General features: G+C 37.5%; 1 protein-coding gene across 2 annotated transcripts; it reads right to left on the minus strand.

Annotated features, from left to right (window-relative positions):
* Nucleotides 1-35,287: 35,287 nt before the first annotated feature.
* Nucleotides 35,288-120,675, minus strand: LMBRD1 (LMBR1 domain containing 1). Of its 2 annotated transcripts, XM_004605884.3 has the most exons (16): nucleotides 120,392-120,675; nucleotides 110,965-111,141; nucleotides 105,599-105,659; nucleotides 97,958-98,055; nucleotides 95,710-95,777; nucleotides 82,066-82,154; nucleotides 78,145-78,218; nucleotides 69,612-69,737; nucleotides 68,294-68,446; nucleotides 57,757-57,821; nucleotides 57,083-57,185; nucleotides 56,348-56,452; nucleotides 54,549-54,698; nucleotides 52,379-52,454; nucleotides 35,883-35,974; nucleotides 35,288-35,754 (listed from the first exon to the last, which is right to left on the minus strand). In XM_004605884.3, exons 1-16 carry the CDS (start codon nucleotides 120,467-120,469, stop codon nucleotides 35,638-35,640), a joined length of 1,632 nt encoding a protein of 543 aa, XP_004605941.2. In that variant the 5' UTR covers nucleotides 120,470-120,675; the 3' UTR covers nucleotides 35,288-35,637. The 2 variants fall into 2 exon arrangements, with proteins under 2 accessions (XP_004605941.2, XP_054992920.1); XM_055136945.1 differs by lacking the exons at nucleotides 105,599-105,659; nucleotides 110,965-111,141; nucleotides 120,392-120,675 and adding an exon at nucleotides 99,543-99,667.
* Nucleotides 120,676-121,896: the final 1,221 nt, after the last annotated feature.

Consider the following 121,896-nt stretch of genomic DNA (forward strand, 5'->3'; position numbering starts at 1 on the left):
CCAAAAACAAAACAAGCAAAATGCAAAAGAGCCCATGAAAGCCCATGCCAGGGAAACAGTCATCCCTACAATGCCCTTGGCTCACACAGCACTGAATGCCATCAAGTCTCTGCAAGCCACAGTTCTGACCAAAGCACAGCAGGCGTGAATTCAGGGGCCCATCAGTCTGTCTTCATCTCTGATCATGCAGCTCCTTCACGTGGGATTTTCAACAAAGCTCACAACGCAAAAAAGAAACCAGGGCCTGACTTTAAACAGGGAACTTGGCCAGACCCAAGTAGACTTCATCATACCGACATTTCTTATACTTTCATTTATGTATTCAATGTGCCAAAAAACAGTAACAACAAGTTTCACAATGGAGATGTTACTGGTGCCTGCTCAAGCAAATCAATGAGCAACGGGATGACAGTGACAGTGATACAGTGAATATCTGCTCAGGGGTCACTCCCAGCTCTGTGCTCAAGGTTACCCCCTCACTGTGCTCAGGAGATGGTGAGCTTGCAGGAATTGAATCTGAACCTCCTACATGCAAAAATGTACCTCAGCTTATTGAGCTATCTCTCTGGTCCTAATAATATTTATCCACATAAATAAATTTTATTAAGACATGCTCAATATGGTAAGATTTATTTTAGCACCATTTCACTCATAAATCAGAGGGTGGATAGAGTATACAGCTTTATGTAAGAGCTATTACCTTGCATCATTGTGTTCCATTTGTGGTACCACAGAGATAAGCACAGACAAAGAGAGCTAAATCTGAGGTTGGACTGGCAGAAAAATGGTTCAAAATTCATACTAAAGCAAGTCTATACTATTATAATGCACCACAAAGTTACTTTCAGTCAAGTAACTAACCCAAAACCATATGCTTTAGTTTTTCTAACACTTTCTTGGTGGTTTGGTTGGAATTTTTTTCTTCTGTCTTGTCCTTCAGTCATGGTACAGTTTCAATTTAAGACAATAAAAGAAAAAATACAACTTTGTCCACTTAAAAAACAGAGAGGTTCAACTCTATAGTAGGAGCACAGCATTTCAGATCATGTTTAATATTATATCGCATGATCCCCTGAGCACAGCTGGGTGTGACCCTTGAGCACAGAGTTGGGAGTCTACCTGTATATGCCAGTATCCCAATTAAAAGTGAAGAGCAAAGGATAGGCTTATGTGAAGCTAAAGCAAGTGACTTCAATCATGTTTATCCAACAAGAAGAACCAATGATACAGAAAAATTGTGGCCAGTATCATTGTATCACTGTCACTGTCATCCCATTGCTAATCGATTTGCTCGAGCAGGCACCAGTAACGTCTCCATTGTGAGACTTGTTGTTACTGTTTTTGGCATATCGAATACACCACGGGTAGCTTGCCAGGTTCTGCCATACAGGCAAAATACTCTCAGTAGCTTGCCAGGCTCTCCAAGAGAGATGGAGGAATCGAACCCGGGTCAGCCGTGTGCAAGGCGAAAGCCCTACCACTGCTATCCCTCCAGCCCTGTGACCAGTACACTAGTGCTCAATCTAATGATAAATGTTTTGTAGCCCTGGTTAAATTAGCTCTCTTTACTGTTGATTTACTTGTAAGATGAAGTGGCTTACTTGGACAAAGAGAATTGACTCTATCCAACTTGAACCGTCAGAATCTTTGTATCAATTAAAAATATTGCTTCAAACAGTGACATAGAAAGATTTCTTTTGCTAGCTCAAACATTGACATAGCAAATATTTTGTTTGCTAGCTCAAAACGCCCACAACCAGATTTGTGAATTCCAGAAAATTAGGAGTCATTACAGAGAAAGGTATAATGAAAAAAAAATTGAAAAAAAAACATGAAAAAAGCAGAGTATGTGCATTTTTCCACATTGTGACTATATACATTAATAATATTTAAAAAGTCATATTAAGTTTTTTATATTTACAAAATATGTAACAAATGTCAAAGTCACATATCACTTCAGTTTGTCTTCCCTCTTGTCTATCCTCTCTTGTCTATCCATAATCCCTTCCATCCTTACATAAATAACTATTGTGACCAGAGTCTCTATTATAGACAATAGATCAAAATATCTTTTAAATTGAAGCAGACAGAGACTCACTTGAAAGATGCTTGTCTTTTAAGATGTTTATCAAGCTACACATTATTAGATAAAGTACTTATAGGAGCTAAAGAGATGGTAAACTGGATAGTGAGTTTGCCTTGAACATAACTGACCAGGGCTCAATTCCTGGCACCCCATACGGGTCCCAAGTCCCACCAGGAGCTATCCCTTAGCACTGAGTCTGAAGATCTTTCTAGCTAGAGTGGAAAATCAGAGTAGTTCTCATGGAGGAAAAGGCCTTTATGGGATATTGAAATTTTAATTCAGTCTATGAAGTTCTGATAAAATCATGGGAATTAGTGTTTTGATTTTTAAAATGTTTAATTTTTCAGTGAGTGGAAAGCCATAGATTTTGTGTTGATAGTCTGCCAGGGATTGAACCCAGAGCCTCATACATGCAAGGCATGCACTTTGCTAAGCTATGCCTTCCCACTCCCACCCCCACTTTATTTAATATGGCAGCACTATAAAGGATAAGTCTAGGAATAGAAATAATAGGCAAGAAAAGTGAGTGGGAATTTTTTTTTTCCCAGATGAGGAGTAAAATTGATCTCAAATGTACTTGGTGGCCATTGCAAGAGGTTGGATCAAGGGACTGACTCTACAGAATTTGTCAATTGATTTCATCTCAGGGGCAAAGGTGAATGGGACCTGTGATAAGAAGGGGGAAGAACAACTATTTGAACTTCTAATGCTCAAGGGAATAATGAAATGCCCATTGTTTCCAAGGAGGAAAGAGAAGCTTCCAAGGAAACAGGACAGGGTCAGGTGGAAATATTTTACACCCCAAATAGAATATATATAAAAGGTTTTTGTCTGTTTATTTGTTGTTTGGGGACCACACAGGATGGTGCTCAGGGCTTATTCTTGGCACTTCCTCAGGGATTTTCTGGTGGGCTTGGGGGTACATAAGGAATGCTGGGGATTGTATCTGAATCAGTGACATGCAAGGCAAATGCCCTAACCACTGAACTATTACTCCAGACCTCAATATGTACAAAAGTTTTGAATCTGAAAAATAAATGCCTTTAAGAGGCATAGTTAAATTTACAATGACTGTTTGTATGCCTCTGCATAGAATGTCAAAAGGTTAAATTTGTTGTAGATTAAAAAAAGCCCTTTGTCAATTCTAGGAGTGATCAGAAATAAAAGTCAGGGTTGAATAGATAGTACAGATGGTAGGACACTTGCTTTGCATGAGACCAACTGGGGTTCAATTCCCTGGCATTCCATATAGTCCCCTGACCCTCTAGAAGTGATTCCTGAAATCAGAGCCAGGAGTAATCCCTGAACACCTCCAGGTGTAACCACCACTGACCATCAAGAAAGAAAAAGAAAGTCAGTGTGTGATTGAAATTAGGACTATAATAAAAATATCTGATGACTTGACAAAGCAATATGAAACACTTAAGTGGTTGTACTTTATGTATTTAAAACAATTAGGAGTTGGCTTAAGTAAAGAACATTATTTTCTCTAATTTTTATTAAATTAATTTGCTTTTCATATAAATTATTCATTGTAGCTCATAATGTTGTATATATTATACTACCCTTGAGAAAATATTTTTAAAGATATCACTACAAAATAATAATCTGATGCATGCCCAACTAAAAGTCAGTGATGTTGTAAATGCAGTCATAAAACATTAAAAATTATATATCACTCTGTTGAAAGTTCACAGTACTTATTGGAACACAAAGGTTCTGAAAATCCTACCATTTATTGAGTTGTCTCTGTGGGAGATCCATGCTGAGCCCTGTTATTTTTCTGATTCTCATATCAATCCAATATGATGGGTATCTTGATTATATCCATTTTACAGATTAAGAAATTAAGGTTTAGAGAAGTCAAGTAAATTGTGTAGGTCTCAAGGTCACTGAAGTGATCTGAAATCATTTCTCTGCATACTAAATCAAGGAGCAAATATACTTTTGGACACAGCTGCCCAGGAAGATTGGTCTTATACTCCCAAAGCCAATCATTGCATTTCCAAGTGTTGACTTCCTGCGCCAAATAGAAGGCAGTACTAATTTTTTGTTTTGATTCGTGTTTGGAATGGAAGGAGGCATTAAGAAGGTCAAAATGGAAGGAGAAATGCCTATACAAATCTTTTAAATCTTTAAAGTTTCAAAAGGTGTTTTAAATATAACTTGAATTTTCCCTACTCAATAACCCACTATAGATTTGAACTATTTCTGATTTATCCTACAAAGTTACATTACTTTGGATACATACTAGATTAAAAATACATTAAATAAACGCACAGTTGCACTTTTTAGAAAATTATACATTTGAAAATAATTTTCCTGTTGGAGATGACCCAAAACTATGTTCAAAGTGGAAAACTGATGATTTCTTTCTTTGTAAGTAAAGTATGGGAAGTCCAAGGAGGACTACCAAAACCACACTTTAATTTGTAATCAAGTAATTCAATAACAATAGAAAATATCCTAAGTTATCACTCCAAAACCCAGCTAAAATGATCAACTAGCAAATGACTCTAATTATCTCAAAGGAAAGGGCGGTTGGGTCTTCTTATGTTAATGGCTCAACAGAAAATAAGCCCTTCATCAAAAAAGAAAATGCTAATGACTCAAAAGGGATATAGAGTCTCAATTAAAAGAATAGCAAGTAAAACCTATTTTAAAATTATTGTCAATATTAGAGAGCAATTGCTCAGCAAACAATAAAACCTGAGAACAGAGAAAACAATGTGATATTCAGTTTTTAATCTACATAATCAGATTTTTTCAGAATATATCAAAATAAAACCCCCAACTATAGAATAGATTCTGGAAGCTTTAGGAAGAATATTAAAACTTGTTTTCACACCATTCATTAAAATGGGAAACTTCACTTCCAGTCAACAGAATAACTTTTAAAATTGGAACCTGATATTTTTATTAAGGAACCATGGTCTTACATTTTATATAAAAAGTAATGTGTGTTCCATATACTGAAATGAATTTAATATTTTTTCTGGAATTATTTTTGCACTGTAATTATATAGAATTAAATACACTTACTGTTTGCATAATTGTGAATTTTAGAAATAAAATTGAGTCAAATTGTAGGCTGACATCTTAAAATATATATTACATATAAATTGCAAGTAGAGTAACTTGTACTTTTGTATTTATCGATTTATGGTCTTTTGTACAGCAGGCAGAAATATATTCATGTGTTGTTTAAAAAATCATGCATATTGTCAGCTTGGCATATATAATAAATAATGAGCATGTTTAAACCAAAGTTTTACTTATATTTTACTTTTTAGTTTCCCAAGACTCCACAAACTATTCATGTTAGATTATATTTAGCATCTGGCCTTGATCAACAGTTGATTCTAAATTTTGGAAGTAAAGTGCTTCTAAAATTCTACTACTGTCTTGATTTCTCTATTCACTTTCTGACTTCAAGACATGCTTAGTCTTTTTTCTTTTAACCCATCTCCCACTCCTATCTCAAAGGTAAAACAATTCCTGGAGACAAAGCACACAAGAGTATTTATAAATAATAAACATAAATGTATATTCATATCAAAATCTATGTTTTAGTTCATATACACAGGGGTTTAAATGTTATTATTGAGAATAATAGATAAAATTCATATACATGTACACCACAGATCTTTGTAATAACATTTACAATGTTCTCAAGTATGATAAATAGTTTGCGAATTTAGTCATAAATTTGATGAGTGGTAGTTGCAAGTATTCAACTTAATAGAGGAGACGAAGAGAAGACAATTTTTATCTGTCATCTATCATATTTCCAAGAAAATGTGAAAGAACATTCCAAGGGATCCCAGAAGATCTTGTTTCTTCTTGCTATTAATGGAAAAGGATAACATGAACACATTTCCTAGAAGAAATGCTTGATTTTGAAGACATCAGGGCCTTAGACGAACCTGAAAGTATGATTTTCTAGACATTAAACTTCCTTGGATTTACCTTATTATAGTGTCTATTCTTTTAGGCATCAAGAAAAATCTGCAGGGCATTGTAAATTTGCAAAACAAGACCCAATTCTGAAAGTATGTATCTTAACCTAGTAAGTATAGATAAGTAAAGATAGTCCTGGGATCAGCATTTGGTAGGCACTAATTTAAAGAAGAAGAAACTTCCGGTGAGGGAACTCAAAATAATTACTTAGTGAAACTCATTTTAAAGTCCTATAGGCACTGATTGAGTCAAACAATAGTTTACATTGGTTTTAAGAGCTCAAAGACTTGAATATAGCACGTGAAGGCAATGACATCAAGAGGAAGCCAGCCAGAGGAGCTAACTCCTACTGAGAATCTTTTATATACCTGGCACTCTCTTGAATATTTTACAGCTATTAAATTATTTAATCCTCACATCAAATTTTTGAAATCCCATTTTACATATAAGGCAATTGATCAATGAAATTACACAACTAATATGTTAAAGAATTGGCTCTCCATCCCAGTTGCCCAGGTTTAGTCCTAAGCCTTTTAAACTGTGCTTTCCCAGCATTAGCAAAGAATATATACATATATGGTGTCCAGATACATATGTATCTGAAAACTGCTGAGGAGATCAGATACCCTGTCAGCTTAGCAATTTTTGACTTTCACTGCCAAGGGATAATCTACAAGATCTTCTATCAGCTCTTCTGATCTGTCAGAGTCACTGCATCTTGCCTCATGCCTCAATAGACTCCCTTGCTGTTCCATTTTGTCCATATTCACCATTGAGAGCACCAGCAGGATATGCAGGGCACAGGAGGTGCAGAAAGATGGCATGTGCTCCCCATACCTTTCCTCCCTGCCAGGGAACTGGAAATTGGCTGCTTCTTGCTGTAGAGATCTCAGTGCTCTCAGAGTCCAATGACCGCTTCTCTCTCTATGCCTTCACAACTAAGGATGGAAACACTGCCAGCAGTTATCAGTCTCTAAAACTAAGACCCGCTTTTTCCACTGCTGCTGCCACTCGAGCAGGATCGAGGAAGCCAAATGAACTACTTTGGACACCAGCAGCCCACTGAAATGCCTCTAGACTGTGAACTGAGCCTCTACCCCAGGCTGCGACAGCGGGGAAGGGTTTCTCTCTCCAGGCTTTTCCATCTTATGAGCACCACAAAAGGGGAGTAAAAGCTTGCAGTGATGTAATTTCTGGCAGAATTTTCCCTGGACTTTACACAGAAATCCAAAACCGTGCGGCCGCTGCCACAGCCACTCGACCTAATATCTCCTAATTGACAGCAATATGAAGTGGTTCCTTTTTTAGCAGGTCGGACTTTGGGGGGAAAATCCAAACAATAATAGTGAGTCTTTTGTTGAAATATTGAAGGTAATCAAGGTAGCAGCCATTTCTCTAGACTGTGAATTAAGCCATAACCCCATGCCGGCCAAGGAGAGGAAATATCCTTCTTTCTCGGATCTCTTCCTTTCTCGGGAAGAAACGCGGCGTGGCGTCAGCCATATTATGATGTCTATTAAGCAGGCACGAACTTGGTGGCGTGGGAACTGGAAAAAAGGGAAAAAAATTATGTACTTGGAACAGTGGGACACTTGGCCAGTCTCAGGCCGGGGCCGATACCAGCGCACGCTACACTGAAATTCCACCCAGGTAGCCACACTTTTGTGCAGCCACTTAGCTGCTGATATACCAGAATCCGGAAACCAATTAGACTACTTTTGGTCCCAGAAACTGCTTGCAGACATGCTGCTAGACTGTCAACTAAGCCATAGCCCCATGCCTGCTGAGGACAGGAAATATCCCTCTTTCTCGGTTTTTTTTCCCTTTGTCGGGCAGCGTGGCATCAGTCATATTATGAGGATTACTAAGCAGGCACAAATTCGATGGTGTGGGAAAGAGGGGGGAAAGAAAGTTATGTACTTGGAACATCGGGACTTAGTATCTCTTTATTCTCAGCAATGGAAAACTAATTATCAAATGCTTCCTTGGCAGTAGGACTGTCTTTTTTGTGGGGGGAAACTCCAACAACAATAGTGAGTTTTGTGTTAAAACATGGAATGTAATCAAGGTAAAGAGAAAACAAAGTGAAAGTTATCAGTTACGCGGGCGGGGGCGGTGGGGGGCGGGAGGTATACTGGGGTTTTTGGTGGTGGAATATGGGCACTGGTGAAGGGAAGGGTGTTTGAGTATTGTATAACTGAGACATAAGCCTTAGAACTTTGTAACCTTCCACATGGCGATTCAATAAAATAAATTTAAAAAATAAATAAATAAATAAATAAATAAAACTAAGACCCAAGATAGTACTGAAGGGTTGTGGTGGGTTGCAGAAATTTTCACATTGATATTAGAATCCCAACTCAGTTCTAGGAACTTCCACTTATTTTTTTTAACTTGCTGACTGGTTTAGGAATATTTCCCCCTCTCTCCCATATGCTTTACTTTCATTTTCTACTTACAAATGTTGATTTTTCTTTTTCAATCTGTCCTCAAAGAGTGAGAAGAAATTGCCAACACTTTGAGAAAGGGCATTCATTTAGTGCAGCTGCACATTCTGGAATTTGGTAGAGGGAAACTCACTGCTGTAGGGAAGGAGATTTTTAGCTCCCTATAAATTATACTTTCAATCAGAGCTTCCTTACTGATTTTAAGTTTAAGAATTCCTCAATGTTGTATGTGTTTTCATTACATCTAAACTGCCCTCATCAACATGCTCAAAATGAGATCTTCCAGATAACTTATTGATGGTTTGATATTTTTGATATTGTACACATGAATTTCTTTATATATATACATATATATGTATATATATGTATGTATATATATATATATATATGAAGAGAGTCTCTTGCCCTCACACCTGGCTGTCTTTCCTGGGGACCCTCGAAGGGGATGGGCTCCAGCTTCCCTCCTGGCCCCACGCAGAGCTCCCAGCGGCCAAAGACCTCATGAGCCTTAGCCACAGCCATGCTCAAGGCCCCTCTCCACACGTTCGGACGAGCCTCACGCATGAAGGTACTGGCAAAGGAACCCAGGTGTGTAGGACCCGGGGCAGAGACCTCCAAGCCTGCTTGGATTGGGACTGGGCCTCTTCCACCCAGATTTCCCATTTTCTAGTAGCTAGGCGGTCACACCCAGGGACTGCCTCCAGTGCCGTGTAATCCCACCAACGGCCAGCATCCAGAGACTTAAAACCAAGCTCCCGGAAGCGTGCAGCCACAAAGCTTCCACATAACATCTTATATATAGCCTACTTTTCCCTCTAGGAGAACCTGGCAAGCTACCGAGAGTTTCCTGCCCACATGGGAGAGCCTCACAAACTCCCCATGGTGTATTCACATGCCAAAACCAGTAACAATGATGGGTCTAATTCCGCTGATCGTGAAAGAGCCTCCCTCATTGGGAAGGACGAATAAAGAGAGGCTTCTAAAATCTCAGGACTAGGATGAATGGAGATGTTACTGAGACCACTCGAGAAATTTGACTATCAACGGGATGATGATGATAATGATTATATATATACATAAATATAATATAAAATTTGAAGTCATACTTGGTGGTGCTTAGGGTTTACTCTGGACTGTGTGCTCAAGCATCACTTTTTACATGCTCCAGGGACCATATTGGATACTAGGGATTAAATCCAGGTCAGACACATGCAACTCAGGCACACTACCCAGTGTACTATCTCTCCAGTCTCTACTCATTAATTTCTAAGATTCCTCTTTGCTTAGGCCTGATTCAGTGACTCACAAGGCAAACTCCATCCAGATGATAGGAGTGGTCTCTCATGGAAATTGTTTTCAATGAGAACATTACTAGAACATTACTAGAACAATTGCTTTGCTTCCATTTGGGCATGGGTTGTTCCTTATCTCTTGGCTATTCGTGCCTCTTTTGCTATTTTTTTCATTTATTATCAATAATTTAATAGGTGTCTTTAAGATGCCTGTCATGCTTGACCAGCTAGCTGACATTTCTGGGTGTCCTGCTTCTGGTACATAGTTTTACATTAGTTTTGGTGAAAACTCTAATTGGTGCTTATTAAAAAATCACTGGAAAGGAGAAGCAAGCCTTTTAAATACCAGAAATACATTTTAGTTTAAATATTACTTAAATAGGGGCTGGAGGGATAGCACAGCGGGTAGCGCATTTGCCTTGCACGCGGCCTACCCGGGTTCAATTCCCAGCATCCCATAAGGTCCCCTGAGCACCACCAGGAGTAATTCCTGAGTGCAAAGCCAGGAGTACCCCTGTGCATCGCCAGGTGTGACCCAAAAAGAAAAAAAAAACAAGTATTTAAATAAATTACTGAGGTGTTCTTTGGAGGGATGAACATATTGAGAAAGGGCAGGAGAGCACTGGAACACTTTGGACTTGGGCATGTGACTGACTGGTAGAGCACGTTCCTCATATGACTGAGGCCAAGATTTTGAGCTGTAGCAGAACCCCACATTACTAGGTGCTACACCACACACTGCAATTGTGATCGGTGGTGACCCCAGCACAGCAATCAAGTTATGTGTGGACATCACAATCATTTATATAATCCCCGGGCCACACTTATAACAAAGGGAGGACAAGGGAGAAAAAAAACATTTTAAAAGTTTGTCAAATATTATTCACTAAATTTTACCCTAGTTCTTGGATTACATTGGTTTGCCCTTTCTCTCCCTCTTGCTTGCAGGAAGTTTAGGTTTATTGAGTTATTCCCACCACAGTGCTACCCAATTCCATGAGGCACTCCCAATCCTCTTTGTTCGTCTTTAACCTCTCCTTTGTGCTCTTCTTCCCATCTGCTAATCACAAATATCCCCAAATCAGATCCTGCAACTAAAGTCAAATTCTTCTGAGGGCTCTGGATTTTGTGTATAGAAGTAAAATATTGCTTTTCTCTTTTCTTTATGTCCTTGGCCTGGTTTATTTAGGGCAATGTCCTATTTGTATAGGCACAGAAAGACAATGCTATGCTTTTGTAACATGGGAGTTAATTGACTTTGGATAATATTTACTCCTGGGCATCCATCATATTTACTTGACTTAAGCCTTAGTTGCACCTATACCCCACAAAAAGTTCACACTGAGGGACTTGGATGGACCCAGGGAAAGCCATAAGCTACCCTGGCATCGAAAGGGACAGGCTAAGCACCATAAGAGGTATAAATCAAGAGCACAAACTCTGTCATGATCCTGAAAAAAGTACCTGAATAAGTATCCTGGTGGGGCTAGGAAAGACTAACCTGGCCTGCGGACTGTAGTCTGGGATATGTAAAGAGATGTTCCCAGAAAAAACTATCCATTAATCTCTTACTGTGTCCATACAAAATTACTAGAAATATTATTAAATATAACAATTATAAATGGGAACAGCAAATATGTCATTTTGAACATTTTGAGCTATTTTTTTTCTTTTTGGGTCACACCTGGAGATGCTCAGGGGTTACTTCTGGCTCTGCACTCAGGAATTACTCCTTGAGATGCTCAGGGGACCATATGGGATGCTGGGGATTGAACCCAGGTCAGCCGAGTTCAAGGCAAATGCCCTATCCACTGTGCTATCACTTCAGCCCTTGAGCTGTCTTTAATTAGACCTGTTTAGCAGCAGAAGTAGAGAGAAACTAAAGCCACCTTCAAAACTGTTTGAAAGACTAGACAAATAGTATTTGTTCATTTTATATTTGGTTGCAGTGAATTTAGCATGTGGAGCATGGTGAAAACTCTAATCTGTTGCTTATATAATATCCCTGGAAAAAGAGGTAAGTCTCCTGTTTCTATGGTAAGAACCATCTGTATAATACAAGACCAGGCCTTCAGCTTCATTTCATGTAAGTCACAGGACAGAAACATAAAATGCTAATTAATTTAGTTTTCCTTTTTGCTCCAAGCTAAACACTTCAAAACAAAGTAGTTTAAATGAACAAATGGCATATTCCTCATGTAACATCAGAGAAGCAGAAAGTTTAATCACATAAATTAGTATTCATTTTGAAGAAATGTCAGATAAATGGATATTTTTGCAGGTACTATGAATTTTTACTCCTACTAACTTAGAACAGCTATGAATAATACAGTTTCAAATAAAGCAACACTCCTTCTTTTAATTTTCATTTTTTGGGTCATGCATGGCTGTTCTTAGGCTTTACTCCAAGCTGGTGCCCAGGGGTCTCCTAGGTGTTGACAGGAGACCATGTGATACCAAGGATCAAGCCTGGAGCTCCAGCATGCAAAAAGGCACTCTAGCCCACTGAGCCATCCTTCCAGCTCAATACTTGAAGGAGAATTTTAGAATGTAAAATTTTTATAAATAACTCTTTAAAAATTCGGGGTTAGGGGCTGAAGAGATATTACAGCAGATAGGACGATTGCCTTGCATGCAGCAGATCCAGGCTTGATCACTGGCATTTCATATGGTCCCCAGAGGACTGAAAGGAGTGATTCCTGACTGCAGATCCAGACAAAAAAAAAACCCTGAGCATTAGCAGTTGTGGCCCCCAAACAAAAACAAGCAAACTTCACTTTGAGAATGACAACATAGATGGAATGGGATAATTTGAGAGAACAGCAACAAAAGAATACTGCTTCTCTTTTTCTATATTTGCTTTTGGGGGTGGGGGCTGGAGTGATAGCAAAGTGGGTAGGGCATTCACCTTGCACTCGGCTGACCCAGGCTCAATTCCTCTGCCCCTCTCAGAGAGCCTGGCAAGCCACTGAGATTATCTCGCCCACACGGCAGAGCCTGGCAAGCTACCCGTGGTGTATTAGATATGCCAAAAACAGTAACAACAAGTCTCATACTAAAGACGTTACTGGTGCCCACTCAAGCAAATAGATGAGAAGTGGGATGATAGTAACAGTGACAGCTTTTGGGGGGGTTACACCCAGCAGTGCTCAGGGGTTACTCCTGGCTCTGCACTCAGAAATTACTCCTGATAGTGCTCAGGGTACCATATGGGATGCTGGGAATTGAACTTGGGTGTGCCACATGCAAGGTAAATACCCTAACTGCTGTACTATTGCTCAGGTCCCAAGAATACCATTTAATTATGAAGAAACCATTCATTAAAAAATATCAAAAATATAAGAGTATTATGTATTATAAAATCTTATGAATTTGTCAAGTTTTGAAGGTATATTCTTCTCAAAAGTTTAAGCCATCAATAATTATAGATAACTAACTTCCAGTCATGCATTTGTATATATAGTGTGTTATAATTATATGTATTAAATTATATATAAGTGATAAAAGATCATATTCAGCAGAAAATAAAGCTCCATGGGTCAAATTCAGGACAGTGTGAGTAAACAAAAAAATAATAATCTGTACCAAAAATATATATTGAAAAACTTTTGTAACACTAAAGTAGAACAAAACTGTTCAAGTTCAGAGATAACCATAACCCCAAAATAGATTTGCTGCAAGAAGATTTTAGGAAAGGGATAAAATCTATTCTCAAAGAGATAAAAAGGGACAGGACATCTATTAAACAAGAGCAGTCCAGGATAAAATAAAAACAAAATGAAATCTGCAACGGACCAAATAAAATCACTGTTGGAAGCAGCCAAGGTCTGGTGATGGGAAGCTATTGTAAGATAGTGAGGAGACAGTGTCAAATTTAGAGCTTGACAAACTGGGACTAAAACTGATCTGGTCGGGAGCAGATGTTGTCCCTCCACCTGTGCCCTATGAATCCTGGCGGTCACGAATGTCTGCCATTAAAAAAAAACAAATGAACACGATAAAAAAGACAACAACAGGATATTGGTGGTGGGGAATGTGAACTGGTGGAGGGATGGGTGTTTGATCATTGTGCAATTGTCACCCAAACATGAAAACTTGTAACTATCTCATGGTGATTCAATTAAAAAAAAAAAACAGATACACGGGACAAGTGACTGCAAGCCCTAGGCCTCAAGGGATCAGGGACAGGCCTTTCCTTCCCATCTCCCCACCCCTATGGGGTCCTAGCTCTGCCACGCCCATGAATTGCCTGGCATGACATTCAAAGTGCATTAACAGTCATGATCCAGAGACTCACAAATGAATCTTGGAACCGAGCAGCTCTCTGCAGAGATTTCTGTGGACCCTAATTATTTAAAATTTTAGAATTCCAGAATTTATGAATTCTCCTGCTATTCATAACAAGCCAAACAAAATAAATTACCTACCATCTGCCTGTGGGTCAAACTTGAGGATGGGAAAATTCGAAGTAATGTTGGTGAGAAGGTGTAATGGTGGTATGATTGGTGTTGAAATATCGAATGTAATCAATTACTGTGAAGTTTATGAAAATGAAATTTAAACAATAAAACTGAACTGGTTGTCTATTTACAATGGAATTATGAGACAAAGCACTCAACATCTCTATGTATGCTTCCTCATATATAAAATGAGATTAATGGTATTTTTCAGACTAGTCAGAAACATCTGCTGTGAAATCCTTTAGAGCGCATAGTAAATGGTGCCCCTGTTGTATAATACAATATACCTAACGCTCAAGCAAATCCACAAACAACGGAACGACCATGCAACAGTGCGACCTAAAGTTGTGGAAAATATATTGGGGCTAAGATGATGGCTCAAAGCACTTGTGCTCTGCATGTGAAAACTTGGGTAGATCTACACCACACAGTTTCAAGAGCATTGTGTGCACTGTCCCCTCCACCACCACCAAAAAATCATTCTCAGCAATGGAGAACAAATTATCAAATGCTTCATTTTCAGCAGGTCCGACTTTAGGGGGGAGAAACTCCAAACAATAATAGTGAGTTTTTTGGTGAAATATTGAATGTAATCAAAGTAAAGTGAAATTAAAGTGAAATTTATCAGTTACACAGGGGGCTGGGGAGGTGGGGGTGTGGGGGAGAGGTATACTGTGATTCTTGGTGGTGGAATATGTGCACTGGTGAAGGGATGGGTGTTCAAGCATTGTATAACTGAGACTTAAACCTGAAAGCTTTGTAACTTTCCACATGGTGATTCAATAAAATAATAAATTTTAAAAAATAAAAAAGAAAAAAAGAAAAAGAAAAAAGAAAAAGACTATGCCTTTGCACCTATTCCTAACACATAAGAGATACTTCCAGTATATTGATCTCAACTGAATCCATTAAAAAAAAAAGTAGGTGTGAAAAAATGCTAAATGAGCAATTTAGAAAATTAAAGTGGTTAATATTCTGGTCAATGAAGAAATAAATAAAGTGCCACAACTTTACAAAAATTACAAGGAAGGAAGAACAATGTGTTGAAAATTCATTGCAAATGACAGCATTTCCCAAAGAAGATAAGATGAACAGTTAGTTGGCAACACTAATACAAACATAAATTCTAAAAATTCCCAAACATAAGTAAAATAATAAAATTTAGAAATGTGCAGTCGGGGCCAGAGGGATGGTCCAGCAGGGAAGGCGTTTGCCTTGCATGCGCCAGGCTGGATTTGATCCCCAGTACCCCATATGGTCCCATAAACCCCGCCAGAAGTAATTCCTGAGTGCAAAGCCAGGAATAACCCTGAGCATTGCCGGTGTGACCGAAAAAGAAAAAAAAAGTGCAGTCATTTTTCAGTTCTAAAGAATAATAATTGGAAACAACTGAAGCAGATTTTAAGACTTAAATTTTGAAAAGTGTTAAAAACACATGAAGGAAAATGAAAACTTTGAGTAGCACTTTCCTCCTCATCTTTAGTTTCAGAACAAAAGAGTTACATTTGAAGAAAATTAATATATAAAGTCAAAAGAATGAATTAAGGTGTTGCATGGGTGGAAAGTCACAAAGCTGACTTTGCGCATTGCAGAGAAGCAGAGTATCTAAGAGGACCTTATCTTATAGAGGAACCAAGTAAAAATATATTCCAGAATAGCAGATATAAACATAAGCATTTGAATGGAAATGACATCATTAAATGCAACTTATAATTAGCACTGTAGCACTGTTGTCCCATTGTTCATCGATTTGCTGGAGCATGTACCAGTAACGTCTTCATTGTGAGACTTGTTGTAACTGTTTTTGGCATATTGACTATGCCACGGGTAGCCTGCCAGGCTCTGCCGTGCGAGTGAGATACTCTCGGTAGCTTGCCAGCCTCTCCGAGAGGGATGGAGGAATTGAACCTGGATCAGCCGCGTGCAAGGCAAATGCCCTATCTGCTGTGCTATTGCTCTAGTCCAATAACTTATAATTAGGGTCTGGTATACATTAAATTTAATGGTGGAGGGGAATGGACACATGAAAAATAATTATTCAGAAGAGTTTAAGATCCCAAACCCTGAGATCTAGGAAAATTATGATGTGAGTTTCACATCCTTATTTTCTAGTACCCACCTCAGTCATTCTGTTCACTTGAGTGATGTGGCTCTGAGAGCCAACACACAACCAGGCCAAAGTGGTGATGTGAGTGAACCACAGGGGCCGGATTAACATCTAGACACCAGTAAAAAAAAAAAAAAAAAAACCCACGGAGAAGACTGCTAACCACATTGGTCTGTGAATCCCAGGTGAAAGCTCACTAGTAACACTGAGAGAAGATATGGAGACTGAACCTCACCCTGAGGAAATCAAGCAGGGGCTCAGGCGGTAGATTTAACTAGAGACTCGGTAATTCTCAGAGCAGGATGTTGGAGAGCTAAAAAGAAGCAAGCAGGGCGGCTTCTTCCCAAAGGTATTGATTAGAAAAGAAGCTTGTGCTCCTACACACAGGTAAAGAAAGCTACAGGGTTTCTTACCACCTGTGGACTTCCCAGTGAACCAGCAAAGAAAAACACTAATGTACAACACATGGCCCAGTCATCAGAAAGAGAAATATGTCAGTCAGAAGAGAACAGACACAGCAAAGGAGGCAGCAGGCAGCAAAAATAAAGCAGTAATAAGCCCACTCAAGGAGACTCAAGAGTGTACTGGAAGTTTCTGCATTTCCAAAAAAAAAAAAAGACTTTTTTTCTTCCCCCAACTAAACATTTCGTAGGTGAAGAACAGTAAACATTTTAATACTTGAAGTAGAAACACAGGTGATCAGGACAAAAATATCCCTAACCAGAATAAAAACATAAAGATGGAATCATTTGTGGTGCAAAACAAATTACTATGAAATGAAAACAAGACAAAGCCTGTGGGGCGAGGCTTGAGACTGACTCAAGGAATTTCTGCTCTCCCTTCCTTAAGAACACGCACACACACACACACACACACACACACACACACACACACACACACACATCCCTTAAAATACGGACTTGGCGAGATAGTACAGCGGTCAGGGGCTTGCCATAAAACTAGGGTTTGATTCCCAGCACCTCTCTGGCCCTCTGAGTCCAGACAAGAGCAATTCCTCAGCACAGAGCCAGAAGTAATCCTTGAGCACCATCAAGTGTGACCAAAACAAAACAAAAATTTATATACATTGATTTGGTTTGGGCTTATGTCTTAGTCACCCATAAGAATATCTGTAAAGTATTTCTCTTTTTCTCTAGTCCACAGGTATAGAAAGATTGACAAAAAAAGCAAAGAAACTCAGCAAAATGCTACAAAGAGCATTGTCTTATCTACATTTTTTAAATATAGTTGAAATTACAAAGGCACATTATTAATAATGGAACAAGATAATCCAGTCAAATATACCCAAAATAATGGAGTCACTATTTCATTTAAGACCCTTTAGAAGTAAAGTTTAGGATGCCCAGCATGTGAGAAATGTGCACTAGTAAAAGGCTGAGTTTTGGGATATTGTATGACTGAAACTCAATCATGAACAATTTTATAACTGTATATATCACAGTCATTCATTAAAAAAGAATTTTTAAGATGCCAAGCAGAATTAAAGAATAGTATGTAAAAGTAAAAGGCACAATTATTTTATAATTATTCTATTACCCTTCATTTTGTTGTTGCAAGAGTCAGGGGTTGCATATTTATTTGCAAGTGTCCACACTCTTTGTTTTGGTGCTTTCAAAAGGCATAATTCTTCAAGATATAAAATAGTCACAACCCTATGTATGTATAAAAATACCTGAAGAAAATTCTTGAATAAACAGGGACGTGCATACCTTTCCTCCTCAATAACAGACTACTTTCTCTCCTGTTTTCTATTCATTTAGTTATTAAAATATATCTTTTATTACATTTGTTATTAGAAGAATCAAACTTCTATTTCTGACCTTTTCTTTTGCTGTATTTGTGTTTTGATTGCTATTAAAAATAGATTAAATGTTATCTTCCAGGTCACATCACCTTGTAACTAATGCCTATTAACAAGGATCAGCCTTACCTTCCTACTAAGACAACTAAAAATTAAACAGAAAAAACATTAACCAATTTTTTAAGATATTGGACATCAGACAATGAAGGACAGTGATTTTTTTTAAAACAGGAAAATTATACATTACTTTAATCCAATTAACCTACTGTTAAATAACAAAAAGATTATTCCTTTACAGACATATTTCACAGTAGAATTGGACACCCAACAATTTATACACTCAAATGTTATACCATTAAAAATTTTTTTATTGAAATACTGTGAGATAGTTACAGGCTTTCATATTTGGGTTATAATCACACAATGATCAAACACCCGGTGCACATTCCCCACCACCAATATCCCCAGTATACCCCCCTTTCTCACCCTCTTCCTGCCTCCATGGCAGACAATATTCCACATACTCTCTCTCTACTTTTGGGCATGATGGCTTGCAACACAGACACTGAAAAGTCATCATGTTTGGTCATTATCTACTTTCAGCACGCATCTCCCATCCCGACTGACTCCTCCAGCCATCATTTTCTTAGTGATCCCTTCTCTATTCCATCTGCCTACTCCCCTCCATAAAGCAGGCTTCCAGCTCTGGGGCAATCCTGCTGGCCCTTATATCTACTGTTCTTGGGTGTCAGCCTCATGTGATGTTAATCTATACTCCACAAATGAGTTCTGTCCTTCTATATCTGTCCCTCTCTTTCTGACTCATTTCACTTAGCATGATACTCTCCCTATCTATCCATTCATAAGCAAATTTCTTGACTTCATCTCTCCTAACAGCTGCATAGTATTCTATTGTGTAGATGTACCAAAGTATTTTTAACCAGTCATCTGTTCTAGGGAACTTAGATTGTTTCTAAATTTTGGCTATTATGAACAGCGTTGCAATGAACATACAGGTACAGATGTCATTTCTACTGTGCTTTTTTGCATCCTTGGGATATATTCCCAGAAGTGGTATTGTAGGGTCAAATGAAAGCTCAATTTCTAGTTTTTGAAGGACTGTCCATATTGTTTTCCAGAAAGGCTGGACCAATCAGCATTCCCACCAACAGTGAAAGAGTGTCCCCTTGCCCCCACATCCACAAAGGGTAGTAATCTTTGAGAACACTGTAGCACTGTAGCACTGTTGTCCTATTGTTCATCGATTTGCTCGAGCGGGCACCAGTATTGTCTCATTGTGAGACTTGTTGTTACTGTTTTTGGCATATTTAATATGCCACGGGTAGCTTGCCAGGCTCTGGTGTGTGCATGGAATACTCTTGGTAGCTTGCCGGCCTCTCCGAGAGAGATGGAGAAACTGAACCCGGGCCAGTCGCATACAAGGCAAACACCCTACCCTCTGTGCTATCACTCCAGGGCTGGAGCGATGGCTGTGAGAGCAATAAATTTTTTAAAAAGAGAATATTTCTAGAGTTATCTCTAGCATTTCTCCAGCTCAGTTTATTGAGAGAGTTTGCAAGCAGCCAAACAAAAATTGTAAGCCTAAAGTTCTGTTATGAGCAACTTTATAAATCATGGTGCCTTAATACAAAATTAAAACTCAATCATAGATAAACATTAATCATAGATTTAAAAATAATTAAGAAGTAAATAAAAAATAATATAAACTAATGAAAAGTAAATAATGAACCTATATAAGCTATCCATAAAGGAATCCAGAGAAATCATTACATTAATATAGGAACAGAGATTTAAAAATCATTGATAATTGTTAGAAAGTTCTGGGCTGGAGAGATAACTCAGCAGACTGAGTGCTTGGAATAAAGGAGAATGAGGTTCAATCCACAGTACCACATGGTTGCCAGAGCAGTGCTGGCAATGATACCCACACACAGCAGCAAGAATGCAAGTGTTGAAATAATGGGAGTACATGGATGAAACCCACTTTTAGATATCATTTACCCTTGTCGTTTCCTTCCGTTCACAGGAACAAAACTTCTAGAAATCAAGCAAAGAACATTGGCTTGAGACATCAAAGGGTGGAATTTGGTACAGGCAAAGTGGCTATGAAGAGAGGAAATTATGTAAAGAAGGGAGCTGTTAGTTGAGAGAGACCCAATACTGTGTAGAAAAATAAAAACTCTTAAAATTATTGGCTGACCTCTAAGTTGTTCTTGCAAAGAGGAGGCTCCAAAGGCAATAAAAACATCAAAAGCATCAAAATTGGATAAAAAGAAATGGAACTGTCTTTGCAGGTGGTACCTACAAAATAACACACTTAAATAATTAAATGTATTAAATAAGCTTGAATAATACAAAGTCAATATAAATGATAACACAATGAGTGGTAAAAAATTAAGTTAAAATGGGCAATAGTACAGCAGGTTGGGTGTTTGCCTTGCATGTGGCGGACCTGAGTTCGATTCCCAGCATCCCATATGGTCCCCTGAGCACTGCCAGGAGTAATTCCTGAGTGCAAAGCCTGGAGATAACCCCTGTGCATTGCTGGGCGTGACTCAAAGAAAGCAAAAAAAAAAATAAGTTAAAATAAAAATACCAAATTACAATACCTTAAAAGCATGAAAAACTTAAGAAAAAATCAAAATATAATACTTTTAATTTACAAATTAAAGAACTTGTTTAAAAAATCAAGATAAATATAAACAAATGGAATGCTATAGAAGAAAATATTATTATAAAATTATGCTTTAAATCCAGTTTAAACACATAAGAATCCCTCCAGATATTTTATAGAAAATATCAGGCTGATTCTAAAATATTTACTGGAAACTAAGTACCTAAGACTTTTTAAAAAGAGAATCTAAGTAGAAAATGGAGACTAACCTCACAATTCATTTTGAAGTAAGCAATACCGAATAGTATTGGCAAAGGTTGACAAATAGTTCCATAGAAAAGAATGGCCACTAGAAATGCATTCAAGCATGCAAGGACAACTGATTTTCTGGGAAAGGGCAAAAGCAATTCAAGGGCTAAAAGAAGCCTTTTCAATAAAGAGTACTAGAAAAATGAACTATCCACATGCAAAATAAGGTACCTCAATCCATACCTGTATAGTACATTAAAAATAAATTTAAATAGATCACAAAATTGAATGTAACGTCTAAACTTGTAAAATTTTATAAGAAATGTTTAGGGCAGCCGGGGCCAGTGCTCGGCTCCGGCCGAGTTTCGGCCCGGGTGCCCATGGTGTCCAACATTTTGTGGGTCCGTTGAGAAGGTATGAACTTTTGGCGCGGGAAAAAAAAATGTGCTTTGAACTTGAAACAGCCGCGGGATACCGGGGCTGTCCCAGCCGGGGCCGGTGCTCAGCTCTGGCCGAGTTTCGGCCCGGGTACCCAAGCCTCTGCACAGCCGGTGGATGTGGAACAAGCAGGAACCAGAGACAGCTTTAGGATTTGGGGTTCCAACAAGTGCTTGCACCCATGTATGGAGACTGTGAACTAAGCTTTTGCTACATGCTGTTCCAGGAAGGGAAATGATTCATTTTCCAACTTAAATCTCCATGGACTTAATTACTATAATACAGAAATTGTAAACTGCACGGCTGCTACCGTGGCCGCGCGACATTTTATCTCTTCATTCTCATCAGTGGAAAACTTATTATCAAATATTTCCTTGTCAATAGAGCTGTATTCTTGGGGGATAAATTCCAACAAAAATAGTGAGTCTGTTTTGAAACTCTAACAATAGTGAGTTGTGTGTTGAAATCTGGAATGTAATCAAGGTAAAGAGAAAAGGAAGTGAAATTTTCACTCATGCACGGGGGGGGGGTTGGGGGGCGAGGGGTGGGATGTATACTGTTTTTTGTTTTTGTTTTTGTTTTTATTGGTGGTGGAATATGGGCACTGGTGAAGGGATGGGTGTTTGAGCATTGTAGAACTGAGATATAAGCCTGAGAACTTTGTAACTTTCCACTTGGTGATTCAATAAAATAAATTAAAAAAAAAAAGAAATGTTTAGGGTGGGCATGGGGAGATGGCACAAAGGGCAGAGCTCAGGCTCTGTATGTGGAAACCCTGGGTCAATCTTTTACACTGCTTGGACCTTGGTATTGACTGCTAGAAGCTAGTACTTTGGGGAGTAACCCCCAAGAATTAAGCTGGTGTAACCCTCAAACAAGAGCAAATAAAAATTGAAAACAGAGGATATGTTGCAGAAAATGTTTACACAAAATTCATTAGATATGACAAAGCATAAAATGATAGACCTATAAATTTTATCAGAATTTTTAAATATTTAAAAGATACTCTGATATAAGAACAAGAAGAGAGTAGAGTCACAAGCTGGTAAATATATTTGGCAATGTCATAAAGAACTGGCAACCAGGGCCATGGGATTTGATGCAGTGGGAAAATGTGTGTCTTACCTATATGAGATGTGACAGCAGAAAGAAAAAACAACAATCACAAAACCTGGAAAACAGAATATATAAAGAAATCTCAAATAGAAAATAAACAGATGGAAGGCTACAGGATCAATCGTTATTAAGGAAATAAAACTGAAAACCACAGGACAGTTACTAGAATAGTTAAAACTTGTAAGAATATCTAACCCTGACAGGTGTTGGTGTAGAACATAGAAAAAGGCAGAACTCTCATTTTCTGATGATAAGAATGTTGAAACCATTTGGAAAACAGTCAAAGTTAAACATATGACTGTCATTTATCTGCAAGGTGGGGCTGAATAAAATGGAAACCTATGTCCAAGACAAATAAAGTCACTTATGCACCCACAGACATGTAAACAAAAATTCACAGCAACTGTATTAATGACGGTCTAAATTTGGACTTGGAAACAACATTCTGGACTTTTCCACGATAATAAAATTGTCCATATCTTCACTGGAGTTTTAGTTATAGGAATGACATTTATATTTTAAAAGTTCATTAAATTATTCATATAAGACCTGTGTATTTCATAGATTGAATTTTAATTTTAAATAATTATAAGGGTGGGGGCAGAGACATATAGTGCAGTGGGCAGGGTAATTGCCTTGCATGTGGTCAACCTAGGTTTGATCCCTATCACCCGATATGGTCCTCTGAGACCTCCACCAGAAGTGATCCCTGAAGACAGAGCTAGGAGTTAGCCTTGAGCATTGCTGGGTGTATTCCACCCCCCAAAAGTAAATAAAACTAACTATAATGTTTACAATAAAAAATAAAAGTTTTGCAAAGAAATAAATTGAAGATACAACCAATTTATTGTTGACTTCTTTATGACAAATAATCACTGAACAGCATTTGTGATCAGCTTTTGTGTATGATCACAGACATGCATTTATGTAAAGCTACATCTGGACAGGGCTGCCACAACGCACAGCCCCAAGGTGAAACACTACACATTAGTGGCTGTTATATGGAAATACTTCGCATGTTATGTACATATAAGTTATAATATTTTAATGGGAAAAAATAAAATAAGGCGGTTATTATTTTCATAACAAACCAATCCTATCAATTGTTAGTGGGGAGAGACTCCTAGTGGCAAGTACTTATTTCGTACCTAACAGTTGTATCCTTAGTGAATTCTGAAAACTAAAGTTAATTTTCCCCTCTGACCATTTTCACTTTTACCCAAAAGTGTCATGCTTTTAAAAATCTTGATCTCATTTATATGTATTGTGGTGATCATTTTGCAGTCTATACAAATGTTGAATCACTATTGTGCACTCCTGAAACTAATATAAGGTTATATATTATGTGTTATAATATAAGGTTATATGTTATACCTTAGTTTTTTTCAGTTTTATTCCACAGAGCTGAAGCCTGTTGTAAAATTCCCTGTTGACTTGAACTGATCATTCACAATCTCATTGCATGAGCTCTTCCCTCCCCAAACCCTACAAATTCCCTTCACATAGGTATTAATTCTATTCATCATAACCTTCATCAAAGTCCTTTTACAAACTGTTTAAAACTATCTCTTTCATAACATAAAAATACATCTTTATAGCATTTCCTAAAGTATCACTGTATCACTGTCATCCCGTTGCTCATCGATTTGCTTGAGCGGACACCAGTAAAGTCTCCATTGTGAGACTTGTTACTGTCTTTGGCAAATCTAATATGCCACAGGTAGCTTGCCACGCTCTGCCGTGTGGGTGAGATACTCTCAGTAGGGCTCTCTGATGGACGGAGGAATCGAACCTGGATCAGCCAGGTGCAAGGCAAATGCCCTACCTGCTGTGCTATCGCTCCAGCCACCTAAAGTATGCTCTATGAAATATTAGGCCAGTTTTCTTTCAGTTATTAAGCACAGTTACTGCATGTCACCTAGGAAATTTGTCCCTCTTGGAGATTCACAGTATATATCACGAACTATACAAAAATAGACCATAAGAAATCATTTAGAAAAGGTATATTAAATCCCCAATTATTTGACATAGAATTTTTAATTTTAAAGAAATTGCCTCTAGGTTTTTTTTAAATGAAAGCAGATTTTTCATGTTTGAAAAGCAGATTTGCCAATATGTTTAACATTACTTATTATTTACTATAATAAAGCACAAATTGCACTTAATCCAAATCACAAAAGCCTTAGTTAGGGCTTGAGGAATAGGAGAAAGAAACAAAGAGGTCACAGCACTGCTTAGATTTCTCCAGGTGAGAGCAGAGCAGGCTGTTTTTTATTGTGGTATGAAAGAATTTAGTTGTTGTCTGTAAATATTTATTTTTAAAACCCCAACATCATAAATCAAAGCCTTATGTGTTGGTACTTCCTAATGTGTTCATATTTCCTGATTCTTCACTTTTGACAAGATGTTTACCTAAGGCTTGTTATATTCTAAAGGATCCTCACCTTTAATTTGTTTGTAAAAATCCTGACTTCTTTCATGCTTGATTACCAGTGAGGAGGAATAAACAGTCACAGTTGGTAGTTACTCTGTCCAGAAAAATAATGATCAGGAGTACTGATTAGGAGCTTGTTCGGTACAGTTAAGAATTTAAACACTCACAGATGCTTTATAGGCACATTCTAGAATGCCTGTTGGTTGCTTGTAAGTTGGCATTACAGACCCAGTAGTTCACTGTAAGATAAAAAAATTTCTACAGCCCAAAGATCATAAATTATCTATGGTAAAGGTAGTGCAAGTGTAAAGATGCTTTAGTGACAGGAACAGAAAAATAGCCCCCTGGACAGAGAAGCCTTGTAAGGCAGCAGGCAACTAGGCATGGTTTGGTCCTAGTGTTTCTCTAGACACGCCAACCCACCCCTTGAACCAAGGACTGACTTATAATTTATACAAATCTGACAACCCCAACTCACTAAAGCAGTGACACAATAGACGTGATAGTTCCCAGCTCTCATATCTGGACCTTCTCCTAATTTGCACCACTCCAACAATCTCCATGGCAGTTTGCGTTGACCCTAACAATCTAGAAAAGGGGGCCTGAGAGACAGAGTACAGCAGTACAATCGTGCCTTGCACAGCTGACCCGGGTTTAATCCCTGGAACCCCTTGTACCCCGAACCCCAACCCCAGCACAACCAGTGGTGATCCTCGAGTACAAAGCCAGGTCTAAGCTCTGAACACTATCAGGGGTGATGCCCAACATCCCCTCCCTGACCAAATAAAAAGGCTAGAAAACAGGTAGAAGTCCAATTTCTTATAACAGAGTTGGGCTTTCCAGGAAAACACTATCTACAATCTATCCCTTGAACCCAATATTCCATTCCTTAATCAGAATGGAATAAAAGGGAATTAAAGCTCAACACCAGGGCCACCCAAAGCTCTCTGTTCCCCTGCTGCATTCTGTGAATCCTTTTCCTTTCAGTAAACCCACTCTGTTTTGAGAGGTCTCAAACATTCATAAGTTCTTTCATGATCGGCCCTAAGAGTCCATTCCTGCCACAGCAGTATGATTTTGTAAATAAACCACCAACAGTCCTGAGTGGAGCCTTGCAATGGGGGAGGCTTATTGATAGCATCAGTCTCACTCACACAGAGTTATCGTTCAAATCTCTCATCTGTGCCCTTCTGAGAGCTCTTGAGTTGGCTCGTTTATAAAATAGGACTTCCTTTAAGATGTGAAAGAAATTCTGTCTTGTGCGTTGTGTTTATCTTTGGAATCTCAGTTTCACCTGGAGTCTGGCGCTCCGTGAAAGTTCACAATATGTTTCTGATGGAAAGAGCTTTGAATTTGATAACCTTGACTCTGCCCCAACAAAATCAATTATTGCTGCTCTCAAGCAAATCATGTCTCAGGAACACTGCTAGAAGTGTAAAGACAGATTTATTTTAAGATGTCAACATAACCAGGCTGGAGAAATAGTACGGCCAATAGGGCACTTGCCTTGCACATTGCCAACCTGGATCGAATCCTCAGCATCCCATATGATCCCCCAACCACTACCAGGAGTAATTCCTGAGTGAAGAGGTGAAGAGCTAGAAGTAACCCCTGAATATTGTTGGGTGTGCCCCATCCCCTTACTCAAACCCCTCCCTCATCCAAAAGTTAACATAGCCATGGCTAAGCTACTACCTTGGTATCTGGTAATTGAGGATTAAACAAGAGACTGTCCAGAGAAGTTTCAAACATTCTCAAAAATATGTGGACCTGCTTAAGGTCTTAAACAGAGAACAGTTGAGTAAAAGAAGTGCAACATCAAAAGCATCAGGTAGTCCATGTGCTACTAATACACAGATTCCACAGAGACTAAGAAGTTAGCCAGTATCAACTGGTTGTAGGATAACATTGGGTTTGTCCTTTCAGCCTTGCCACAGGGAACTTAAAGCAATGTTCTTTCTGTATGGACACAGAAGACAGTAGATATTATGCTTTCTAACTTGGGAGCTGATTGACTCCAATAATATTTATTCCTGGGCATCTGCTTTCTCGACTCAGTTGGCCTTAGTTCCTATCACCCCAAAAGCAGGATCCTGACAAGGGACAGAATGGACACAGGGCAAGCTGTGATCTACCCTGGTATTGAAATGGGCCAGGCCAAAGCGCCACAATACTCAACTACAAGTTGAGAGCATGGTCATAGACAAATGCTGTCATGACCCAAAAGTAACGACTCGACTAGGACCCTGCTGGGGTTAGGAAGATTAACCTGGCCTGAGGACTGTGGTCTGGAATATATAGTGAATATCCTCAGGAAGAACCAAACTTTAAATTTGATATATCTCTTACTGTGCTCATACAGAATGACATTGCTAGAAATATTAGAAGTAAATTTACTCTAACTATTTAAGTGGATTACTAGCTGAGGAAAGAAGAAAGGGACACACCCTGGATGGGATCCCGCCCTTGAGCAGATCTCCTAGTAATCTGGAGTAATCTCCTTAGATGAGATTTTGTTAATCTCCTGGAGAAGTGGTATTGCCCCTCTTTGTTGATTTGTTAATGTTCAACCCAACTTTGTGTCACCACCCTATGTAATTGCTATATAAACTAAGACTGTAACAGAAGTGAGGCAGAAGACACAGAAGCAGAGGGAGAAGAGCACAAAGGGAAGAAGACACAGAAGCAGGGGAAGACACAGAAGCAGGAAAAAGACATAGAAACAGAGCACAAAGAGAAAGAGAATCAGGGAGTCTTGGAAGAGACCAGAGGAGAGATGACAGAAACAGAGACAGAAGGACAGAAGACAGCACAGCGGCACACACAGAAGCAGAGCACAAGGAGGAGCCATCCCTATCCGGTCGTACACAGTGGCTCAAGAGCACTGAATGCGAGCGGAGATAGAGACACAGAGAGACAGAGACAGAGACACAGAGAGACACAGAGAGACACTCACAGAGAGATAGACAGAGAGAAAGAGAGAGAGCAAGAGCGAGCGAGAGCGAGAGAGAGAGAGAGAGAGAGAGAGAGAGAGAGAGAGAGAGAGAGAGAGAGAGAGAGAGAGAGAGAGAGAGAGCGCTGCCTGAGAGCCCAGGAACAAAACACACATCACATCACCCCTTCCTGCGCATGCGCACACTTATATATTTTTTAACAGCCGGTAATAGGGATAAGGTACATTATCCCTGAGATGAACTGAGATAGAGGTCTAAGGGAAACAGCAAGGCACAGTTCATTACTCATTTCCTTCTTTAAAATTAGTCAAATATCAAACTCCCTTAGAACTAGTAGTCAGACACTTGCCTTGCCTTTAGCCAACCCTGGTTCAATCCCTGGCACACATATGGCTCCCTGAACACCACCAGAAATAAGCCCAGTGTTAGTAGTGTAAGCTCTGAGCATTAGTTGGATGTAGCTCACACCAACAAAACAACAAATGGGTGAATTATGTAAATAGCTGTAGATTGGAAAACCCTTTGATGGCAATACTAAGGCGGCAATTGGAGCATTCCCTGAGACCCCAAATTCTTATCTGTGAGGTCCTCTGCATATTTCTAAATAATCTAGTTGACTTTTTTCTTTTATGGTCCTAAAAGTGTTTTGATTTTATACATATGCCTCTATTTTTCAAAGTACGGTTGAACTGAGTATATAACTTTGAAGTTGCTGTGATTTTTTTTATAGAATGAGAAAAATTATATTTGTTTTTTGATTAATTAAAAAGAGATTTATTAATACCTACTATTCAAATGTGTTGTGTTTAGATGCAGTTTTCCATATTATACATATAAATGGGAAAGTGTGGTCTCTTACATATGAACAGCCTAGATAAAGGTAACATTTTGCAAGTCCTAAGAAAGCCAGTAAAAAGACAGCATTGACTGTGACTTAAAAAAGGTAAGAAATCACTTTTACTAATAGAAAGGTAGCATCATGCTGGGAATGTGTAGCCTCCATAGTTGAAATTTCTTCTTTTCCTGTGAAACGAAAGGTTAGAGAAAGAGTTTTGAAAGAGAGAAGAACAAAATCCTCTGAGAAAATTACTTCAACGTCTAGAGAGGTTGAGATAACAGACAGAAGAGAAGGGCTCCCGGGGGACATTCATCTCTGATTGTGTGAAACTGTTATTTTTACACAGAAAACGGGAGTAGCATAGATGAAAAATTAGAGGTTCAATTTTTAAAGCTTTAGAAGAAAGGGAAGGCTTAAGATTGAGAAGAGATAACAGTAAGAAATAAAATTAATTTTGGAATTTCTATGCTTTTAAATTTTGTCACACATTTGCTCTGGTTGTATTTTTAATTTTAATTATATAACTTTCAAAAAAATGTCACTGAATGGATAAGATCCTTGGACAGAAACTACGCTTTTATATATTTCTCTATTTCTGTTCAGTCAGCTCACGGGTTCTGCTATTCAGTGAACAAGGACAGAAATATGTGTTTTGGTTTAACTATGCCTCTGGAAAACTTATCCATAGGAACTGTGGGACAGAAACCTAGGTCCCACCACCAAACTCAAAGGCATTCTTGGAGCATTGCAAACATTTACTATTATCCTTGCAATTGTAGCTGGTTGTAAAATACAGGTATGCCTCTCAAAGCATTCAAATTCATTTAAGTCCAAAATCCCCATACCTTTCCAGAAATAATATCGTCTGAGTGTCTACGGTGCCCTGGGTGGTGTGAATCTGTTTGATACTGATGGTAATTGGTTAAACTTTATTGTTAGTTATATGTCTACTCACTGGATGGATACAAATACTGATGGTAATTGGTTAAACTTACTTTCTTGTTAGTTATGTGTTTACTCATTGACATAAACTTCTATATGGGTGAATAATTACAATTTATCAATTAATCCACTGTGGTTCTGTGGTTATGAGTTAGTAAAAATTACTGGGTTGTGATTAGTCTGAACACATTTATTTATATTACAGATGAAAAACAGTACTACAAAAATAAAGTATCTTTCTAAACTCAACCAGCTTCTAAGCAACTCAGGTTGGATTTCAACCTAGATTTGATTTTTTTTTTTCTACCCTTACCACACTGTGAACAAAGCTTATTGTAGATGTCTAATAGAAATTTCTGCACTAAATTGCGAATTCCAGCCTCAAAGCGAATGCTAATGCTTCATTCATTTTTTTTATATTTTGCAAAGATGGTACATGTATAACTTTCTTATTCACTTCTAAAGAAAAGCTTTAAAAGTGTCATTTCTTGAATTCACAATGTTCCCTTGAGAAACTGAAGAGAATTCTCTCAGTCTTTGCATTAGCAGAAAAACAAAACCCTAGAAGACAAAGACTATACTGTAAGCTTTTCAAAGTGAGCCAGCAAAAAAGCAATGTGAGAAGGTAAAACACAGTGGTTGTGTTTTGTAATTAAGCACTCTAGCTATAGTTACTGCTTCTAAGCTTTAAATAATTGACATGTTTTATTCTTGCATTTCATTATTTGAGTTCTGAAATACAACTTAAAGAAAATAAGATTACCAAAAAGAAGAAAAAAAATAAGGACATTAACAGCGGTGATTTATACTAAAAAAGGTTTTTGTATCAAAAATATTTACTCTCTAGGGTATCTTTTCTGAACTTCCTTAGTGCAATTAAATGTTTGTTTTGAACGATTAGGTACTTAACATAGAGGTTGAATCACAAGACTATTTCTAAAATATAAAATGTTTGGATTCCTGATTCAAGAAAACTATCAAATTAAAAAAAACATTAAAATAACAATAGTTTATAAATACTGCGCTTAATATACAATAGCTAAGCACTTTACACTAATTTTGTGCCTAAAATAGTTAAAGGGACAGCAATATTATTTTAAAAATCATTATCGTAGGGCTCAGAGAGAGAGACAGTACAAAAGGTAGAGTATGTGGATATAGTATATATCATATCTAAATATAGTATGCCTTGCATGTGGTCAACCTGGGTTTGATCACATCACATATGGTTCCCTAGGCACCACTAGGAGTGATCCTGAGCAGAGCCAGGAGTAAGCCCTGAGCATCATCAGGTTTGGCCCAAAAACTTGAGAAAAAAAAATCATTATTATAATTTAGGTAACACGGTTATAATATTAACATTTATGGTTTTGATGTACAAAGTTACTGCACCTCAATATTACCACCCAAATGGAGCCCAAGCATTCTATCCCTATTCTTTTTATTTCTACTCCGTCTCTTTGTGGCTCCCATCTCCCACCCCTCCACACACCCTCTTTTGGTGATCTTAGTTTTATAATTCAAGGTCAAATGTCATCATTTTAGATATTGTCTGTTCCCTTGTTTTGCTTCTTTACATACCACAGATGAGTGAATCATCTAATAGTTGGCTTTATTCCTGATATATTTCACTTTGTTTCCATACACAGCTATTGTACTAGGTACTACAATGAACACTGGTGTTGGGGAACAGTTTTCCCACAATGTGTCCGGACACATTGTGCACCGAGTCCAGGCAGATGTGGGGTGAAGGATGACAGGCGCAAAGAGAAACACCCTCTGGGAGCAGCTGATGGCTGTTCCCTTTATTGCCAAATACATATCTTATAGAGGGTCTCGGCTACAAGAAAGTCCAACCACATGAAGTTCAGCATGATTGGCCTATCACCTGTCCAACTCTGCTTTGCCCTAGTTCAATCCCAATCAAGGCTCGATCAGTTAGGATGACTTGCTAAGCATACGTGACAGTTTCTTTGTCTGGAGTTCATGTGACTAGGAGGTCGAGTGAGACTCAAGGCCGGACACCTGGTGCTGGCTGACACCCTGTTCTTGCCAACTTTGCCCAGATACTCTCTCTTGTGAGACTTCACTTCTGAGCCACTTTGTAAGGCTGGGTCTTATCTGCTCCAATGCCCGTCACCATGCTCCACACACAGGTATGATGAATACATCTTTTTGAATTAATGTTTATATGTCTGGGGATAAATGCCAAGAAAGTGGAATCACTGCATCATATAGAAGTTCCATTCTAAATTCCCAGAGAAATCCCCATGTTGTTTTTCATAGTGGCAGAAACAGACAGCATTTCTAGCAATAGGAAATGAGGATTCTTTTTTTCCCCCATATTCCCACCAATATTGTTTCATGCTTTTTAGATATGCCATTCTTATTGATAGCAGATGATATCTTATCTTTCTGATTTGCATTTTCCTGATAACACCAGGTGACAAACACTTTCTCATATGCCTAATGATCCTCTTCAGGGAAGTCTCTATTAATTTCCCCTTCCCTTTTTTGGTGGGGTTATTGGTTTCTTTGTTGCTGAGTTTGGGGAATGCTTTACACACCTGGATGTTCTCTGATGTAAGGTCTACAAATATTTTTCCCTATTCAGTACGCTGTATATTTTACTATGTATTTCCTGTGTTCTGTAGAAACAATTTTGAAATTATTTTGGGGGGGAGTGGGGCTTGAACCATACCCAGTGGCTCTGTAGTCAGAGTTCACACCTGGCAGTGCTCAGGGAACCATGTGATTCCAGAAACCAAAACTGAGTTGGTTTCATGCAAGGTAAGCCCCTTAACCCCTGTACTATCCTGTGAAAACTTTAAAATTTGATGTAGTTACTTAAAAAAATTTTTGCTATTGGAGTCAATGCATTGAGAACAGCTCTGAGGTCCAGGAGAGTTCTGCCTATTTTATTTTCCTCAACACACTTTAAGGATTTTTGTCTAATCGTGAGGTCTTTAATCTACTTTAAATTAACCAATGTGTGTGGTATAAAATATGTTTTTTTTTTCAGAACTTCCATATATATAGAAGGAAACATCTCTGAGCAGACATGTGGGCTTCCTTTTATCAAATATAAAATCTTCATCCATTATATATATATATATTTATCTTTTTGTCTTAGCTGTTAGAAAATTCAAAGATAGAATTCAAAGATATATTCTAATCCTTAATATCTTTGATGTATTTTGATATATTTAATATATTGCTATTTATAAATTTCAAAATTTTAAATTATCTACTTACTTCTTAAGAGAATTTGTCTAATGCAGCTTCTCCTTGCTTCTCTTTATCACACAGCATTGTCATAATATTATTACCTTCATAAACATAATTTATCATACTTATTTGTCCTAAGAGAAAATTTATCTCTTGATTTCCTTCTTCCTGTCCCCTATCACTCATCTTCCATAAGGAAAATTAATACTTTTTCCTCTTAGATCTTCAACTCCTCCTTTTCAATCTTGGAATGTCTGTCAGCTATTTTCTTTGTTATGATTGATATTTATATTAAGTGCTATAATCAAATCTATTATATTTTAACAAACCATCTAAAAATGCATTGTTTATATACTTAGCATTCACTGAAAGGATTAGGAGCATATTTTAAAAATATACCTTTTTTATAGTTTTTCTTGAACCTCCTGCTTTTTATTTTTATTTTGGTTTTGGAGCTACACCTTGTTGTGTTCAGAGCTTACTTGTGGCTCTGTGCTCAGGAAACCATATGTAATACCAGGGTTTGAACCCAGATCAGCCACATGATGATCTCTAAGCATGGACTATCATTTTCTACGGTATAGGCTATGGAGTAAGTGAATGAACATGGGTTGGCCATATGTAATACAAGTGCCCTACCCACTGCACTAACACTCCAGCCCCGACTTCTGATCCTGAGTACTAATGAAGTTTTTTTTCTCCTTCTTAATAAGCCTCAATAAGTGTCAACTTTGACAATCCTTCTAAATTTGCCTCAACAAAATACCATGCCTGGAGTTGTAAAACTTATCAATTAATTTTTTCACATGGGGAAGCTCTAAAGTCCAAAATGAAGGTGCCAGCAGGACTGGAGTCCCTAGTTTCTTTCTTTAAATTGGAAACAGTTTTTCTTTTCACTGTTGTCTTCACAAGACCTCTTCTCTATGCATACATATGTCTCTAGATGAAATCCGGACTCTCCAATTTCATCTAGAGAGTCCAGATGAAATTGGATTAGAATCTGACCTACTAGAATCTTCTGATCTTTATTACTTCTTTTTAAATTTCTCATATCTAAATAAAGTCATATTCTCAGCTATTTGGGGACACCATCATAAAGGTTTTGGAGGCACACAATTATACAAGTCTATAAGATGCAATAAAAATAGAGAAGAGGGAACAACAACAACAAAAGGATGGTGAGGAAGCAGACACCAGCATGATCTAATTAAATTAGGTAAATGAGGTGATTATAAATAGGTAGGTTTGTACTAGACCATTTGTCCAAAATTAATAAATAAATAAATAAAGATGGAAGCTTGGTATATCTAGAAAATGCAAAAAAGGCAGGTCAATTTTCAACATGTTACAACTGAAGTGATTTTCAGTTAGAAGTTAAGTAACTCAAAGGCTAGGGGACAGTGGAGTGCTTAGGGTGCATGCCTGGTATGCTCCTGATGTGGGGTTCACTGCTGGCATTAGATGGTCCGATGAGCATCAAGTAGCAAAGGGGCAGCCCCAAAGGCCCCCAGCATCACTGGATGTAGTCCAGGAATCCCACCTGCTCTGTCGGCCATGCAGCATCTCATCCTTCAGGACTTCAGCTTAACTGGTGGTTCGGTTTACCAAAAATCACAGGTGGAGAGCTCCTGAGTATTGCCTGGGAGACACCCCCACCTCCATTCCCTACCAAAAGATAATTAACTTAAGTTTGATGGTCAGGAAAAGATAATCTAGATGAAAATAAAGGTGAGTTCATCAAGAAAGAAAATATAAAATGAAGAACACTTTTTAAAAATGTATTATTATATAGCTTTTCCTATACTTTGAATCCCAATCTTTAAAGTGAAAAAAAATTTTAAAACAAGAAATTATAGATCCCTATAATGATTGTGAAGTCATTTTTACAGAATTATTCTTAGAATAACCCCACTTATGCTGAAGTACAAAATCTGAAGCTAGTTATCTAAAACATAAATATTTTAAATAGTTAAGAGGTGGTTAGATTATCTAATGGATTAATTTCTGAACAACTTAAATCTTGGAATGCCATGGTCTGAGAGCACTAAATAGTTTGAAATCTGTTCCTTAAATCTATGTAGTTACAATAATGATTTGGTGCAGAAAAGAAGTTGCACATGGGAATATTTATCAACTATATTGTGAATACTCTTTTTAAATATTTATCAACTATATTGTGAAGACTGCTGTGAATAGTATTTTTGAATATGTATTCTGAATAATATTTACAGATAATTATATATATTGTAAATTTTGACATTACTCCAGAGACTAAAAGGCACAGATACAAGTAATTTATTTTGTTTTTTGAAAGTAACAAAGAGAATATTAATTCTGGGAGATTTTAATCAATTTAATACTATTATACATTGGAGGAAAAAATGTCTACAGACATTCCCTCATAAGCCGGTAGTTTTATATTTACACAGTATTATTACAGCAAATTTAAATGTTAATCTATGATACAATACTGTTACTTCAGAAAACATAAAAAATAGAGTTTTTTAATAGCCATGCTCCCATGTTTGATGAAAGCTAGTTGATTCGTTCTAATGTTAGTTTAATACTTTAAAAAAGCATATAGGTATTCACTCAGCTTAAAAAAAAAACACTTTGAGAAAGAAGGTTGTCAGACAGAATAGGCAGAGGGCTCATCATCACTTAGGTCTGATTCATCTTCGTTTACTCCTTCAATGACCGATTTCTTCCCTTTACAGCAGGACACAATTAATCCAATCAAGAATACCTGTGAATGTGAATGAATGGTAAGTTATTTCTCAAATCTAAATCATCTGTTAAGTGATAAAACCCAATGGTATTACTTTGATATAAACATAATAAGGGTGAAATTATCCCTTGGATGCCAATACTTACCAAAAGGAAGGCCCAATTGCCAAAATAGTACGCAGCACTAAAGAACCAGAACTTGTGAAGGAACAAGTATGTCCGGGTAACAGTGCACTGATCTATAAAAGCAAATCCAGGATTAGAATGAAACAGTTTCTCTCTTAAAATAGATCATTAATATTCTATTTAAAGGTTCTTAATTAAAACTTACAATCAAAGTCACACTACCACTGTTACAATGAAATTGAAATCTAGACCTAGGACTGGCGAAACAGCGGAAAAGGCTGGAATGCCTGCTTTCAAATGGAGGAGCCCTGGGTCGAAGTCCTGGAACCACATGCTCCTGAGCACTGTCAGAGTAGCCAAATCCTGCTAGGCACAGACCCCAAACCAAATAGAAATTTAGATCTATCTCCAGAACCCACTCTTTCATATGCCTTTTATACACAAATCACCAATATGACACTTAAAAAAACAAAAAAGGAGGGGAACACACAGAGATGCTCTGGGGGGCCTGAGGCCACGCCCAACAATGCTGGGCTGGCAGTGCCAGGAGGCCATACCCAGTGGAGCAGAGGTTGGGGCGAGGGTGTCAGGGACCAAACTTGGGGCCTTGTGCTCTAGCTCTTAAGCTTATCCCTGAACACAACTGACATTTTTTGTTTTGGGGCCACACCTGGTGATAATCAGGGGTTACTTCCAGCTCTACACTCAGGAATTCCACCTGGTAGTGTTCCAGGGATGCTGGGGATCTAACTAAGAAGGAAATAAGCCCAGAAGAAAAGAGTTCAACAAGGGGAGGGGGTGACAAACAGCTATTTGGATAATGGTGTGAGATTTATTAATTAGTTCCATAATAGTGGCAGAGAAAGCTGGAATCAACTAAAACCTACCAGAACGATCCGAGATATTTTATGTAACAACTGTGAGATTTCATTTCTAAATCTGTGGACACACTAAAAAAAAAAAAAAAAGAAGAAGAAGGAAGAAAGAAAAGAAAAAGAAAGGGAGGGGCGAGAGAAATAGTACAGTGTGTGGGGGGGGGGATGGGAGGGTGGGTGGAGGAATACCTGCCTTGCCTGAGGCTAACCTGGATTCTTATTCCTGGAACCCCCATATAGTACCCTCCAGGAGTGATCCCTAAGGACAGAGCCTGAAGTGTGCAGCCCCAGAACAAAAACAAAAACTAAACAAAAAGAAATGAAAGGGAGAAGTTATAGCAGACACACAAAATACACATAAGAAATTACTACAAAAAACTAAGCTACCAAGAAGAAAAGAACACATTCTTCGAGTCCTTCAACCTCCACTGCAATTCTATATGCAAGCAACACATTAGAAGAGAACACAAATTCTTAGGAAATATACAATGAATCTCCACCTGGGAGACTGGCCCACATCTCAACTTGGGTGGTGTAAATGTGTACTGTGAGTGCATCCCTTTCATATATGAAAGGATATGTTACTTATATTATATATAAGTATACCACAGGGATAGACAAAAACCAGTGAAAACAAACCCATACATTAAGAGCACAGATATCTGGTTATCACAGGGAGAAGAGGAGGTTCACAGAATGTGGTACAGGGATAGTTGTAATTTGTTGGTGGTTGTGGTGTAACAATAAATACTTTTAAAAAGTATTAAATTATACCTCTACAAGTCTTACAAACGTTATTTCAAAACTATTTAAAGAATAAAATTTTGGACTCAAGAAATACAATTCAACACAAACACGACGACACTATACAATATTCAGCTTAATAAAGAAGTGCCTATACTCTGGATTCTGACAGTCCTGCTGTCAAAATATCTGTTGCCTACTTTTCAGACTCACTGTCACTGTCAGGGATATTTAAATTTGTAATAATCTTTTGAAATAGGGATCATGATACTTCACAGGTTTGTTCCATGGAAATTGATAATTATTACTTTCTTTTTCATTTTTATTTATTTATTTATTTATTTATTTATTTATTGCTTTTTGGGTCACACCCAGCAGTGCACAGCGGTTACTCCTGGCTCTGCACTCAGGAATCACCCCTGTCGGTGCTCAGGGGACCATATGGGATGCTGGGAATTGAACCCAGGTCGGCCGCGTGCAAGGCAAACGCCCTACCTACTGTGCTATTTCTCCAGCCCCTCTTCTTTTTTATTTTTTAAGGTATAACTAAAGGCATGAAAAAGAACAGAATGTTTTCGAGTACCTCACGTAGTACCAAGAAAAAAAAAATAACTAATGCTTAACTTAATTATTTTAGAGTCTGTCCAACATGTCAAACAACAGCATGGAAAATAATTGCTTAAGCATTAATACTATCAATACTTCATATACATTTATTATTTTTCTGTCTTTAGAGTTAAAACAGATATAAATGCAATTGAGATGGGGGGACTGAAGGCTTGGGAAGGAGTCTTGGAGTCCTTTGGAGAGGAAGGGAGTGCACTGGTGGATGGCTATAATGTTGGAATCATGTGCACGAGAAAACAACTTTAGAGTACAAATCCACATATACGGTAAGCACCTAAGAGCTCTTTAGTGTTATCTTTGTATGTATATTTAAAGGGCAAATGGCTGTAGAAGATGTTTGGTTATGAAGCCATAAGCAAGCATTTCATATTTAGGTAATGATTCCACATCGAGGAAGTGGAGGGGGGTGTCTCTCTTTCACCATCTGCTATCTTCCAGCTGTTTACAAGAATGATAGTTATCTAGGAGATCGATAAACTTTCTTCTAGAGTTAACGGACTAAAAATTTCAAGGTATTTTCAATTTAATTTGATCTTCAAGTAAATTTAAGAGGTGACAGAATATTTCATTTAGGAATTGTGTTCTAAAGCCTCAAGTGGTCAGGAGACTTCTGACTTGTTTTTAGAAGGGTACATGAAAGTTCCAATTAAACTAAAAATTACATGCTAAAAATGAGTAACTGAAAATAGGGATTCAGCTCATTTTTCTTCTGATAACAAAGGTGGTCATATTAAAAAAAATCTAAATTAAAAGAGCCAAGAGAAATGTCTGCCAGGAATTGCAACATTGTAAGCTTGTACCTCTCAGCTACTTTATATTCCACATATGAGTGCGATCTTTCTATGTCTGTCTCTTTCTTTCTGACTTATTTCACTCAGCATGATACTTTCCATGTTGATCCACTTATATGCAAATTTCATGACTTCATGTTTTCTGACAGCTACGTAGTATTCCATTGTGTAAATATACCAGAGTTTCGTTAGCCAATCATCTGTTTTTGGGCACTCTGGTTTTTTCCATATTGTGGCTATTGTAAACAGAGCGGCAATGAACATGGAAATGCAGATGTCATCTCTACTACACCTTTTTGCCTCTCCGGAATAGTTACTAAAATACTAAAATACAGAAATCCAAAACTATGCTGCTGCTAGTGCGGCCTCCTGACCTCATATCTCTTCATTCTCAGCAATGGAAAACAAATTACCAAATGCTTTCTTTTCAGCAGATCAACTTTAGGGGGGAGAAACTCCAAATCAATAATAGTGAATTTTTTTGTTTAAATATTGAATGTAATCAAAGTAAAGTGAAAGTAAAGTGAAATTTACCAGTTACACATGCGGGGTGGGGGGCTGGGGAGGTGGGGGGAAGGGGGGAGGTATATCGTGATTCTTGGTGGTGGAATATGTGCACTGGTGAAGGGATGGGTGTTTGAGCATTGTATAACTGAGACTTTAACCTGAAAGCTTTGTAACTTTCCACATGGTGAATCAATAAAAGAATTAAAAAAAAAAAGAGCCAAAAAAGGGCATCTGGAGCATATAAATTTAATTAAGACCTTTGAATACAATTATTACTACCTTTCTCTACTTCTCACTTATCATCAAACCAGAAAAATAACAGAATGTACAGTTAAAAAATCACCATTCATTTAATGTCTTCATAAACATGCATAATAAATGATATATTTATTCTTTCCAATTAAAATGCTTTTGTCATTTTAATGTAAATTGATTATCACTATAATTGTTGGTTATAACTATGATAAAATACCACCTTTTCCTATAAAAATATTTAGAAAAACATTTAGTGTTAATTTAAACAACAATTAAGTTATCACCATGTTACACCTTCACTTAAAATCACCTTAGAAACAATTAACTCTGTATTTGTACCTAGGGCTGAAGCGATAGCACAGCGGGTAGGGCGTTTTCCTTGCACATGGCCCACCCAGGTTCGATTCTTCTGCCCCTTTTGGAGAGCCTGGCAAGCTACCAAGAGTATCTTGCCCACACAGCAGAGCCTGGCAAGCTACCCGTCGTGTATTTGATATGTCAAAAACAATAGCAAATCTTACAATGGAAACATTACTGGTGCCCACAAGAGCAAATCAATGAATAATGGGATAACAGTGATACAGTGATATTTGTACCTTATCAGATAAATCCTAATAATATATATATATAACTCATATAGAGATTACTTTGAGAAAATTCATGTGCTTTGGAAATGAAATCTAAATTATTTTATTTAGTGACAAAATAAAAGGATGGTAATTTGTTATCTTTTTCATTTAAAAAACAAGCATTTGGGAATAGGGCGATCGTAAAAAGGGTATGGCACTTGCTTTGCATGCAGTTGACCTGGGTTCAATCCCTGGCATGTCATATCGTTTCCTGAGTCTGCTAGAAGTGATTCCTGACTGCAGAGCCAAGAGTAATCCCCTAAGCATTACTAGATGGGGTTCCAAAAGAAATAAATAAAAAAGGACACTCTCCCCCACCCTAGAGGAAAAAAAACCACAAAAGACGAAAATTGTACCTATAACGGAGTAAAAGTATTAAAGTTATACAAAGTCAAGATTTGGTTCTTCAGTCTCCTATTGGAATCTGGTATGAGTCATTTAACTTTTTAAGTATTAGTTTCTTTGTTACACTGAGATAGTGTTACTTCTAGTAGAGGAGATGGGACAAACTAACTTTCTGAGCATAAAATTTAGATAAAAATTTACATGTGATAAAAAAAATAGAGCAGAAGGTTCAAGGTATAGGTATCAAAACCAGATTTGAGCAAAAATCCGTAGTCAAATGTCTGAGAAGTCTATAAACTTATCTAGAGATATTCTCTATATTATCTCAGATTAACTTTGATTGGAATAATTAGAACCTAGAAAAAGTCACCCAGAACAACTTTACATCAAGAAACAAACTGAATGTTGAGCAAAATACAAGAAAAATGATGCTCTGATCAATACTTAATTTTCTGCTTTACATAGCAACCTCACTTAACAATGGACGTAATACATCAAGGTTTTTCACCTAGACGATACCAGCCAAAGAAATTAATGATATCCTCTTTTGAGTCCATGCCTACCCAGAAAATGTGACTAAAAATTTGGATTTCCAGATTCCTCATCTCTGAAGAAAATTCACTAACCCTAAGTCTCCAGTGTTTTGAAAAAGTAATACTTCCTACAGCAAATTGATAAAGTGAACTTGAGGACATTATGTTAATTGAAATAAGTCAAAGAAGACAAATACTGTATGATTTCACCAACAGGTGGGGGCTAAAACCAACAAACACCAAGCTTATAAATATCAAGAACAAACTGCCCTTGGAGTGGGGTGGAAAATGGGTCCAGGAGGTCTAAAGGTATAAATTTCTAGCCATAATGTAGATAAGTCATGAGATCGTAATGTCTAGCATGGAAACTAAAATTAATATTATGGTACTGCATATTTAAAGGCACTAAGAAAAAGATCTTGAAAGTTTCTCATTAGGGCCAGAGAGATAGTACAGGGGACAGGGACTTGCCTCACGAGCAGCCAACCCCTGTTCAATTCCTGCAGCCCATATGCTCCCCTAAGCACCACCAGGAATAATTTCTGAGTGCAGAGCCAGGAGTAACCCCTGGTCACAGCCGGATATATCCCCAAAACAAAAACAAAACAAACATAAAAGTTTTCATCATAAAATTTTTTCATCAAAAACCTTGGTCCCCACTATGGTGACTGACATTATCTAGGTTCAATACAATTATCACTTCCTAATATACACAAATATCAAATTCTTATGTTTGACACTGAAAACTGATATAATGTTTTATCATTCTACCTCAAATAAATGAACAATAAATAGAAAAATATATTTTTATAATATATTTATAATATATTATATATTTATAATATATAATATAAATATATATAATATATTTATAATATATTTATAATATATGAGGAATCTGGAAATCCAATCTCCCTTTGGCTAACATACTATTCTTTTCTGTTATGAAGCTAGAGACCAAGGTATACCCACATTCTTAAATGAGTTTTGTGCCATCACTATCACTTTGATTCTGTTCTAGTTTGATAACAGAATCAAATCAAATTATCAATATTAATGTGCTATTTTTCAAGTGGAATATTTTAATCTTATAGTATTTAATTATGAAAAATTAAGAGTCTTGTGAAAACAAAGATTTCTGGTCTAAGATAACATACTGAGCAGTCATTTGTTTCCTGAATTTCCCTAGACCTTTGGAAACACACTGTTACAGGAAGAAGGTGAGAAGCAACCTTTTGAAAGCCCAAAGAATGGGAAGAGAGCCATCAGAAATACTTCAATAATCCGGAATATGGAAATCAACATTTTTTAAAAAAATCTCCAATAAAACAATCATTTTCCCTCTCATTTATTTTAAATATAATTTAAGGATAAAGAAAACAGTCACAAGAGCTCTCAACGATGTGGATTTCTAGTTCTTCAAATAAACAAAAAGCTACACAAGAAGAAAATGGAGAAAAGAGAATTGATCAGGTTAACTTCGAAAGGAGAAAAAGGTTGACATTAGATTTGTCACCAGTGATTAGGCAAAATTTCAAGCACAAAATATCTATTAATTTTATCAACTGTGAGGACAAAATACCTTTCAAATGCATGTAAGGACTTGAAAGATACCTTTAAATTTCACACAAACTATTTTAGAATCTAGGAATATAATAGGAATTTGGAGAGTAAATGAAAGAAAAAAATGTATTTTTTTACAAGCATGATAAGTTCAATAATTCTAATAACAGTATTTACTGGACTTAGCAGTAGAATTAAAAAGCATATTTAGAGAGCAATTCTCTTAATAAGCCACCACGCATCGCAAAGCTATAAATACAATGGTTTCTTCCAAGGGAAAAAATGAGCAAAATACTAGACAATATTAACTATAATATCATAAAGCCACTTTGACACTTTTATAAGAGAAAAAGAGAACAAGTTGGGAGGAAGTGGGGGGTAGGGAATGCCATCCAACTGAAGTATTTCAGGGAGGTAAAAAACAAATGCATATTTAATTTTTTTCAAGGAGTTTATATTCATATAAAAGTAGAACAGAGGTAATAAGATATATGTTACTATCAGCATAGGCTTATGTTTCAGAAATTCACAGGATTAAATGAGACTGCACACAAATACAAACATTTAGAGAAAAAAAGGTCAGGGGTCAGGGACAGCATAGTGGCTAAGGAAATGCAGAGGGTACAGCTGACCTTGGTTCAAGCCACTGCACCACATGATGGTCAAGTATTACAGGTACAGCCCCGGTAGTACTGATCTGGCTTGGGGAATCCCCAGCACCACAGGCAGTGGTCACCATCGCATCCTTTGGCCCTTTCTCCAAGCACTGCTTGAGAGTCTGTCCATCGTGCCTCTCTGTGCGCCCCCCCCCCCGCCCTATCCTCCACCAAAAGAAAAATAAAACAGGTTTGAAATAAACCTTGTCAGATGGTCTGCATTCTGAATGAAGAAAATGGATGGATGAAATAGAAACCAAGAGGCTTACATTTACATCTTCAGCTAGTTTTCTTCCTTGACTATGAATTAATGGCCTAACTCACATACCATATTACAACTATACTAAGCTTTCAGCCATAAGGGAAACCTAATAATAAAGTGTATAATAACTAACTGTGGGACTGAGAAATTAAATTATCCTCAATTTAAGAAGAACCAGAACAAAACAAAGTAAAATAGGAACAAAGAATATAATCCAGATAAGTCAAAAATTGATTTCAAAGTATTCTAGATATTATAAAAAGTATAATACCAAACACTAACTATTAGCAATTTAAACTCTGAAAAACTGAGTCATCCCTGACTTCATTCCCTTTCACATGTTAACTTCAGCAAATCCTACTGTCAATGTCACTACAATGTATTAAGTTCTGACTGCTTCTTGCCACAATCGCCACCACCATGAACTCTTGCTGGATTATTGCAGAGTCCTCCTAATTGTCAGCCCGAGTTTGCCTCTGGTTCATCATGGTCTATTTTAGGAACAGGCAAACTGTGATTCAAAGGGCAAATTTAGCCTGCTGCTTTTTAAAAAAAAATATTGGAACATGACTTTACTATCACTTGTCAACAGCAGCTTTTGTGCTGCCAATGAAAGGACTGAACTGTGTTAAAATACTGTACAGGCAGCCGGATTGATGGTACTGTGAGTAGGGTGTCTGCCTTATAGAAGCTGACTTAGGTTCAACTCCTAGCATCCATATGGTCTCCCCGATTCCCACCAGAGTAATCCCCGGCTGCAGAACCAGGAGTAAGTCCTAAGTACCATCGGGTGTGGCCCCAAACCAAAAACAACACCAATTTTTATAACAGTTTTTGATAACAGTATTTATATTTTATAGCAAATATATACTATTTTATCTTTTATAGTTTGGGACTAGGGGCTACAACTGGTGGTACTTGGGGGACTGTGCAGACAGGCATCAAACTTGGGGTTCCTGTATGAAAAGTATATGGTCCAGTCCAGTGAGCTATATGCCTGTTCTACTACCTGATCTCTTACAAAATCTTTCATGCCCTATACTCTACATGCAACAATGTAATCAGAATGATCACACAAAAATATAAACCAAACCATGTCATTCTTCTGCTTACATTTCCCCTTTCTTTTCCACATGAACGTAAAAGCCAAAGTCTTTAAATTTGATGCTTGTTGACCCTTTTTTTCTCATCAGCTGTCTCAACTTGCTTTTATTTTGAATTAGAATGTTCTTCCCCAAATGTGTTTGTCCTTCACTTCTTTGAGGTTTCTTTTCTTTTTCAGTTTAAGTGTCACATTCTCGAATAGAATTTTTATTCTACTCATTTTAAAATTTCAAACAATGTCCTTGGGCACCACTTCCCTTTCTTTGGCATCTTATGTTTCACTATAATACTTATCAGGGCACATAATTATTTGTTTCTTTCGACTATGTAAGCTTCAGAGATTCAGACATATTTCACTGCTTTATTAACTGTGTATCAATATTACCTAGAATAGTGCCAGAAAAAATAAGTAAATATTAAACACAAAAATAGTAAGTAAAAGTAAATGACCATATTTATTTTTGGTCTAGTGTTCTGGAATACTAGAAATTAAGATATATGCATGCGGCAGAATCTCCCAACCCCACTCCAGGCAGTCTTCACCAGGACAACTAAGAGGGGGGCGGCTGGAGTTTCCCTCCCTGCCCCAAGGAGAGCCCTGGCACCTGAAAACCTCCAGAACCCAGCCACAGCCGCAGCCATGCTCAAGGCCACACGCTCAGACAAGCCTCACCCATGAAGGAACTGACAGAGGAACCCAGGTATGTGGGACCTATGGCTGACATCTCCAAGCCTGCTTTGATTAGGACTGGGCCTCCTCTACCCAGGTCCCCAGTTTTCCAGTAGCTTGGCAGTCATACCCACAAACCACAAACCGCCCCCCCCCACACACACACACCATATAATCTCATCAACGGCCAAGATCCACAGACCATAAAATAAAGCACCCGGAAGAGAGTGATACAGCATTTCCTGGAGCGAGCTGCGAAACCTCTTATACTCTAGCCCACGGATGTACCTAAAGTAGCACACATGTGTTTGGTTGTAACATACTTACTTGTATTCTTGTAAATGGCCCCATAATGATATACAGTAACCTCCACACACTTTTCTCTTATTGTGGTGGGAAGATGCTTGTTGGTTGGATAGGTGTTTGAATATTATCTGTAATGAAGTACTGTGAACTACTTTATGAAAATAAAATGTATAAAAATTGTAAAAAAATATATGCATACATATAGCTATCTATCCACGAGTAGATACATATAGATAGATAGATAGATCTACACACAGTTATCTAAAAATTTCAAAACATACCTGCTACTGGATATTACTGAAAGATGTATTGCTAAATGGATGTGAACTGTGGTATAGATATTTAAGTTGAGCTCCTCAAACAGAGTAACTTTCTGAGTAATGCTATCAAATGATTACAGTTCTAAAGAGTTATCTTGAGACTAATCTTATTGTTAACTTTCACAGCTCTACATCCAATCTGCAATACAAAAGAGAATAGATTCTGGGGCTGGAGTGGTAGTACAGCGGGTAGGGCGTTTGCCTTGCACGCAGCCAACTCAGGTTTGATTCCCAGCATCCCATATAGTCCCCCAAGCACCACCAGGAGTAATTCTTGAGTGCAAAGCCAGGAGTGACCCCTGTGCATCACTGGGTATGATCCAAAAAGCAAAATAAAAAAAAAGAGAATAGATTCTATAAACTTAGTCAAAGAATGACTCATTTTACATGATTGAATATATCTATAAAGTTTGTTTGATGCTAAAAATTTATGTCAGCACTTCAAAATTGAAAATAGACAAAGATTAACTCACTTTCATAATAAGTTATTCCAGATAACAATGTAATCACAAACTTAGTTTTGGTTTTGAACCATAGTTGGTGATGCTTGGGAGTTGTTCTCAGTGGTGCTTGATGAACAATATAGTACCAGAGACCAATTCAGACCTGCCTCCCTTCACCACCCACTGCCTTTGGTATATTTTTAATATACCAAGTGGAATAACTAAATCATATGCTTTAAAATATTAAAGTGAAGAGATATTTGTACTCCTATTTTCACTGCAGTACAATAGTCAAGCTCTGGAAACAACTACCCAGGAACTGATAAAGAGATAAAGAAATTTGGTACACACGTACGTACACACACATACGTACGTACGTACGTACACACACACACAACTGAATAATATTCAACTATAAGTAAAGGTAAAATCCTGCAGTTCACTGAAATCTGCGTAGAACTGGAAGGTAAGCTGGGCAAAGTGAGTCAAAGGGAGAACAAGTACTCACAAGTGGAATATAAGTAAACACTAAGGAATAAGGAATGGTCAATGATAACAGACTCTTGACTGTCTGCTAATAAAACCAAGTTTTCAAAGTAGAAAATGGGGAAAAACAGGATACAATGCTCAGGGCTTAATCCTAGCTCTGTGCTCCAGGATCATTCCTGGCAAGCTCAGGGTACCATGTAGGGGTGCTAGGAATCAAACCTTCCACATGTAAGGCAAGTACCCTACTAGCTGTATTATCACTCTGGCACCAGTCTTATGATTTTTAAAACATTAACAGCCCACATTCCAAGGCTGTCATTTGGAATCATAGTACATCCCAGTACATTCTTTTTAGTATTTATATTCTCTAGTACAGATTCCAAAACAGAATGATGAGTTGTCTTTTTTAATCATGTCTCTTGAAAGGGCTGGAGTGATAGTGCAGTGGGTAGGGCGTTCGCCTTGCACACAGCCGACCCGGGTTAGATTCCTCTGCCCCTCTTGGAGAGCTCAGCAAGCTACCGAGAGTATCTCGCCCGCACAGCAGAGCCTGGCAAGCTACCCGTGGAGTATTCGATATGCCAAAGTCTCACGAGACAACAAGTCTCATGATGGAGACGTTACTGGTGCCCACTTAAGCAAATCGATGAGCAATGGGATAACAGTCTCTTTAAAATCTTTAAACTGTTAACAGTTCTATAGCCTCTTTGCCTTCAGAGGCTTATTGACATTTAGAAGCAAACAAGCTATTTTCTTTTTACCAAATTTGTTGTCAGTTTGGGTTTGTTTGGTATTTCTTAATGATATAATTCACTTTGAAAGGTGTCGGACCCTAAGGCATGATACACTGTCCCTCGGTGTTGCCATTTTTGTTCACCTAGTACAGATAAACAGCTGCCGTAGCTACTACATTTCCTCTTAGAACTAATAATCTATAAAGATGCAGTGCCTATCTGTAGTGACCTAAATTGAGTTTATTTCAATTACCTTAAATTCTTTTCTCAATATTTCACTTTTTTTATTTACAACGGAACAAGGCTTTCATTCTTTTTAAAAATTATCTCATAGTTTGTTGTTCCCTGCCAACATTTTGTTCTGGTCTTTTATTCCTTTGTTCATAATTAACTGTTCCACAATGTGTGTTGATAATGCCAGTACCAGGTATTTTTAAGTCCTTTTCTCTCTTCTTTCTTCCAGGTCTCTGTTATAGTGCTATTTGTGTGCTTGAATACTTGACTCTAATGTCTTCTTTTGTGTTTATTTGTGGAGATTTCTAGAAGCTTAAGGATAAGCTACATGCCACAAATGAGGACTTACACTTATTTGTGCTTTGTACATACAGAACTGCCCATCTGAAATTAGAATGGAACCAAGTCACGATGATGGTGTGTATTTTCACCACTAACCCATGGCTATTTCTGACAAATGCAATTCTTGCCTTCATGGTTTTCTTGACACTAAGGCCAATTTAATTTTTAATTTTCTGGAAATAAGAATTTTGTATACGGTTTACCTTCACATGATGCTTGGAAGTAAACGTTCTCAGTATATAGTAGCTTTTACGCTCTACTTAACACTTCCTTGGAAGTGGGCCTCCTCCTTTCTTTAGACCAATGTAGCATCAGAATTCACTCTAAGGGCTCATTAAAATACAGGCAACTGAGTATATCATTAGAATTTCTGATTTAGTAGGCTTATGATAAATATGTGTATATGTATATACAAACATATATATATACATATATATATGCATACACACATACACATACACATACACACGTAACTGACAAAACAGCAATGCTTATAAAATTAAGTACTAATTAAAATATAGAAAGAGAAATATGCTTTTTCTATAGAGGCTGATAAAATTAAAAATTTGAGCGAGAGAGTACTGAGTTAAGTTGCTGCCTGCATGCGGCTGACCCCTGGGTCAATCGTCAGCAGCATGTGGTGCTCTGAGGTGCACTGTGGGGTGCAGCCGTGGAGGCTCCTGAGAATTGCCAGGTGTTAATTCTGGAAGCTCCTGAGTACTGCCTGGTGCTGAGGTGGCCTGGATAATCGCCACAGAGCAGAGGACAGTTGCACTGGATTCTCAGGCCCTACCCATTGCACAGCCAGCCAATGGGCTGAGAACTGCTAGGAGCAGAGGCCAGGGAGAGGCCTAAGCATTGCCTGGAAGTCACACCTCTACCCTGCCCCCATTTGCTCCACTGACTCATTTTGAACATAATAATGTATGTATTACCTGTTAACATAAGTTAACTAATGTTAGTATTATAAGAGAACCTTATGAACCAAGCATGATTTGTGTTCTTCCTAAGATTATTGCTGAATCATTCTATTCCCTAGGAGAGAATTTTAAGCACCAAGTACAACTATTTCAAATAAAAGATTCACTTTTGAATCTTAAACATTATAATACTCAAAACCACAGTTTCTACAAAATTTTCTAAATATTTAATGAATGCCAGAGCAGGCTATACATGAACAAAATATTATGTGAGAAAAGAAATCTCCAAAATGTGTTATCAAAGAACAGTGCACTGTTAGAAACTGTTGTTTCAACATCTTTCCAGTGTTTAGTTTTCTTCAGAAACAATTTTAAGTACAGCAGTGTATAGTATACTTCTCAATCTAAAAATCATTCTCAAAATACTGTTACCTACAAAATATATATAATAAAGGTGCCGCAGAGTGCCTCATTCATACTTCAAAATATCCTACGAGGCACTCTGTGGCACCTTTATTATATATCCGTTTCCTCTAATCAAATGTTCCTACCAAAATGTCACAAATAGCAGTGTTGATTATTTCTCTGTTGGGTAAGATTTCCTGGTTTGTACTTAAATACTGATAGCAGAACATCACCACACATTCCATTCCTCCCATATCCATCCTTTTGGTGAATATCATAGCCGAATGTTTCCTTATCCTTTCTCTCATATTTGAGTACTCTCATTATAGATCACCATGCCACCCCAAATTCAATGAGCGTATTTCTCTCATCATCTCTCTAGTCTGTACAAAGTTAACATTTTTAGCTATGATAAGTTGAAAAATAAAATAAAAAGTTGGGGGAAAAATCAAATCCATAGATATAACAGGTGTGTATTTGCACTGCAAAGTAACATTTTAAGGGATAAATCAATGCAAATGTTTGAGAAACATATTAAATGGTTTCAAAGGGAGTAATTTTAATCACTGCAAATTAGACTAGATTGAAAAATTGCAAGTATTTCACAAAAAATTTTATAACTGAACATATGTATGTAATGCTTCCCAGTCTATAATAAACAAATTCAATCAGTTCATCTATACAGTGAGCAATATTCTTATGGGGTTAAATTTTTATCAATATTTCTTCTATTTTGAGGGTGACACCTGAAGATACCTGGGCTATTTCTAGCTTTGGGTTTATATGCTGTTCCCAGCAGTCTTCAGGCGACCATATAGTGCTGGGGATCGTACCCGGGCCTCATGGATGCAAAAAATAAACCCTTTGAGCCACCTTCTCCACATGCAGGAGTGATCTATCTTATTTACTTTGAGTTTGGGACAGCTGGGGACACTTAAGAAAGTGCCTAAACTCCAATGTTCTCTCCTCAGGATCTACTCTTGGCTTTGTGCTTTGGTGTAGGCATGACCCTTAGTGTGGTGTCACTAGGAGAACATAAACAATGCTTCGGGTTAAAATCTGGGTCAACTACATGCAAGAAAAGTGCCTTACCTATTTATTATACTACCTCACTGGTGCCTGTGCTGGAGCGATAGGGATAGGGTGTTTGCCTTGTATGCGGCTGATCCGATTCGATTCCTCCACCCCTCTCAGAGAGCCCAACAAACTACCGAGTATCCCGCCCGAAGGGCAGAGCCTGGCAAGCTACCCATGGCGTATTCGATATGCCAAAAACAGTAACAAGTCTCACAATGGAGATGTGACTGGTGCCTGCTCAAGCAAAGGCAACAGGGTGACAGTAACAGTGACCTCACTGGCGCCTGAGGAGCATTTTAAAGTCACTTTTACCATGCAACATAATTCTGAAATATCTAAATTATTGTCAGACAAGTGGCTCTAGTGGAACAGACATCATCTTTTGATTACTTTTTTCTACTATTTTACAGTGTCTATTACTATATTCACTATATATAAATTTACTATATATAAACTCAATCTTATTTTTTGGCGGGGTACGGAGCTACACACATGGTGATAAGGTCCGGGAGTCATATACGGTGGTTGGGACTACAGCTGCATGCAAGAAAAGTGCCTTAACTCCAATGTTCTCTCCAACTTATAATTTTGAAATCTTGATCTGTTTCATTTTTCTATTAATGTCCCAATACAAGAATTTGGCCATTCTTGTATTACATGTATTTAAAAAAAATAACATGTATTAAAAAATTAATATGTATTTTTATACATATTTATGAAAATGAACACTCGGAGTGAAGTGTCAGGGTCAGAAGTACAAGGGTCAGGGAGTCAGAACACAGTGAGCTTGTCTAGCACACAGATGACCCTGGTTCGATCTCCCAGCACTGCATATGCCCCCTCAAGCACCACCAAGAGTGTCGTCAGTACTACAGGTGATTCCAAAACTAAAAATGTACATACATATTTGTGTGTACATACATGTGTGTGTATATATATACACATACATAAATTTATGTTATATATGTATACATAAATATAATAAATATGCAAAGTGAAAAAACAATAAAACCTCAGAGAGCTAGTTCAAAATGTTTTGCAGGTAAATGTTTTGAGTTTCGAGCATAGAAAATGGAACAATTGTGACAAGGGAGAGAGATAAGAACGAAATTCTTAACATCTTATACAATACATAAAGAATCTGTATTTTAATTGAAGTGGTACGGGAAAGCTTTCCATTTTGTAGTTTTGGACTGAGGGGATAGGGAAGAACACATTTGGCACACAGACTGGCTAAAATTTCAACTGAAAATTTGACATCTTGTGGGCTTTCACAAATCAAGAAAGACCTTGAGACAACTGAGACAATTAAAAATTCAATTGGATAATTAAAGTAACTAGATATATCCAGTAATTAGATATCTAGAAATCAAGAATAATGGAAAAGTTAAAACAAATCTTGTAAGTATGCTTACAAGCTTATTGCTCTCTAAATTACATATTCACAAGTGAGAGTAAAGATTCAAATCAGAAATAAAAATGCTGATCAGAAAATTTAGCTCTACCTAATAGACAAGCTTTAATGTGAGTCTGAAATAAAAATCTGAAAAGAAATAAAATGAAATTTTTTCAAAGGAATAAAATAGAATCCAGAGAGTCAGCACAGAGTAAATGAAGTATCTGAGATATAATTCAAAATTTCAAATAAAGCTATAAACTCTAAGCCAGCTGGTGAAGCTGCAATACCTTCAGGAGCATCTGCATCACATCTCTTTGGCACTGGAGTAGAATTGCCTTTATGGCCATCAAAAGTTATATTGCTCTGAAAAATGAAATATGTGGGTAAAATGCAAATGTATTAACATAATTTTTATTAGAAAGTAAACACTATCAACTTTGTAATGTTTCCTGTTAAACTATTTATAACTAATACACTGAAAAATAAATTGTATGTCTAACTGCAATAAGAAAAGATTAACAGCAAGTTTAATATTAATGTTTTTTTCCAATCTCTAGAGTTTGATGTTAAATAATGGGGCTTCCTTTCAGAGAAGTGGCCTATTTGTGGAACTGAAACCACGGACCAATAACAAAGTAATCTTTATCGATGTGAAAGAATGATCTTCATTCACACATGTACAGAAAGATATTTAAGTGGCCAGAGGGTAGGGCAATTGCTTAGTGCACAGCCAATCCCTGCACCCTATACGCTCCCCAGAGCTCTTCCAGGAGTGATCCCTGAGCACAAAACCAGGAATATGCCTGGGTATGGACCCCAACCCCATAAAAAAAGGTATTTAATGAGTACAAGCTATTTGAACAAGATGCAGATAAGGCAATGACAAAATTAAAAGCTGAAGGAATTGAGAAATAAGACTTAATGATCAGCAACAGGACACACACCTTGCTTGTTAGACCCTGAATTTAATCCCTAGCACCTCAGGGGGAAAATAAAAGAATCATTGACTTTTTCATATTGTGTAACTCACACTGTGTATCACTATTTTCTGAGTCTAAATGTAAAGTCCCCACCGATATTATTAATTTTCAATGAACTCACTTTCAAACATCTAGAAATATTATGAATGATACAATTAAGAGTGTGAAGTGCTTGCTAGAGTACTTTTATTTCTAATTACATATTTAAAAAAACATGGAGAAAGTATAAAAAAAGGGAGTGATCAAGGCAGAATAAATTATAGGGCAGATTCCATACAAGGTTTGAACTAGAATCTGAAAATCGATATGATTTGAAATGTTAGGAAACAGACTAAAAAATGGTAGAATCATATGTGATCAAAGTAATTTGGATTATCAAAAATTCTAAACTATTTACCAAATTACTATTAGGCTCTTGAAAGAGCAACATGAAATTAGTTTAACAGAAAAAAGGATACTTGTCACATTAAAGTAGTTCAAGTACATACATATGCTTTGATCTGGGGGGAGGAATTTATTAAAACTAAAAAACTATTTTGAAAATATACTTCATGTTAACAAATTGTTGAAATAAAGTTTAGTGGCTCAGTATCATGAGACAGAGTCAACTTTTTAATGAAATTGTGTGTTACTGTTTAAAAGCATATATGAACATGCTGTTTTAATTACTACTGCTTTGTAGTAGAGTTTGAAGTTGGGGAGGGTGACACCACCCATCTTCTTTTTTCCAAAGATTGCTCTAGCTATTCATGGGAGTTTATTGTTCCATATAAATTTCAGGAGTGTTTTGTCTACTTCTTTAAAAAATGTCATGGGTATCCTGATAGGGACTGCATTAAATTTGTATAGTACTAGCTTTGGGCAGTATTGCCATTTTGATCATGTTAATTCTCCCTATCCATGAGCAGGGGATGTGTCTCCATTTCCTAGTGTCCTCCTTTATTTCTTGAAGTAGTGTTTTGTAATTTTCCTTATATAGGTCCTTCACCTCTTTGGTTAAGCTTGTAAATGGATAAACATGGAGAGTATCATGCTAAGTGAAATAAGTCAGAAAGAGAGAGACAGACATAGAGGGACTGCACTCAATAACATCAAATGAGGCTGACACCCAAGGACAGTACATACAAGGGCCAGGGGGATTGCCCCATAGCTGGAAGACTGCTTCATGAGCGGAGGGGAGAAAGCAAATGCAATAGAGAAGGGATCACTAAGAAAATGATGGCTGGAGAAACCAGTTGGGATGGGAGATGCATGCTGAAAGTAGGTAATGGACCAAACATGATGACCTCTCAGAGTCTCTTTCCAGCTCAATGCTCAGGGTTTATTCCTAGCTGTGTTTGGGGGATCAGGTGGTGCCACACCAAACCAGGACTCCCTTTATGCAAAGCAATGCTCCAGCCTGTTGAGATACCACTCCATTCTAAATATAACTATCGTTAAAACATCAAAATAATGAAGTCTTAAAATTTCCACTTACCTCTATTAAGTAATTTTGGCTTCCATACATAACATATTGCGGAGCAAGGCTATAAATCATGTAGCTAGTATGAAGTACAATTAGCAGAAGTATCATGCAGAGAAATAAGAGTGCCTGGGGCCTGGTTCTACCTCTTCTGATTTTATATAACTAGGAATAAAGAATACAAATATTTCAGTAACATATTTTATTTGTAAGATTCTAGTTCCATTTGCACATTAGGCATAAGGAACACAGTTTACAGGTATAAGGAACAGAGTTTAACTACTTATTAAAAATTGAACATTAAGAATTTGTAATCATTTTAAATAATTATAATGATAAAGATAATTATTTCTCTATAAACTTACATTTATATTTAAGGCTTTTATTATACATAATTTAATTGAGGTAACATTGGTTTACCCAACTGTTAATCTTTTAGAGGTATAATTTAATGCACCTCTAAAATTTATGTGACAACCACAACCACCGCCATAGTACCAATTTCTCTCTACTACATTTAATGTATTCACAGGTAAGTGATCTCTTATAAATTCAATATAAGATAATATACCAGTATCTGCATGGTCTATCCCCAAAAGTCTTAATTTATTGTATAAGAACATTAAACATTCAGAGGTAAGAATTCTTAACTATTAAAGATAAAAATGAATAAGTTTAAGTATGTTGTAATAATATATTTGAGATTATATATATTTACTACATTAGGACATGTTCTTATTTATAATTATTTTTATGACATACTCATATCTGTTATACTCTGCTGTACACTTTTTTACAATAATCTAACTATTTTCAAATGTGTCTACACTAAAGGGAAACTAAAACATAGAGTTACAAATCGTCCAGGTCTGCGTGAGATAACAGTACAATCACCTAAAAATATATATTTCCCAGTTTCCCTCACTACTAGTTGTGGCAGTTCTAAGAAATATTAAACATTAAAAGAAAACCAGAAATTTACTGGATATTTATGGAAAAGTCTTGTTTTATTAATATAAATCTCATCTCTTCTTCCAATCTCCTCTTGTATCTATGTAACTTGCATATACAAATAAACCTGTAATAGCCATATTAAAATCATAAGTAAATCCAAAAGGATTACATAGATACCGAGCTTAATATTTTCAGGTACTAAAGCAAAACATTTAAAATTTTCCCATTACAAGAAGTCTTACATTAGTCCAAGTCACTATTTAATTGTATTTTCATTTTAAAGTTGTATCTGTCTGATACAGCTTCATTTAGAAATTCTTAATTTATCTTAGAGTATGAATAGAAACCAACATACTGTATATCAATAATATTCAATTAAAAAGAGATGAAAGTAATCCTTTCTCTAATCATGTAGCAATCTTTAACTCAAAACTGAAAGGGTCATCTTTTCAGCACCAGTGCATCTCTTTGTACTTCAATACACTTGCATGCAGAATGAAACACTTAATAGATATATAATTTCTAGAACAGGGGTCTTGGCACTACTAGGACCTGGGGCTGATATGTCTGCAGGAGTCAGGAGAGGCTCTTACCAGAATCCCTGGCCTTTAAGCAATGAATGCTAGCAGCACCTTCTCATGCTAACAACAGAAAATGTCTCCTCTAGGCAGTGCCAATGTGTACATAGAGGAGGTAAGAACATAACTGCTCAAGAAAGACTGTTCTAGACAAAAAGAACTTTTATAGTTGACATTAAGTGAAAAGTTTACATTGCCATCACTTTTGTAAAAAATATATAATAAATCTAAAGTATAATGAAACAGAAAAAATTGCAGATAAATATTGTAACACATACTCACTCTAATCCAAAAGAACCAGATGCCAATATTTCGAATCCCCGCCATTGAAGTAAAAATAAAGTACATGATGATAACTGTTATAAGAATATAATCAAGAGGAAAGACCTGGAAAAGATATAATTGAATTTAATACACACTAAGAGCTCTAGACATCATATGGAATATATTACTTGTATTCGGCAAATCATACTTTGCAAGCAATACTGATTTAGTTGAGCTACTAATTCAATAAATATTAAACAAAGGGCTTTGAACCACTATCCTAAGGAAAAAAAAGTTACCCTAAGAAAAAAGTCTGTAACAAAATGTTTATATATGGAACAAAACATGATTCAAAATTAAAAGTGGGGAGCACTGCCAGGGGTGAGCCCTGAGAACCGAGCCAGAATAACTGTGAACACAGCCAGGAGTGGCCTATGTCTCCTTAAATGTTCCCCAACTCTGGGACAGCTTAGTGGTAGAGCACCATGTCATTTGCCTCACCCGAAGAAGGCAAGTAAGGTCAAGAATTCAAGCCCTGGGGGCTAGAGAGACAGTACAGTGGGTAGGGCTCTTGCCTCGCATACAAGCCGACCCTGGTTCAATTTCTAGCACCCCACAGGGTCTCCCGAGCCCTCCAGGAGTGAACCCTGAGCACAGAGCCAGGGAGTAAGTCTTGAGTACTTGTCCTAGGCGTGGGCCAAAATAAAAATTAACTAAATAATTAATTAATTAAAGGATTGACTATATACTTACTGTTTGTAGTATTGGTAAAAGCATATTCAGTGGATTAGTCAGATTAGCTCCAAAAATTATGAAACCAGAATCTATGCCAGCTGAATGCAGGGCTTTATCCAAACTAAAAAAGAAAAGGAAAAAAATAAATAAAGTTATAGTGATTTTATATTATACTAACATATTTTCAGTTTATTTAAAAAGAACATAAACCTACAAGTTCAATTCAGCTAAAGAAAATCAGGGCCAGCACATTAAACCCCGTGTATCGTATAGATACTGCTATGACATGAAGAAATACCATGTTGTTTGCTTTGGGGCCATAACAGCAGTGCTTAGGAGGAACACCTGGAAGTGCTTGAGGAACCGTGTGTGATGACTAGGACAGAACTGTCCTAGGTAAAACAGCTACTTAACATGAACAGATTAGTAAGGTTTCCCAAACTGGTAGGAATAAAAAGAAAAATCACGCAGCTCTACTCTGGAAATCTACCTTTCTTAAGTAAACAAACAGAAAGTGGCCCCCCCACCACCCCCAAACTGCACCCAATAAACTAATACCCCACTGGATCATTCAGCACCCCCCAGAAAGTAGGATATCCACTCTTTGACCCATTGGGTTACACTAACGTAATTCAGCTAAAAAAAATGTAAACATCATAGACTGATACAAGTGCTTTTGAAAATAGACTTACTTTGATAGGAAGAGAGAAATTACAAATAGCAATGCAACCAGGATAAAAAATATTCCCCAAATGATCTAAAAGCAAAAAAAAAAAAAAAATTCATTAAAATACAGATATGAAAAAAGATACTGAAAGGACAAAACAATTATTTTTAGTGATTTTTAGCATGATAATGATCTAACTAAGATGATCCAAGATACATTTTAATTTAGCATATACTCCTAGGCATTTGCCAATTAAACTTTTAATCTGAAACTATTTAGTTAGTATATACAAACAAGACAAAACACTTAAAAATCCTCATTATTAAGTAAACAAATGAGATGCTTTGGTAGGCTAAATAAAAGATTTATATTCAGTTACACACAAATATAAACGTCAAAGTTAATTGAAGTACATTAAGACTAACACACATGCAACATCTAAATTAATCAGGTTATGTTAACCTGTTATGAAAAAGGAAAACCTGAAACATCTTCAGGTAGAAGTAATGAGATTTTCTAAATATATGTAATTGTGTCACAGTCCAGAAAAGGCTATGTTAACTGACAATGTTTCTGAAATAGAGAAAAACACTGAAGAAACAGGTAAATAAATTATCTGAAGAAATTTGCTAAATGCTGTAATTGGTGGAATACATTTCCTCTTATTCAATGAACTATAAACAGGGATGACAGGAAAAAATTGTACTAAAAATGTGTTTACAAGAAATAAAATTTCAAAACAAAATGAAGTCTATATTTAGCAACGACTAAGCTCTTTTTTCCCCTTAATACTCTTCCCTATGTTCCAGGGATAAGGAGACTGAAGGGTAAACAAAGCCAGTACAAAAAAAAACCCAATTCCTATTAAGCATAGGTAAGTACTTTTGGCTTTATCTTTGGCTATAATTACATATTATAACATAATATAACATATTACTCCATTTAGGACATAGAGATGAACTTGCAGAACACACTCTCTAAACCTTCTCACCATCTCCTGGGCCCTGGGGTTGGTGGTTGGGGCCACCCCCCAGGGATTCTCAGAGCTTACTTACATTTCTGTGCTCAGAGATCACTCCTGTTAGTGCTTGGGGAACCATATATGGTACTGGGAATCACACTGGGTTTGCTGTGTGCAAAGCAACTGCCTCAACCCCTCTACTATTTTTCTGCTCCTGACTAACAGTCTTATGAGAAAAATGCTCTAAACACTGACAATATGTATGTTTAGCAAACTCTGGACATGCATGTATTATAGTGCTATTGGTCCTAAGTTCAACAATAATGAATCAACAATATATTTCAAATGTTCTATTTAAACACAAACATACAAAAAACAAGGCTATGAACTGATCCTTTAAATTTCTTTTAAATTTCTTTAATTGATTTCTAAGTCCTGATCCAACCTTTCCTAAACATCTTAACTTCACTGCTGTATCAATGTAAAAATGTGTTAGGTATCTTGCAAGTGAGTTAATTATATGATAATCAGTATCCATATCTATAAAGTTACTGGCAATCTAGAGGACACAGTACATTACAGAAACTTTAAAACAAAAGACAGAAATATTTAACACAAAATAACAAAACTTAGCACTTAAAATTAAAAAAAAATATTTCATACAAAACCAGAAACATTTAACAAAAAGTACTCCAAAACATAAACTATTTTGGTTAAAATTTAGAAGCACCCCAAACCCTAAGTACCTCTCAAATGAAGTTTTAGCAAGTAAAAATTCGGAATTTACACCTAATGCCTTTTAAATATTTAATAGCTATATAAAATTAGAAAGTAGAAGTTTCAATCTGTAGATATTTTTACATGAGATCCTACACATGCCTTGTGGGTGTGGAAGGAAATGTGCTGTATCTTTTAAATAGAATTTGTATTTAGTCTTTTTTTTTTTTTGCCTTTTTTTGGTCACACCCAGCAATGCTCAGGGGCTACTCCTGCTCTGCACTCAAGAATTACTCCTGGGGGTGCTTGGGAGACCATATGGGATGCCAGGGATTGAACCTGGGCCAGCCGCGTGCAAGGCAAATGCCCTATCCACTGTACTATGACTCTGGCCCCAAGTACTCAGAGAATCTTAATATGACAGAGATATTAGTAAAGAAAAGCAAATTTTCTGTATGGGAGAAAACAGGGCCTTCAAGGTTTTATTATTATTATTATTATTGTAATAATTAAACAAAGATTAACAGAAGGAAAACAATTTTGTACATAGAGGGCACCCACACAGATGTGTGGGGCCTAAAGACATTCAGGTCAAATGAGCTTACATACCACCTGAGCAAAAGGATGGGATAGGAAGGAGCCAGAGCTTCAATGGGGGAAGGCAGCAATTCACATGATGAAACAAAGAACTATCACTAATTATTTTGCCTTCCCATAAAGAAAGGTCATAAAATTTATTTCTGTAGTTAATTCTTTTATAATTTATTTTTATAAAGTTGTTCACAATATTTGATTAATTTAAAATTCAAACACCAATCCCACCAAAACCATACTTCAAATATTTCCATCCCAAACACCAAACTCTGCCCCCAAAATACAACCGAAATAATTAATTTTGTATTGCTTGCTATGAATAATCCGCTAAAAACAATCCAAAAAAGGTTTCTTAGAGGAAAGTATGTGAAGATTGTTGAATTTCACCCAGGAGACATTAAGTCCTCTTACTGGATTGGAATGATAGCACAACAAGTAGGGCGTTTCTCTTGCATGTGGCCGACCCAGGTTCGATTCCTCCACCCCTCTCGGAGAGCCTGGCAAGCTACCAAGCGTATCCCGCCCACACGGCAGAGCTTGGCAAACTACCCATGGCGTATTATCTGATATGCCAAAAGCAGTAACAAGTCTAACAATAGAGACGTTACTGGTGCCCACTCAAGCAAATCGGTGAACAACGGGACAACAGTACTACTTCGTGCATAAGAGATTAGTAACATTATAGCATTATATATTAGTAACATTAGTATAATATATACATATGTATATATCTGTATAAATCTATTTCCCCCTAAGATTGGGTGCCTTCTATTTTAAACCCCATCAAATGTGATGTACTACTCTTGGTATATCAATTCTTATTATAGGTGAGATTCTCTAGTTCCTCTGGGTAGTTAATGATAAAAAGTTTTCTTAATTTCCATGCCTTCAGTTTAAAATATTCAACACGCCAAGTCATACATCTTTGAGGAAGCCTAGTCTAAACGAATTCAATTCCCAGACCTTTGAAAACAACCAAGTGGGTCAGGGAGATTAGCTATAAATGGTGGAGTGTAAACCTTAAAGCCCTGGAACCCAAATTCAATCTTAGCACTGCATGGCCCCCAAAATGGTTCTGGCTATAACTGTAGTATTGTTGTGAGTAGCTCCCGGACTCCTCTGCCAACATAAAATACCAATAAAGCATTGCCAATGTATGACAAAATTCTATATTTGAATGCTTGCTTCTTTATAAAATGTATTTTTATTTAGGTTTTATTATTTGTTGGGGGCTCACAGAGAATGGGACAAAGAGAAATATTCCAGGTCTGATCAAAAGTCTGAACATAATAACAATAAAAAATGTGAAAATCAAATTAAGTAAATATTCCATGTAACATCAAAAAGAATAAAATACTTGGAAGTAAAAAAGAAAACAAATAACCTATACACTAAAAGCTGCAAAAAAAAATTAAGGAAATTAAAGAGCATGTGAATAAATGAAGACATTTCATGCTCACGGACTGGAAAAATTAATATTGTTAAAATGTCAATTCACTAAAATTGATCTAGAATCAATGTGCACCTGTACAACTAATCAAAATTGAATGTTCTTTTTTGCAGAAACAGGAAAAAATATCCTAAAATTTCTATGGAATATCAGGGGACATATAAAAGTCAAAACAATCTTGACAAAAAATAGTTATAGGATTTGCAGCCCAATTACATAAAACCAAAGCTCACAAACATACCTTTCCATAAGTAGTCAAATAATATTTGATTATTATTATAAATCACCATTCATTGAGCAAAGAAGAGATTTCAACAAATAGTACCAAGAAAAGGGCACTGACATGCACAAGAGTATTCACAAAGAAGTCAAATCCTTGCCCTTCACCATCTATAAATATTGATTCAACAAAGAGCAAATACCTAAACATGAGAGCTAAAAATATTAAACTCCTCAAAGAAAATATAGGAACAAATCCTTATGGCTCTACACTTAGCAGACCAAAAGCATACTCAACGAGAGAATAAAATGTTCTTCATTAAAATTAAAAACTCTGGGACCCACTTCATCTAAAGACTTTGATTCCAGAGACCTAACACATTCGGGCATCCAGCGCAGCTTCTAATAGCAATGCACTGGGACTGTGAACTGGGCTACAACTCCGTATTGCCCGGGGGTGGATCTTTCCTCCCCATCCTGTCTTCCTGCACGGAAAATGGTGGCGGCAGCAGCATCCACATGGCAGGAGCCATCCTCTAAGACTCCTAACCCAGAGGTATACAATTTTTACACTTGGGGCTCCTAGGGAATCATGGGAAGTGAGTGTAACCAGCACGCCCTCGGCCCAGATAAATTCGGAGCTGCTGAGAGTAAAACAGACCCTCTGCACCTAAAGACTTTGATTCCAGAGACTTCTTACAGCAATGCACTGGGACTGTGAGCTGGGCTATGCAATTTCTGGCAGAATTTTCCCTGGACTTTATACAGAAATCCAAATCCAAGATGTTAAGTCCACGCGACTTAACATATATAATTGTCAGCAATGTGAAACGGTTCCTTTTTTAATAGGTCTGACTTGGGGGGGGGGGAATCTTCAAATAATAACACTGAGGTTTTTGTTGAAATATTGAAGGTTATTAAAGTAGCAGCCACCTCTCTGGACTGTGAACTAAGCAACAGCCTCACGCTGGCTGAGAAGAGGAAATACCCCTCTTTCCAGGTTGTTTCCCATTTTCAGGGAGAAACACGGCGTGGCGTACACTATACTATGAGGTGCGGGAAGGGGGATGAGGGGGGGAAAAAAAGGAAAAGGAAAAAGGAAAAAAAAAGTTATGTACTTGGAGCAGTGGGGCTACATATCTCTTCATTCCCAGCAATGGAAAACTAATTATCAAATGCTTCCTTGGTAGTAGGGCTGTCTTTCTTGGGGGGAAATTCCAACAACAATAGTGAGTTTTGTGTTGAAATATGGAACGTAATCAAGGTAAAGAGAAAATGAAGTGAAATTCATCAGTTATACAGCTGGGGATAGGGGGCGGGGGCGGGGGGTATACTGGGGTTTTTGGTGGTGGAATATGGGCACTGGTGAAGGGATGGGTGTTTGAATATTGTATAACTGAGACATAAACCTGAGAACTTTGTAACTTTCCACATGGTGATTCAATAAAAATTGAAAAAATAATAAAATTAAATTAAATTAAAAACTTTGTGCCACAAAGGTCACAATCAAAGAATAAAGAAAGTACCCACAGAATAGAAAAAAAATTCCAAATCATGTATTTAATAGATGGCTAATATTCAGAAATAAAAAACAAAAATTCTAACACCACAACAAAACAAACCAGTATAAATAATTTATCTTTTTCTTTTGTGTGGGACACACCAGACACTGCTCAGCGCTTACTCCTGGCTCTGCGTTCAGAAACTACTAGCAGTCTGGGCAGACGTGTGGTGCCAGAGATCACACCTGAGTGAGCAGTACACAAGGCCAGTTCCCTACCTGCTGGACAATCCTTCAGCTCCTACAACATAATTTAAAAGGAATAGGAATTAAATCTTAAACATTTCTTTAAAAATATAAACACAGAGCCAATAGTCAAATGAGAATACATACAGCATCTCTAATTATTAGGGAAGTGCAAATCAAAACCATAATAGGGTATCACTTTACAACCATAAGACCTTTAGTTTAAAAATAATATGAGGTTGCCAGGAATGGAAAAATTAGGACTTGTACATTACTAATGGAAATATCAAATGAGCTTCTTTTGAAAACCATTTGTAGGTTTCTCATAAAGTGAAAGAATTATAATATGATCCATTCTGTTTCCAGATATATATATGAGAAAGGTTTGTAAACAAATACTTGTTTTTAATTCTTTTTAATTTTATTGAATCACTGTGAGATAATTACACGCTTTCATGTTTGGATTACAATCACACAATGATCAAACACCCACCCCTCCACCAGTGACATTCCCCACCACCAATATCCCCAGTATACCCCCACCTTTCCCACCCTCCCCCTGCCTCCATGGCAGACAATACCCCACACTCTCTCTCTACTTTAGGTCATTATGGTTCACAATGCACATACTGAGAGATTATCATGCTTGCCCCTTCATCTACTTTCAGCAGACATCTCCCATCCCGACCGATTCCCCCAATCATCATTTTCTTCTCTATTCCAGCTGCCTTCTTCTCGCTGCCACCCCCACCCCTCCGCCATTCTGCTCATGAGGTAGGCTTCCAGCTATGCAGCAATCTTCCTGGCCCTTGTATCTACTGTCCTCGGGTGTCAGTCTCAAGTTACCTTATTTTATACTCCACAAATGAGTGCAGTCCTATATCTGTCTCTCTCTTTCTGACTCATTTCACTTAGCATGATACTCTCCATGTCTATCTACTTAAAAGTAAATTTCATGACTTCATCTCTCCTAACAGATGCATTTGGTACATCTACACAGTATTCCATTGTGTGGATGTGCCAAAGTTTTTTTAACAAACAGTCTGTTCTTGGACACTTGGGTTGTTTCTAGGTTTTGGCTATTGTGAACAGTGCTGCAATGAATATATAGGTACATATGTCATTTCTACTGTGCTTTTTTTGCATCCTCAGGATATATTCCCAGAAGTGGTATTGCAGGGTCATATGGAAGCTCAATTTCTAGTTTTTGAAGGACTGTCCATAATGTTTTCCAGAAAGGCTGGACCAGCTGGCATTCCCACCAACAGTGAAAGAGCGTCCCTTTATTCCCACATCCACTCCAGCACTGGTTGCTTTTGTTCTTTTGAATGTGTGCCAGTCTCTGTGGTGTGAGATGATACATAATTGTTGTTTTGATTTGCATCTCCCTGATGACTAGCGATGTAGAGCATTTTTTCATGTGCCTTTTGGCCATTTGTATTTCTTTTTTGAGGAAACTTCTGTTCATTTCTTCTCCCCATTTTTTGATGGGGCTGGAGGGTTTTTTCTTGTGTAATTCTACTAGTGTCTTGTATATCCTGGATATTAATCCTTTATCAGTTGGGTATTGGGTAAAAATATCTTTCATTATAATTTTCATTATATGATATATATAATGAAAGATATTAAAAAAAATCCCATTCACAATAGTGCCTCTGAAAATCAAGTATCTTGGAATCAGCTTAACTAAAGAGGTGAAGAATCTATACAATGAAAATTACAAAACTCTACTTCAAGAAATAAAAGAGGACTCTAGGAAATAGAGACACAACCCCTACTCATGGATGGAGAGGATTAACTGTCAAAATGGCAATATCCCCAAAGCACTATACGGATTTAATGTGGTCCCTATAAGGATTCCCATGACATTCTTCAAAGAAAGACACAAAACACTCCTGAAATTCATATGAAACAATAATCCCCCACAAACAGCTAAAGCAAATCCTTGGGAAAAAGAAGATTGGTGGCATCAAACTCTGAAACTTCAAACTGTACTACAAAGCAATTAAAACATGGTATTGGAATAGAAACGGACCTTCAGACCAATGGAACAGAGTTGAATATTCTGTCACAGACTTTCAAATATAGGGTCACTTAATCTTTGATAAAGAAGCAAGAATTGGGAGTGAAACAAGAAAAGTCTCTTCAACAAGTGGTGCTGGGAAAACTGGACAACTACTTGCAAAAAAATGAACTCAGACCTCTGTCTAATACCAGGTATAAAGGATTAGACAGTCTGATAAAAGTGGATTAAAGACCTCAATATCAGACATGAATCCATAAGGTACATGGAGGAAAATGCAGGCAGAACCCTCCATGACATTGACGCTAAAGGCATCTTTAAGGATGAAACAGCACTGACCAAGCACTGTAGCACTGTAATCCTATTGTTCATCGATTTGCTCAGGCGGGCATCAATAACTTCTCCATTGTGAGACTTGTTACTGTTTCTGGCATATCAAATACGCCACAGGTAGCTTGCGGGGCTCTGCCATGTAGGAGGGATACTCTCGGTAGCTAGCCGGCTCTCTGAGAGGGACAGAGGAATCGAACCCCCCGGTTGGCTGTGTGCAAGGCAAACACCCTACCCGCTGTGCTATTGCTCCAGTCCAACTGACAAAGTGGAAAGAAATGTAAACAAATGGTACCACGTTAAACTAAGAAGCTTCAGCCCCTCAAAAGAAACAGTGACCAAAATAAAGAGAGAGTCCACTGAATGAGAAAAATTATTTATCCAATACTCATCAAATAAGAGGTTAATATCCAGGATATACAAGACATTAGCAGAATTAGTAGGAAAAAATCTAACCCCATCAAAAAATGGGGAGAAAAAATGAACAGAAACTTCCTCAAAAAAGAAATACAAATGGCCAATAGGCATGTGAAAAAAATGCTCTACATACTGATCAGGGAGATTCAAATTAAAACAACACTGAGATATCATCTCACACCACAGAGACTGGCACACATCCAAAAGCAACCAGTGCTGGTATGGATGCGGGAAGAAAGGAACTCTCATTCTTGGTGGGAATGCTTACTGGTTCAGCCTTTTTAGAAAACAATATGGGCATTCTTTAAAAAACTAAAAACTGATCTTCTATATGACCCAGCAATACCAATTCTGGGAATATATCCCGAGGGTGAATAAAAGCACAGTAGAAATGACATCTGCACTTGCATGTTCATTTCGACAACATTCACAATAGTCAGAATCTAGAAACAACTTGAATGCCCAAGAACAGACGACTGGTTAAAGAAACTTTGGTACATCTACACAGTGGAATACTATACAGCTGTTAGGAAGGATGGAGTCATGAAATTTGCTTATAAGTGATGGACATGGACAGTATCATAAACTGAGGGAGAAGGCAGCTAGGATAGCAAAGGGTCCACTAAGTCAATGATGGTTGGAAAGATCGGTCAGGATGGGAGATGTGTGCTGAAAGCAGATTAAGGACCAAACATGATGACGTCTCAGTATCTGTACTGCAAACCATAATGCCCCAAAGTAGAGAGAGTAAGAAGGAAGGTGCCTGCCATAGAGGCAAGGGGTGGGGGTGGCAGGAGGGATACTGGAGATATTGGTGGTGGAAAATGTACTGGTGGAGGGATAGTTGTTCAATCATTTTATGACTGAAACTCAATCATGAAAGCTTTGTAATTGTATCTCACAATGATTCAATTTAAAAATTAAATTAAATTTTAAAAAAGGTAACTGTTTGGTTATATGTATCACTTTGCCAAAAGTTCAAGAGTTACAAGCAATATAAAAAAAGGGGGGGGAGGAGGTGGGGGCCGAGAGAGAGATAGAGAGAGAGAGAGAGAGAGAGAGCGCAACTCTAGGGAAATCCAGAGAGATAGTACAGTGGGTAGGGCATTTGCCTTACCCATGGCTGACCTGGGCTCATCCCTGGCATCCCATATGGTGCCATGAACAAAGCCAGGAGTAATTCCTGAGCGCAGAGCCAGATAAACCCCTACCATCTCCCATGTGACCAGAAAACCAAATAGTTAATTAACTACTTAACATTAAAAATAACAAACTCTGGGGTCTAGAATCAACCCAGTTCCACACATCCTGGAGCTCCTGGAACATGACACCTCCAAATTCAACAATACTGACAGCCCAGTAGGAGCAAAGAAAATTAGATGGAAAAGTAGCATAGAAGTCCGCTAACCTCAATAAGCAGAAACAGTAACACAGAAGGCGAAACCAACAACAAACATCTCCATACATCCTCAATGACTTTAATTACACTGTTATGAGATATAATAATTTTCACAAATCTTTTACTGAACAATATTTTGATAATTCTACTTACCAGTTTTTGTAATAAATAATATATAAAATAAGGCAGGGTTGGGCGGTGAGTAGAAAACTGGGGATAACTGAGAAGGGAAGATCACATTGATGGTGGGATTGGTGTTGGAACAGAATGCCCAGAAACACAGTGTTTAAATAATTAAAAAAAAAATTTTAAACAACAAAAAGCAAAATGTAGAAATGTGAAAAAAAGTATGCTCAATATATTTTCATAAATATTTAATGAAAAAGCAAATTTTATTGTTCTGTTAATGCTCCTGAGTTCTAATATGGGTTCCAGAACTCCTATTTGTAGAAAAGCAATATCTTACCAAATATGAAATAGCATAACATAGCCTGTATTTTAATTTAAATGTCTAAACAACTGTCATAATATTTGCAGCATACATGAGTAGATGAATAGAGGTTACATATCATGCCCAAGTTACCAACTAAATTCTGTGTTCTTAAACACCATGCTGGAAGGGCTCAAAAGTAGAGCTCAATCTGTGAATTACCAGTATAAACCTGAAAGAAGAATGACAGTATAATTATTTTTAACTCCAGTCACCTTCAGGGGACGCAAGGCGCCACAGAATTTTGTCCAACAGCTATTTTCAATGAATTCTAAGTGTCTCTCTCTCTTCTTAAGTGTTCGTAACCTTTCTTCATATTGTTTCAAGGAGCGTTTATCCCTTGCTGACAAAGGTCGACCATCTTTGCTCTGAGAATAACAAGACAATAATATTTAGGTATTTATCATTAAGATCTCTATAAAGTACTCATCTAATTTAGTAGTGCAGACAATACAAACATTAGTGAGTTGGATAACCTATAGGTAAATTAATTGAAAAAACTGATAACTTCTATGTAGTAATACATATCTCTGAACAAAGGTCAGCATCAAAATGTGGATGTGTAAACTTCCACTTGATCCCTATTTTCCAAATATATGATGAACTTACATGAAAAGATATGTCTTTCTATTGAGTCTTTTATATATTTTGACCTATTGTTTTCCCTTAATTATTATTTTCTTCTCTTCCTTAACCTAGCAGAATCTGGTCCTATACCTTCTCTACCCATATCAAGTGACTGGGTGACAGTGTATCTGAACTCTCAGTTCCTGCTTCAATTACCACCAGAGTACTATAGTTACTCATTCTCATTCTTTTTTTTTTTTTTCCTTTTTGGGTCACACTCGGCAATGCACAGGGGTCACTCCTGGTTCATGCACTCAGGAATTACTCCTGGCAGTGATCGGGGGACCATGTGGGATGCTGGGAATCAAATCTGGGTTGGCCGTGTGCAAGGCAAATGCCCTACCCGCTGTGCTATCACTCCAGCTCCTAGTTACTCATTCCTACACTGTACTAAAAGATTTCTAGAATCATTACTAAGACTATTTCCTTATAATAGCATAAAAAGCATAAAATAAATGATATTATCACCTGGCTTTTGTATCAGCATTTTTTAGTGGAATTAAGAAATTTTTTCATTTTTTCCCTATGACCTATAAGTAACTTTTATTTATATGTTATTTGAAGGTAGTAGGAAAAAAAAAAACGCAAACCTTTATTGTATTTTTAGAAGTACACTTTGTTAGACTGTGTCACTTATCTTATTCAACTGGGACATAAATATGAACATAAATGATGAAGTAAAATCAAACATCATACACATACATAACTTTACACAATTATCAAAAAGATTTTAATAAAGGTAAACAGAACTCTTGTTTTTAAGTTGTGAGTACACTTGTTGAAATTTTCAACAAGGATCCTACATTTCACAGGAGACAAAGATACAATAATTTCTAAGTACATCAGTAAAGAGCTCAAAGACAAAGTACTTTTGTGTTTTCCAATTATAATAAAATCCCAACTCACTTTTGACTTAATCGTTTGGATGTGTTGCTCCACTTCTTCAATATCTTCTGTATTTTCTAAACGCTCATAAGCAGCACTTCTAGTCCCTTTTATTAAATTTAAAGGTAGTGCTGACATACCATAAGCCTAGAAACAATTAAAATGTTATAATCATATTATTTTTCAAACATATACAGAATTTTTAGATTAAAATACCCTCTTAAAAAAATAACTACCAAAAGGGTAAAGAAATTGTGAAGAGGGATAGTCAATGCAGAACATGATATATGGGAATGAATGATGATTCAACTGTGCCATAATTCTATCTATTTCATATTTAGAGCTATATAGTTATATCTTTCCCCCCTCACAGGCAGTACCTATGTTTTAAAGGACATGTTGCTAAATTAACATAAACATGATAATTTATCAAAGTAAAAAATTACAACTTCAATCAAGGGGTAATGTGAATTAATAATGACAAATCATAAAATTTTGGCAATTAATAAAGCCCAATCTCTATGTATATGCAGTAAAATCCAAGTATTTTAATAAACACATTATTTGGTTAGCACAGAAACAATGTATATACCATCTACCTACAAAATTTAAGGTTTTTTTTTTTTTGCTTTTGGGTCACACCTGGCAATGCACACTGGTTACTCCTTGCTCCGTGCTCAGGAATTACTCCTGGCAGTGCTTGGGGACCATGTGGGATGCTAGGAATCGAACCCAGGTTGGCCGCATGCAAGGCAAACGCCCTACACGCTGTGCTATCGCTCAGCCCCACAAATTTAAATATTTATAATCAATATTTTCATTAAGTATCCCCAATGTTTTCTTAGTAACTTTTAACTATTAGCCTGAATTAAGAATATAAAAGTGCTATTTTATATTACCCAATTCTATATTGGCCAATCCCCAAAAGTGACTTTATTTTTGCCACTATTAAAAACACTAATGCAAGTGCTATGTAGTTGTAATCCAAAACCATGGTTGACCTTACTCCTTAGATGCAAAACTGCTAACTATCACCTTTGGTTACAGCAATTGGCTCTCCAGCTGATACAACCTCATGTTTTCAAATCTCTAAGTTTTTCCTAAACACACAGCCAAATGATGTTATCCAAAATCAGGTATATGTAACTGAGGTTAAGCCAATGACTGGGGCAGAAGCAATGAATGCTACTTCTCAAGCTTAACCCTTAGACTCCCAATATCTCAGTGACTCTGGACATTATCTCTCATGTTCTTTCTCTGCCTTCCTGGTTATCAACTCCCAGGACAATCTCAGATAACTTTACTGTCAATTTTAATTATTTTAATATTCTTTGCTGAGTCTCCATTAGAGATTGAGTAAATATTGATTAAACATGATTTAAATAGCATAATTGGAGAAAATATGAATAAAGAACATGAGAAGGAAGTCTTAGAAATCAGCTAAATTTCTACTAGGTAATATAATTTGAGAATATTGTTTTTGATCAATTGAAATCATTACCTAATTTGCAAATCCTGTATTTGTTAAAGGAGAAACACTTAAAATCTTTTATTTAAAATATTATTAAAACAAAAATTAATGTTTTCATGATGTCCTTATCCAATAAAGAAGCAAGCTAAGGGAAGCAAATGTAATTTAGACACAGAAGAGTGATTTTCTTATTAACTCTATTCTTGTCAAATTTATTCCTGTAATAATCTTGGTAAAATATAGAAATTAAAAGGCTTAACATTCTTATTTTAACACTAATTTTATATCCTTATAATACTGAAAATGTGAAAAAAAAGAAAAAATCTATTTGAGTTTCTTTAACCTTTTCTTATAACAGCTTCTTAATCCCTTTCTGCTGTTTTTGCCTATTTAGTTGCTGCTCTAGTAGCTACACATCTTGCATTCATTAAATTTTAACTTACTTTTAATTGGGCTAGAGTTTACAGAAGTTTACAGTTTTAAAGGTGCATGTGTACCATCATGTTTACTAGATCCTCTCCAATTCAATAACCCTATCTCCTCCCTACCTCAGTAACTTCAGCTCTATCGTATGAAGTCCTGGCTTTTTTCTCCTTTGGTTTTATCTATACCCTTTCTTTCATCTACATTCCAAATAAGAGTGAGACCACCTGGTATTTGTCTTCTAACTTACTACTTTTCTTACCACAATCCTCTCCAGTTCTACTCATGTTGTCACAAAAGGCTAACATTTTACTTTTCTTATGGTGATGAGTATTTTATAGCCATCCACAGCACTGTAGCACTGTACTTGTTCATCAATTTGCTTGAGTGAACACCAGTAACATCTCCATGGTGAGACTTGTTACTGTTTTTGGCATATCAAATATGCCATGGGTAGCTTGCCAGGCTCTGCCCTGCAGACTGGATACTCTCGGTAGCTTGCTGGGCTCTCCGAGAGAGACAAAGGAATTAAACCCAGGTTGGCCGCGTGCAAGGCAAATGCCCTACCCGGTGTGCTATCACTCCAGTCCATGGGATTGCACAGACTCTAAATAATGCTTTAAATAGGACAATTAATTTACAATAATTATTTCAACACACGGGCATATAACATATCCATTTACTTATGTACTCTATTATTTCATTTTAGAGAAATGTCATTTTTATTTTTTTATTTTTTGCTCTTTTGGGCCACACCCAGCAATGCTCAGGGGTTACTCTTGGCTCTGCACTCAGGATTGCTCCTGGTGGTGCTCGGAGGAACTATATGGAATGGTGGGAATCAAACCTGGGTCGGCCATGTGCAAGGCAAATGCCCTACCCTGTGTAAAAATAAAAAGAAACGGCGCGGGCGAGGAAAGGGAAGCCTCACCGCACCGAGCCAGGCACAGGGTCTAGGGCAGCAGCCGTCTCTCCCGCCACCCGAGTTCGGTAGCCTCCAGCCGCTTCCCCTACCCCGGGGAGGTTGATGGCAAAGATGTGGCAGGCGAAGGAAGGAACGGAGCCAAGATGGTTGGTCTCACTTGCAGTTTATTCCAATCTTCCCTCTATACACTCTCCTCTGGAACTCTCCCCCTGCCCCCTCACACAGCTACCTTAAATCTCCTCGTCCCCCAGCAGCCTGGGGCTTATCTAAAGGTGTGGTTACAATCCATAGGGGGTATAGTTCTATCTCTTAGGGGAATGCCTTCACTAGGACAGAATCTCTCTTTCAGCAGGAGGACCCACCCAAGGGCAGAGTCCCATGAATGTGTTTCTCTTCTCCTCAGCCAGCAAACATATAAGAATTCATAATATTAATCATTTTGTATGGACACAATAAGAGATGCATTAAAGCTTATAGAATTGCTCTCCTGGGGCCATCTCAATCTCAGACTACAGTGCTCAGGCCAGATCAGTCTTTCCTATCCCTGGCAGGGTCCCAGTCTCATAATTACTATTGGATCATGACAGCATTTGTCTATGATCAAGCTCTTAACTTATAGTTAAGAATTAGGCACTTTGGCCAGGCCCATCTCGATGCCAGGGTAGCACATAACTCACCGCTTGCCCTGGATCCTTCCCGTCCCACGTCGGGGACCCTGCTTTGGGGTGCTAGGAACTGAGGGCAACTGAGGCTTAAGTGGAGAAAGCAGATGCCCAGAAGGGAATAATATTCGAGGCCAATTAAGTCTTAAGTTATAAAAACATAATATTGTCTTCTTGTGTCTATACAAAAAAGACATAGCTTTAAAGTAAATTATTCAAAAGGCATAAAGAGGAGAGAAAGGCAATGTTATAATATTCAGTGTCCTAGGAAGTTCTGACCTTACCAATTAACAGAGTTTGATTAAGGGAAGAGCACATAAACTGGTAGAATTGGTTACAGATAAACAAAAGAATGGGAGTGACTCGGGAGCACTTTGACGGGTGTACTGATAAACCTAAGCTCCTTGGGCAAGGGGAGCAAGGACGAACCAAAGTCAGGCCTAACATATTTAGAGCTATATTCCAACACTACCCGTTGTGCTATTGCTCCAGCCCCGAGAAATGTCATTTTTAAAAGTACAAGGTTTTCACCCCTTTGTTAGGTTATTCCAAAGTACTTTGTTTATGGTATTTTCATAAATGGGACTGCTTTCTTGGTTTCTTTGTCCTAGTTCATTGTTAGCATATCGCATATCAGAATTCTACTGATTTTTACATATTTAGTTTGGAGTCTATCACTTTGCTGTATTTAGCTATTATTCCAAAAACTGTAGTGCATTCTTTAGAATTTTCTTTGTATATCAGCTTGTGACCTGCATATAGTGACAGTTTTACTTCTCTCCTTAGTTTCTGTTTCAGCCTAATGTTGTGACTAGGAAATTTTTAATGCTATTCTGAGTCTTATTGATAAGAACAGATATTCTTGTTTTGTGTCTGACATTATGGGGAAAACCTTTTCACCATTAAACATGATGATACTAGCAGTGGGTTTCTCTTAAAGAGACTTTTATGATATTATACCATGTTCTTCTATCTCATTTTAGTTATGTTGTCTTTTTTTTCTAAGTAAGTTAAATATTTCTTTGAAAAGGTCTCTTACTTATTCAATAAATGTTTGTTTTTATATACAAAAAAGAGATCAAGTTCTTACATTTTAAGTAATCTTCCACCATTGTAATTTATAGTCTTACTGAAGAATTTGTATTTTCAAAAACTTTCTCAGTGATTCTCATAACCCAAGTTTAAGAGATCTATAATGCTAATGCAGAACGCTGTGTATTATACTTGAGTTTATAGCAAGTCCATTTGCAAGTCATAGGGTTTTCAGAGGTGTATAATTAAATTAACACATGTGTTGGATATTAACCCTAAGTGTTTTTGGCTCCATCAGTGAATTGTCCTTTCCCTCCTTCCAGAGAAGCTTACAATGCTCTTACAAGCACCCCTCATCCTCTGAGTGTATCTTCAAGAACAGTGAAAGTCAGAGTTATAACGTAAGATTGATAAGGATCAGGGGAAGAAGAACTTTGTTGCTGTTATTGTTGTTTTTGTTTTACTTTTTGGGTCACAATAGGCGATGCTCAGGGGTGTTACTCCTGGCTCTGCACTCAGGAATTACTCCTGGCGGTGCTCAGGGGACCATATGGAATGTTGGGGATCAAACCCGGGTTGGCAGTGTACAAGGCAAACACCCTCCCCACTATACTATCACTCCAGCTCCGGGAAGAAGAGCTTTGACTTGTAAATATGCTGGTTCTTGTTTTCTCTCTATTGTAAGAACAAACATTTATTGAATAAGTACAAAACTTTCTCAAAGAATATTTAACCAAAATATATTTTTAAAAAGCCAGCTGTTTACATTTGTTTTCTTGAAATTAATATATTTAATGGAAGAGGTGAACTGAATTTCTAAATAGCTTAATCTGATTTAAGAAAAAAACATATCCCTGGTAACACATGGGATAAAAATATAATTATATTTTTGTAAAACTCTGAAGAAAGCAAAATAACGGTATCATTGCTTCTGCTTACCTAACTTTTGGCTTATTTTTTTATTTCAGTGATTTTCAACTATATTTAGATAATATTAACTATAAAATTCAGAACACTATAAGTTTAACAAAACACTTTGTACAAAATATTTAGTAAGATCCTAAAATAGCAATCATTTAAGATTAACCTTCTTTGAAAAAAGATGTATGAACACCTACAGGGAAAAAAGTATGCAAAGACTATCATTGTCAAAAATTCAAAACTTTTATTGCTTACTACTGCCCTCTAGTGCATTCCCAGAAAATCAACAAAGCTAAAGAGATTATTATTTAAAATGCTTTTAGGACAGCCATAATTGATTCCTGTTTTATTTGTTTCAGCTCCCAAAAATAAATTACCACTTATATCTTAAAATATAAAAGTGTTTGGAAAGAATATATAACTTAAGACATTTCTATTGCCTTCTTATACTACCCAATTTGGAACAGCATATTTTTCCAAAAGATAAATATAAAAAGATAGACTTTTGCATGGCACAAGAAAGGAAACAACAAAATATAATAAAAATAACTTCAATTTTCATAACAATGGGTATGTTAGAATTTTTGAAGAAATACTAGACGAGCGCAGCAGTAGGAAAACTACGTTGTTGATCTTTTTTTAAAAAATTTTTTATTAGTGAATCACCGTGAGGTACAATTACAAACTTATGAACTTTCATGTTTGCATTTCAGTCATACAGTGATCATTTACATCCCTCCACTAGTGTCCATTCTCCTCCACCAATGTTCCCAGTATCCCTCGTCTTTTACTAAAAATATGGACATGAATAGCCAACTAAAAAATTCAGAAGACCCACATTCCAAACATGAACTTTTAAAAGTTCCTTCCTAATACTTTTCCTATGAATGCATAATACTGGTTTTTTTAAGAAGTGTGTCTTAAAGCTTCTTTCACAAATAAAAAATGATAAATAATAAACATCTTTTCCTCACCATGGTGTATAAAATAAAGGTGCATCTTAGTCAAACATTATATCTATCATATATTCATTATATATCCATTATAGCCAAACATTATTTCCATTACATGAAAAATTGAGAAATATGACTTCTGAAGGGAATTTATTTTCAAAGACTATTGGGAATAGTGCTTTACCACTATTCTTTCATTTTTAACTTATCTGTAATTTTCTTTGGTAGCTTATATATTAAAATAATGTATACAGATTAACATAGTAATGACTAATTCATAAATAGCCTAGAAAGCATCTTAAATATTGCACAGCGGGTAAGGCGTCTGCCTTGCACGCGGCTGACCTGGGTTCGATTCCTCCATCCCTCTCGGAGAGCCCAGCAAGCTACCAAGAGTATCCCACCCACACGGCAAAGCCTGGCAAGCTCCCCGTGGTGTATTCAATATGCCAAAAACAGTAACAAGTCTCACAATGGAGATGTTACTGGTGCCCACTCAAGCAAATCGGTGACTAATGGGACAACAGTACAACAATATATAATAAAACATCCAGTAATCAATGCTTCTACAGAAAATGACACATTTTACGTGAAAATATAACTATTTGACATTTTCCCACTTGGTGGCACCAAAAATTACAGACATCTACATAAATTCTTGTACCTGATTTCACTCAAATCTTAAGTCTCCCTTTTCTATTTAAGCTAAAAACAACAAATAAACCAATGTTGACATTGCTCATCAAAAATAGAATGTTGTTATGTGGCTACTCCTTAACATATGATAGTGACTATAATCTTGGTAAAATTTAAATAATCAACTATCTTCCAAAACTAATGATTAAAAAAAATAATTCAACTGATTCATATATTACAAAAACCTGTAGTGCCACTGCTCATAATCAGCGATTCTGTCAAACAGGATTTTACTTTTTAATAATTCTTTGTATCTCAGGGTCAAAGTACCATAACTTTCCACTTTGGTTACTTTATTTCAGTCTTCTAAAACTCAAGAATATGTACTATCGCCCTCTTCCATATCCCACTACATGAAAAGCATTCAAGTTTTCACGTAACTAGAACTTTTGCACCTGAAAATAAGCTCAATAGTACTATTTATCATCAATCAATAATAAAACATCTTATTATAAGCAAAATATTTCAATGAGTTTTTAACACATCTTGAGTATTACTGGTCTGAAACTAGGGTTTAGGTATTAGTTTATTCACAAAGTCACTCATGACCATAAATGTCATGGCAGACCCCTAAAACAGGTTTTCTCTCTACCCCTTCCTCCACTTATGTGGTCAATTGTTTTAGTAATAAAATAGTCCCCAACTAAGTTTTGACCTCATCTTCTAGTGCAAATTTTTCATTATTTTTATTCAAGGGCTATGATGTACACAATTGTCGACTGCTGAGTTTTAAGCATATAATATTTCAACAGCAATCCCACCAGCAGATTCCCTCCACCAGTGTTCTCATATTCCTTACCCACCCCCAACCTCTGCCCCATCCCCACCTGTCAACTTGACAGGTCCATTACAAAGTTCCAGTGGCTGCAGCTGGGGTCTCATGCTTTCTGTTTTACTGAGTCATGCTTTGGATATACGGCTATACCACTCACCCATATCGCCAGTATAAACTGAAGCCCAGATGCCTGTTCACCCATTACTTCGCATTCTCTTCTCCCCTCTTGCTTTCTTCCCTCCTCTCCAAACACTGATCTAGGCATCTCCACTTTACTATAATGCAATTATGATGCAATTTAAATGAATTTTAAATCTTCTGCAAAATTCTTTCAGGGGATTAGTAAGAAAAATTTATTAAGTTTTTCCTCTATAAAGTAGAAAAAATTTAAAGAGAAAAATAAAATTAAACAGAACATATTACTAAGGTATACTATATTGCTTCCTAGGTCCAAAGAGATTATACAGGGGCTGAGGTACATGTGGGGCATGGTGAATGAATCCTGTTTAGATCCTCAGCACCGCAGGGTCCAAGCAACTAAGCATCTGAGCACTTTGCACTGAACTGCCTGCATAGTCAAAAATAGACAGGAGTAACCCCCAGGCACCCTGAACAGTGTTTAGGAAGAAAAGAAAAAAATGGCTTCCTAAAGTGATTACTTAATGTTAAGTAAATTATTAACATTACTACACTTACTGTGTAAGTTATAGCCGCCAACATTCCAATCAAGGTCAGAGAACTAATGGAAAATGACAACGCAGCTAAGCCATCTGCAAGGAGGGAAAATGAAACGTTGTAAAAAGTGTTCATGATATTCAAATGTTTTTACTCAATTTCAAAAAATTAAAATTTTTGTTTTTTAAAATACATTCTAAATGAAGTAAATCCAACATGTCCTTCAAATGCTAACTCCACAAAGAGTAAAGAGTTTTAAAAGAGCTCTTGATAAATTGATTTGTAAAAGATTTTACAGCCTAAGAGTTTCTTTCATTCTCCTCAAAATAGAGGCAATTACTGCCTCCTTATTGAGTCTTGACACTTCTAATTTCCCAATCTTGATACTTCTAATTTCCTGTTGTTCTTAATTTTCAAGTATGTTTTTAATACATAGCCTAACCAAAATCTTAAGAGTTTATTTCATCCTCCCCTTTTTACTGAATCACCATGAGATACAGTTACAAAGCATTCATGATTGAGTTTTAGTCATAAAATGATTGAACACCCATGCCTTCCACCAGTGTATATTTTCCACTACCAATGTCCCCAGTATCTTCCCCTCATCCTTACCCTACCCCTTCCTCTATAGCAGACAATTTCCTTTTTACTTTCTCTCTACTTTGGGGCATTATGGTTTGTGAAAAACACTTAGAGGCCATCATGTTTGACCCTTTATCTACTTTCAGCACATGTCTCCCATCCTGAGCAATCCCTCCAACCATCATTGGCTTAGTGATCCTTTCTCTATCCTAGCTGTCTTCTCCTCCAGCTCATGAGGCAGGCTTTCAACCATGGAGCAATCTTCTTGGCCCTTGTCTCTATTGTCCTTGGGTGTTAGTCTCATATTCTGTTATTTTATATTCCACGAATAAGTGCAGTCATTCTATGTCTGTCCCTCTCTTTCTGACTCATTTCACTTAGCATGATATTCTCCATGTCCATCTACTTATGTTCACAATAGCCAGAATCTGGAAACAACCTGAGTGCCCAAGAACACACAACAGCTAAAAGAAACTATAGTACAGCTACACAAAAGCTCTTTGGAAAGATGAAGTCATGAAATTTGTTTATTTCATTCTTTAAATTAAAAGAAATCAGTTGCCCAATTGGCAGAATTAAGCAGATTTTTTAAAGAATTTATTTTTAAAAAGGCCAATGAACTACAGATAAGAACAACAGAAATTGCAAATTTGAACTTTTGTCTTTTGGGGGCCACATCTAGAGGTGTTCAGGGCTTATTCCAGGCTGTGTGTATGGACCACTCCTGGCAATACTCAGGGGTCCATAAAGGGTACCAGGAATGGACTGGGGTTCGCTACATGCAACGCAAGAGCTCTAACCACTATACTATTGTTCCAAGCACACTTTTCTAGTTTTAGTACGATGCTACTTCATTTGTCCTAGTAGACCTGTATTGATTTAGTTTAAAAGCAAATATCATTAAACCAAGGGCAATTTTTAACGGTTCAGTCTTAACTTTATCATGAAATAAAAGCGAGAGTGATCTATTTTCTTTTTTTCTTTTTCTTTTTGGTTTTTGGGTCACAACTGGCAGTGCTCAGGGCTTACTCCCGATTCTGTACTCAGACACCACTTCTGATGGCTCTCGGAGTATTCCAAAAGGATCAAACCTGGGTTGACCATGTATCCACTTTACTTTCTCTGCAGCACCCGGAATGATCTATTTTCTTAGTATCCAAGTCTCAGTTTTATAAAGTGTGTGCGTGAATGTATCAAATTTACAAGCTACACAAGTCACAAGTTTAAGACTTAATTTTTTTAAAAAAAATAATATGGTCAAATAACCAAGACAAAAATAAGATTCTCTTACTTTCTTCATTCTACTACAAGTATCAATTAATTGATCACGTTTAAACAAGAGTAGACTGGTAGACAACTGACACCACCAGGGGTAATTCCTGAGTACAGGATCAGAACTAATCTCTGAACACTGCCAGGTATGGTCAAAAAGCAAACAAAAATATTTACTAATAATGATAAGTGAAATACATTATTAGGCTATGGTATTTTATGATTTTTAAATCTTTAGAAATAATTTTAAGGCTAAATAGAATATGATTACAAAAATTGGAATAATGCTATTAATATCACGATTGACTCAAGTTATACTAAAACTCCAAGTTAAATATAACTAATTAAATAACAGTTAGGGCAGGAAAATAGTTGTTCAAAGACCTGAGGGAGTTAAATACAATAAAGAAGCAATTTATTTCTCAGTAATAAGATGACGATTCAACAGTAACTGATGCCAGGCGTTCTATCACCGCATGTTCTAGTATCATCAAGATATTAATGGATCACAATTTACAAGATGAAATCTTAAGTGAATGTGAGAAAATTAAGATGTTACATAGCAATGACTCCAAGATTTAATTTAAGAATCATTTAATACTGATCTGAATACAAAGAAAAAGCTGATTAAAGAATGTGAAACAGTTACCTAAACAAATAAGTACAAAGCAATAAATATCTTACGCATAATATTGATAAGAACTTGTTCCTTTGAAAATAAAATTATTTAAATAAATTCACATGAAATTCTGAGTAATAGGTACACATACTTACTTAATAGAATTTCTATTACAATAGCATTTTTTAATCTTTAGTTACTTTCTTAACATAACCTCTTTAATCTACCAATGTTCTCGTCTTTTCAAAACCCAAATTACACATACTATGTAAGTAATATCCAAAGATGGTAGAACAAAGGCCAGAAGGACTGGTGCATGGTAGGAAGCTTGCCACAAGTGAGAGGGGTGAGTTTAGTTAAGACAGAAGAGGGGCTGTAGTGATAGAACAGCGGGTAGGGCGTTTTCCTTGCACAAGGCGGGCCCGGGTTTGATTCCCAGCATCCCATATGGTCCCTTGAGCATCGCCAGGGGTGATTCCTGAGTTCAGAGCCAGGAGTAACCCCTGTGCATCACCAGGTGTGACCCAAAAAAGCAAAAAAAAAATTTTTTAAAGACAGGGAAGGAACCACTATGACAATGATAGTTGGAAATGATCACTCCAGACACAAACTGCTTGCTGAAAGGAGGTAAAGTGACATGCATGATACATTTTGAGTAACAGTACTGCAAACCACAGTGCCAAAAACGGAGAGAGAGTGAGAGAGAGAGAGAGAGAGAGAGAGAGAGAGAGAGAGAGAGAGAGAGAGAGAGTGAGAGAGAGAGAGAGAGAGAGAGAGAGAGAGAGAGAGAGAGAGAGAGAATATCTGTCATAGGGGAGGACTGCGCAGGTGGGGTAAAGAGGGACATGAGGGAAACTGGGGACACTAGTGGCAGGAAATGTGCACGAGTAAAGGGATGAATGTTGAAAAATTGTAGGATTGAAAATCATGAACAACTTTGCAACTGTATATCTCATGGTGATTCAAAAAAAACCCAAATTATTTTAAAAATTAAGGAAAATATCTAGGAAAGCAATTCCAGATGTTTAGGTAATATAAATGTATTTATAATTAAAAACATTTATTCACACAAAATCTCTGCAATTGGTATTTCATTTGACAGCCCATTTATTTAATCATTATCAAATAGAATATAAGGTTCTTTACCTAAAAATTAAAATAGAAACCAATATATCTAGCATATTTTACACATTTTTCTGTTATCCTAAGTGAATCAAAGACCACAGAGAAACAAATCTTCAAAGCTAAAATATTTCAAAGGTATTTTTACTAAAATATAATTGCTTTATAAAGTGAAGAAATTAACTACCAACAGCTACCAATAGATAGAATGCTTTTTACTTGCCAAATATACCTTTAACTGCTGTAAGGAATTATTAAATTAAGTTACTAACAATGTAATGAGCATCTCCTCAAAATACCTGAAGGTTCATAAAATATGAGTTATTATGGATGGATTTCATACTTACGGCTACTTCCAAGCTCTTCAAAAAGGAACTTCACTTTTTCCCACTCTGTAGTATTTTTGTTATTGGGAACATTCAAAGGAACAAAAGCACTACAAAGAAGAAAAGAACTCTTTAATAGCTTTGTAATAATTTTTAAACAGAGATTGACTCCCCTCAACCCCGCAAAAAAAAAAAAAACAAATTAAATCTGCATCATGTGTTTATTATATCAGAAGTTTAATACTTTTATTATTGAAATCATTATAATATTCTCTTAAATCTTACTTTTTTTTTGCCTTCATTTAAAATGACAAGAAGTCATAGGATGAAAATGGTCAAAAAGATTCACAGTATACAATAGTTTAGTAAGACCAGACCAGACAGATAGCATAGCACATAAGGTTCTTGCCTGGCACACAGCTCACTAGGGTTCAATCTCTGGCACCACATATGGACATCCAAAACCCTTCAGGAGTGAACCCTGAGCACAGAGCCATGAGTAACCCTTCAGTACAGGCAGATGTGGCCCCAAACCTCCCAAAATATACATATAAAAATAAAAAATTAAATTGGGAAATTAAAAAAAGCAAGAAAAGTTACCTACAATAACTATTTCATTTGGACAATTTTTTTCTAGATGTCCTAGAAAATATTTTCATTTATTAATTTAGAATAACCAAAAAGTTACAGAAATAAATTTGTATGCTGTACAAATTATCACTTGTAACATTATTAAGTAGAAATATATATATTAAAATACCTAAAATAGTACAAATATCATTATCAGTTTTAGGCATAAGTTTTATCCAGTGCCAGGAGAAAATCAGCTCTGTCTTGATGATAAAATCATGCTCAAGGGGCTGGAACGATAGCACATCAGGTAGGGAGTTTGCCTTGTACTCGGCCGACCCGGGTTCGAATCCCAGCATCCCATATGATCCCCTGAGCACCGCCAGGGGTAATTCCTGAGTGCAGAGCCAGGAGTAACCCCTGTGCATCACTGGGTGTGGCTCAAAAAGCAAAAAAAAAAAAAAATCATGCTCAAAGTAGGACTATTTATCAGTTCAATAATTATAAATTATATGAAAAAATATTTATACCATCAAAGGAAAAAAGTTTTAGGAGATAAATGGTCCAAATTGTTGTCAGAACATCGAGAGATTTCAGTCACAAAACCTGCATATCCAAATTTTCAAAAGGTTAATCTCTCAGTGAGGTCTGTCCTGAGACACTGGAATCCGGCCGGGTACAAGGTGACAATTTTGGATTGTGAGAGCAAGTGACTGTAAGGGGCTCTTCTTGGGTAGGCACCAGGCTGACCCACAGTCCACTAATTTTCTCCATCTGTTTAGTCTTGTGTGGGTCTGAGATTAACTGTGGCTTTTGATCTCTTTGAGTTATATCTATGGGTCTCTGAAGCAAGGCCGATAAATGAGCTTGTAAAAGCTGAGTTGGAGGTGGTGCATGGGTGTGGATCCACATACTTAGCTTTTGGCTGTTTAATTTCTCAGGAAACTTGGTCCGGAGTTGTTGAGGTCTGACCAGAAGCATAGCAGCAATTTTTCAGTATCAGAAAGCATGAAGGTGCCATCAGACTACTGATGCACTCACCCCACAGATATAAGCTGACTTGCTAGCAGCACTGCACCTCCCAAAAATGCCATTTTTAATTCACAAATTAGCTCCATGTATTAATATATAGGAATGCAGAGGTCAGTTTTTAAAATTTTTATTATTAAAATTTATTTAATCTTATTAAATTATTTTTATTTTAATTTTCATTAAAATCATTAGTAAATGATTTACAAAGTAACTAATAGTTGTGTTTTAGACATACAATAATTTAATACTAATCCCTCCACCAGTGTCAACTTTCCAGACTCCCTCAACCACCCCAATCCCCACTCCACTCCGACATGTCAACTTGACATGCACATTACAAAGTTTCAGTAGTTGCCACTTAGATCACATGTTTTCAGTTCTGTTGAATCTGTGTTTGGGTACATGGCTCTACACCTCACTCATATCACTGGTATAAGTGAAGCCCTAATGCCTGTTAAGCCAACCCTTCTTGTTCTCTTCTTCACCCCTTAATGCCCCTGATTTCTTTCCCTTTTCTGTGTCTTCTCTATATACCAGGATCAAGGAATTCCCCTTTATTACATTTTCTCATCCAGTATTCTATATTCCACAAATAAGTGAAATCACCTATTCTATATTCCACAAATAAGTGAAATCACCTTATGTTTCTCTTTCTTCTTCTGACTTACTTAACTCAACATGCTATTTTTCAATTCCAACCATGTTGCAGAAAATTGCATAAATTCACCATTCCTTGCAGCTGCATATTATTTTATTGTGTATATATACCACATCTTCATAATCCATTCATCTGTCATTGGATACCTAGGTTGGTTCCACATCTTAGCTACTGTACTAAGTGAAGCACTGAATAATGATGTGCATATGTCCTTTTGAGAAAGTGTTATGTCCTGGGAATTGATGGCCAAAAGTGTAATTGCTGGGTTTTATGGCAGTTCAATTCTAATTTTACTGAGAACTCTTCATACTGTTTCCACAGAGGCTGCACCAAACAACAACTCCCATCAGCAGGGGACAAGAGAATTTTTTTTTTTATCACAACCCAACCAACACAGATTGTTTTTACTATTTTTGATAAGTGTCATTCTCACTAGTGTGAGATGGCATCTCTATGTCATTTTGATCTGGATTTCTCTGATGATAAAGGATGTTGAGCATTTTTCATATGCTACTGGCCATCAGTCTGTCTTCCTCACTTCTTTTGTTTGTTTTTGTTTTGGGGGCTACACCCCAAAAGGATTACTCCTTGCTCTGCCCTCTGGTGGGTTCCCCAGACCATATGGGACACTGGGGGTCAGATCCAGGTCAGCCCTGTGCAAAGCAAGCACCCTCTCCACTGGTACCATCTCTCTGGCACCAGAATTAGTATTTCAGTTAAGAGGAAGGGGGATGAAGAGATAGTACAGGGATTAAGGCATGTACATACCTTGCATAAAACTAACCTGTCTCATCCCTGGAGTTTGGGGAAATCACAGGCAGAGCCCCCTACAAACTTCCTGAGCTCCACTTGTGAGATTCCCCTCCCCAAAAAAGAGGGACTAAGAAAAGTACAAACCCAAAGCAGGTTCCTCAGCTACCTTGCTAAAAGTATTATATAATTAAAGAAACAGACAACATATTTTCATGTAAACTAAGAGGAAAAATTCATAAGCAGAACACATGAATTATAACTAAACAAAAGGATATAACCTAAACTTTAATATTTACAGTTTCAACAATCAGTTGTACCAAAGGCACAGTCCATGACTGACCTTTCTTAAGCTGAAAGGCCCTGGCTGAACTGAGGCTTCACAATTTAAACAGGCCTGGTTGGGGCTGGAGCAAAACAGTACAGCAGGCTAGGGTGTCTGCCTTGCATGCAGATGATTTGCTGACCTGGGTTCGATCCCCAGCATCCCATATAGTCCCCCAAGCACTGCCAGGAGTAATTCCTGAGTGCAGAGCCAGGAGTAATCCTTGAACATTGCCAGGTGTGACCCCTACCCCACCCCACCCCCCAAAAAAAACAGGCCTGGTACTAGACAAGAAAACCTCAAGAAGGCTGAATGGCATGGAGGCATTCCAACCTTTAAACAACAAAAAGAAACAAATTAATGTCCACTAGAAAACTATCAAGTGTGTCAACAAAAACCTATTAAAATTAAAAAAAAAAAAGAACACCCCAGCACCTAGCTCATGTAACAGAAAGATATACATAATTCTCTTAAATCTCAGTGCCTCTCAAAAAACTGAACACTAAAAAGAAAACCTCTGTCTTCAATGACACAGAATACTAGTCTAAGAACTGAAGGCCAGTAAGATTATAATATTCTCCCATTAACTTGAAAACAGAAAAAGTGAGACAATAGTAAAAATATTTTATAGCTATTTGATTAACTAAATTAGCTTAATACAGGTGATCTATTTATGAGCAAAAGAAAGGTAAACAAATTTTGATAGATAAGAATTGAATTAATGAACTTAGCAGAAGTAAAAATTTTATTTTGTGCAGACAAACAAAGTAACATTTATCTTCCAAATAATATTGGAGGTTTCATCTCTTTTCTCTTCATAGCTACAGTTCAGACTTTACATGAACAATTTAAACTCAACTAGTCTTCTCTCTACCATTTGTCTCTCTCTTCTCCAATCCAACTTCCAAATACCTACCTGGCTAATGTCATCGTCTATTGCTCACTCATACGAATATTTGAAAGATCAGTAAGATGGAAAGATCAAATGCGTATTATAATTTTTATATTATTCTCCAATATTGCATGCTAACTTCTCAATAATTTTTAGATTCTCAGTAAGTTTTTGTTATTGATTCAATTATTGTATGCTCCTCTCCTAAAGTCATAGAAAGTATAAACCTCTAAAGTGGTAAGAACTTTTACTGTTTCAAGTAATAAACAACACGTCGAAAACCTAACCTCCAATGAGATTATATTTGGATATATGATCTTCAGGAAGACAACTGAGGTAAAATAAGATAATAAGGATAAGGATAATCCTAGTGGATATGTGTCTTTAAAGAAGACACATTTAATTTAATTAATATTAGACCCATTTCTCATCTCCTGACTACCATTTTACCCTATTCTCCTAGCACAGAAGAAAGCCCATGTGCAAACACAATGAGCAGGTAGTTATCTCAGGCCAGTAAGAGAGCCTTTACCAGAAACCAAATATGCTAGTAACTTGATCATACACTGAGAGTTCCCACAACCATCAGAAAATAACTGTCTGTTGTTTAAGCTACCCAGACTCTGGAATTTTCGTTATGGCAGTCTAAATGTGGGTTGATACTATAACAAAAACCTAAACATATAGATGTAGCTTTAGAACGGGGTGGTAGGTAGAGACTAGAAGAATTTTAAGGTGAATGGTAGTTTAGCTTGACAGTGTTGCTGTGAAGGTTCATTCAGTTTCACTAGCCCTTGAAAGCCAATCAAATGAAGAGACAAGGTCAAAGGGTATAGAAAAAGTTTTGCTGACAACTTATCAGCAGTGTGGAAAATGACAGACTCCATTAAAATTATCATCTTGTATGCATGGACACAAGAGGAGTTTTAAAGAAAAAGAAAACAGGGAAGCACATTTTAAAAAGGGCAGCTTGCTTGCAGGCTGGGCACCAGGGTTATGAATAAATTCATTCAGGGGCTGATCCCCTGAGGCACAATTTCTCATGTGATTGAAAATAAAGATTTCTGATTACGATTTCAGGCCTTTTATCCTTTAAGAAAAGATAAGGGGGTGTGTTTGGGGGGTAAGGGGGGCATTCCCAACATTCTCAAGCATCCAAACGCAGACAGTTTTTCTGATTACCAATATTGGACTCAATCCCTAATCTACCTGGGCTGGCTTCAAATGAATAAATTTTTAAAATAGAGATGATAAACACAGTTCTGGTGAAAGCTCAGAAATAAAAAAGGAAAATGATAAACTATCTTGGAGAACACATTTATCATCATGACTGATATCCGGTTGGATATGGACATTAAAGATCATCCTGTTAAGATCTGAGATGGACATGAACACGTTTCTAGATACTAAGATCCTTGGTATAAAGAACAAAGATCTTAACTGATCTTTTCCTCAGTGTTATATAGAAAGCAAAACTTGCAAAAGATGAACTAGAGTATGTTACTGAGGAGACAGCTTAGTAAAGTGTTGAAAGGCCAGCTTAATTCTCCTTATGGTAAAATGTGAAAGAACAGAAATAGGTCGAAGGAATTAGCAAAATTAAGTGTCAAATCACGTTGCTTAAAAGGATAAAGAACATTAGTGTTCCTGTACAATTACTGATAAGGAGATTATGGGCAGGACCCAGGAATTTAATCAACTACCTCAGCTAGAAGCCAGGAATAGAGATAGAATTATAGTACCAGAGACAAGTGTAATTTGAACCTTTAAGGAGGAAAAAATATAAGATGAAAGAAGGCCAGGAAACCTTAGGAACTCTACAGAACCAAATGATACTTCATCTGAGAAGTATTATCCTTCAAGAAAAAGAAATGACACCAAGGCACTTTAACTACCACAGGATTCTCACTCTACCACAAACCCAGAAGGCAAGCAAGTCTGCATCCTCCTAAATTTCAGAAGGCAGGGACCTTTCTCAGTGGGTAGGCAGTAGCTGCAGAACCAAAAAGGGCAGGATCTTCACCCAGGACTAAGGAGGTGGAGCTACAGATTAGAGCCAGAACAGAGACTACTTGTCTACCTCTTAGAAAGTCTGAAGGGAGAGCATCCAACAAAGGTTTAGTATTTATGAACCTTGAATGGAATTTCCATAGTCAGGGTTACAGATTTGTTTGGACCTACGATTCCTTTTTTGTTCAAGTGTCTGTCATTATGAAAGGAAAGTGTATGCTACTCTTGTGCATAGACATTTTGTTTCTTGGTGATATACCTTTTCTTGTTTCACAAGTTCACTTTGAAGAGAAATTTGATTCACAATTTATCATACTTAGAGTTTCACCCATTCCTAAATTAGATGATACTTTTTGAGACGTGGGACACTGAAGAGATGCTTTATCTGGGTTAAACATATTATATGAAAGGGATATGACTTTGTGGGGGAGGCAGAGAACATAAAGCTATGGAGAGAATTTGCTCCAATAAATATTTTGAAACCCTAACCACCAACTTGACAGCATTTGAATATAATGTTTAGGAGATAATTAAAGTTAAATGATGGAGAAGTCTTGTTTAGTGAGACGTCAGAAAGTACACTCTCACATAATAATAGCACAGAAGAAAGGTTAGGTAAAGTCAGAGCAAGAAGATGCTAACTATCCACAAGTCAAGAAGAGATTTCTCACCAGAAACCAAACTTGTTAGCACATGTATCATAGACTTCTAACCTCTAAAGTGATAGAAAACCATTGTCTACTGCTTAAACTTATTTGTCTTTTATCTTCATCTAGTCTGTTGACCAATTTGTAGGTTTTAGAATTTCAATTCAGGTATTACTTCCTCTTACGTCTTCCTGATTCTGGTAAACAGAAACTTACTGCTTCATCACCAACACTTGCTATATAACCTTACTAGAGCTCTTAAACATTCCAATATGTTACTTCTGTCTTTCCTTACTGTGAAACGTATGGGCCAAGACCACAACTTTCAATATTTATCATTAATATTGTGCACACTATCCCCACATATAACAGACAAGTGCTATAAAAATTTTAGCTACACAAATTAGTTAAACCTAAACCATAAAACCTTAAAACCTAGACTATTTAACTGAAATCATTTATGAAACCTAAATCATTATCTACTATTATACCCACAACAATTTACCACCTAGCCAGAAAGTAGAAGCATGTTACTTTCAAGGAAATTTACTTTCACTAAATATTTCTCCCTGAAGCATTTATAAATGGTAATGAGAAGAATTCTGTCCTGGGTAACTGACACAATACAAATAATTCAAGTTTGTTATTTACTCACAAACTTCAGGTCTGTAAAATCCAAAAGTCTGTATCTTCTACCCTTTAACAGTGACCTCACTTATCTCAGCACTTTACCTCAAATATCAATAAAACAACAGAGGTCATGAGAGAATAATCTTTGCATCTGCCCACCAAATCTATGAACTAGTCTTTATCACTTTTCATTTTTATGCTTCATATAACAAAGATAAAAATGTCCTATATTAATCAAAGTCTTCGACTGGTATTGTGGTTGCTATTTCTTCTCACCCATTATTGATCATCTTAGATAATATCTTTGAGGAGTGGGTGGCTATAACCAGTTGTGCTCAGGGCTTACTCCTGGTTCTGTGCTCAGGGATCACACCTGACAGGGCTTAGAGCACCAGATGTGGTAGCAGGGATCAAACCCAGGTTGTCCTCATGCAAGACAAACACCCCATCTGCTGTACTATCATTTTAGCACCTTTAGGTAGATAATATTATCAGTCAATCAGAAAATGAGCCCCATACTGAGAAAGGGAAGAGACAGAGCAATGAGAATTACTTGGCTACCAAATGGCTACCTCTAATTTGGTAAAAAGGATGAAACCCTTATCTTATTCATGTTTGATGATACTTGGTTGTAAACCAAGACTAAAGTATAAGTTTCCTAAAGCCTAACTCAAGAACTTAGAATCTCTTCCTGAATGCCTATAAAACTTACCATAACCCAAGTAAGCATACTTCTCCAAACCTGGTCCTCCTAGAGATTTTTCAATTTCAGTTAATATCAACTCCTTTCCTCTAGAGTAGTAAAGAATTCTTTCAAAAGAGGTTCAAACTTTGTCCTGGTTTGGGAGGGAATGGGAGGCCATCTGTATCATACTGAATTAGGGCAGGGGCTAGTCACACTACATTTTAGGATGGGGACTGGTCATGCCAGATATACCAATCACATGATTTAGGAAATGTGGCTCTGGATCAAGTGTTATGAGCTGACTCAGAGGCTAAGATAACCATGTGGGCAATCAATAAAACAGATGCACATGATAATCTCAATAAAATTCTGAGTTTTCCAGTATGACAGTCACACCCACAAACTCCCCCAGGCGCCATATAATCTCATCAATAGCCAAGATCCAAAGAACTGAAATAAAGCTGAAATAAAGAACGACATAGAAGGTCCTAACACCAAGCCAGGCTGTCTTCACCGGGGCAACTCAGGGACAGGGTGGGGGGGGGGCAGGTTGAATTTCCCTCCCCACCCCAGCAGAACCCAGGCAGCTGAAAAGCTCCAGAACTCAACCACAGTCATGCTCAAGGCTGCTCTCCACAGGCTCAGACAAGCCTTACCCATGAGAGAACCTGAAGAAAAACCCAAGTATGCGGGACCCAGGACTGAAATTTCCAAGCTTGCTCAGAGTAGAACGGGGCCTCCTCTCCCCAGCTCCCAAGTTTTCCAGTAGCTTGGCAGTCACACCCACAAACTGCCCCTGGTGCCATATAATCTCATCAACGGCCAAGAAGAGACATAGGTCTTATTCATGAGTGAATCTGCTCTATAATCATATTCTAAATTTCAGAATTCCTGGAGCTCATACTCTATCCCACTGATTTACCAAAGTAGCACACACTTTGGGGGGTATAACGTACATGCTTGTAATCTCTTATACAAGGGCTTAAATGGCTCCAGGATAAAATACAACAATCTTTACACACTTTCCTCTTATGGTGGTGGGAAGGTGCATGGTGGTGGGATTGGTGTTTGAATATTAAATGTAAAGAATTATTATGAACAACTTTAGAAAAATAAAATTTTAAAATATTCAAATATTAAAGCTCATGTAAGGTTCCAAGGTTGGCAATACCCTACATATAACATCACATATCATTGTTCGAAGAATAATTCGTCCTGAGGAATTATTCTCAGAACCCATATCTGGAATCCTTCAGGTTCTCCCCAATGCATTTCTTCTTTTCCTCAATGATAACATTTATTCTTTATAATAAATATTAACCATAAATATAGTTATTTTCAGTGGGTTCTGTGAGCTCTTCTAGAGAATTATCAAACTTAAGAGTGGTTTTAAGAACTCACCCAAAATTTCAGTTGGTACCAAAAATGAGAGAATTTTACATCTTCTCAGACTTCACAATTGGTCTAATTCCAGGTGCACCTTAGATTTCTTTCTGTCATACTGCACCTATCTGACCTATGAGAAAATTCTGCTGGCCCCTTTCTGAAAATATAGACAGATTCCAATCACTGCTGCTATCGTCATGTATTATCAAGTTCATGACACGGCTTTAGCAAGATCTAGTTTCTAACCTTACCTCATAAAGTTAATTCACGAAATACCTTCCAGAGATATCCTTTTAAAAATTGTCAGACTGAATCACACCATGGCACCCATCCCACCTTAACATTCTCATCCTCTTCAGGAAAATTCCCTCTGCCCCTCTCCCTCCCCCTTCCCTGCCCTCGCCCTCTCCTTCTGTCTCTGTCTCTCCCTCTCCCTCCATCTCTCCCTCTTTCTCTGTCTCTCTTTCTCCCTGTCTCTCCCTCTCCCTGTCTCCTTCTCCCTCTTTCTCTGTCTCTCCTTCTGTCTCTCCTTCTACCTCTGTCTCTCCTCTCCCTCTGTCTCCTTCTCCTCCCTCTTTCCCTGTCTCTCCTTCTCCCTCTGTCTCTCCCTATCTCTCCCTCTATCTGTCTCTCCTCTCCCTTTCTCTCCCTGTCTCTTTCCCTTTGCCTCTGTCTCTCCCTCTGTCTCTCTCCCTCTCCCTGTCTCTGCCTCTGTCTCTCCCTCTGTCTCTATCTCCCTCTCTTGTCTCTTCCACTATCTCTCTCCCTCTCCCTGTCTCTCCCTGTCTCTCCCTCTCCATCTCTGCCTCTCCTCCCTGTCTCTCCTGTTTCTCCCTGTCTCTCCCACTGTCTCTTCCTCTCCCTGTCTGTCTCTCTCTCTGCCTCTCCCACTCCCTGTCTCTCCCTCTCCATCTCTCCCTCTCCTCCCTGTCTCTCTCCCTGTCTCTCCCTCTCCCTCTCCCTCACCCTCTGTCTCTCCCCTCCCTCTGTCTCTCCCTCTATCTCTCCCCCTCTCTGTCTCTCCCTCTGTGTCTCTGTCTCTCTCCCCTCTCTCTCTGTTTGTTTCCCCTTCTTCTTTTCTTACTTTCCCCCTCTTCCCCTTTTCCTTATACACCACTCCCACTGTTTGCTGTGCCATATCAAACCCAAGTTCACATCAGGCAAGGCATACACCCTATTACTAGGCGACATCACAGCCCCTACCTCAGGGCTTTTCAACGTCCTCTTTCCTCAAACAAGGGTCATCCACCCACATATATTAATGGCACCCTTACTTTGTTTTTTGCTTTTTCCACCCTTTCTTAACATGCCTTCTCAAACATAATATTCTCAGCAATAAGTGTAATTTCACAGTCCAACACAACCTATTTTAGGTTTCCTTACTTTTTCTCCTCCTGAAAGTATGTTCCATGAGAAAACGTTTCCTTTCTGTTAACAGTTATTTCAAAAGCATCTTGTATAGTATTGTTAACATATTAGGTACACAAAATATATTTAGAAAATAAGTTAATGTTGTATTGTTCAATGGCTGATGAAATGGTAACTTCTTGTTATTACTGAATTAGTGAGAAACTTTCAAATTTTCAACATATTGTTAAGTATCATTAAGAGAATCATTGATTTATAATACAAGTAAAAGCTTATTAGAATTGTATAAAGCTTAGTCTCTAAAAGTTATTTATAAGTCTCTAAAGTTATTAAAATTATTTTTCATTAAAATAACAAATTTTAAAATAAATTTCAAAATCCTATTTATCTAGAACAGATATTATGGCTGCTAAAGTTCGGTGACTGTCAGTCATGTTCTAACTTAGGAGCTGCAAAGTACTATTTGTACATAAAGCTGCGTATTATGGTGAATACAGTCACTAGAGTCACACGCTCTTGTTCTTATACTGCCCTTGACTATTTTATAGCTATTTGAGGACAGCTGAATGGTCGGTACAGAAATCTTAAGTACCTCAAAACTGAAATATTTACTATCTACCCTTTAAGAAAGCTAACTGACCTCTAGACTTGCTTGATGATTTAGGTTTACAGATGAATCTCCATATTATAAAGGACACTCAAATAGAGTTGTTTTTATAAAACCAAGAGGCACTTTTAAAATATACTGTAAAATGATCAAAGGCAACAGAAAGCTGGTCTACAGAACTGAACTTCCCTGGGGTAAGGGGGAGAGAAGGTCTGGGACACTGATGGAGGGAGGAGGGCACACTGGTGGTGGGAGGAGGACTGCTGGGACAATGCATGCATGAAATTATCATTAATAGTATTTTAAATCATGACACTGCAATAAAAATAATTTTTAAAATTCTAATAACAAATCACCATAAAGAATAGGGACTGTTTTCTCACTAGAGAAGCTGCTTTGTAGCAAGATATATATATATATGTATATATATATACATATATATATATATCTTGCATCTCATTGCATATTTTGGCTTGTGTGTTTCTGGTTTGCAAATTGTCTTTTTTGTTTTATGTAAACTGTTACCAATTACTAATATACATATACACACATACACCAGTAATACATGTATACATGCATATGTATTAATAGCATATACATATGTTAGTTCTTTCAGTATGTATTCTTTCTTTGTAATACACCAGAAGGAAAATTGGGAATATGCATTGACAAAGAACATGAGCATTTTGAAAACTTGAATTACTGATGGGTTTCTTTTCTTATAAAATTTTTTATTTGGGGCCCACACCTGGCAGTGCTCAGGGTTTCTTCCCGACTCTGCACTTAGGGATCACTTATTGCAAGCTTGGAGGTTATATGTGGTGCCAGGGACTGAACCCAGGTCAGGTGCATGAAATTATTGTGCCAAGGCAAGCACCTTACCAGCAGTACTATTTCCCTAACTCTACTGGCCAGTTTTAATTAAAATAATTAGAATTACTAATTTTAATCCCATAACAAATTGCATTCAGTAAATAATTTCTGGTGCCGGAGATGTAACTCAGAGTTCAGTAAATGTTGAATGTGAAGAGATGATTCAATTGCCATCACCGTACACAAAAATTTTTTAAATTTATTTAAATTTATGAGACCAAATTAGTTACAGTAGAAATTTTAAAAATTAGCACTTCATATATTCCCTACCGCAAAAATAATCAAGAACTACTCTTAAAAAGATAAATATATTCCACTATAGTGGTATGTTTCCTAAGTAAAAAAAATTTCAATGTATAAAGAAATGTATAAAACTTTATTGATGATAGAAGTATAAAATCTTAAGAATTAAGAAAGGAACTCAATGACAAAGCATCAAATATTTTATTACTGATGGGTAAAATTTGAAAATAATACACAAAAATTTTAACCAGTTTTTTATTAACTAAAACAAAACAATTTCAAATATCATAGATGCAAATATCATAACTGTCCAAGTGGTCATCACTAAAAATATTAACCAAATGCATAAAACACAAGCACACTATAAAATACAATTCAAATGAAATATAACCATACCTATGTAAAATTACAGTATAAAAAGGATATATACAAGTCGAGAGATGTTCTAAATGCATTTGTACATAAAGAAAAATGTCAAAAGAATGGCAGAGATAATAAGTTAGTGGTAATTATTTCCTGGTGTTATAAAATAAGATTTGAGGGCTGGAAAACTAGTATAGCAATTAGGACCCATGCTTTGCATGTGGCTGACCAGTCTGATCCCCAGCACAATATAGTCCCCCAAGTATCTCAGAGTTCAGCTTTTGAGACCCCCCTCGAGACCTCTGCTTCGTGTGTTCCTAGAACACAGCTGGAGTGGCCTGGATAATCCTTAACATAACACAGGCCCACAGCACCATATCCCTTCAGCCTGGCATTGAACCACTGGCCTGGCTGGCGGAAAGGAGCTGGGAGGGGGTCCTGGAGCTTCATGAGCACCTCTTAGAAGACAACAAACAAACAAATAAATAGCAGCTTGTTCCTTATACATTTTGGTTCACTGCCAGTCCCACTCCATTCCCAGAAATTTTTTAATAAGTTTTTTTCTCACTATTATTAAAATAATACAATGTCTATTTTTCGCATATGCGGTGTGGAATCAGACTTACCCGACTAAAAGAAGAAGTGCACAAATCACAGCAAATCCCAAAGTATACTTGAGTGCTGTTTTAATTTGCTAGATATCAAAAGAAAAAAGTACATCATTTAGCAAGTACATCATACAGCACAGTCATGCTAGGAAATGTACATTTATATTCAACACTGCAAAGCTTCTTTCTTCAAAAAACTACTAACTTATGGAAAAACAATGTACATGGCACATGTTAACTCTGAAAACTATACTAGATCTTTATTTTTTTCAATAATAAGAATTCCTGAAAAGCAGCATTCTAATGCAAAATTAAATCTCCAGTGAGATATTTAGTAAAATTATCAGAATAGTTAGTATAATAATCTCCCAAAAGGAGAGCAAACAGAATGTACAATGTCTTCTATATCTATTTACCAAAGTAGATTCATATAATAATTGTTATAACATTTAATATATATGTTATATAAGATTTATGTATTATATGCATATTATATATTTCTACATATTTACTACAAATGTAGATTTCTATATATGTACTACTATGTAGAAATATATAAATCACCAATATATGTATATCATGCCAAGGCTGTCGTGGTCTTTAAATGTTTTTCTCTTGCTAACTGATTACTACTCTCAGAATCACTTAAAGTACTATTGATGTCCTTGTTCCTCATCTTAACACAAGTGACTTAAAGGTTTCAAGGAAAAAATACCCAATTTCCACATATATTTTGACATAAAACTTATTTTGCCTACAAAATTATTATACAACTGTGTTGATTCTTAACCACCCAAGTAACCTAGAGTGAGACCTGACTATATTAGTGTATTTTAAGATATCCAGGAATTCAATATGCTAATATTTAAAACTTCTTAATAACAACACAAGTAACACTGGTCTGTAGTGTTGGCCATACATGTATGCTGTATTTGGGGATTCATAAATATGCAAGTGTTCTTTCTTTATCTATGACAAAAGAGTTCTGCAATATGTGGGCAACCTATTTCATTAGGTCACATCGTGCTCAATAAGTACTGTCTCCAGCTAACTTTTCATCCTGTAACTGCAGAGCTAAATAGCTGCAGCAGAAAGCATATGTCCTGAAAAATCTAAAATACCTCATTCCTCGCATTTTATAGAAAAATTTGCCAATTTTTCTTCTACAATTTTAGTAAACTTCTATAAATGCTCTGAAATTAGAATACATCCCTCCTATACACTTGAAATCCAGAAATATGGTTAGTTTAAACTGCAATGAGTTTTAATTAAAACATATTCTAAATTACAAACAGGTTGAAAAAAGGTTCATATCTCATTAATTATGTTTTGACTCTATTTTAAATATTTGACTATATAACACTTATCCCATTGCTCATCAATTTGCTCAAGTGGGCACCAGTAAGGTCGCCATTGTGAGATGTGTTCTTACTGTTTTTGGCACATCGAATTCGTCACAGGTAACTTGCCAGGCTCTGCAGTGCGGGCAAGATACTCTCGGTACCTTGCCGGGCTCTCCAAGAGGGACAGAGGAATCAAACCTGGGTCGGCCGCGTGCAAGGCGAACGCCCTACCCGCTGCGCTATCACTCCAGCCCTCCATACATTTGTATTATGTAATATATTAGAATATGGGGCTGGAGCAATAACACAGCAGCTAGGGCATTTGCCTTGCACACTCAGCCGACACGGGTTCAGTTTGTCCATTCCTCTCAGAGAGCCTGGGAAGCTACCTAGAATATCCCCCCGTGGTAGAGCCTGGCAAGCTGGCGTATTCAACATGTCAGAACACTAACAATAAGTCTCACAATGGAGACGTTATTGGTGCCCACTTGAGCAAATTGATGAGCAACAGGATTACAGTGACAGTGAATATATTAGAATATATGACATATATACAAATTCAATGTATCACAATATAATTTTACTGCTTTCTTTTACTTATATAACTGTGGCTATAGGAAAATTAAAATTTCACAAGGAGTTCACAATCCATTTCCATTAAACAATACTTACTACTCCAGAATAAATTCAAAAAAAGGAAGTAAAAATTTTTTTTTTCTTTTTGGGTCACTCCCAGTGATGCTCAGGGGTTCAAGCTCAGGCGATAGTTGGCCAGGCATAATTCCAAATCCATATGTGATGCTGGGGATTGAACCCCAGGCCAACTGAGTGTAAGACAGGTGCCCTACCCACTGTACTATAGTTCTGTCCCTTGAAGTAAGAATTTTTTCCCCTAAATTGAGACCACTAGAGTAAAAACTTACAGTGCATTTACTGCTATCATCATCATCCTTTTCTTCATAGTAGAAGTAAACAAAAGGAATCCAGAAGAAAACACAGAAGAGTATAACAGAATATAAGGCTGTGGAAACAAATATTAAAGTGAGTTCTATTAAATAAATACAAATAATGCAACCTGTATATTTATATTTACACATGCATGTAAATATACAAGTAATTTGTTTACACAGAAAATGTATTCCCCCACCTGATTCTTCATACCCATACCAGTAACTGTTTACATGTGAAATCCAAATCAAAACTTCTTTGTACATTTGTTCCCTTCCCCCCACTCATGCCAAGTAAAACTAACAGAATTTCCAAAATGACATGGAGGAAATGTAGGCAGAACCCTCCATGACAGAAGCCTTCTCAAAAAAAGAAATACAAATACAAATGATACAAATGGATAAAATGCACATGAAAAAATGTTCTACATCGCTCATCATCAGGGATATGCAATTCAAAACAACAATGAGACATCATCTCATACCACAAAGACTGGCACACAACAAAAAGAACAAGAACAACCAGTGCTGGTGCAGATGTGGGGAGAAAGGGACTCTCTTCCATTGTTGGTGGAAATGCTGACTGGTCCAGCCTTTTTGGAAAACAATATGGGCATTCCTTCAAAAATTAAAAATTGAGCTTCCATATGACCCTGCAATACCACTTCTGAGAATATATCCAGAGGGTACAAAAAAGTACAATAGAAGTGACATCTGCACCTGTACATTCATTGCAGCACTGTTCATAATAACCAAGATATGTAAACAACCCGAGTGCCCAAGAAGAGACAACTGGTTAAAGAAATATTGGTACATCTACACAATAGAATGCTATGCAGCTCTTAGGAAGGATGAAGTCATGAAATTTGCTTATAAGTGAATGGTCATGGAGTGTGTTGTGCTAAGTGAAATGAATCAGAAGAAGAGGGACAGATATAGAAGGATTGCACTCATTTGTGGACTATAAAATAACATAATATGAGACTGACACCCAAGGACAGTAGACACAAGGGCCAGGAAGATTGCTCCATAGTTGAAAGCCTGCCTCATGAGCTGGGGAAGAAGGCATCTGGAATAGAGAATAGCTCAGTCAATAATGGTTGGAGGAATCGTCTGGGATAGGAGATGTGTGCTGAAAGTAGATAAGGACCAAACGTGATAGACACTCAGTATCTATATTGCAAACCATAATGCCCAAAAGTAGAGGGTATGGGGCAAATTGTCTGCCACAGAGGCAGGGGAAGGTTTGAGACTGGGGTGTGGATGGGGGAAAGATACTGGAAACATTGGTGGTGGAAAACATGCTCTGGTAGAAGGATGGGTATTGGATCATTGTATGACTGAAATTCAAACATGGAAATTCTGTAACTGTATCTCACTGTGATTCAATAATAAAAAGAAAAAACTATTAGAACTACTTTGTAAGGTAATTTTTTGCAATAATAATAATAATAACCATAGCAATGTGTTGCACAGAAATCATTTGACGTCTTACAATGTAAACTTACCACTGTGCTAAGAATTTATATTAAATGTATTATATTATATTAAAGCAGCTCACTTAAAAAATTCAAATTAGGGGGGCTGGAGCCATAGCACAGTGGGTAGGGCGTTTGCCTTTCACGCAGCCAACCCGGGTTCGATTCCCAGCACCCCATATGGTCCTCCAAGCACCGCCAGGAGTTATTCCTGAGTGCATGAGCCAGGAGTAACCCCTGTGCATTGCCAGGTGTGACCTAAAAAAAGAAAAAAAAAAAAAACCTCAAATTAGGGGCGGAAGCAATAGCACAGTGGGTAACCAGGTTTCAATTCCCAGCATCCCATATGGTCCCCTGAGCATCATCAGGAGTAATTCCTGAGTGCAAAGTCAGGAGTAACCCCTGTGCATCACTGGGTGTTACCCAAAAAGCAAAGGAAAAAAATTTTAAAAGGCTGCTAGCTATTCATTCAATACACATTTTCCTTATATCTGATATTCTCTTTCTTGTCTGTTCCCATTTCTTTCTATTTCCCGACTAAAATAGATTACTTAAATGCCAGTCACCATTTTGGACTCTAGCTATCTTAAAATGGGCATGATATGCTAAAAATGAAAATCAAAAAAGGTCTTGACATTGTCTTACCAGTCTTGGATAGCTTTTCTCCAAACTTACTCTAAGTGACATGCAAAACAGTATTATGTAATTTAAGTTTAATATCTCCCGAGGTGTTATTAGTAACTATCAGGTTTAATTCCTGAAAACAGAATCTGTTACCAATAATGGGGAGAACCAAATAATTGAACTGTGAGTCTCCTGAGTGATACCCATGAGAGATGTATGTAACAGGTGTATGCCACTAAACACACCATCGTCATAAGGTGCCATTATGATTTCTTAATTTCAAATTATCTTTTCTTAGTCTTTACTGAGTAAGAGAAGCCCTACTTCTCCTATAACAGCAATCATTCTTGTTAACTTTTATCTCCTATTATTCCTTGTTCATTCAATGGAAAAAAGATCAAACTTCCAGGTTTAAAAAGAAATTAACACTTTCTAATTCAATGAAATTACTAATTCTTTCCAAAATAACTCCATTTGTCTAATAAAAACAACAATACAGGATTATGACAGAAAACAAAGGTTCATATAAAAAAGAACAACAAAAGAAAGCCAAAGTCAGTAGAAGGAAAGAATAATAGAAACTATAGTGTAAATTAAAACAGAAATCAGAAAGACAACACAAAAAATTAATGAAACCAAGAGCTGATTCTTTGAATGGCTGAACAAGATTGGTAAACCCTGAGCTATGAAAAAAATGGTAAGAGAAATAAAGGAAAAATTACAAAATATAATCTTCCCCAAAACAAAAACCCCACAGAGGAACTTAAGCGTCTAATTTTAACAACTGTATGCCACTGAGCTGAGAATCTAGAAGAAACAGATAAAAAAAATTAGAACAATACAACCTCTCAAGACTGAATCAGGAGGAAAGCAAAAACATGAACAGCCAATCCAAAACTTACAAACAAGAAAATCATAAGAGTAATCTATATCTCCACAAAAGTATAAGACAAGTGGTTTTACCAATGAGTTCAACCAAATCTTCAAAAATGACCTGTTACCTCTTTTTCTCAAGCTCTTCCAAGAAACTGAATAAAAGGTAATTAATTAAAACAATTTTTATGAGGCCACTACTATCCTAATAACAAATCAGACTAATTTCATTACACAAAAAGAAATCTTAGATCAATATCCCTGATGAAAATAAACACAAGAAACTCAATAAATCTTCATAAAGCAAATTAAAAAATATATTAAAAGGATCATCTATTCGAACAAAGTGGAATGTATTCCAAAGAACCAATGATGGCTCAAACTATGCAACTCAATGTATACTACATCAAAAAAAAGGAAAATAATAATGAGTATTATATTGATATCTGCAGATAAAGACCTTTCCATTCATGATAAAAATTCTCATCACAGAAATTTGAAAGAATATACCTCAACCTCTGCAACAAACTTATCATTAATCCCATTCCCAATGATGAAAAGCTCAAAGCTTATGCTCTAAGATCAGGTACAATAATGCCAGTCTCACTTCTACTAGACATCATAGTCTTAGAAATTAGCCAGAGCAATAGACAGGAAATAAAAGTGATTCAAATTGGTTAAGTAAAACTATCCCTTTTGGCACCCAGCGGCTTCTTGCAGAAATGCCTCTAGACTGTGAACTAAGCAGCCCCATGCCGCCCCGGGAGGGGATAGGGTTTTCTCTCTCAGCCTTGCCTTTCCTCGGTGGCGTGGCAAAAGCCTTCTTATAAGGCCCACTAAACAGAGGTACAAGCTTGCAATGATGCGACTTCTGGCAGAAATTACTGAAATACCAGAAATCCAAAACTGCGCGACCTCACATGCTCTTCATTTTCAGCAATGTAAAACAAATTATCAAATGATGCCTTTTTGGCAAGTCTGATTATTGGGGGAAAATTTCAAATAATAATAGTTTTCTGTTGAAATATTGAATGTAATCAAAGTAAAGAGAAAGTAAAGTGAAAATCATCAGCCACACAGGAGGGGTGTGGGAGTAGGATGGGAGATATATTGGGGTTCTCGGTGGTGGAACATGTGAACTGGTGAAGGGATGGGGGTTTGATCATTATATGACTGAGACTTAAGCCTGAAAGCTTTTCTCGTGGTGATTCAATAAAAAATTTTTTTAAAAAAAGTAAAACTATCCCTGTTTACAAATGACATGATGTCCATAGAAAACTCTAAAGACTCACTAAAACATTAAACACAATAAAAGGGATCGGAGAAATAATATAGCAGGTAGGGCTCTTGTCTTGCACACCACTGACCAGCTTCAAACCCTGGGATCGCATATGGTACCTGAACCCCACCAGGAGTGAACTCTAGTAAAGAGCCAGGAATAAGCACTGAGCAATGCTTTAATATGTATCATATGCATTTTAGGGCTGGAGCGATAGCGCAGTGGGTAGGGTATTCACCTTGCAACGCAGTAGACCCGGGTTCCATTCCTCCACCCCTCTTGGAGAGCTCGGCAAGCTACCAAGAGTATCTTACCCACATGGCAGAGCCAGGCAAGCTCCCCACAACGTAGTCGATATGCCAAAAACAGTAGCAAGTCTTACAATGGAGACATTACTGGTGCCCACTCAAGCAAATCAATGAGCAACGGGATGACAATGACAGTGACAGATGGCTGGAGCGATAGCACAGCAGTAGGGCGTTCACCTTACACTTGGTCGACCCAGGTTTGATTTCTCCACCCCTCTCAGAGAGCCGGCAAGCTACCGAGAGTATCCCCCCTGCACGGCAGAGCCTAGCAAGCTACCATGGAATATTCGATATGCCAAAAAACAGTAACCACAAGTCTCACAATGGATCCTGTTGCTCATTGATTTGCTCGAGTGGGCACCAGTAACGTCTCCATTACTAAAATAAACTACAATAGACTAACAGCCAAGCAATACTGAAAAAAAGATGGGAGTTACATTCCCCAACGAAACTTATAAAACTGTAATAATCATAACTTTTGGCATTATGTATGGCCAGGAAGACAGCTCAACAGCTCAAAGGTCTGTATTGCATAGTTGGCAATCCCTGCATGACATGATGCTGCAAGCACTAAAAGCACCACTTGTTTACAGCCACCACTATTGTGGTCAAAAACAAAAACAACAACAACAAAAAAAACCCTACATCTATTTAAGGCAACAATTACCTACTGATTCAGAAATCTTTCTAGAGCTCCTAATCTTTCTAGGGATCCTTCCTAGGGGTGGGCCATGTGGTGCACAAGCATCCATGCAATGCCAGGGATATAAACCTGAATCTGTGGGGTACAATGCTAGAACCCCTGTACTATCTTTCTAGCCCTAAACCTTTTTTGAAGGGAATGAGAGGACAGGGGCAGACCTCACTGTGGTCAGGACTTACTCCTGGCTCTCTACCCAGGGATTACTCCTAGCAATCATATGTGGTACCAGAGACTGAACCCAGTCATCTGCATGTAAAGCAAGGAACCTTACCAGTTTTATTATGTCTCAGAGTATATCCCTCCAGCAATATACTCTGGATTTAAGGAGGCTGATTCAGTATTTTCCCCAGCTCTAAAATATAATTTACATATCAGTAGATACAAAATTTCTGTCTACAATTCAATAATTTTAATGAATTTGTATTGCTAGCTAGTTATTATCTTTATCCACTTTTAGATTATTTCCCATCACCCTAAATAAATTACTCTCTGCCAGTCTACATTAAACCTTCAATCTCCAGTTTGAGGCAACAACTGATCTGCTTTTGTCTCTAGTAATTTGCCTTTTCTGGACATATCACGCAAGAATTTATACAAGACACAGTCCTTCGCATCTGGGTTCTTTCACTAAAAATAGAGGTGGGGAGTTTCCTCTGTCAAGTGTCAGATAACAGATATTTCTAATTTTGCAGCGGATCACTGTCAAACTACTCAACTTTATTGTTAACAGAATGAAAGCAGCCATAAACATTAAGTAAACAAACAGATTTAGATTGTGTGCATGGAATGTGACATGATTTATTGACCTCTAGCTTAAACTGTTGAATATATATTCCACTGGTAGTCAGACATTTTATTTAAATATTCACCAGTTGTTGGACATTTGGTGCTTTCTAGTGTGGAGCTATTACTTTTAAAGTGATAAAACCATTTACACACATTTTTGTAAGAAAGTATATTCTCTTTTTGCACATAGAAGTATAATTGCTGGGCCACATAATTAATTTTAGCTATTTTTAAAAATATATCTTTGGAGGTCTTTTTTTGGAGTAGGGGCGAGGTGCATACCCAGAGGTGCTCGGGGATTACTAGTGACTCTGCACAGGGATCACGCAGACCACATGCCATGCCAGGAAGTGAACACTGGTCAACACATGCAAGGCAAGCACCTTACCCCCTGTCCTGCCCAGCCCTAAAACTTCTAAATGGGAGCCAAATGAAGCAGCTCTGGTGAAGGGCCTGAGGTGCCAGCAGCTCCAGCTCCAGGCTGCATAGGCAGATGGTAAAGTTAAACCTGGGTTTTCAAACCCAGGCTTTTTCTCCCTTCTCACAGAAGAAACTGAACACCAGTAGCCTGACAGTCACTCTCCCCATTTTATCTTCAAAGGACTAAACATTAAGGACAGAGCTATAGCTAGTACAGTGGGTAGGGTGCCTGCCTTGCACTTGGCCTACCTAGCTCAATTCCAACACTACATATGGTCACCCAAGCATGGCCAGGAGTGATGGAGTAAACTCTACACAGCTGGGTCTGATAAACAAGCCAATTGCCACCCTGCTCCCCTTACCTCAGGACTCCAGGCCAGAGACTGGACTGCCCCAGGATCAGGAAACTATAAAAGCCTACTGAAAAATTACCATTTTGAGAAACCCACACTGCTGCCTTCCATATCAGTCTGAGAGACTAGAGATTTTGTTTCTCTCATGCCTTGGAAAATAAGCCAGTTTTCCATGGCCACACCTCTGCAGGTTTTTTCTCACAAAACAAAGCAAGAGACCACCAGCCATGAGAATTTTACCACTAACAATAACAACTCTTTCCCAGCATAGCACTTAAGCATTTTTATAAAAACACAAGTTAAATGTTTACTTGATGGTAAAATTTTAGAAACATTTAGGTTGCCTTATAAAGCTTTTTATAAAACAGCATTACAAAGAAGAAAAGATGAGGGAGAAACAAGGGTCCAATGAACCTCAATCCCAATTAAAATGCTCTATACAGTGTGCTGTAGTTGACGCTACAAACTCTACAGAGAGGGCACTCTATTAGAATCATTATTGAGGAGAAAAAATCATAAAACTGAGACCTAAATCAAAAGCACAAGTTGAAAATGTAACTGTAATAGAAAAAGACCCAAGAGTTTATACCACAATGATATGCTAATGACCCCTAAATGAAACCAAGTAGGTAAATAACTTTCAACATTATGAGAATGAAGGTATTTGTATTCTTGGTGACAGAAGCTGTCCTGTCACCTGAAATGTGACAAAAAATTTTAAGTTTTTACATAGCTTTATTCTACTTTTAGGCTGACAGCTCAGAAAGGAAATGAAATTGAATAAAATACTTACTGTAGTAGCCATATAATACAGTATCCTCAATCTGTTTGCTGACATTAGCATTAGCCCAGTCCTAGGATTAAAAAAGAAAAAAGACACATAAATGAAACACTCATTTACTTAAAAATAAAAATATGAGGGATTAATATAAATGAATATCACTTATAAATTTATAATTAATTCATATAGATATGGTTTGTACTTCAAAAAAAGTCAGACACAGAAGCCAGAGAGACAGTACAGTGGGTAGGGCCTTTGCCTTGCACATAGCGGACCCAGTTAGATCCCCTATGGCCCCCTGAGCCCCCTGGAAGTGATTCCTGAATTCAGAGTCCAGCAGTAAACCCTAAGAACAGTCAGGTGTGGCCCATAAACAAACAGACAAAAAAAAGTGAGACATCAATTAATAAATTTCAATAAGAAGACGACACAGTTTGGGGAAGCAAGCTGACAGAAGATATCTCAGACTGACTGAAGATTAGGGAAGTTTTCCAAAATGACTGTAAACTAGGATCTAAAGGAAGAGAGGTCATTCACAGGGAAGAGGAGAAAACAGCAGAGATGAGATAAAGAAATACTTATCAAGTTACATAAAGAATTTGGGAGAAAAAATTCTGCAAAAAGCTAAATATAGATTCACTAAATTTTAGAAAGGTAAAAGAAATGAGGAGTGAGGGGCTTGTGAGTTACACAAAGTATTCAGGATTTTGTCCAAGGGACAACAGAAAACAATGATAAATTTGTATTAAAGAATGACAGATATGATTTGGTTTTGAATGAAGGTATTTGAGCATAAGATAAATTTTTTAAAACACTTAAAATAGTATAAATTCTGGGGTCAAAGAGACAGCTCAGCAGGTAGGGGGCTTGTCTTATAGGCAGCCAACCCACATTTGATCGTTGGCATCCCATAGGGTCCCCTGAGCACTGCCAGGAATAACTCTTGAGTGCAGGGCCAGGAGTAAGCCCTGAGCATTGCTGGGTGTGGCCCAAAAAAACAAAACAAAACAAAGTATAAATTATTCTACATTATCCCACACAAGTATTTAAATTATAGAGTTTAGGAAACATAATTTAAATAAATCTTTTCAAATGAATTATACAAATGAAGCCAAGCTGGCATCTAATGGCAAGTCTTTTTGTTGAGTATCCTAGATGATCTGCATACATAAAATTAAACTTGAAGTGTCTAAATGATAGAGCATTCTATTAAGTAACAGAGTTGTAATTAATCCAGATCAGGCTTTTTCTACAAACACTATAAGAACTTAAGTCCGTATCAAAAGGCCTATACAGAGACTCTTACGAAAAATTCAGCACTTAATTTTCAAAAAAAAGTTACATTTTTTAATATTTTCATATTACTCTCTAAACAGCACCTGCAACAGAGATCTATGAATTAATTGACAAATTTCTTAACGGAATAAAAATGTGAAAAATCTATTTCTCTGTTTTTGTTTTGGAGCCTCTCCTGGCAGTTGTCAGGGCTTACTCCTGGTTTTATGCTTAGGGATCACTTCTGGAGTGGTTTAGGGGACCATATGCGGAGCCAGGATCCAACCTGGGTCAGAACATGGATATTTGTCCCTACCAGGATTTTTGGCACCTTAATCCCTGTACTATCTTACTATCTCTTTGATCCCTCTACCAGTAGAGGGAGAAACAGAAAAGTTGAAACCAATAAATTTTATACATGAAATTTTTGTCTAAAAATATGTAAGGAAAGAAAAAAAATGTAAATTTCCCCATTTACATAAAGGGGAAAGTATATATAGTTCTTACCATATGTTAATAGAAAAGCACTAAGAATTTCATAGAATGAGGCTGGGGGGAGGTCTGTTTGTCTATTGGGGGAGAGAGGTTTCAGGCCATACCCCAGCAGTGCTCAGGAGTTACTCCTGATTCTGCACTCAGGAGTCACTCCTGGTGATGCTCAGGGGACCATGAGATTCCAGGGATTTGAACCCAGGTTGGCCAAGTGAAAGGCAAACAAACACCCTACCCAGTGTACTATCACTCTAGCCACAAATGAATGAGTTTTTTTTCAAATATTCAAGTATATAAATGAACATGTATATAGGACATGTCAAAGTTTGTTTTTAACTACATTTAGTGATTGTTTATTCATAAAACAATTCTTTAAAAATTTCAAACATGAACTTTTTAAAACAGATAATTATATTGTTATGAAAACTCCCTTTACCCTCCAATTCCAAGAAAACCCAATGAGACATTTATATGCATTGAAAACCTTAAAAAGCTAAACTTTAAACTGAACAAAAGCCTAACTTCAGGAGGAAAAAAGTCTAAATGTAATTAAAACCAAAGATCTGTTGACATTTATTATCTTTGGTGAAGCAAGATTCTTTCCTTTATTTAAGTATAGTGAAAATAAAGAGTATTGCTGTTACTATTTTGAAGCTACAAATATGTGTAAAATACACAATATCACTCAAGTACTCTTAGAGTATTTGGCTTTTATACACTGCTCTGCCTCCAAGGTATCTGATGTACTGCTGAGAAAGCTTAGTTTATAAAATTTCCCTGCTACACTTTGAGCATTGCTATGATGGTAGAATGTTGTAGAAACTACTGTCTTATTGTAAGCCCAAAAAGAACTGAGGAATCACATAAGACCCAAAGGAATGTGAGACAACTAATATGAAATAGAGGATATTCAAGAAGATTTCAGAAGAATAGAAAAGGATATCAATTCCATAGAAAAATAGAAGTGGACCACAAACATAAAATTCCCTTTATCATTCTTCAAGATAAGCTTTAAATAGTCCAATGTAAATTTCAAAACCCATTTCTATGTGCGCTTAAACTCTATACTTTCCTTCTGCCAAGAGCCCTTTTATTTATTACCAACCTTTTGAGAGCCCAACTCCTACACCTTCTCAAAGATATAGCACCTGCAATGTCAACCTCTCTCTGGTCTCAAAACCACATTCCAGGAGAGAGAGAACCAGAGGTCATCATGATATGACAGACCTTAGGGCTTTTGCCTTGCACACAACTGACCAAGGTATGATTCCTGGCACCCAATGTGGTCCCCTGAGCCTGTGAGGAGTGATCCCTGAGCACAGAGCCAAGTGTAAGCCCTGAACACAATTGGGTGTGCCCTCTCCAACATCCACCCCTCAGAGAGAGAGAGACAGAGACAGAGACAGAGAGACAGACAAAGAAAGAGAGAGAGAGAGAGAGAGAGAGCAGTATTAAGAAAAAAGATATAAAAAAAGTGATACCTTATGTAAGTTCTGAGTTGATTAAAACAGAACTAAGCAAACAGAGGCAACTATGGACCACTGCTGAACACTATCATAGAAATAAGGAGAAAAAAATTTTGGTTTTAGGAAAGGGGAAAATAAAAAAACACTAACATGAAACTCTTCCCTTCCAATTACTGACAACATATTTAAACTTCAAAGTTAGAGGACACTTAAAACAAGTGCCTGTGTTTCTATAGATAATACTTTTACTTTTGTAGCTAGGTTGATTCTTAGAGTCTTTCTCTTATAAGTTTATCGTAATCTTACAGATTTTAAAACAAAAAAGAAGATAAAATGTGGCTCAGTGGTAAAACACATTGCTTTGCTCATGTGCAGTCCTAAGTCCCTGGAACCATAAGAAAAAAAAAACATCAAATTAAAATCCATTACTAATACCTAGAAACTAGGAATTTAAGCTTGATTCCAGAACAGGTACATAAGAAAAAGTCTGTAAGTTCATGAGAAACCCTACCTTAAAATTTTTCAAAGTAAAAATACATTCACACAAAATCTAAGCAATAAAGTATTCTAAATTTTAAGATCTTCTATTCAGATAATAATTATATAAGGGATAGTGCTATTTCTCTATATGTAAAATGTCCTCTGTGTGTGTGTGTGTGTGTGTGTGTGTGTGTGTGTGTGTGTCTGTCCCCTAGTGAAGGAAAGCTCTAGAGCCAGACTGCAGAGCTTCAAATCCCATCTCCAGCACTCACTAGTTGAAAAGACCTTAGGTAAGTTACTTTACCTTTCTGAATCTTGGTTTATTGTCTTTTAAAATCCTGTTTAAAACTTAACTACTTCAAAGGAGCATTTGGGGAAAAGGGATTTAATGTATGTAAATGATTTAGAGAAGAATATGCTATATAGTAAATATTCAACAGCTAATATCTTCATACAGTTTCTCACATACTAAAAGGTCCATTAATGCACAATTAATTACTTACCCACATAAAATAAATGTAGCTTTATAGTAATCATGATATACCTAAACTTAACTACAAAAATATTGTCAAATTATTTAAGCCCAGTTGGCCCAGTTCAGGACCTTATTTGGAAACCATGCATTATTAAGGTAACTGAAATAATATTTTATTCCATTTTTAGTACCTACTACACATTACATACAGGAGGGGGAAAAAAAGCAGATCTTCCCTCACAGGAGCTCAGCTAATATATGTAAATTGAATTTCCATAAACAAATAAAAACTTAGAAATATTTAAGCTCAATAGCTTCATCTTCAAAAAGAAGAACTTGAGCCAGGAATATGCCTAGCATGTGTGAGAGCTGAGGTTCAATCTCTAGCACCAAATGACGCACATAATATGATACAAATATAATTAAGTAAATAAAACTAAGGAATTTGAGGTCCAGAAAAGTTAACACATTTGGTCAAATATCCATGCTAGAAAGTTAAGATAAGAATTCAGATTGTATACATCCCATCTTTTTTTCCCTCGCTATCTAGTACATTGACTGAAAATCCTCAATCCGGTTAATGAAAGCTACGGTTAATGAAAGCTCTTCTAACAATTTACTACATTAAGTAAAATCAAGTAAAACTTCAAGGAAGCTATCAGAGGCATAAAAATAAAACTTATCATGACTAATATATTTTCAGATTAATAAACATCATTCTTCGTATTTGGCAAAACGTCAGTTAATAGTCTGTTTATACTCTCTCTCTCTCTCTCTCTCTCTCTCTCTCTCTTTCTCTCTCTCTCTCTATATATACATTTGCTTTTATTTCCATTATCTTTTCTTACCAAGGAACAAAACAAAGCACAACATATACTGGTCTGCTAATACTTAGTACCAGGCCAGAGAACATAGTACAGAGGTTAAGGAGCACACCTTACACGCAACTCATCTCTATTCAAACCCTGGTACCACAATGTGACTGGAACAACGCAAGTTATAACATAAAGGCCCCGGCACACCAGCGGGTGGTCCAGGTAGGACATATGAGTGTAACCACCCTGTCAGTTGGCCAAGAACTTCCATGAGGTATCCCTGGGCCTCCTGAATACCATTTAGAAAAGTTGTTTGACTCTCCCTCCCTCAAAAACTACTACAACTTTGAAAGGAAAAAATAATATAATAATTACCTTAAATGTACCATTTTGATTTTTCATGTAAGACACTAAAAATATATCAACTGGTAGAAGTGCTGATGTAATAAGTGCAATTGCCAGAGAGAAAATTGCCGTTATAGTGGAGACAACTTCACTTTCCCGCTGACTTTGGTATTTGCGAACATAAATCCAGCAGAATGCCAAAATAGCCTGAAACAAAACAAAAAAAAAATGTTCCGTTACTGTCCTGTTAATATTCTATAAAATCTTTTTTTTTTTTTTTTTGAGTCACTATGAGAAACAGAGTTACAAAGCTGATCATGGGCGGGTTTTAGTCATGTAGTGTTCTAACACCCTTCCTTTCACCAGTGTATATTTCTACCACCAATGTTCCCAGTTTACCCTCCTGCCACCCTCCCAGCCTGTCTCTATGACAGTCTCTCTTTGCCTTCCCTCCCTCCCACCCTCCTCCCTCCCTCCTTCCCCCTTTCTCTCCCCTATCTCTCCCTTTCTTTCTCTCTCTCATGTCCCCCTTCACTACCCCCACCCCTTAGGGGCATTACGGTTTTCAATACAGGTACTGAGAGGTTTTCATGTTTGTTCCTCTACCTGTTTTCAACATAAGGTTTTTATCCAGAGTGATCATTTTCAACTATCTTTGTTATGATAGCCCCTTCTCTATCCCAACTGCCTTCTCCCCTAGCATTTGAGACAGGTTTTCAACCATGGACCAACCTCCTGGTCCTTATATAAAACCAATTTTAATATAGATTTCAAAGGGAAAGTTGGTCAAGTAAAGATAATTTTATATTTTAGGAAGATCCACTACCCTTATAAACTTGTTCAAGACTTAATTTTCAAGACACTTTTCATGAATCCAATAAGTCTCAGATGCAACAAGACCAAAAACTAATACAATTAATAACACTGCAGTTTCAATATACTCATCAAATAAGGTATAACCATTAATGATTTCAATATATCACAGTTATAACTTGTTTTGAATACTTTTCCCCTATGTCCTTGTATCTGTCCAACCTAAAGTAGATAGTTGTTCTGTCCTAAAACCTAACCTGAAATTAACTTCTGCTTTCATGTAGTTCAAGAATAAGTGGAATTCAGCTAAAGGTTCACTGTCACTGTCACTGTTATCCCGTTGTTCCATCAATTTGCTCAAGTGGGCACCAGTAATGCCTCCATTGTGAGAATTGTTGTTACTGTTTTTGGCATATCGGATATGCCACGGGGAGCTTGCCAGGCTCTGCCATGTGGGCGAGATACTCTCGGTAGCTTGCTGGGCTCTCCGAGAGGGACGGAGGAATCGGACTCAGGTCAGTCGCATGCAAGGCAAACGTCCTACCCTGCTGTGCTATCGCTCCAGTTCAGCTAAATAAAGCTAAACTATTATTGCTAATAATCACTATGCAATTGACACATTATACAACAATTCAAATTTTATGGCGAATTAAAGGAACATAAACATTGGAAATGATACATGTGCATTGCTAGGAACTTTCTAGTGGAAAAAATACCCTCAAATATACTGAGGTTGATTTAATAGTCTAGGCACTTTTTGTAGCATGTATCTTCAACTGAAAGAGACACATGTCTTTATTCTCATGTTTCTCTAACTTTAAAGAGCATCAGTATCACTTGGAAGATTTGATAAAGTCCCTATTCAAGGCTGCAGTTGGTCCAGGAATTGTATTTTAAGAACCTCTATGTAGCTAATTACAGACACTGTAAATCAGGAATTGTCAACTTTGGCTGTGTAGAAAGCAGGTACCCAAATAAGATCATTTCATTGAATACTGACCAGGGATTATTTTTTATCAGAACATAATGAACTAACAGTGTATGAAACGATATTATTCAAGAAACTACTTGGATTCTCTCTCCAAATCAATTTCTCATAAACCTCAAGACCAAAGAGAATGGGACAGAAAACAAGCCTGTCTTTCATGTTGCTGAACCCAGTTCAATCCCACACACTACAACTGCATATGTTTCCCTAGAACAGAGCCAGGAGTAAGCCAGCACAGACCAGGTATGACCCCAAAATAAAAATCAAAAGCAGTCTCTTTCAGGCTTCACTATTTTAAATGTCCAAGGATTCCAATCTGAATCAAACTTGAGAACTGTCATTCTAAAGGAACTTTAACAACTGGAACTAAAGTAATGTCGTAATGTCCAAACAGTACAATAAGGTATAAAGACAATGGCTGCAGCAATAGCACTGAGGATCGCCTGGAATGCAGCTGACTCTGGGTTTGACTCCAGACACTGCACACAGATCCTCAAGCACCACTAGGAGGGACTCCTGAGCAGAGAGCCAAGGTGGTTATAAGAATGCCCAGAACTAGAGAGAGTATGAGGAATATTGTCTGCCATGGAGACAGGGAGAGGGTGGGAAAGGGGGGGTATACCTGGGATATTGGTGGTGGGGAATGTGCACTGGTGGAGGCGTGGGTGTTTGATCATTGTGAGATTGTAACCCAAACATGAAACCCTGTAACTATCTCACGATGATTAAATAAAATTTAAAAAATAAAATAAAAAAAAGAATAGTTTCATCAGCCTGAAAAACACCCTTTGCCACTTTTCACTTAACATCTATCTACTCTCCACCTTTAACAACCACTGTTATCTATCTCTGTTAACTTCACTATATATATATATACATATATATATATATACATACACACAAATAAATTCATCTTCTCTCTATATAGTTATACACTATATAGAAAGATGTCATCTTTTGAGTCTAGCTTCACTTAGCGAAACACATTTGAGATTCATCCAAGTTGGGGCTGGAGTGATAGCACAGCGGGTAGGGCGTTTGCCTTGCACGTGGCTGACCTGGGTCCGATTCCCAGCATCCCATATGATACCCCGAGCACCGCCAGGAGTAATTCCTGAGGGCAGAGTCAGGAGTAACCCCTGAGCATCACCGGGTGTGACCCAAAAAGCAAAAAAAAAAATAAAAATAAAAGAGAAAGATTCATCCAAGTCATGCCATTCCTTCATCTTACCAATACTACTACTGGCATCAGAAAAGCAGGAAAAATAAGGGAATTAAGACTTTGAAAACTGAATATTAGAGGAAAACAAACAATAGTGTTAATCAAATTCTAAAATTATCCATATAATAGTTTTATTTTCTGGCTTGGCAAATTATTTTCATAAACCATTTCTGGTAATTTTTAATATAATTTTTACAATAGTGACATCACTTCTTAATGATTTTAGCAAGCTTCTTTATAAATATATTTTAAAATTTTTACACATTCCCCAATTATATTGAAATGATCAGAAGCAAAGCCCTTCTTTCCAGTCAACAGCCATACTATTAGCAGCACTGGACACAAAATGCTAAATAATTTTTTTGTTGGACTTCAAATCTGCATTTTTACAAATTTCAACATGATTAGGAATTATTGTAAAGGAGAGAGTATGCTAACAAAGGTTTAGCCTGAGATTTCAAAACTTTGAATTTGAGATCCTTTTGAAGTTTTGTTTAGTTGATTGCATGTTTTGGGGCCACACCCAGTGATGCTCTGGGCTGGGCTAAGTCAACTGTCCACCCACTGAACAATGCCCCTGCCCAATCCTTCCGCAGTTTTAAAACTGAAAGCACTAGGGGGCTGGAATACTAGTACAGAGTGTAGGGCACTTGCCTTGCATGAGGCTAACCAGGGTTCGACCCCTCCATCCCTAGCACCCCATACCATACACCTAATCCCCCAGCCCAGACCCCCACTGCCCACCAGAAGTGATCCTTGAGACCCTGAGCTAAGAATAAACGCTGAACATAGCCAGGTAAGGCCCCAAAACAAAACAAAAAGCACCAAAGAACTTTTTGTGAACATTAAATTCATCCATAGTTACAACATTATCAATTTATAACATAAATAACATTGTAGCACTGTACCACCGTCCTCCCACTGTTCATCTATTTGCTGGAGCAGGCACCAGTAAGCCTCCATTTGAGGCTTTTTTTTGTTACTGTTTTTGGCATATGGCATATACACCACTGGGAGCTGGCAAGGCTCTGCTGTGTGGGTGGGATACACTTGGTAGCTTGCCAGGCTCTCTGAGAGGGATGGAGGAACTGAACCCAGGTCGGCCGAGTGCAAGGCCAAATGCCCTGGACTGTGTTATCGCTCCAGTCCAAACTATAACATAGGAGTAAAAATATTTCATAGCAGTGGCCATAGAGCTAGTACAATGGGTAAGGTGTTGGCCTTGCATGAGGACAATTCCAGTTCAATCCCTGGTATCTGTGCAATCCCCAAACTCTCCGGAAGTGATTCCTGAGTTCAGAGCTAAGAGTAATCCCTGAGCATCACTGGGTGTGGCCCAAGAACAGAACAAAATAAAAACACTTCCACTTCACAGCAGGTAAAAAGGACTGAATGAGGTGTAGAGTAAAGCATAATGCCTTGTCATAGTGACTACTTAACAAATAGCAATCATTGGCAAATGTTACAAAAAATAAAATCTTGGGGGATTTTATAAAACAAAATGTATAATTTTGCTAACAATTAGAAGAACAGGGTTGGAGCAGTTCCCTAACCCTTCCCCAAGAGATACTAAAATGGTGTGGATATTAGGGTTTGGTGGGCTGGAGCGATAGTACAGCAGTAGGGCATTCGCCTTTCACACGGCTAACCCGTGTTCGATTCCTCCACCCCTCTCGGAGAGCCCAGCAAGCTACCGAGAATATCCCGCCTGCACAGCAGAGCCTGCAAGCTACCCGTGGCTTATTGGATATGCCAAAAACAGTAACAATAAGTCTTCCAATGAGATACGTTACTGGCGCCCACTCGAACAAATCGATGAGCAACGGGATGACAGTGACAGTGATTAGGGTTTGGTAAATTTATATTCTGATAATACTAAGGGGCCATTTATGTTCATCACTATGTTGATTTTACACTCTCCATATCAATTAAAATAATATGTATTTACTATATCAATATGTAACATCACAACATGGTATATAAGACACATGTGCAAAACTGCTGGTGAACACAGTATGAACCAAGAAAACTCCATCTAACCATATCATAGTTATTGTTATCTTCGCCACCACTCCCTTTAGAAAAATTTCACTTCAGACTGTACTCAAAGAAGCAGAAAGTTATTTTATTAAACATCAGCCTTTGGGTCTTTTAAATACTCCACTGGGAGGAAATGTGAAGTATGCACTGAAGTTCTACCGTACAGAAAGGCCTATTAGACTGGCTAAAAAAACATTTTGATATAACTGAAGCTCAAAAAAATCACACTTTCCAAGAAAATCATTTTACTTGAAAGCACAGTGAATATGGTTGTAAGGATATTTGTTGCCAATGATACGAAGTCCAACGAAGCTTTCAAATAAGAAACAGAATTCTGGAAAATCTATTGATGGTTTCTCAAATCTTATTTCTCAGACAATTCTGCCAAAATCAGTGGTGACAGCAATGAATGTGATATTTTGGCATGTCATAAAATATATTCATATTGGTAAATTCTGCATCACTCAGGAAACTAACACTTTTTAAAAGGAACAATGAATCACTGTGCTATACAATGAATCACTGTGTGAGGGTGCTGAAGAAATAGTACCAGGGTAAAGGTGCAGTCAACCCGGGTTTGATTCCTAGCATCATGAAATACTGCTCTCTCGACGGAATAAAGAAGGGGCCATTAAGAAAATGATGGCTGGAGGAATCAGTCGGGATGGGAGATGTGTGCCGAAAGTAAATAATGGACCAAACATGATGACCTCTCAGTGTCTGTGTTGCAAGCCACAATGCCCAAAAGTAAAGAGAGAGTACTGTCTGCCATGGAGGGAGGGGGGTGACAATGTGATAATGAAAGGAAAAGGCCCCACACACACCCCCGCCTGTCTCCTGTCTCACCTGTCCTGTCGACACACCCTGTCCTTTCTCTGTGCTAAACTCAGTTCTATAGACCAGCTCCCTATGATTCAGATTTTTATATCTAAATAGACAGTTTGGGCTAGAGCAATAGTACAGCGGGTAGGGCATTTACCTTGCATATGGTCGACCTGGGTTCGATTCCTCTGTCCCTCTCAGAGAGCCCGGCAAGCTACTGAGAGTATCTCGCCTGCAAGGCAGAGTTTGGCAAGCTACCCATGGCGTATTCGATATGCCAAAAACAGTAACAACAAGTCTCACAATGGAGATGTTACTGGTGCCTACCCGAGCAAATCAATGAGCAAGGGGATGACAGTGATACAGTGATGGAGGGAGGAGAAGGGTGGGAAAGGGGTGTATAGCCAGGATATTGGTGGTGGGGAATGTGCACTAGTGGAGGGAGGGGTGTTTGATTATTGTGTGATTATATGTGATTACAGGCCAAACATGAAAGCTTGTAACTATCTCACGGTGATTCAATAAAATTAAAAAAAAAAAAAGAAAAGAAGAGAAAAGGAAAGAAAAGAAAAGAAAAGAAAAGAAAAGAAAAGAAAAGAAAAGAAAAGAAAAGAAAAGAAAAGAAAAGAAAAGAAAAGAAAAGAAAAGAAAAAGGAAATACTGCTCTCCCCTCTCCATCCCCTACTTCCAATATTGAAAGGCTTGGTTTTTGGAGGCCCCTGAGTAGCAAAGGGTGGCAGAGATCACCCCTAAGGTTCTTGAACCAACAGCACAGGGAAATCTCTGGGAGGGGCCAAAGGCCTCCTGAGTATCACTTGGGAACTACCACCCTACTCTTCATACCTACACCACCTCCACCCACCCACCCCACACACACAAGCATGCAGAATGCATGGAGGGGGGATCCATTTAAAGTACAGCAAACGGGCTGGAGTGATAGCACAGCGGGTAGGGCATTTGCCTTGCACGCGGCCGACCCGGGTTCGATTCCCAGCATCCCATATGGTCTCCTGAGCACCACCAGGAGTGATTCCTGAGTGCAGAGCCAGAAGTAACCCCTGAGCATCGCCAGCTGTGACCCAAAAAGCAATAAATAAATAAATAAAGTGCAGCAAAGAAGACCAGGGATTTTTTGATATGGGACATAAAAGTTTGTACATAGGACTTTAGATCCTAGTAACCATGAAAATTATATCTCAGTTTGGGTGTGATATCAAAAAACAACAGCCACAACAACCTAAAGCAAGGTTTCCTGGAAGCTTCTCCCTGCCCTGCTTCTGAAATGAGGTGTGGGGGGGAGGAGGTAAGAGTAAATAGTCTAGGTGCACTGGAGGGTGGTTTTGTTCATTCTAAGAAACACAAATTTGGAGGTGGGGGCATTGATTTTTTTTTTCTGAAAAGAGTGCAGTAAATAATTCTGAAGACTGCATTACCAACTATTATCACTGAAATATTTCCTATATATACAAAAAGAAAAACATCTCAAAAAATTGAATTTACAATCATATGTAAGAATCTAATTTTTTAAAAAAGTCTATATATTGACCCTATTCTAAAATTCAGGTTCAAACAACTGAATTTCTTTTTATTTCTCTATATTACAGATAACCCAATTAGTAACTTTAAACGTGCTCCTTTCTTTACCTTCATCTACCCAAAGTATTCCTCAATTCCAAAGTATTCTTCAATTCCACTTTCTTTCAATATTATTTTCTATTCTCACCTATTTGCAAAATTATACTTTGGTTTCCAGTACTTAAAACACCCACTCCACAAACTTTATTTCCCCACTTATCATTCACTGTAGCACTGTAGCACTATCATCCCGTTGCTCATCGATTTGCTCGAGCAGTAACGTCTGCATTGTGAGACCTGTTGTTACTGTTTTTGGCATATCTAATACACCACGGGTAGCCGGGCTGTCTGAGAGGGATGGAGGAATGGAGGAATCGAAGGCCCGGTGCAAGGCAAACGCCCTATCGCTCCAGCCCCACTTATCGTTAGGCCCTCTCAAATGGTCACACTTTGTTTTAACCTCCAACTACTGTGCTTTTATTGATAGCTTCCAAGATATTTAACCAGACTCTGATATCATTTATATAGTACTTTCTTTTCTTCTAAACCAAATGACCATGGCCTAGAAAAGCTGGGGACTCTCAAGTACCAGACTGGATAGTTTTGAAGATCAGAGCCACACTTTAATGTTTCCATTTCCTTCGCCAGCATGGTCCAGTGTTAAGGAAGTATTATCTTCTAAGAGTGAGAAGATAAGTCGTTCTGTTCCTTTGTTTTTCAACTGACATTAAGTAGTTTACAATATTACAGAATTTCGGCTTAGCCTCAAGCTCTATATGCAGTTTAAAGTGCCACCACTCCCACTCCCAGCCACATCCCAATTCCTGGTGCCCCTCAACACCCTTCCTTTAATTCTGGTGACCACTTTACTGTAAATCTAGGAATTTTGCTTTTTACTGTTCCATATTAATTCATATCCCACATATGAACAAAACCATCCCATAACTGTCTTTCACTTTATTTCACTTAGCATAACCCCTTCAATATCGAAACATTTTAACTCAAAGACCGTAATTTCTTTTTTTTTTTTTTTAATGGCAGAGTGGTAGTCTGTGAAAGATCTATACAACAGGAGAAGGCTTTTCCTAAATATTTAGTTCTTTAGGAACTCTGCTCTGAAAACATAGCACAAAGGTTGCATTTGTTGTAATCAAGTAACGTCAAGTAATTCTGGATTCCCAAAACTGAGGTTTAAGTCTTGTTTCTTGTTTGTTTTCATAAGGCCAAAAATCCACATTAGGACAGAAAAAAAAAAGGAACCGGAATGAAAAAAAAAACAAACAAACAAAAACAGAAGAACTGGGGGTGGGGGTGGCTGCGCACACAAGGAAACAAACTGAATTTACTAATAAACCCAGAGTGTCAACGCGGTGCAGGGGCGTTAAAAGCAGGTCACTGCAGACCGTGCTTCGCTCCTGAAATAGGCAGGCACCAGAGCTCGATGGGGCTAGCGGGAGAATCACCTGACACTCAGGTGTGCTCGGCCCGGCAGCGCTCTCCGCCCTGACCCCAACAGACTGGAAAGGGAAATCTGGAGGCCAGAAGCCACGAGTCACCAGGGTGGAACAGCACAAGGCGCCTAGAAGGTTGACGGCACAGAACCCTGAGCGTGAGGAACGCCGGGAGGAAAAACGTTTGGCGTTCCCCAGCCATCAACGGTGCCCGGCGCCTTCCCCAACTTGGCCAAACTCTGCCACCAACCGCACCCGCTCAATCCTGGGAGAAGGGGGTCTCCTCCGCGCCCCGGCCCGGCCCGCCCACGCGTGCCCACACGGGAGCTGGGGGAAACGCCGCGGCGCTCCGCTCCGTCCGGGCGCGGGGGGCGGAAGTCGGTGCCTCCCCGCGTCCACCTGCGCCCGGGCAGCACCGGAGCGCCCCTCCCGCCCCCCAGAGTCCGGGCCTAGTGCGGGGCGGGGCGAGGAGGGTCTCGGCAGTCCCGGCCCCTCCCTCTCTCCCACCCGTCCAAGCCCTGGGAAAACTCCAAGCGCCTCCCCTACCAGGAGTAAAAGGCCGAAGATGCACCAGCCGATCACCAGATCCGCCGACGCCGCGCCGGCCGCCGCCGCCGCCGCCATCTTCGCTTCCGGCTCCCGACGGCCCCGAGGGCAGGGGGTGGGGAAGGGGAGGGAGGGGGGAAAAAAGGGGAAAGAGTGAGAGGGCCGCGGCCGCCGCGCACCCTAAAGGTTAAAGGGCCAGAGGGGCGGAGCTAATGGTTGCCAAGGAGACCCGGCCCGAGAGCGTCCCCTGGCGCTAGGTCGGGCGGGGGCGGGGCGCGCCCGGGACGCCGTGACGTCATCGCGCTGCCCCGGCCCTCGGGGAGGCGGCGTGAAGTCTTGTCGCTCGGCAACGCAGCCAGTTTGGAATATTCGATTGGGCCGAAATTGATGAAGAACCCAGCCCCCAACCCCCCCACCCCCCAGCCCCGGAAAGGCTGAATGGAATTTCTCTGGAAATTCAAGACATCCTTAGAGGTTTCCCCTTCTTCCGGGAAGGAAGTTTCATAGTCGAGGCCATGTAATTAGCAGAACCATTGAGCACCTAGCAGGAAGGTGGTGGAGAAAGAGCTTAACCCCTCGTCCAGAGGACACAGTTTGCTGGGCCTGTGGGCCTGGCTTTCCTCAGGTCACTGCCTGAGTTAACGTTTGGCCTTCTGTTTAAGTCTGTCCATGCCTGTGAATTTCCGCAATGACTTTACACCGAATGGTATTTGGGTTTGTAAGCATGATGTTGCAACTACTGTAATATCCTAAAGTAGGCCAAGCCAGTACGGCACTATGCCTTGAGTGAGGCAGAAGGAGTCCATAGGATAACTTCCTGTGTCTCTTGGCATGTGAGTACATACTTAACTACAGAAGTAAACAAATACAACGCAGCACAGCCTTATTAGTTTTGCAACTAGCTCCCTGTAATTTATTATGTGATGATAACCTTCCCTACAAAAAGTCTACTTCAGGTTGGAATTCTGAAATGGGAGGAGTGTCCCTACCAATACAGAATAAAGAGGGAAATTTGAGTTTTAATGTGTATTAATACGGCCTTAAACAGGTGTTAATAACTCTCTGGTTCCGCAAATGTTTCACAATGATGTGTATTACAGGTAGCCACTTGAATTTCAGCTCTAAGTCATTTCATTATACTCTAAACTTCTGTATCTTCCTGCTAAATTCTCTTGATGGTCTTGGGCTTAGGGGTAAGATCAAATAGGAGCCTAACAACTTTAGGCCAATTTTCCTTTCTCCCATATGATCCAAATCCCTAGAGAGAAATTGATAGCACATACACCATCCACCTTTAGGAGTCAGCCTAGGTACTAAGAGTATTCTGGCTCTTTTATCAAAACAAACAGCCGTTCTTGGATCTCCAGAGTTAAGTGTGTGTCTTCCTGCACTGCAGATCAGTACCGTGTATAGGACTCTAGATTTCTTATTTCGAGTTCTCCGAGTAGCTTCTTTGAAACACCCCTTACTAGGCTTACATCCCACTTAGTGGTTCCACACACATA

This window comes from Sorex araneus, chromosome 4 (genome assembly GCF_027595985.1).
Source record: "Sorex araneus isolate mSorAra2 chromosome 4, mSorAra2.pri, whole genome shotgun sequence".
Lineage (NCBI taxonomy): Eukaryota > Metazoa > Chordata > Mammalia > Eulipotyphla > Soricidae > Sorex > Sorex araneus.

Coding starts and splice junctions, on each gene's coding strand:
- LMBRD1 (XM_004605884.3), bottom strand. CDS start 120,469: ATGGCGGCGGCGGCGGCGGCCGGCGCGGCGTCGGCGGATCTGGTGATC. Junction 111,142..120,391: donor TCTTCGGCCTTTTACTCCTG/GTAGGGGAGGCG, acceptor GTTTTGTTTCAG/GCTATTTTGGCATTCTGCTG. Junction 98,056..105,598: donor TGTATTATATGGCTACTACA/GTAAGTATTTTA, acceptor TTGTTTCCACAG/CCTTATATTCTGTTATACTC.